Source organism: Arvicanthis niloticus, chromosome 16 (genome assembly GCF_011762505.2).
Source record: "Arvicanthis niloticus isolate mArvNil1 chromosome 16, mArvNil1.pat.X, whole genome shotgun sequence".
Classification (NCBI taxonomy): Eukaryota; Metazoa; Chordata; class Mammalia; order Rodentia; family Muridae; genus Arvicanthis; species Arvicanthis niloticus.
Window position 1 is genome coordinate 14,446,142 of NC_047673.1, and position 144,179 is coordinate 14,590,320.

At 42.2% G+C, this 144,179-nt stretch overlaps 3 protein-coding genes and 1 pseudogene across 9 annotated transcripts; 3 read left to right on the forward strand and 1 right to left on the reverse strand.

Annotated features, from left to right (window-relative positions):
- Positions 1-672: 672 nt before the first annotated feature.
- LOC117721704 (non-histone chromosomal protein HMG-14 pseudogene) lies at positions 673-1,184 on the forward strand (annotated as a pseudogene).
- Positions 1,185-2,547: 1,363 nt separating this feature from the next.
- On the forward strand, positions 2,548-73,286 carry LOC117721705 (phosphatidylinositol 3,4,5-trisphosphate 3-phosphatase TPTE2-like). Its single transcript, XM_034520503.2, has 19 exons — positions 2,548-2,630; positions 2,944-2,991; positions 12,079-12,144; positions 19,438-19,488; positions 21,312-21,473; positions 27,788-27,907; positions 29,858-29,957; positions 30,081-30,144; positions 31,337-31,401; positions 35,489-35,549; positions 36,309-36,390; positions 36,510-36,598; positions 40,631-40,692; positions 42,680-42,760; positions 44,968-45,073; positions 49,746-49,837; positions 56,746-56,838; positions 71,393-71,463; positions 73,125-73,286. Exons 1-19 carry the CDS (start codon positions 2,548-2,550, stop codon positions 73,243-73,245), a joined length of 1,617 nt encoding a protein of 538 aa, XP_034376394.1. The 3' UTR covers positions 73,246-73,286.
- A 4,423-nt stretch (positions 73,287-77,709) lies between these two features.
- Positions 77,710-101,557, reverse strand: Slc25a15 (solute carrier family 25 member 15). Of its 5 annotated transcripts, XM_076913894.1 has the most exons (9): positions 101,421-101,448; positions 98,677-98,791; positions 93,599-93,768; positions 92,899-93,321; positions 92,438-92,696; positions 84,954-85,091; positions 82,687-82,856; positions 81,088-81,246; positions 77,710-79,742 (listed from the first exon to the last, which is right to left on the reverse strand). In XM_076913894.1, the coding sequence occupies exons 5-9, from the start codon at positions 92,653-92,655 to the stop codon at positions 79,618-79,620; spliced, it is 810 nt and encodes a 269-aa protein (XP_076770009.1). In that variant the 5' UTR covers positions 92,656-92,696; positions 92,899-93,321; positions 93,599-93,768; positions 98,677-98,791; positions 101,421-101,448; the 3' UTR covers positions 77,710-79,617. The 5 variants fall into 5 exon arrangements, with proteins under 5 accessions (XP_076770009.1, XP_034376771.1, XP_034376773.1 ...); XM_034520880.2 differs by lacking the exons at positions 92,899-93,321; positions 93,599-93,768 and having other exon boundaries at positions 101,421-101,557; XM_034520882.2 differs by lacking the exons at positions 92,899-93,321; positions 93,599-93,768; positions 101,421-101,448 and adding an exon at positions 101,215-101,347.
- A 10,007-nt stretch (positions 101,558-111,564) lies between these two features.
- Mrps31 (mitochondrial ribosomal protein S31) lies at positions 111,565-129,117 on the forward strand. 3 transcript variants are annotated; one of them, XM_034519815.2, is made up of 7 exons: positions 111,565-111,804; positions 118,933-119,214; positions 121,617-121,778; positions 123,045-123,185; positions 125,880-125,953; positions 127,460-127,603; positions 128,815-129,117. In XM_034519815.2, the coding sequence occupies exons 1-7, from the start codon at positions 111,686-111,688 to the stop codon at positions 129,042-129,044; spliced, it is 1,152 nt and encodes a 383-aa protein (XP_034375706.1). In that variant the 5' UTR covers positions 111,565-111,685; the 3' UTR covers positions 129,045-129,117. The 3 variants fall into 3 exon arrangements, with proteins under 3 accessions (XP_034375706.1, XP_076770011.1, XP_076770010.1); XM_076913896.1 differs by lacking the exon at positions 111,565-111,804 and adding an exon at positions 115,061-115,158; XM_076913895.1 differs by lacking the exon at positions 111,565-111,804 and adding an exon at positions 117,680-117,945.
- Positions 129,118-144,179: the final 15,062 nt, after the last annotated feature.

Here is a 144,179-nt window from a genome sequence, read left to right on the forward strand (position 1 = left end):
TTAAAACTCAGGAGTTTAGATGTGGCAAGAAAGCTGTGTACCTATGAAGTGTAGTTGACTTAGAAATAACTGTGCACCAATTGAACTGTTACTCTTTGGAGTTAAAGTTAATCTGAATGCGTTGGTTGCATGTTTTTTGTTTTTGAGATTATGTTATAATTCTCTTGCTTGTTTCTTCCCTTTCCCTCCTCCAAACCCTCCCATATGCCCTCCCCACTCTCCTTCAAATTCATGGCCTCTTCTTTTATTATTATAGTGTCCATATATATGTATGTATATGCATATATATTCCTAAATATAACTTGCTGAGTCTTTATAATGTTACCTGTATGTATGTTTTTGGGGCTGACCTTTTGACACTGGACAATCAATTGGTGTGCTCTTCCCCGAGGCAGACAGACCACCTCTCTCTGTCTCAGCTTTCCTCAGCTGCCTCTGAGATAGAAATTAGTGATTTTATATGCATATTCAAAAAAATCGGCTAACATATAATGACAGTAAATATAGTTATTTTATTCCCCCAAATGTAATTATATTTTACACATATGCACTTTTTACTGACTATGTACTTTTTAATAATTTAGACTATATACAAATGATTCATCATTATTCAACCTTGAAGAAGCTTTGAGCAACAGGTGAGTGAACTGAATTAAAAACAAATACCCTGCAGTTTGTGTGGTGGCACTAGGCAATGCAGCCCCGTGACAGATCCAGCATCTCACCTGTCTCCCACCCCGCATCAAGATGCCCAAGAGGAAGGTTAGGGGATGGAGCATTGATGGAGCCCAAGCTCTGCTCGCTGCTCCGCAAGGCTGTCGGCCAAGCCCGCCCCTGCCAAGGTGGATGGGAAGCCAGAAAAGGCCACAGGAAAGGATAAATCATCAGACAAAAAGGGCAGGCAAAAGGGAAGATGGGAGCGAAGGGCAGACAGGCGGAAGTGGCAGACCAGCAAACCACACATCTGCCTGCAGAAAATGGAGACGGAAAACCAGAGTCCAACCTCCAAAGAAGAGAAAGAAGCCAAGTCCGACCAAGCATCCATCATGTCTGTCAATGGCCCCCGCCTTCCTTCTGGTAGTTGGTTGAATATTTTTATCAACTATTTTGTAAATGCGAATTTTTTACTAGCTCTAAAAATATTTTTACAAGGTGAGGGAATCCCACCTCATCCCATTTTTTAAAGTGTAAATGTTTTTTTTTTTTTTTTTAAAGAGGTTAAATCATTCGCTAGTGGTTTATTTTTTGGTACAACCAGAAAATAGCAGGAGAGGCTGCGACTGTCTCGGAGGCCACCATAACATTCTGTAGAGGGGCTAGTTTTATATCCTAGAGTATGAAGTGTACTAAATGGCAGTTTGGAGTCTCAGTCATGCATTGGTGTCTGGAATATTTTCAGTTATATCTGGTCCCGTGTTTCAAGTAGAACCATTTCCTAAGGAAACCACTCCTTGGTCCTTGCCCTGTCAGCACTGTGGTGTCCTGGTCATGACAGTCCGTTTTCCTAACAGTTGTTGATAATGTGCTATGAAAGACGGACATTTTGAGTCTGTTCTGCGTGTGGCATAAAATTGCGAGTCGGTGGGACTGAGGATTGTAAGCATTTAGTTGTTACGTGAGGTCTTGAGGAAACAACTTGCCAAGTTTGAGGCTGGAACATCACAGGGATAAATTCAAAGAGAAATGATATGTAGCTCTTCATTGGGTACATGAACATAATACATGGTTCTTCAGAGTTTGGGTACACGTGTTAAGAATTGGAATGCCTGTGTACTCTATTCCCCATGACCAATAAAATCTCAGTTGTGAAATAGTAAAAAAAAAAAAAACTATCCATGTGTATGCTTACATATATACACATGTAAATATGTATATGTTCGTATACATATCTACAAGCTTCTAGCAACATGTATGTTTTCGTATATGTATGTATATATATTTTTCATATAAACATTTATATAAATGCATATATTTCATATACATATATGTATACACATACATATATGTATGTATGTATGTATGTATGTATATGAAATCACACACAAACTCCATAAAAACCATGGAAGAAGTTGAGATTTGACAAAACTGCTTCAAGAACATCTTTAACATGAAAAGCCTTTAGAACTGTTTCTAACCAGTCTCATTGTAGGATTCGTAGTTGACTGAAATTATTTTCAACCAAACTGAGGAAGAAATGATGCAGACAATCTGTCACTTTAAGCAGTGGCCAATCCCTTAGGAAGCACTCAGAGTTCCTTTAAGACACTAGACTAGTATGATTTAAGAAAGGAGAGGATCTGATTGGGAGAAATGAAGGAACAGAGAGAGACAGAGAGGAGATGCAGACAGAGACAGAGAGAAATAGAGACAGAGAGACACAGAGAGGGGAGACAGAGAAAGACAGAGACACAGAGGGGGGAGAAAGGGAGGGAGAGAAGGAGAGAGGGGGAGGAGAGACCCAGTGTTCCAGACCTCCCCTGTAACTCTGCAGAGAGCTCTCTGTCAGGACAGCAGGTACCTGGCTCTAATTCATGCAGGGAAGACAGCATGATTGGTGGAAGGAATGTTGTGCTGAAGGCTCTTGATAATCGCAAATTGAGACGAGAAGGCAGTTTCTGTGTCACCTGCAGGTGAAATCTGAGAGAATACAACGGAGACAGACTATTATACTTTGAGATTAAAGTAACCATGGCTTCTCTTGGATTCTTCTCCACTTTTACACATTGAAGATCTGAGTGCACAGAAAAGGCTAATAGTCACTAATGTTATGTCAAGCTTAACAGTAAAAATGAAACTGTGTCAGTCTGGAGTTACTTTTATAGGACTACCCATCGTGATCACTCGAAGCAACATTTGTATGGGAAATGATGTATCACATTCTAAATAACACAACTCTAAGCTATGGTTACATCTTGTCTTACTGTGTCTGTTCTTGTCCTTCAGCTCAAGCCTGTATGAACTGAATTCCTTGAGTGATATATCGAAACAAGTGTAAGTTATACATTAACATGTAGATAGATATGTGTGTGTGCATGTGTGAGTATATATGTGTGTGTGCATATGTGCTTGCATACACATGTACACACAGGCTGATATCCATGTTATTCATTGCCAAAAGCATCCATACTGTCACAAGTTCCCTTTAAAACTGTTTCTAATGTCCTCTCACAGATATCCTTTGTCTTTTGAATCGTGTAGAAAAAGAGAACAAACCATAGAGAAAAGTCTCCTCACTTCTGTTATTCCTCCCCTTTGGTTCCTATGCAAAGCAGTCTACTCACAACTCGAAGGGATCCTCTTTATAGCCAGGAAGAGGCAGCAATGGGCTGGGAGCAGAGGTGACCAAAGCGTATTTAGAAGGGGACTAGGAGACCCTGGATCTTTCCCTCACCCATCTCCAGAGCTCTGCCAAGGTGGTTCTGATGCTCCAGACGTCAGGTTTCCTTGGATGGAAGCTTTGCCTCAGAACTTGCTCAGCATGTGCAAGGCCTTGTATTCATCCCTAGCACTGTAAAAAGTAAATAAATATATATGAACACATATTAACACAGACATCTGAACTCACACATTTACACAGAGGAAGGCGAACAAAGGACTGGTCAGGATGACCACAAGTACATACATGACTCTCTACTTTTGATAGGACTGAAGAATTTGCTATAAAAAAAAATGGAGAAAGAGAGAGAGAGAGAGAGAGAGAGAGAGAGAGAGAGCATTTGTGTGCAATTTCCAGAGAAAATGGCATATTTAACTTCAAACAACAGGTTTAGATAACATTTTTAGATAACATTTTTAACTTATAAATTGAAATTTTTAACTAATTTTTGCAACAGAAGTCTAGGAAGTCATGTGGTGCCCCTTTCCCCCCCATACTTTATTTTTGTTGGATATTTTATTTATTTACATTTCAAACGTTATCCCTTTTTCAAGTTTCCCCTATCCCATCTCCCCTGCATCTATGAGAGTGCTCTCCCACCCACCCATCCTCTCCCACCTCACCGCCCTGGCGTCCCCACACTTCCCTTTAGCCCCTTACTAGTATTCCATCTGAACTGAAAAGACTATCACTACGTAGGCTCACCGTCACTACAAATTTAGGCCACCAAGGGAATTAATAATACACGCTTACATGTACATACATGTTTACCTACACATAAACATCTGCTCTCGCATGCTACCCCCACCCCTCTCTGATAGATTAACATAACATTCATGGGATAGCAAGGCTCCAACACCCTAATGTATTCTCATGTAAACTTTTCCCAGTAAGCTTTGCCCTTTGAATAAAGGTGACGAAGGAATAGGTTATCTCTATTTTTATAAACAGAGAAATAGAAGCTGCTCCATCTGTAATCTCTTACCTGTGTTATGTTCTCAGAGCTGACTACTTGGTGTTGGATAACTGGTTGGTGTGCTCTCCCCTGGGAAAGACTGTTTCTCCCACTTCCGGTGTTCCTTCCTTGCCTGTTGCTCTTCGTCTAGGGCTGAGGCCTCATGGGCCTTCTCCCTTCCATGTCAGCACGTCTGTTGGTTTGTCTTTGTTCTGGTCTTGCCTAGGCAGCCGCGTGGCTAGGACTCCATGAGTATAGCTTTGACAATTCTAGGAGACTTATTATGAATTGAATTTAGCATCCTGGATAGACTCACCAATTATTATGAAATATATTATAATTCCATTACATATAATGTATACTGTATATATTCAGCACATAACATATATAATATATAAGTATATATTATATTAACCCAAACTCACAAACACGGTAAACTTTAGATTTAGATATTCACTCTCGGAGAATCCTTGGAAATATAGTTTCCTTGATAATGTCTTCAAATTTCTATTGTAAAAGTTTCTGTTATGGAACAGTCTTTATTTAGAACTAAGTAGAAAAAGGAATAAATCAGAAAGGGTGTTTTTTGTCTCCTGAAGTTTGTCCCCTTCATTGACCAGGGGAGAAAGGAACTCTATTTAAAACCAGAAGACAGTCCTTGGCAGGCAGCAGAGGAACCTTCAGCAGAGAGGAATGGATTCAATCCATATAATGGAGCCTCAGGCTCCAGAAATATGGCACCGTGTACCTCCAAATGCACATGCCCATCTTATTTTGATTGAAGCCCCTGGCTTGTGCCATTGCCTGCCTTGGTTAAAAGCAGAGAAAACAACTATCTAGGATGCTGCTGAAAGGGCACAGCTGACAGGAGGACTTGAGAAGGACAGACTGACACAATAAAGAATGATTCATATCTAGAAGTTGCAGCTGAATTTGAAATTTATTCATCAAATGCTTTCACTTAGTATGACTAAGTTAATAGGGAATTGAACTGAAAGACTTTACAGAGTTAAGATATCTGTAAAATGGGCTAAGGAGATGGCTCAATGGTTAGAGTACTTGCTGTTCTTTCAGAGGGCCTGAGATCAGATCCTAGCACTCACATTGGGTAGCTCTCACTCACCTGCAATTCCAATTCCAGCAGATTCTACCCCTTCCTACAGCCTCTACAGGCCCTGCACACATACAGATAAACAGTAAGAAATCTTTATAAAATATATCCATTGTAGACATAAAAGCTTATATTTATGCCTTTTATTGAAAACAGACTTTTTTTCTTAATGTAATTTATCCTGATTATGGTGTTCTCCTGACACATCTACTCCTTCCCTGCTGTCCATTCCTCCCAGTTCCTCCCCAAATCCCCCTCAGTCCAGATCCAAACCCCTTCTATCTCATTATTTAAATAAAAAAGGTTTCTAAGGGAAACAATAAAACAAAAATTGACACCTCAGAATAAGACAAAAACAAACAGAAGGAAGAGAGCCAAAGAAAAGGCACAAGAAATAAATTTAGACACAGAGACCCACTCATTAGCACACTTAAAATTTTCATCAGAAGACAAAACTTGAAGCCATAATGTATACATAAAGGGCCTATAGCATAAAAAGAGAGCATGGTGTTATGAGATAAGGAGTCTCCAAAGACGATACTGGGCTCGTTCTCCATTGTCATCTACCACTGGACATGCTGCCCACACGTAAGAGTCACTTGCTTCCTCAGTGAGACGTCTTGGAAGAAAACTAAATTTTCATTAGAAAGTGGTGAGCAGATAGCTTCTGGATTAGTGATAGGCACACGTCCACTTCTTCCTTCAGCTCTAGGTCCCCAACTGGTATAGACTAGTACAGGCCCTGTGCATGCTGCACCAGTCTCTGTGAGTTTATGCGTATTAATCCTGTTGATTTAGAAGGCCTTCCTCAAATGCTTAGTGTCCCCCATCCCCTCCGGCTCCTATAACTTCTCCACCTCCTCTTCTGCAATTTCCATAGCTCTAAGGGGATGAATTTAATGGAAACATCCCTTTTAGAGCTAAATGTTTCAAGGTCTCTTACTCTCTACATATATCTCTCTGTGGGTCTCTGTATTTGTTCCGATCTCCTGCAGGAAAAAACTTCTCTGATGATGGCTGAGCAAGGCACGGTTCTATGACTATAGCAGACTGTCATTAGGAATCATTGTATTGCTATATTCTTTTGTAGAACAGTTGTATTTGGTTTTGCCCATGGTCCCTGAGCTATCTTGTACTTGGTCACCCAAGCAGTTTTGGGTATGGGTCCCATCTTATGAGTGGGCCGTAAGTCATATCAGATAGATGTTGGTTACCCCCCACAAGCTTTGCATCACTGTTGCCTTCACATATTTTACAGGCAGGACATCATTGTAAGTCAAAATGTTTGCATATGGGTTGGTGCTTACATTTCTCCTTTGGTAGAGTGCTGGCATACAGAGACACTGGCATACAGGGTGGGAGGCTCTGTGTAGGCACCAACTTGACTTTTCTGTGTTCAATGAGTTTTGTAGGTGTTGTCTTCAGCAATAGGGTCTTGTTGTCAGTTTGTGGCTTGTAGGAAGAATATATAAAAGTTTTCAAATAGCAGACTTCCATGTAGGTAAATGTTAGCCAGTCTATAGTTTGTAGAATAATTTAAGTGAATTTCAGCCAGAAAGTTGAATCTTGAAAACTGCATGGCATCTGACTATATGGTTTTTTTTTTTAAATCTCGTCTAGCCTTGTCCAGAAAGAATCTACTTTACTACGTGGTAAAGAAGCTGCCAGTGAACTGTGAGATGTACTAAAATGTTAACAAAATGCACTAGTAGTTAATAATGGAAATTATATAGATTGAAATGTGTGCTGTGTGAAGGTTCACAGAAATACATAGAGCAGATGTAACCTTATGTATACACACAGGAGCAGAGATACATACAGCAGATGTAACCTTATACACATACATAGAAGCAGAGAGAGAGAGAGAGAGAGAGAGAGAGAGAGAGAGAGAGAGAGAGAGAGAGAGACTAAGCTTTGGAGGCTTATAGACGTGGTCCTAGCATCTAGATGAGCCCTTCTATCATCTTGGACCAGTTTGGATAAAGGAGGTACATCTCATAGAGCCATACATTTTCTGCCTCCTCGTATGTTTAACATCAGCTAAACTGGTTAGGAGAATTTCCAGTTTTAAATGCTATTACACTGAGTAAACAAAGAGGAGACTCCTGTTTGGAGCGACAAAATACCAGGGAACATTTGGTGGAAAAGAATGTAAATAGTGAACCCTTGACGGTCTGTCACTCTCCAGACCTCAGCTACTAAATGAAGTAGATAACCCAAACCAAAACTATCATATCCTGAAGGACTTTGACTCATGTCTAGGAGACCCTTTCTGGTGTGGTAAAAACAACTAGTGAGGGTAAGACGGTGAGGGGTACTTAGGGCAAGACGGTGAAGGGTACTTAGGGTAAGACGGTGAAGGGGTACTTAGCAAGCAAGACATTAGATGTGATAAGCTAGGTTACCTACTATGCACTAAGTTGGATGCAAACAAAAATCCCACCATAATTTTACACATTAGTTCAGTAGCAAGGGTCTTATTTACTTTTTTATTTTCTTTGCTGTTTGATTTTTGAGTCACCATCTTGCTATACAGTCCAGGCTGAACTTAATATTGTCATCAATGACAATATTAAATTAAGCTCTTGCCTCAGCTTCTCAAAAGCTGGAGTTACAGTGGTCTGTCAAAACATCCAGCAGCTTACCTCTTTAAACAAGACTAAAATATTTATTAAGCTATGAAACATCGTTTGTAGGGAATGTGACTTATTAGACTGCAAACAGTTGAAGCGTGTGAAGTCTTGTTTTATCTCTAGGGCCTTTGCACACACTAGGCAGGTGTGTGACTCTTGAATTACAGCGCTAGTCCTATAGCTGAAAAATCTTAAGGTTCAAAAGGTTTACAGCTTGAATGACAATTATAATCATTAGATTATAATGAACTTGGACTCACTTGAATCACATGGTGTCTTATCTTTTTCTAATCCTTTAGCCGAGTCCCAAGTACACTGAAAACACAGTCATCCGTATCCGCCAACACTGTGTAAGATATAAGTAAATGAATCCTTTCTCTGCCCGTCTCCCCACTGTGTACACCGGTGGATTCTTCCCCGAGTAACACACCGAGTCTGAGGTCAGGACATTTACTATCAGGACTGTGCAAGGGAATGCAGCTCTTTGTGTGCACCCATGTTCTGTCATGCTGGGCTTCTGCAGGGAACATTCTTTGTGCTTTAAATTGTGATACAAAAAAAGAGGAACAAACCAAAGGGGGAACCCTCCTATTCATACTATTCACTCTTAGTTTTCATAGCTAAAACCCACCAAAAATATTAAAATGTCTGTGTATGATAGAATAGTGGAATAGGCCAAGAGTAGAGAAATACCCATTTAGAAGAAAAAAAAGGGAGTGGGTAACAGTGGGAAGAGAACAGAAATGCTCTCAAACAGTAAAAAGAGAAGCTAATACACCATAACTGTATCCTTCACTCTCCCAGATGAGGCTGGTGCCTCAATCTACACCTACAGTTGCCTTGGAAGGACCTTTTGCCTTAGGTTTGCAATAGCTGTCATACCTGAGGGACAAAGAGAAACGACCACAATTTGGGGGGGAAATGCAACAATAGTGTATAGTAAATACACTTGAAAATATCAAAAGAAGGTTTCCAAAGACAGACAGGTACCTAAGAACTACAGTAGGGTCTGGATCAGTAGAGCCTCTGTAAAATGCCAATGATAATCTTTGGAAATTTTGAAAAGTGAGCCTGAAATAAATATGGAGCACAAAAGATCCGAAAGGTCTAAGGCAACGCTAAGCAGAAAGAGCAAAGCTAGGGGCATCCTATAGCACCTGATGCGAAGACATATGACAAAACCGTAGCACATCCCCACAGTAAAGCAGCGTAGAGTCAGCATAAAATAGCACATAGACAAATAGTACACACGCATGCACACACAAAACACAGGGGGGATGCAAATCTAATTTTAAAAAGTTTTAAAGCTTCTGCAGTTTAATAGAAATAATAACGTGAAGAGACAATGTGCAGAATGGTAGGAAATGTTTCTCAACCATTCATTCGACAGACATCAATGCCGAGAATATAGTGAAGACTCAAGAAATATAAAAACTCAACCAGTTTAAACATGACTAACGAGCTGAGACGATATCCCACTCCTTAGCATAGACTTGGAGGAAATAAAGTCTACACATAACAAAGATGTTCATATATCCATGTGTATTACCACACTACTCTCAGTTGTTAGGTGATACATTGAGCCCAGGGGTCTACCAAGAGATGAACGAATCAAGAAAATGTGATACATGGATGAAGTGAAATATTATTAAGCCCCAAAGAATGAAATTCTTTCATTTCCAGTAAGATGAACAGAACCGGTTGACATTGTATAACTGAAGTGACAAAAATTCTGAAAAACAAGTATTGTAACTTCCTTTTATATTGGGGGAAAGCAGCACAGTGGTTACAAGGGGCTGAGGTTCCTGGGCAGTGTGGTGAATGGAGGCTGGGTGGGAACGCTGAGTGCGTTCTGTAACTCCATGTGGAGATACCATAGCAATGCATGTTAGTAAAAATGGCTATAATGGCTATAACCTAAAGTAAATCCAACTGCTAAATACTATTTTTACATTGGAGTTTCTTTCAATACGAAAGGCTAGCACTTAAAACTGTCGTGTTTGGTATGTCAAATTGTAACCCTTTCTATTAAATCATTAAACAAAGAGGTTTATGAATGCCAAACAGTCAATATAACCAGTTTAAACAAAAAGCACGTGGTATCTGACTATATGTTTTTAAAAACTCCTTTAGTACCTCATCTGATTTACTGTCAGAAGAAATCCTGGAAGAACAAATCAACAAATGGTGAGATCTAAAAATATATATTTATATAATATATATATATGTATATATTTATATATATACAGACACACACACGCACACACACAGAGAGATGCATACATTCCACTGTATCTGGATGCACAGACTTGGGGAACTCCTTAGGAGCATAGACAACAATGTGGGTTGATATTATTATAGTCCTCTTACCATGGCATCTGTAGGCACCTTTCTGTGTTAGTTGAAAGTAAGAGAAAATGCTTAGAAGAGGGTGTTTGATTCCTAATCGGCACCCCCAGTGTGACACTGTTAGACTCGGCAGGAGACTCTGCTCCATCTTGGTCCCTGGTCTAGTAGGTTTCTGGGAGAGTTGGGGGAAGGAGTGAGGGGTTTCCACAGTAGGGAGAGGGACTGCACAAGAAGACCAACAGAGTCAATTAACCTGGACCCTCAGAGTGGCTCCCCGAGACTAAACCACCAACCAAAGAGCGAGCATTGGCTGGACTGAGCCCCTCCCCATATGTAGCTGATGCAGCTTCATGTTTGTCCTCCAGCTGGAGTGGGGGTGGCCCCTGACTCTGTGGCCTGCCTGTGCATCCGTTCCCCCTAAAGGGGCTGCCTTGTCTGGTCTCAGTGGGAAAGGATGTGCTTAGTCCTGCTGTGACTTGATGTGCTAAGGTGGGTTGGCACCCAGGGGGCCTCCCCCTTCTCAGAGGAAAAGAGGAAGAGGAGTAATGGGGAGGGGCTATCTGGAGGGGACTGGGAGGAGAGAGGAAGGCTGTGATTGATATGTAAAGTGAATCAGATAGATAGATAGATAGATAGATAGATAGATAGATAGATAGATAGATAAAAATAACGAAAGTGGGGAAGTGTGAGCAAGACAGGAAAAAGCCCTATTTGGACCAAGAAGAAATGTGACACTAAATAGGAAAAAAGTGGAACCCTAGCCAGAAAAGAATTAAATTAATAGACCTTAAACCTGGCCTCCCTTCTGGAGCTGCCCCTCCCCCTCCGGGGCTGCCCCTCTTTCCTCTGCATAATACTAGTGTCTCAAACCCATTCACACAGTGGAGTCCTCGCAGACTTTCACTTAGTTTAATGCTATCTAAGGGCAAGAGAAACTTCTGTGGTCTATGAAAAGCACACAATGGTATAAGGACTTGATCATGAAACCAGAAAGGTCAACATTCACTTCCAGGCTAAATTTTGCAATAAGTGTAACCTCCAAAATGACAACACAGATTGATTTAGATGTAGCAATAAAAAAAAAAAAATGCTTCATGAAGCTACAAGTTGTCTTTGTAGTATACAAGTTTTAATTTTAGGTAATATTAAATACCAGTCTCCAGACAACTGATAGGCATATAAATTTTAAGTGTTTACCAATCTTATAAACTGTAGCATAATTGTGCACATTTCAACCCAAAATAAGTCTTTGAATTCACTCAGTTCTTAGATGAGGGTTTGTAATCTTTAGTACTGACTTTAATTCTGTGGTATCAGTAGTCTAACTACTTTGTTAAAAGATTGATATACTTCATGTTGCAATGATGGTGTCATCAAAGACTGCATATATGTATATGTGTATGTATATACAGAGTATATGTACATATATATGAACCAAGACAAAGTGAGAGACAGACCAGGAGAGAAAAGAGAAACTTGTAGTGTTAAGTCTTGGAATTGTCCCTGGCAGAGTTTTCTGAAAAATGACTCAGTTTTTTTTTCTAAAAAGTCCTATCTCTTAGGTTCAAAGGAGTTCTAGTTCAAATAATTTTTCATATTTCTGTTAAATGTGGCAGACTCTAATAATGTATTTTTGCGTTTGTTGCTGCTAAAGCAAGTTAAACCTGATGTCCAAGTTGTATGATGGTGACGAACTGATTGATATTCGCAAGTCATACTGGTAAGTGAGTTTGGTATTTGAAGAGAGAAAAAGAACATTAATGGATCTCTTTCTTGTCTTTGGGAAAACAGAGCGATTACTGAAGCAAAAAATGATAAGAGAAATGTATAAAATTATCTAATAATAACCAATTGAATTTGTAGACAAGTACCATGTTTGGAAAAACATTTTTGTCCACTAACAAGTAATAGTTTTTCTAGTTTAAAACTGATGTGTCATGGACCGCTCTGCCAAATGTTGGAATCCGAACTGCCAAAAGCTTGGGGACCAAAATTGCTAGAGCCTGCACTGCCCCAAGCTTTGGGGGCTAAATTGTCCCGGCTCATACTGCTGCTCCGGTCTGTGGATCAGGGTTCAGCAAGAGAGAGAGTGAGGGCAGACGCGAAGAATGGAGACCAGACAGGATGTGATTCAGTCCCATTTATTCTCAAGACTCTTCTCTCTTTCCAAGTTTCTTGTTCCTAGTTCAAGTCCCAAGTCTTGAGTTCCTAGTCCCTAGTTCCTAGTCCCTAGTGCCTCCAGGTTCCAAGTTTCCAGTCTCTCTTCTGTCTGCCTCTCACCTTTTATAAGTCTCACTTCTTAAGTCACACCTTTAAGTCACACCTTTAAGTCATGCCTTTAAGTCACACATACCCAAGGGAAAATCCTGGGTATATAAAACAAGATGTTACCAGAGTGTGCTCAGCTGTTGTAGGCTGTTGAAAACAAGTCTCTTGTCAGGGTATATGGCTCAAGATGGCTGCAAGGATGATAGCCGCCTTCTGCTGGCTCCCCACACTGATGTGGTGATTTTATTATAGCATGTCTGTAAAGAGAATTGTAGGATTCTATTTATAGGATTCTATTTATTCTTTAACATTGGTCCTTTCTAATTTTTCCTGGCTATCTTCTGATTTCCAGTTTATAGATTTTTGTCTATGAGAAATGGTAGGTTAGTGAAAGTGAGTGCATTTTGCTGATAAAAGACCTCTTCACACTCACTGAGATTTTATTATTGTACAGATCTAATAGCATGTGTATTTACTCTCCACAACAAAACAGTATGTTCTTAAAATCCCTTGTGTCTGATTATAGGTATATTGAGAATTCTGCTGTTAGATAGCATTGATAGCGTCTATCAGTGCTATAGAGAGTATATACCAGAAATGAGAGTAGCCAGTCACTATGGTAATTTCTTGGTGTTCAGCTATTACATGGAAAACAAAGGGCCACCTAACAAATGCAAATAAGTCTTCCAAGTACCTAGAATTTCCACTTTAAATAACATTTTTAAAAAAATCTTGGATCATTCGTTCCAAAAAGTTCACACTACCACTTTATTAAACTCTGCACATTAGCTAAATATTTTTTCTAGTGGAGTTGTCAGGGATGGAGTAAAATTCAGGCAGATTGAGCAAAGCAAGGATTTCCTTTTTACTCTATTTTTTTTTTTAAAGTAAGCTTTGTTGATATATAAGAGCTTCATATCGCAGGAATCCTGCTGTTCCCCTTTCAACTCCACTTCCACAATGGTTCCTGTGCATTTCCTAGTTTCTGTGGTTACTTCATGTTGTCTTCCCACCTCTGAAGAGTTGAGCTGGGAACTGCAGATGAGAGATAATAAGTAGCAGATAGCTTTCTACGTCTGGGTTGCCTCATTCATTATAATAGTTTCTAGTTACATCCATTTGCCTACAAAATTCATGAAGTCATCATTTTTAATAGCTAAGTAGTATTCCATTGCGTAAATGTACCACATTTTCTGTATCCATTCTTCAGTTGAGGGACATCTGGGTTGTTTCCAACATCTGGCTATTACAAATAAGGCTGCTATGAACATAGTGGAGCACATGTCCTTGTGGTATGACGGGGCATTTTTTTTGGTTATATGCCCAAGAGCGGTATAGCTGGGTCTTTAGGTAGATCTATTTCCAATTTTCTGAGGAACCACCAAATTGATTTCCAGATTGGTTGCACCAGTTTGTACTCCCACCAGCAACGGAGGAGTGTTCTCTTTTCTCCATATCCTCAACAACATTTGTTATCAATTGAGGGTTTGATCTTAGCCATTCTGATTGGTGTAAGGTGGAATCTCAGGGTTGTTTTGGTTTGCATATCCCTGATCACTAAGGACTTTGAACATTTCTTTAAGTGCTTCTCAGCCAGTTGAGATTCCTCAGTTGAGAATTCTTTTTTTAGCTCTGTACCCCATTTTTAAATTGGGTTATTTGGTTTTCTAGAGTTTATCTTCTTGAGTCCTTTATATATTTTGGATATTATCCCTATAGAATATAGGGTTGGTAAAGATCTTTTCCCAATCTGTTGGTTACCATTTTCTCCTATTGACAGTGTGCTTTGCCTTACAGAAGCTTTTCAGTTTCATGAAGCCCAGTTTGTCTATTGTTGATCTTAGAGCCTGTGCTATTGGTGTCCTGTTTAGGAGATTTCCCCCCCCGCCCCCCGTGCAGATGTGTTTGAGACTCTTTGCCACTTTCTCTTCTATTAGATTCATCTTACCTGGTTTTATGTGGAGGTCCTTGTTCTACTTGGACTTGAGCTTTGTACAAAGAAATAAAAATGGATCAATTTGCATTCTTCTACATGCAGACCACCAGTAAGACCAGCACCATTTATTAAAAATGCTTTCTTTTTTCCACCATATGGTTTTGTCTTCTTTGTCAAAGATCAAGTGACCATAGGTGTATGGGTTTATTTCTGGGTCATCAATTCTATTCCATTGATCTACCTTCCTGCCTTTGTACCAATATCATATGTGTTTTTTTTTTTTTTTTTATCACTATTGCTTTGTAGTACAGCTTGAGGTCAAGGATGGTGATTCCCACAGAAGTTCTTTTATTGTTTAAAATTGTTTTCGCTATCCTAGGGGTTTTTGTTATTCCAGATGAAGTTGAGAATTGCTCTTTCTAGTTCTGTGAAGAATTGAGTTGGAATTTTGATGGGGATTGCATTGAATCTGTAGATTGCTTTTGGTAAGATGGCCATTTTTACTATGTTAATCCTACTGATCCACAAGCATGGGAGATTTTTCCATCTTCGGAGGTCTTCTTTGATTTCTTTTTGTTAAATTCCTTCACCTGTTTGATTGTGGTTTCCTGTATTTCTTTAAGGGATTTGTGTGTTTCCTCTTTAAGGGCTTCTGTTTACCTGTGTTCTCCTGTATTTCTTTAAGGAGAATATCTTCTTTATGGTCCTCTATCATCTTCATGAGATGGGATTTTAGGTCAGAATTTTGCTTTTCAGGTATGTTAGGGTATCCAGGGCTTGCTATGGTGGGAGAACTAGGTTCTGATGGTGCCAAGTGGCATTGGTTTTTGTTGCATATGTTCTTATGCTTGCCTCTTGCCATCTGGTTATCTCTGGTGTTAGCTGGCCTTGCTGTCTCTGACTGGAGCCTGTCCCTTTTATGAACATGGTTATGTTGGAGCTCCTCGAGTCAGGCTGTCTCTGGGAGTGGGTGGGGATCTGGACCTCCTGATCTGTGAGCTTGGTCGTGACAGACCTCTTGGGAGTCAAGTAGTCTCTGGGTGTGGGCATGGGGGGTAGGGTGCTGGAGCACCTGATCTGCTCCTGGGCACAGTTGTAAAACAGAAGGATGATGTGGCTTCAGAAGGGTGGATAGGTCCTGAATCCACTGGGCCCTGTGGGTGTTCCAGTTAGGCCAGGTATTGGGGTGGGGTGATATCACAACCTGTGAGCCTGGTTGTGATAGACCCCCTGGGAGTCAAGCTGTCTCTGTATATGGCAGGGGGCATCTGGAGCCCTGGCTCTGCCCCAGGTAGAGTTGTAGGCTGGAAGGAAAATCCAACCCCCTTAGTTTTCAAGATAGGGATTCACTGTGTAGCCCTGGCACTCGATTTGTAGACCAGGCTGGCCTTGAACTCACAGAAATCTACCTGTCTCTGTCTCCCAAGTGCTAGGATTACAGGTACCTGTCACCACACCTGGCCAGAGCATTTCATTTTTATGAGGTATTCCACTTGATAATTCGGTCCTAAATTGCTTGGCAAATGGAGTTCTTTTCAGAAATGTCTTTCCTACAGTTATATCTTGTAGGGAACTGCCAGTGTTTTCTTCTAGCAGTTCTAGTGTTTCAGATTTCAACTGAGGTCTTTGATTCACTTGCATCTAAGTTTCGGGTATGGTGATAGATATAGCTCTGATTTCATTCTTCCGCATAGGGACGTCCAGATTTATACCTTGAGGTCTAAAATGGCAGTCCCTCCAGTATTATTATTTTTGCTCACGATTACTTTGGATATTTCTGGTTTCATATGAATTTTAGGATTTTTCCCCTATTTTCATGAGGAATGAGATAAAGATTTTGAGTTAGATTGAATTGAATCTTTAAATTGCTTTTGGTAGGATGGTCATTTCACGATATCAGTGCTACTGATTCATGAACATGGGATATGTTTCCATTTTCTTTTTTTTTTTTAAAAGACTTTATTTACATATGTGAGTACACTGTCGCTGTCTTCAGTTACACCAGAAGAGGGAATCGGATCCAACTACAGACGATTGTGAGCTGCCATGTGGTTGCTGGGAACTGAACTCAGGACCTCTGGAAGAGCAGTCAGTGCTCTGAACCACTGAGCCATCTCTCCAGCCCCATATTTCCATTTTCTGGGGACTTTCTCAATCACTTTCTTCAGATATTTTAAAGTTTTTTTTTTTTTTTTTTTTGTAGAAGTCTTTCACCTCCTTGGTTGGGTTTATTCTAAGTTATTTTATTGTCTTTCATACTGTTGTCAATCAGGGTGTGTTGTTGATCTCTTTATATGTTTGTCCTGATGTATCGAAAGGTTTTGTAAGCTGATTGTGTACTGTACCCCTTTGCTGAAACTGATATTATTTCTAGAGGTTTTCTGGTGAAATTTTGGGATCTCTTATGTACAATACACTATCATCTGCAACTAAGAATGAGTTGACTTTTCTGGTCTGTAGACCTATAATTTCCTTCTCTTCCATTATTGATTTAGCTAGTGCTTCTGACTGTATACTATGAGGATGACTGGCAGCCCTGTCACATCCTGGTTTTACTGAGATTGCTTTGTGGTTTTCTACATTTAGGACAATGTAGCTGTGGGTTTGTCATATATAACCTTTAATATGTTAAGGTGCATCACCTCCAGGTCTACTTTCTCTAGGGCTTTTATCCTGAAGTGTGTTGGATTTTTTTGCCAACGGCTGTGTTTTACCTCTCTTGAAATAATCATATGCCTTTTCTCAAGTTACTTATATGTTTTACTATGTTTACTGGCTTACGTATATTGAACCAATATACATAATATTCACATATTTACATATGTAAAACTAGGATTTACATAGGTTTCTAGGATTAATCCAACTTTACCATGGAGAATGAATTTCTAAATATGTGTTTTTACTCAGTGTGCTAGTATTTTACTGAGGACTTTTGTATCTCTGTTTATTAGGAATGTCTATCTGTCATTTTGCTGTGTCTTTACCTTCTTTGGGTAGAAGAAAGATACTGGCTTTACAAAAAGAGTTTGGGAGTACTTCTTCAGTTTGTATTTGTAAAAAGAAATCCATTATTTTGTTGCTAGGACACCGAGGTCTATTTATTGAAGACCAGCCTCGACAGGTCAGGGGAAACTGAGGCAAGGGCATAAAGTCAGTGATTGATCATTCAATAGACTTTTCTCTGAGGGAGCTTGATTATCTGGGGCATTCACTCCCTGTGAGCAGTGAGAGACTCTGAACTCTTAGGAGGCCAGCAAGAAGAACATACACACAAACCACATACATACATACATACATACATATAAACCACACACACATGTACACACTTGGTGGATGAATCAAGCTAAAAAAAAACTTTACACATACATACACACATATATACATACACACATATACATACATACATACATACATACACATACATATATGTGAGGTTATTTGAGCTCTATTTTTTACCTTAGCCTTTTTAGACCACCTAAGACAAAATTTTCTATGTAAGAAACAGATTACTTCATAGCTACAAGTTATGTACTCTCTGTAAACAATCGCCACAAGAACTTATTCTTCGAAAACAGATTAAAATCATTACACATAAGGAAATTACAAGAGGAATATTGATTATACATTCTTCTTTTGAAAGTCATTCCCAACTAAACATTTTCCATCTTTCACTCTCCCCACAAGTTCATCATAACCCCAAAGCAACAATTCTTTTGTTATTGATTGACAGTTTAAGCAAGCCAAGTCTATAGTTGCAAGTTTTCCCCTGTGCTTAGCTGACAATAATTTATAGTTATCAAGAAACAGATCTTGAAAAACCAAAAAAAAAAAAGAAGAAGAAGAAACAGATCATCTATCTTGCATCTTATTTTTGAAGTCTTGTTCAGCTAAACTGCCCAATCATCTCTTCTCTATTCTTATTCTCAGAATACATTTCTTTGCTCTTTGTTCATAACCCGGTCTTTTCATGGTTCACACCAAATCCTGTGGTCATATCCCTAGATCACAAGATTAAGGAACTCAGACCCAACCTAGAACGAAATGTTTTCTTTGCTTATTAACTTGTCCCAAGTCTTCTTTTGTCTTCCAAGTACAAGCACAGTTGTAAAGCACAAAGGCTCACTGTCCTCTTTTTCTAACCTATGCGACCCTCACTATTCTACAAGGGAGGGACACATTCTACCCTTAATTCTAACTTTATTGTGGCTTTCTGGCAAAACAAATCATCTCCTCAAACTTAATCAATGCCGTAACTTCCTAAAACTAAGTCATGTCTGGCATTCTATAAAATTATTAATTCATCTAACCAATATTGTTTTTTGAGAATTGATCTTCATATTGATATATAGGGAAACTGCCTAATAGAGTGGGCTGTCTTCAGAAAGCTCACTGCAGCTCCACCTGTATAGCATCAGCCATCTCTCCAAGGCTGGTGATTTGCCCAAGATCCTAGTTTGCTAATGGAAGAGCAGACATTGGAATATTTCTCGCCTAAGCACTCTTTTCCATCCCCATGGCATGGTGCTTTATTTGATTAGTCTCTAGCTCAATGTTCCCTTAAAGTTGGAGCTGGAACTTTACACACAGAAGATAAGTTACTAAATATCCAACACATGGTGGTTTATTTACATATATTCTAGATAGGAACAAAAATGTAAACATTTTAGTTAGTAGCACAGAACATTTGATATGCAACCGATGAGAACTTTTATTTAAAATTTATACTTATAAAGGGCTTTCATTTTGCTAAGTTTATAACATGATGGGGAAGCGTGTGTGTGATTGATTTAGTTTTACTAACTTTTATAGGAACACAATTGAGAAATTCGTGCACATCCTTGTGTCCTCGGTTGCCTTCAGGTATGTGAATGAATAGAAATGGAAGCAATTAAATATCTATGACATTTAATTTTAAAAGTTTAATGAGAAAGGACCTCCAGAAACCAAGACGGAGCAAAGTAAAAGGATGTCCATTGTCAATATGTTGCTAATTAGATCATGAATGCATTTAATGTGGTCTAATCTATCTTAGAAGTTTGGTTAAAACTGAACATTACAAAGTACAAAGAAGCCGGGAGGTGGTGGCACACACCTTTAATCCCAGCACTTGGGAGGCAGAGGCAGGCGGATTTCTGAGTTGGAGGCCAGCCTGGTCTACAGAGTGAGTTCCAGGACAGCCAGGGCTACACAGAGAAACCCTGTCTCTAAAAAAAAAAAAAAAAAAAAAAAAAAAAAACAAAAAAAAAAAAACAAAGAAATAACCTTTGCTCAAAACTAAATTGTGCCATATTAATATTTTCTTACTCAGAAATATAAAAATAATGAAGCATGTATTCTTTAAGTATAAATCCTGTAATTATAAGCTAAATCTTCTGTGCACTCAAAATTACTCAATTCCAGAACTATTTAACTTAGATTTCTTTTCTACATGTTGACTCAGATTTATATAATGTAACTGCTTCCTTTAAAATTAATATTGTATGTGTGTATAATGTTTTACCTATTTGTGTAGGCATGTGTACATGTATTTGCAGGTATGTGTATCTCTGTCATGTGTAACTATGTGTGTATGTGTGTCTCTGTGTGTATATGTTTGTATGTGTGTGTAGTGTGTATTTGTGTATGTATGTCTTTGTGTGTGTGTGTGTATGTGTGTGTGTGTATGTGTGTGTATATGTATGTATGTGTGTATGTGTCTGTGATATAAGGCCACAGATCAACATCAGGTATCTTTAGTCTCTTGTCATTTTGTTCTTTTTAAATAGGGCTTCTCATTGTACGTGGTGCTCACTAATTAAGCTAGGTTGACTGGCCAGTGAGCGCCACGGATCCTTCTGTTTCTGCCTCCCTAGAACTGGGCTTGCAGGCGTGGCAGTGCTCCAAACTTCACATAGAGGCTGAGGATGGACCTCAGGCTTCAAACTCAAATGACAGGTGTTTTACTACTGAGCTATCTTGCTAATTCCAAAACTAATAATATTTCAATTGACTTTTTAGTCATTAAAGAAAAACATTTTAAAGTTGAATTGATTCATCTTTGTAGTTTAGGAAAATAATTAATTTATAAGGAGGGTTTTTTTTTTTTTAAACTATGGAAGAAAAGGGTTAAGGATACTTAAGAATACAAGTAATCCTGCAAATATTTATGGGATGGAATTCTTTCTCATGTGTCCACCCTGTTTACAGGACCCATGAGTATAATTAATCAGGCATTTTTTGAAAATTTCACTGAGAAAAACTAACTGGTTACAGTGTTTTTAGAAGGGAATATATTACTCATCTTTATCCCTTTTTGTGCTAAAGTCTTAAATATATTTGGGTAAATGTGATTTAAGTTATTATGAGACATTTGTAAAAACTCCTTATGGATTCCGAGCATTAAAGTTCATAGCAAGAAGCTTGTGACTTTAATTCAGACTTGTTGTTCAGGCTTGGAGTACTGAATCACATCCCTGCCACAGACAGTGGGGAGGGAGGGGCTTGGTGCAAACTTTATCTTCTAGCCACTACTTTTAGTGAGTGAAAACTGAACATTTTCCTAAAGATTCTAAAGCAACATTGTTTTTTCTCCCATAGGACAATTTAGGTCTAAATAAGAACTTTGGAAACATCTGACCATTGGCTTTAATATTGTGTAACTATATGGAGGTAACACCTCCACTCTATTTATTTATTTCTTTTAGACTATTTGGAATTTTCCTGATCATTCTGGATGTATTTCTTGTGGTTATCGATCTACGTGTCTCTGAAAACAAAATTTATGTTTCTTTGGGATATCGTTCCATTTCTTTAGCCATTGCTTTATTTTTCCTCGTGGATGTTCTTCTTCGAGTGTATGTAGAAGGGTAGGTGTGATTCTGTTTTGTTTAAGCATAAGCCATTTCTGTAGTGATAAAAGAAGCATTCTATAAGAACTGTCAGATCAGCTCAAACAATGGGTCTTTCTTCATCAAAATAATTCTCCCTGTAGGTATGTGCCACAGAAAAAGCAATAACCTAAAACCAGTTTTATGTAGAGTGTCTTTATCACTACTATCATTGTGCCTATATTTATAATTTATTGCAGACGATTCTACAATTGCTAAAATTCAAAAGAGCTTCAAGGATGCGGCAGGCAATGACTGTGTGTATGTGTACATGAGTAAAAGAGACATGTATGCGATACACAAGTTCTTCTGACTTGATTTGAATTCCAAATAAGATTTGATGACACATTAAAGAATACATCATAAATAATTCATAGTTCAATGAAAATAAAAGCTTTAATTATAGTGCAGAAGAGTCCAGAGGCATGTTCTTCCCAATAATGACATTTACAGTAAAACAGGCATTGACCTCTGCTTACAGGTTTTGCAAGCAGATGAGTGGGGGAGTCACACCTTGAGGCTGGGTTGCTCTGGGAGTCAGGGATGTGTTCTCCAGCTTCACTTCACTCTCAGGACTTCCCAGAGTGCAGCTTTTCTACTGTCCTAAGATTTCTTTTTATCTTCGTGTCCTTTTTTTGAGCTAAGGACATTATCTACTGCCCAGTTTCTTCTTGTCTAGAGAAGGCTTTCTCAACATCTTCTTCAGTGATTTAGCCATTGGTAAGGTGACTGTGCTTCTATGAAATCCTCAGCCATATTCCTCTCAGGAACACTAATGAAACTCAGACCACAAAACAGACTCAAAAGTAGAAGGGTGCCAGGTGGGAGGAGGAAGGCATTAGCAGGAGGCAGAAACAAGAGAGGGTAATGGAGGTGAATATGGTCAAATATTTTACTCACTTGTATTAGAAGTTAAAATGAAGCCTATAATTTGTATAATTTACAAGTGCCAATAAAAGCATAAAGAAACCCCTTAACACATTGAAAAAGATCAAGCTAAAAGTAGATGCTATCTCAGAATCAGAAGAAACTTTCTCTAGGAGACCAATGCTCATGTCTGAAGAAAGAGAGTCTGTTTCTGCCCTAAGTAGACCATATCAATCAGTTCATCGAAACCCCGGGATGCATAAAAAACCAGATCCTGAGTCTAAAAGAGCTGAGCCCTCTCCATCCGTGGAATCCTTTTGTACACTCTCTCAATCACAGTTCCTCTAAGTTCCATATTCAGCTTAATTTGCTCACCAGCAATGCACAGTATCTCACATCCCTACCTACGTAGGAGAAGGCAGTGGTTGCCTCTTGTTCGATGGTTTAGTCCTACTTCTTACTTATCAAGTATGAATTGCTATCTTGACAGATATAGATAGATAGATAGATAGATAGATAGTAAATAGGTTTGGCCCCAGTAGACTCATGTGTTTGAATGCTTGGCCTACAGGGAGCAGCACTACTAGCAGGTGTGGCCTTGTTGGGGTAGGTGTGCCATGATGGAAGTGGGCTTTGAAGTCTCATATATGAACTCAAGCTACAACCAGTGCAGAAGGTAGTCTCCTCCCAGGTGCCTGCAGATTAAGATGTAAAACTCTCAACTCCTCCAGCCACACATCCATGTCCACATTGCCATGCTTCCTGCAATGATGATAATGGACTAAATCTCTGAAACTGTAGTGTTGCCTTGATCGTCTTGGCCCTTCACATCAGTGAAATCCTAACTAAGACAGAAGTTGGTACCAGGAGTGGGTGTTGCTGTGATAGGCCTGACCACGTTGGGGTCTTTTTGTTATTGGTGTTGGTGGTGTTGGTGGTAGGTATTTTTGTTTAGTTGGTTGGTTTTGGTTTTTTGGAGGAAAGTGTATTTGGGGAGTTCGGATTTAGAAAGCAGTAGAATGCTTTAAGTGGGGCATAATGGGCCATCCTAGTAGGAATATGGAAGACATTGGTGGTGAGGGTGAGTTGAGCTCTGGGGCCTTGCTCAAGAGGTTTTAGAGAAGAATTTTAGAATGTTGCATAGAAACCATTTTTGTGATGTTTGGGTGAGGATTGTGACTGTTCTTTGTGCTTATCTGAAGAGTCTGCCTGAGGCTAAAGTGAAAAGATTCAGATTCATTGTATTTAGGAAAAAAATCTCAAAGCAGTCTAGCATAGACTCTGCCTGTGGTTCATTTATGTTTTGATCAAGCATAGCAAGCTTAGAAAGGAAAAAAATACAAAAACATACAAAAAGATACAAAAAGGAACACCAAGAAGCAACATGGAGCTGAGTCCTGTATTGAAGGAGATAACCGTATTAAGTGAGTGGTGACCTCAGGACAAGGTTCCACCCAGCTAAGCTTCCATCTTGTGAAAAGGCTGTTGGACATTGCCAAGTATTCCAAATTTACTATGTGTTTGTGGTTGTTTGGGGGTAGTTATATCATGTTAGGCATTATTATGACCTGTTTATTGTTTTTATTTGGACATAAGGAGACATAATTGTGTGTTGAGTTGACATAGAACAGATTGTGATGGCTATTCTCAGTTGTCAACTTGACTATATCTGAAATGAACTACAATCTAGAAATGGAGGGCACACTGTGCTCTGGATCTTGAGGCAGGAAGACAACACACCTTTAATCAAGATCTTAAGGGATAGTGGCCATGTTTATAATGAAAAGGAATTAAAGAAAAGCTTAGGTCAGGGCATGGTGGTACATGCCTTTAATCCCAGCACTCAGGAGACAGATCTCCGAGTTCAAAGTCAGTCCACAGAGAATGTTCTGACACAGCCAAGCTTAGGCAGTAAAGGAAACTATAAAAACAGAAAGCTGGTGCAAATATAATAGAATGAAATGGTCATGTTTCAGGCCCAGCAAGCAACAGAACGTGGCAGTTTAGGCCACATGGCTCTGGCTTTAGACTCAAGAATAGGGTTACTGGGACAACTAATGTTGGTTATCTGGAGCTAAGAAATTAGCAGGGATTTAGAAGAAACCAGCATCACTGAGGGTAAACATCTTCTGGGAAGTGTTTTCTGAGACCACAAAGAAGCTGTATTCCTGAAATAGCCAAGATTGTAGCTCTTCTTGACAGCCATATTTGGTAATGTGTAGGAATCACCTAGGTGGTACTGGTTTTGAAGTCATAAAGATGAGTCATGGACTGCAGCCGAGGCTTGGCACTGTGAGAGGCCAGGAAAGGCCATAGGTGAAGATGTGGCCTCAGTGGCAGTTGAAGTTGAGGCTTGACACCATGAAGAGAGAGCCCGTGAGAGGCTATTGGTGAAAATGTAGCCTAGTTGCAGTGGAAGATCCCAGCGTAATGGAGATGTCAGTATTACGGGATGATCACCAAGAATAGTAGCAGCAGTGGAGTAGAGTCATCCAGAACCAAGATTAACTGTGTGTGCTGCAGAGGGCAGAGCTGGAAAGGTGACCCAAGCCCTTTGGAGAATCCCAGAAGATCATGTGTGTGCCTCAGACTTCGAAAAAAGAAGCTGTGAAGTTCCAGTAGCCTTGGAGACCCCAAGATGTTACAGATGCCAGAGCCATGGGATACCTGCCAAGGAAAGCTGCTCACAGGGAGTGAACCAGCCCAACAGAAAGAATTGTGTTGCAGTCAACAAAGCAGAAAAGAGTTGGGCATCAGACATGGAGATGTAGAGTTTGGAGTTTGCCCAGCTGGTTTCTGGTCTTGCTTTTGTCCAGTAGTATGACTTTTTGGAATGGCAATGTATATTCTGTGGTGTGTTGGAAGTATGTGACCTGCTTTTTTATTTTGATTTTTATAGGAGGTTGTACTTAAAATATTGCATGAATCTTAGAAGAGGCTTTGAACTTTGTACTTTTAAACATTGTTGAGACTGTGATAGACTATGGGGACTTTTGAAGTAGAGTTAAATGCATTTTGCATTATGTTGTGGCTAAAAGCCTCTGGGGGGGCAGGGAGTGAAATACACTAGTTGGAATAGGTTTGGCCCCCATGGACTCATGTTTGAATGCTTGGCCCACTAGAAATGGCATTATTAGTTGGTGTGTCCTTGGATAGGCATGGTCTAGTTGAAGAGAGTGTGTCACTATGGGGGTGGGTTTTGAGGTCTCATATATAAGCTCAAGGTACACCCAGTGCAGCTCCTCCTGGCTCCCTTCAGATCGAAATGTAGAATTCTCAGTTCCTCCAGTCCCACATCTGCCTGGATGCTGCCATGCTTCCTGCCATGATGATAATGGACTAATCTTCTGAAACTGTAAACCAGCCCCAATGGAATGTTTGTCTTTCTTTATAAGCCTTCCCTTGGTCATGTTGTCTCTTCACAGCAATGAAACCCAAAGAAAACTAAGAAAGATGGATGATCGAGATACATACATTACTAGAAATTTTCTAACTGAAAACTTTAAAATGGATATTCTAATTTTTCCTTAGTCCAGTATTCTTGACAATGTATTTTAAACATTAAGACAGAATTCCTTTTTTACTTTGGTGAACTTGCAAGTTTATTGAAATTGCCTATGGAATAGGACAAAACAGCAATCAATAGATTAGGAAAAGATCTTTACCAATCCTACATCTGATAGAAGGCTAATAGCCAACATATACAAAGAACTCAAGAAGTTAGACTCCAGAGAATCCAATAACCCTATTTAAAAATGGGGTACAGATCTAAACAATGAATTCTCAACTGAGGAATATTGAATGGCCAAGAAGCACCTAAAGAAATGTTCAACATCCTTAGTCATCAGAGAAATACAAATCAAAACAACCCTGAGATTCCAACTCACACCAGTCAGAATGGCTAAGATCTAAAACTCAGGTGACAGCAGATGCTGGTGAGGATGTGGAGAAAGAGGAACACTCCATTGTTGGTGGGATTTCAAGCTGGTACAACCACTCTGAAAATCAGTCTGGTGGTTCCTCAAAAAAGTAGACATACTACTACCTGAAGGCCCAGCTCTACCACTCCTGGGCATATACCCAAAAGATGCTCCAACATATAACAAGGACATATGTTCCACTATGTCTATAGCAGCCTTATTTATAATAGCCAGAAGCTGGAAACATCCCAGATGTCCTTCAACAGAAGAACAGATACAGAAAATGTGGTACATTTACACAATGGAGTACTACTCATCTATTAATAACAATGACTTCATGAAGTTCTTAGGAAAATGGATGGGACTAGAAAATATCATCCTGAGTGAGGTAACCCAATCACAAAAGAACACACATGGTATGCACTCACTGATAAGTGGATATTAGCCCAAAAGCTTGGAATATCCAAGATACAAGTCCCAGACCACATGAAGCTCAAGAAGAAGGAAGACTTCTTGTCTTCTTATGAATGCTTCAGTGCTTCTTAGAAGGGGGAAAATACTTATGGGAGGAAATATGGAGACAAAGTGTGAAGCAGAGACAGAAGGAAAGGCCATCTACAGACTGCCCCACCTGGGGATCCATCCCATATACAGAGACCAAACCCAGACACTATTGTGGATGCCAAGAAGTGCTTGCTGGCAGGAACCTGATATAGCTGTCTCTGAGAGGCTCTGCCAGAGCTTGGAAAATACAGAGGTGGACGCTCACAGTCAACCATTGGACTGAGCACGGGGTCCCCAATGGAGGAGTTAGAGAAAGGACTGAAGGAGCTGAAAGAGTTTGCAACCCCATAGGAAGAACAACAATATCAAACAACCAGATCCCCCTCCAGAGCTTCCAAGGACTAAACCACCAACCAAAGTGTACAAATGGAGGGACCCATGGCTCCAGCCACATATGTAGCAGAGGATGGCCTTGCCAGGCATCAATGAGAGGAGAGGCCCTTGGTCCCGTGGAGGCTCGATGTCCCAGTGTAGGGGAATGCCAGGACGGGGAGGTGGGAGTGAGTTCGTGAGTAGGGGAACACCTTCATAGAAGCAGAGGAATGGGGATAGGATGGGGGTTTGGGGAGGAAACTGGGAAAGGGAATAACATTTGAAATGTAAATAAAATATCCAATAAAAAAAAAAATAGAAGAAATTGCCTACAGAAGCATGAGCAGCTTGAACAGCTGTGTTAGTAAATAGCTTTACCCCAGCACAGGTGATAACCCTCAAAGTCTGCATGGCTAAGCCTCAACCCCAGCCAACCCACAAAACATATGTGCTTGGAACAGAATTACATGCAGTTGACAGGGTGGGGACTACAGGTCAGTAAGTGGATTAGAATCTCAGGAGCGTGTAGAACAACACACCTAATTCTTCCTGGGACTGCCAAGCAGGCTAAAGATAAGAGTCCTTCATGAAAAACTTGTACTCTGAAACCTTGCTGTCTCCCCACTCCAGGAGACATCGCTATTTCTCCGATGTACTGAACACCCTAGACGCTGTGGTCATCGGCGTGACTCTGCTTGTGGCTGTCATTTATGTACTTTATGACAAACGCTTTCTCAGAGATATCCCAAGGTATGAAGCACTCAGCTTACCTCTCAAACCTCCCCATCTGTTCTTCTGCGGTTTTTTTTTTTTTCCTTTTTTGTTGTTGTTGTTGAATTTCCCTGGTCTTATTTAATATTTTAACTTTGAACTCTCTGGTTATATACTGGGTTAAGTGGGTTAAAAGTGAAACGTTTATAAAAAAAAAAAAACTTCCATGCACTTTGAAACTAAAAGATGCTGGCATCTAGGATTCATTTAAGGGTGTACCTCTAAGAATCTTTAGCTGAATAGAAGACAACATACAAAGGGGGGAAAATTAGACTCAACTCCTCTTACATCTATTTTGATTTTATGATATCAAATTATCTATAAATTCCCATTTGTGCTTCAACCACAAATGCCTTATATGCAAAGTCTTATAGTCCTGGACTCTCCCTTCACCGAGAGAGGATAGAGCACGTGTATAATCTGAATGCCTCCTATACAGATGTATAAAGAGCAGCAAACACAGCAGGAAGCCAGGGGTAACACAGGCAGGCAGCCATGAGGAAGGGTTTGCAGTATAGTTGTAGTGGAAACGAGAAAACCCTGGTAAAGTCCGAGCTGTCAGAATCTATTAGGAGAGTTCCCTCTTCTTCACCTTTTCTCTCTCCCTCGCTCTCACCCTCCTATTGACTGTGGCAATGTAGAAAGAAGAACGTGTGTGTTGGGATGAAGATGGGGAGGTAGGTTTAACATTTGTCAAACAATCGGTTTCTCTTGGTACCCTAATTTCTCAGGATTTCAATCCAGGATTCAACTAAATATTCTGTGTGTTGGACCCTAAGCAATCTCTCACGAGCCACCTGAGAAACACTGAATTACTGGCTCTGGGGACTATTACCGCACACTTTATTTTTATTTTATATGTATGGGTATTTTGCCTTCATGTATGTATGTATATGTGTATGTATCTATGTATGTATGTGTGTATGTGTGCCACATGTGAGTGGTGCCTGCAGAGACTACAACAGGGCCTTGGGTTCCCTAGGACTGGAATTGCAGATGGTTCTCAGCTGCCACGTGGGTGCTGGGAACCAGACCCCGCTCCTCTGCCAGAGCAGTCAGTGCTCTTCACTACTGAGCCGTCCCTTCCTTCAGTCCACACCCCATGCTTTATAGAACTTTAAAGAGCTTTTCCAGGAGGCTTGTTCATGTGGCCTCAAATTAAGAACTTGGTGTCTCTGAACAGTAGTTGTCACCTTTGGTGTTTTTGATGACAGGAGAAACAACAGCCAACTTTGCTGGTCAGTGTTTCAGTCTATTTTCACATGTGTCTTCACCAAGAGTACTGCTTTCCTGCTTACTGATATAAACAGGACAGGTGATGACTGATGAACACACACACACATACACACACGCACCAACACACAGGCACACACACACACACACACAAGGAAGGAAAAGAAAAAAAAGAGAAAACCACTCATGTTAAACCACAGATTCTGAGCCCGTCTTTCCCAAACTTAGCATTATTGACATTTTAGGCCAGAAACTTCTGGAAGAGGATGCCATTTTTGATGAGGTGTTTATTAACATTCCCTGCCTTTACACACTTGATATCATAGCAACACACAATAATAGTATGGCAATCAAAAATGTCTGTAGACATTGCCCATTGTCCTCTACATGGAGATAAAACAACACTGTTCTGGCCAAGAACCACATCATTCCAAACTGAATACAGAACAAGAAGAACAGGTCAGTGGAGAGTAACCTGCCAGTCATGCACGGGGCCTTGACCTTGGCCCACCGCACCACTAAAAATAAATAAATCACTAGTTATAAAAGTATTAGACCTAACCCATATTAACCAAACGTTCTGTTTTTAATAAGTAATTAATCTTAAAAGCATTAACCTTAATTCGTATTAAACAACATTCTATTTTTGTAGTAAAAAAAATGGGTATTTAAATTTTTACCTATACATTGATTTAGACTGGCAGTTTTACTTCGGCCTCTACGACTGCTCATTTTGGTAAGAATTTTGCAACTGGCTCATCAAAAGAGACAACTTGAAAGGCTGACCAGGCGGCTGGTGAGTGACGGCACACGTGTGCACTGTGTTTCAGGGAGATACATGTGAGGTCTGCAGATATGTGAATAGCACATTTTTTCCCTGTTGATTTATGGCTTACAGCTTTATGATTTCCCGATCCAGGTTTCCGGTAACAAACGACGCTACAGGAAGGACGGCTTTGACCTAGACCTCACCTATGTCACTGGTTGGTGAAACTTGCCCTGGCGTTGTTTATAAAAACTTTGTATTCTGCTTATGCTCTGTAGGCGCCACATTCTCCTTAATTTCTGCCACGTTATGTTATTCCATGGTGACGAATACATATGTCACCATGGCAGTATGACCTGTGTCCTGGCCCAAGTTGCTGCTCCGGTCTGTGGGTCAGGGTCTAGCAAGAGAGAGAGTGGGGGAAGAAAGGGAAGAGACACGAAGAATGGAGACAAACCAGAGCGTGTGATCAAGTCTCGTTTACTAAAAGGAAAATCCTGGGTGTATATACATACACTTCACCACGTGCCTTGCAGTCGTGGATAAGCAGGGGAACACAGCTGAAGACACTTTACCACATGCGCCTTGCAGCTGGGGGCACCAAACAACAAAACAAGCTATGTGGCATAAACAAGATGTTTATCAGCGTGTGCTCAGCTGTTGTAGGCTGTTGAAAAACAAGTCTCTAGTCAGGGTATATGGCTCGAGATGGCTGCAAAGATGATACCTGCTTTCTGCTAGGAGCTGTCTCCCAACAGACCTGGACAATGGAAGTATCTGTTCATGTCATTCAAACTACAACCACTTGATTGTGGTACGGGAGGTGGGATGGGTTATCGCTTGAAATATTTTGAGTTGAGTTTTCATTTATTCAGTACTGGTATTTGATCTTGGTACCAAGAATCCCCAGAATCTTTGTAATCTTCTTACAATTCCAGAAGTAGAAGTTTTTACTCTGTTGATCTCAGATTTTCTGAGTCACATGGGCACCAATCACTAAGGGACTTGCTGCCCTTACTGGCGCCCAGGCTGGTTTGGGTTGGGTTGGGTTGGGTTGGGTTGGCTGTGGTGTGGTGTGGTGTGGTGTGGTGTGGTGTGGTGTGGTTGGGTTTGCTAAAGAAAAGAAATTATAGTCGCATTGATAAAATGGGAGACTTAGGGCAACAAGAATCTATGGCCCACAGATGAACAAACTGAGTCTTAAGATAACTTTATCAGTTTAATAGCTATTATTATTATACTGGATAATTTAATGTTTTATATAATTTTTATTATTATGAAAATGTGTTGTTTCTTCTATTCTGAATGTTTTTATTTAAAAAGGAGTTTCATTATATGTAGATGAAGTTTTCTGTCTGTTGTGCTGTCTCTATCACGATATTCATTATAGTGATTACTTTGACTTTCAGAGCGTATTATTGCTATGTCGTTTCCATCATCTGGAAAGGAGTCCTTCTATAGAAATCCAATCAAGGTAAGACTATTTCCACAGCCGGTGCTCACTGCTCAGTGAGTGTATGCTGGAGTCAGAGGCTCGACACAAACAACCCCAATATCCTTGCAAAGGCTGTTCTTTCAGCCAGAACTCACAATTGGTTGTCATCAATCTATCTTTGCTGTTTATAAACTATTCCAAATTTTACTGGCTTATAACCACTATTCTATAAACTCACCATACAGTGGCTTATCGGTTTGTATTACACTTTCACTGTGTGGTACTAGTGAACCAGGACAGGACTGGAAGTCATTTTTGTTGTTGTTGTTGTTGTTTTTTGTTGTTGTTGAGATCTCATTATTATTAACTACTTATCAAAAGATGTAAAAAGAAATCTCCAAAAATTACAAAAGTAAATACAATTCCTATCAATAGGAAAATCTTTCTTTAAAGGCTTTCTGAGAAGACATTTGGTAAAATGCTCCTGAATGAGACATTTATTTTAACTGTAGATAGGCTCCTGTTTGTGAGGCTTGCATCTTTCCTAGAGAACATCCGGGTCAGCTTAGCATGTCTGTTGTCTTTGTTCAGCTCATGCTTAGGCAGTCAGGTTGTTGAGACTTCATGGGCGTGGCTTCTGACGTTACTAGGAAACGATCTCACAGCAAACCCCCTGCTCCTCTGGCTCTTAGAATCTTTCCAGCCCCGTTTTCTGCAATGATTCCTGAGCTTTACATATAGGAGTTGTATTGTGGGTGTATCAGTTGGCACTGTGCACCACAATTCTGCATTTTTATTCATTGTAGTTTATTTTGTAGTGGTCTCCACCTGTTGCGAAGTGAAGTTTCCTTGACGAGACGTCAGGACTACACTTACCTGTGGGCATAAGGACCAATATCTAGATTGTAGTTAGGGACTAGGCCACTTTGATAAGTAGCAATGGTAGGTTCTCCTCCAAGATCTATGACTTCACTAGCCTTGACTCACTGGCTAGGTTTCCAATACCTTGTTTGGTTTCCACCTTGTTGAGAGAGTCTTAGCTGTGGGTTATCATCAAGGTCTGGCTGCCACTATTGCACTGTTAAGGTTGCCATGTTGGTCACAGCTGTGGCTTATATGTGTCATAGCTGGGTAGGACTTTTGGTTGATTTTCTCCGTCAAAAGCGTGTGTGGCTTCCAAAGGTGCCAGAGTATATCATGAAAGTCATCATGAAGGGGGCTTTCGTGTCACTGTATGATATGGGTTTAAATATGTAAATTTGAAAATATTGAGTCGTCAGTATGCTTTGTGTCCTTATAAATGGAACAACTACAAAATTGTCAATAAAGCACGTTCATTCATATATAATCCACTTCCCCAAAACTGCCACTCTGAAGCTTTATGGATAACACATCTGTTGGCAGGTATTGTTTTATGGTAGACTAAGCTGGTAACTCTAAGTTAATTATAGTTTGCTTAAATCAAGCCACTTTTCTTTTTATAAAACTGGTATCACCAGGCAGTAGTGGTGCATGCCTTTAATCTCAGCACTTGGGGGCCAGAGGCAGGCAGATTTCTGAGTTCGAGGCTAGCCTGGTCTATAGAGTGGGTTACAGGACAGCCAGGACTACACAGAGAAATCCTGTCTCGAAAAAACAAACAACAACAACAACAAAAAAACAACAACAACAAAAAAAAAACTTGTCAGGTATTTGGTCACAAATAATGGGGAAAGTAATTAATATAGAAAATTAGTACCAAGAAGTAGGGCCACACCATTATGATGATCATGACCATAAAGAAGTAAACAACTTTAACTTTTTTGCAATGTAACCTTAATCAAAGCTTTACATATTTTTGTTTATAATTATACAATATATAATTGTATAATTATATATACAATAATTATAAACATTTAATTGCAAACTGATGACAAACACTATTTTGTTTAAAGGGTCTTGCATTTACAAAGAAAAATCTGTAAAGCCCAAAGCATTAGGCCACATGGATTACTATGATGTTTTTTGAAAAACGATTTTATTTGGTGGGGGAAGAAACTAATGAGCTCTCATTTGAAAACAACATACTTGAAACAACCACTCCTGAAAACAATACCAGAAATCAAAGTATTCCACATATGGAATAAAGAATATAAAGATTTAAATATATATTTAAATTTCCATAATTCAAGTTCTTTATATTTACAAAAATGAAATAAATACCAAAACAGCAAGATTCTTTTTTCTTTTAATTCCTGTAATATATTTCCAAATTGTGTGGCTAAAAACCAATTTTAATTATTTCAATGTCTGCATAAAAATATTCTGCTATCCTGAAGTTCATTCCTTTGTACCCTGGAGAGGATCGGGATACCTGGAGCAGTCATCCAACATTTAAGTTCATCATTTTTTTAACTTGTCTCTTAGAAATATTTATAAGTAATTCACCCTTTTTCACACATCAATATATTAACAGAAAAGCAAGCATTTTCAGCAGGAAAGAAATCCATGGGTCCCGTGATTGAAAAAAAAAAAAAAATCAAGACAGCAATCTGCTTTAATATAGAAATAGCAAATACAAAAGAGTGGAAAAATAGTCAAAATCCCCAATAATTGATAAGAACAGAAGTCAGATTTATATTTAACACCAGCACTTCCTTGTTTGAAAATCGCTGTAACACAGTGGTTCAGTAGTAAAACCATTTCAACACAGTAAGAAGTTATCAAGGCTGGACTAATGCTTGTAAAAGCAGAGCCTGTATGAGAAAGGTAGAACTTCATGGCTCCTCAGAACCATCCCTAACATTTACATCCTACTATCTTCCTGTGGAGTAAGAGAATTTCACTGTGTTCTATAGTATAATGACCAACAAAACAACAGCAAAACCCCAAAATTTAGAATATTGTGTTGTACAATAATCTAAGACACTCAAAACAATGAAAACAGTTTAACTTATTTGAAAGGCACAGGAGCATTTCAAAAGCATCATGATATTCACCTGTGTGGTATGTGATGCAGATAAGAGTGGATCTTGCTTCATGCCTCGTTACAATATTTTTTAAATAAAAGTTTCCTGTATGACCACTGTGTATAAACACAGGCAAGATAATCCCAGACTTATTTTTGTGGAAGCTCATGAAAGAACCTCCTCAGGTCGAAGTTTTCCTTCTGTTGTCTTCTGTAGAGCTGGATTTGTAAACAGATACTACTTAATGGAATATCTTTCTATTTCTCCATCTGATTGAAAGTTTTGCTGGGTATAGTAGTCTGAGCTGGCAACTATGGTCTCTCAAAGTTTATAAAACATCCAACTAGGCCCTTCTGGCTTTTCAAGTGCTCATTGAAGTCAGGTGTTCTAATGGGACTGACTGCCTTTATATGTTCCTTGATGGTTTGTTTCCCCTTGCTGCTTTTAATATTCTTTTCTTGTTCTGTACATTAAGTATTTTTGTTTGTTTGTTTGTGTGTGTGTGTTTGGTTGGTTGGTTGGTTGGTTGGCTGGATGGATGGATGGATGGATGGATGGCTGTCTAGTTGCCTGGTTTTGCAAGACAGGATTTCTCTGTGTAGCCTTGGCCATCCTGGAACTCTCATCTGTAGATCAGGCTGGCTTCAAACTCACAGAGATCTACCTGCCTCTGGATCAATTCTGAAAGTGCTGGGATTAAAGGAGTGGACCATCACTGCCAAGCTAGAGTTTTGATAATTATGTGTCATGGGAAATTTCTTTTCTGGTCACATCGTATCCACTCTCAGGAAGCAGAGAGTAAACAAGAAGTAACAACAGGATGTAAAGCCTCCTTGCATTCTCCCAGAATCCCATTTCCACCAGCAAGACTCAGCCTCATGAAGGTTCCTCAACTTTCCCACCACCACCATCATCTGGGGAACCAAGTGTTTAACCATAAGTTTGTAGGAGGCATTTGATTCAAGTTGCAGTAGAGGCAGATAAGAGTATCTCAACCTTGTTTCTTAGCAATACACATATGATGTAAAATCAACATATCCTCACATTGGGGGAATTTCCCCTAGAAGATGCCAGTGAGATGAAGGTGAACCAATAGTAACCATCTGTAGTTACTTCTTTCTCCAAGCTTACTTCTGGATCACACTGGAGATGTAACATTTGTATCTATCCTTCTTTAGGAGGTTGCACGGTTCCTCGATACCAAGCATCAAAATCACTATCAAGTCTACAATCTATGCAGTATGTACATGACTCACTACTGGGGTACTGTAGATAGAGAACAGATTGTTCGAAGACTCCTTTATTTCATTTCATTCATAAGTATTTAGTAGTGGGAAGTCAGAGTAAAATCCCCCAACTTGTATTGGCCTTATGTGATAGGGAACTTAGCACAAAGTACCCTAGAAGAGAGGCTGAAGTGGGCCTGGAAAGACCAAATGGGCAGAGCAGAGGTCAGCCGTGTTAGGGAAGGCCTGTTCTAACGGTTCTAGAATAATACATTTATTCTTTATTCCTTCTGTATTACACTGAAGGTGTGAAAATTAGCAACTCCATCTTCTAACCCTCCTGGAGTAGGTATGATAGGGTGGAGGGCACTGGACTAAAACAAAAACTCAACCCTGTAGGAAATAGATTGTACCTCAGTTTACCACCCTGTCTCTGGTGTCCTGCTCAATGCCTATGTACGCAATGAACATGTTTAGGAGCTAGCAGCCCTGTCAGCTACATTTGTCTCTGTTCTGTGGTTTCTAATACCCATGGTGATGTACTGAGAAGACACTAGAAAGCTAAAGGTGAGACCTCTTTAAAAATGTTTTCCCAAGGTGGATATCACCAAACTGGTTTTTTTCAACTCTGAAATATTATTTTTTTTAGAACAAACTGAAAGCTACTCTAGAAGATAAAGAATTTTCTAATTGAAATTTTAACCTATTTATAACTTTATCTTTTGCTATGTCACTAGGCATAGATAAATGGCATGTGTATTATTTATTTTAGGTGAGAGAGCTTATGACCCTAAGCGCTTCCACTACAGGGTCCGCAGAATCATGATTGACGATCATAACGTGCCCACTCTTGAGTGAGTCTTCTGTCACACTGACTGTCAGAAAAGGGATAAATACCTTGGGCTTGGTGTTTTGGAAAAGTATTATTTTGGAAATAATTTCATTGAATGAAAACTCTTCTATTTGAAATTAGGGAAATGTTGTTGTTCTGCAAGGAAGTAAGTGACTGGATGGCTCAAGATCCCGAAAACGTCGTCGCGATTCACTGTAAAGGAGGGAAAGGTAACACCGCTCCTTTCTTCTATTTTCCATTTTGTTAAGAAATTGGAGCTGGGTGGTGGTGGCGCACGCCTTTAATCCCAGCACTTGGGAGGCAGAGGCAGGTGGATTTCTGAGTTCGAGGCCAGCCTGGTCTACAGAGTGAGTTCCAGGACAGCCAGGACTACACAGAGAAACCCTGTCTCAAAAAACCAAAAAAAAAAAAAAAAGAAATTGGAAAGAAGTTGGGCAGTGATGGCGCACACCTTTAATCCCGGCACTTGGGAGGCAGAGGCAAGCAGATTTCTGAGTTCAAGGCTAGCCTGGTCTTCAGAATGAGTTCCAGGAAAGCCAGGGCTAGACAGAGAAACCCTGTCTCGAAAAACAATAAAAAAAAAAAAAAAATTGGAAAGGAATACTGATGTGTGCAAATGAAGGCAATCAATCAATATTAATCATTAACACTTTAAAATACTAGTTCCAACACCAAAGGAATGTAGGAAGGAAGAAACAGGGTGGCAAGAGGGAAAGAAAGGACAGGAGAGGAAGGCAAGAAGGAAAAGGAGTTAAGGAAGGTTGGGAGTATTTTTCCCTACCTACTAAATTGGATTATTTTGCACTTGGCTTGCTATTGTAAAGTCTGTTAAAATACTAATGACATTTATCTTTGAGATAGAATAACACTTTATTTCAAGGTTATAGTTTAATTGGCAGGGATTGTATATATTTATGATATGCATTATATTTTTGTAGTTACATTGTAGAGTAATTTACATATGTATGTATCACCCTAGCATACTTATTGTGGTTAATATGCCTTTCTTTGATAACTGGTGACATTGAGTAAATTTATATACCTATTGTTCTTGTGTATGTTTTCGTTTGGAAATACCTTTTAATGCCTCTTTTTTCTGCTTGTTTCTATTGTTATTACTGTTATTTGTTTGGAGAAAGGTTTTTTGGTTTGTTTGTTTGTTTGTTTGTTTTTCTTTTCCTTGAGACAAAGTTTCAATACGTAGCACAGCTGGTCCTTGAACTAGCTAGTATCCCAGGTAGGCCTCTGCCTTACGATCCTCTTGTTTCCTTCCAAATACTGGGACTACAGATGTGACTACTATATTTGGCACTGGCTTCTTTTTAGAAAAGAGTTGCTCTTCTTATTAAAGTTTTATATAACATATTCTGACACTGCTTCCCATGCTGCATCTCCTCGAGATCCTCGCCGCCTCTCCACCTATCCTACTGTATGTCTTCTTTCCCTCTCTCCTTAAAAACCAAACAGGCAGATTTTTAAACATCAGATTTAAAAAAAAAATAAAAAAATAACAAGAAACACACACACAAAGCCCCCACAAAATTAGAAACCACAATATATACAAAACAAAAAAAACAAACAAACAAAAAACCAAAAACCCAGTTAGATAAAAATGCCCAAACAAAGACATATGAGACATAAGAAAATCAACAGAAACATCACTGGGGTCATTTTGTGTTAACCATCTACTGCAGGGCATGTGCCTACTCTTAAGCATCATTTGTATACCCAGTGAGACACAAACAAGAGAAGACATGCTAATTTGTCCTTCTGGGTCTGGGATGCCTCATTTGGAATGATTGTTTCCAGGTTCATCCACTTAGCTGAGGAGCCTGGGGCCAGGGGCTCCTAAATTCCTGAACATTCATTCAGTTGCCTCTAGGGAGCCAGGAGTTGAGCACTGAGTTGGGTCCTGAGGAGCCCAGGCGGGGAATGGGGAACTCTGGTTTAGCTCATCAGAGATTGTCCTTAGCTTAGCAGCAATTGCAACTGTCTGGGAGCGCTGAGGGACCTTCTGCAGGAGACTTAGTTGGCAGATGATGTGGCTCTGTAGACGAAGGCTTTCTCCATGAGTCTCACAGTGGTTCTTGATGAGCGAGACAGTCTTTGGTTCCAAACTGTTTATTGATTGGGAACCCCAGATTCGGCCTCCCACACCTTAGGCCTTGTTTTCCCACCCCATGAGTAGTATATAGGTGCTTTCCTCAAGCCTACCACCCAACAGCAGGCATAGGGTAAATGCAGTCTAGTGCTCTGTGTTTTGCCTGCCCAGCTGAGTTTCCACACCCCAGTTGCAAGATGGACCCCAGAGCCAAGCACCTCTGCAGCATTTTCCCTACCCAAACTGGCATTCCCATATACCTAAGGCAAGACAGAAAAGTAGAACCACAATTAACTCTTTGTGAACCAAAGAGAAAAGAAAAGAAGAAAATCTTTTACCCAGGTAACTTGCACAGACACACACATATACACACTCATATACACACATTCTGGCTGGACCCGAACACCTATCTCATAAACTCTACAAACGTTTATGCATACTTACATACATACACATATACCTACATATGTATGTGTGTATACACATACATATAAACAAACAGACATATACATATCTACATTTAGTAGATAAGCAAAAGCCCCAACAAGCAATCTCCAATGAGCAAGTTCCAATGCAGAAAAAAATTCACTCGTTCTAGATGAAAAAGAAGCTCCAGCCTTTATTGCTGAAGAAAGGCCTCTACCTTATTGTTGTCTTAGTCTTATACTTTCTCAGAAGAATTGATCACATGGATTTCCAAGCATCTTTATATTCCATAAGTTCATAACAAATTTAAGACACTAATTTAAGTCATAAATTGATAAAGAGTTGCAGCAGAAATGGTTACATGTGTTTCCATTAAGACCTAACATTCAGTATCTATTACTAACATCATAAGTTCATTAAAAGTTTAAAACAATAATTTTTATGTCATAAATTAGCAGATTTTGTCAAGAGCCAAATTATCTATCTGCCTTGTGTCTCATTAGTATTGAAGTTTTGTATAGATAAACTAGTCAATATTTTATTTTCTGTCTTTGCAGCTACAAGAAATTGTCCATTCCCAGTTTATGACCTTTAGTTACCAGAGAGTGGTCTCACAGCTATCCTAGAAGGAATGTTTTCCCTGATCATAAATTTGTTCTCAGCCTGCTTTCTTATCCTAGTTCAATTAGCCTGTGATACATGAAGGTTTACAGCCCTATTTGCAGCTTTTTTGTATAGATTTAGGAATTCTATAAAAATCATTATCAGGAATTATGAAATCATCAATTTGCCAACATAGCATTACTATATGATAGTATACCTTCGTTTATCTGCAGAAAATCTGCCCAATAGGTTGGGCTAATGCCAGGAATCATTAGGCTATGTAATAGTGACAGAAAAGGCATATCAGCAAGAAATAATCCTAGGATAAAAATTTCTGAAGACCCCACAATTCAGAGCTCTAGCTATCTTCAGAAAACTTACTTGAATGCCTTTAGCCTTTCCTAGATGGCTCTTGACACATATGTGTATATATGTGTGTGTGTCTGTGTGTGAGCAAATGTGTGTATGTATATGTATATTTGTATGAATGAATGTGTCTGAGTGTGAGTATCTGTGTGTATGTGTGTATATGTTTGTATGTGAGTGTGTATGAGTATATGTATTTATATATGTGTTTGTATTTGAGTGTGTGTGTCTATGTGTGTGTCTGTGTGAATGATTGTGCATATGTGCATGTGAGTGTGTCTATGAGTAAATGTGTGTATTTGTGTATGAGAGTGTGTGTGTGAATGAGTGTGTGTGATTGTGTATATGAGTATGTGTATAAGTGTGTGTTTTTGTGTGTGTATGTGTATGAGCATGTGTGTGTTCTGGGGATTGAATTTAGCTTGTCAGTTTATGCAACAAGTGCCTTTGCCCACTAAGCCATCTCACTGGTTCCCACCTTATTTTTTGGGACACTATCTATCACTAAACTGAGAGCTAGCTGTTTTGGCTAACAATCTCTTGGATCATGATTCCACACCCCAGTGCTTGGGTCAAGGTTAATACTGTTACAACAGCTTTTCACTTGACTTTTAGGATCTAAATTTATGCCCAGATGCTTTTTGCAAATCACGAAATAAATCATCTCCACAGGTCTCTAAGTGAGTTCTTAAATTGAGCACTACTACAAACAATAATTCTTCAAATGGCTTTCTTTTCTTTCTAGGAAGAACTGGAACCATGGTGTGTGCCTACCTCATTGCCAGTGAAATAGTTTTAAATGCAAGGGTATGAGAAACCATCACTGTACTGCCCTGTGAGGATTGAATCTTCTCCTTCTGAAGTGTCACTGTAAAATGTTAGGGTGATTCTTTGAGTCATGATTCATATAAGTTAAATTGGAGAGGTGGTTTTTCAGAAACCAGGGTTTAGGACTCCCTTGTTTTATGTGTGAATAGTAGCTGGCCTATCTCTTACTCTGGGCCAGCTCTCGACTGAAGTCAGAGAGGCACAACATTTAAGGGACTGCAAAATATTCCAGCAATTAAGATTTGTCACATTTTAGGCAATATTTTAAAAAATAAAAATTACTACAGCAATCATGATATATACAATATCAACATTTTCATAGAGGCAGAGCCCAGTAGCTGTAGGATTAAGGTAAGAGAAGTTAAGCCAAGTCATGAAAATATAAAAAGGCTCAGTTAGGCTTATAGCTGCCTAGCTCCGTGCCAGCACTCCACACTGAAGAAGATCTTAAATTCAAGGCCAGCTGTGCTATAGAAGGAAAAAGAAAAGACAAGAATACTCCACAGTGGCCAAAATGCTGCCCCTTTCCCTCACCACCAACCACATGGCTTCTTCCTTCTTCATCAGAATAATATAAAGATCAATTAGATAAGTGCCCCCAAAGGATCCAAGCATCTTTACAATAGGTAAGTCATTCAACAGTATCACTTTCCAGCTCACAACAGCATCTGATTGTCTCCACTATATCAAAGTCAATGTGTGGGAGACATAGGAGATATGTAACCTCTCTAGAAATTTCTGAAGAGACAGGGTGGGCTGGTTCCAATTTCTTTAAAATCTTTTTTCTTTTTTACATTTTGTGTGTGTGTCTGTCTGTCTGTCTGTCTGTCTGTCTAGACAGCTTATAGAAGTTATAGGAGTTGGTTTTCTCTTTCCACTCTGTGGGTTCTGAGGATCAAACTTGAGGCATCAGGTTTGGCAGCAAGCTCCTTTACCCACTGAGCCATTTTGCTTGTCCCATTTCAACTTCTTAAAATAGAATTCTCAGTCATTAGCCTACAAGGAGCTGGGCATTTAGCACTTACAGAATGCACTTCTCAGTGCTCTGCTCATCTCTCCTACAGTGTATAGAAGAGACTCTGACTTCCAAAACTGCACTTTTAGAATCCCAGAACCCTTTCTGTTTTTATAACTTGACACACGGGTTTTGAAAATGGGTACTTTATCCTGGTTTTTGTAGCCCCTGGGCTCTGTTGGTGATGCTATGCCTAACCTAGGGCTGGGCCAGTTGATTCAATGCCTGGGAGCCAAGGGTACAGGTGAAAAGAAGGAGGTGTCCTGGGACAGTGATTTTTAAATCATAGATCAATAATTAATGAGCGATAAAATCAACTTAATGAGGGGCTGAGATGGTTCAGTCGATAAAAGGTCTGTTATACAAGCATAAGAAGCTGAGGTTGGAAACCTGGCAATCCAGTGTAATCAAATCAGTGAAGCCTGAGTTCAGCGAGAGACTGGCTCAGAAAGTGGACCAGAGGGAGCACGGAGATGGTTTTGTGGAAGGGCAAGAGGACCGGAGTTCAGATCCCCAGCACCTATGTAAAAACGCCATGCACAATGGTGTATCCCTGTAGCTCCAACAAGGGAAGGTCTGTTGAGGGAGGACAGGCCAATCCCAAAAGTGTGCTAACCAGCCAATCTAGCTGAATCAGTGAGCTCCAGGTTCAGTAAGGCCCTGCAATTAGCTTACCCCGATTCCCTGGCCAGAATCTGGCCTGTTTCCTGTTTGGAATTGGACGGTAGAGTTGACCAGATGGTCCCTCGCCTTTCCCGATTTAACATTCCATGTATTTATGAGTCTTTAGTCTCACAAATACATATCCCTAATGTGCAGTCCTAACTCTGCCATTTGGGGTAGCCTCTACCCAGAGACTGTCAACTTTAAGAAGCCTGACTTCAAGATTACATGCAGTAATAAAAACAAGAGTATTGCCAAACCGTGGTTGTGTTGTCCCCTTTCCCGTAGGAAAGTCTGTACTTTTTTGGGGAGCGGCGGACAGATAAAAGCAACAGCTCTAAGTTTCAAGGAATAGAGACCCCTTCTCAGGTAAGATCTCTGTTTTGAGTGTTCTGTGGGAAGGCAAGAGGCATCAGCAGTCATTCCTCCCATGTCCTACCGTCCCGGCTGATGATCATGTGGCAGTGCTCAGATGCCCTGGGCCAGGCCTTGCTCCTTCCCTGAGGCTCAGAGCCCCACCTCAGATGCCAAGCCTTGCGATCTTCCCAGAACATTCTACCTCCCATTTTATATTTGTTATTGTTTCTACAGTTCAGGAATTGATTTGCCCTCCCAAGGTAGGAGGGTCCTGAGGTCTAACCACTATATAAAGTTTACTCCACAATTCCCTGAAAGGAATTATCTTTCACAGGCACCTGTTCAGACACACAAACAATCCAATTCCCAAAGAACAATCACAGGGACTGTTTCTGGATGATTCGACTGTGTGTGTATGTGTGTGTATGTGTGTGTGTGTTTGGTACATGCATGCACATATGCTGTGTGTACGTGTAGAGGCAGAAGAAAGCACCAGGCACTCTCCCCTGTTGCTCTCTACCTTATTAGCTTGAGATGTGGGGCCTCTCAGTGAACCATAAGTTTGCTGCTTGGGTTAAGCTGGGCTGCAAGTGAGCTCCAGGGAACCATCTGTCTCTGCACCACAGTGCTGGAATTGCAGGAATGCACAGCCGATCCTAGATTTCTTTGACATAGATTTTTGAGATAAAAAGTTAGTCTCTCGTGTATGCTTAGCAAGTGCTTTACACACTGGGACATCTCACTGGCCCCAGACTTCCATTTCTAATAGGATACATGGTTGTTAATTTTATTAACACCTCCAAGTTTGTCTAACCCCTTGAAGAAATGTTTCAACTTCTTGAAGAAAGACCCGATGAAAGTCCTGTGAACAGTATTCCATGGAGACAGTATGCGGCTTAGAGATCCCCCAAGGATTCCTCCCCAAAACAACAAAAAGTAATAGCAGCTGGAGAGATGGCTTGGTGGTTAAGAGCACTGACTGCTCTTCCAAAGATCCTGAGTTCAATTCCCAGCAACCACATGGTGGCTCATAACCATCTGTAATGGGATCTGATGCTCACTCTTAGTGTGTCTGAGGACAGCTACAATGAACTCATATACTTAAAGTAAATAAATAATCGAGAGAGAGAAGGGAGGGAGGGAGGGAGAGAGAGAAAGAAAGAGAGAGAGAAAGAGAAAGTGAAAGTTCTAGACTGGAGAGACAAAAGATTGGTATGTGATCTACTGACGTATTATTGCCTTCTAGAGTCTTCATATATGTTCTGCCCTGGCTGGGGTCTACTCTCCACCAAACCACATTTTTCCTCTAATGTAGTCCATCATAACTACGTTTCAACCACTGTGCTGGAACACTGGTGCTCTTTTGATGCTTTGTTGTTGTTATTGTTGTTGTTGTTTTTCTGAGCAGTCACCTTCTCAAACAGGAGCAGGGACTGGGAGGATGGCTTGTTCAGCACCCATGTGAAAGCCTGGTGCTACAAGTCTGAAATCTCAGCACCTTGGGAGGGAGAGAGGCAGAGACTGGTAAATCCATTGGACAGCCATGCTAGCTAAATGCATAAACTCCAAGTTTACTGAGAGACCTTATGTCGTCAACAACAACAACAAAGATAAATCTCTTCGAGTTCTAAGCCAGCTCAGTGTATACAGCAAATTCCAGGCCAGCCATGGCTACACACTGAGATCTTATCTCTATGATGATGATGATGGTGGTGGTGGTGGTGATGGTGATGATGATGATCCAAGAAGATACCTAGCACCAATATATGGCCTCCACATGGGTATCCACATGCCCACAAACTATGATGTACACATATATCATACATTATATATAGTGGTAGATATAGATAGAGATCAATCTCTCATGCACAAAACCAACATGGGAACCATACGCAAGCAGTGGGTCCTTTCATGTTAGTTCATTCACCACAGCACCAAAGTCTGTCTTTATTATTATTATTTTTTTTTTTGGTAAATACTCAGGCATGAAACCACATATATGAAATATGCCTGAGTACATGATAACATTCTACAGTTCTTTCCTTACCTTAACTGTACCTGACAAACTGTATGTGTGTGTGACAGACAGACAGACAGACAGAGACAGAAACAGACAGACAGACAGACAGACATGGGGGAGCAAGAAAGGAGACAGGATTATTAATGCCGACCTTAGACTTATCCTCCCCGCTAAAATTGAGGCTTCTGTTGCTTTGCAGAATAGATATGTTAAATATTTTGAAAAACTGAAAATTAACTATCAACTGACTCTGCCTCCAAAAAGACCACTGGTGATAAAAAGATTAGTTGTCTATTCCATTCACGGTAAGTGCTTTGTTCAGAACTGAGGGGTTGGGCTGAGAGCTGGCATTTTCATGCTGGGGGCACGTAGCTGTCTAATTACAGTGTCTCACACGTGAGCTCTACCTCTGCAGTTACAGGACAGGTGATGCGAGGGTTCGGTGACAGCTCCTTCATTAGTTGGTGCGGGGCGGGGGACAGGGGTTTGGGAGGCATCCCTTGTCCTTTCTCGTTGCTTCTCTGACCTCAGTCCAGGGTAGACATTTAGGGCCCAACCTTAGTTGGAGGATCAGGGAAAGAAGATCACCCTGGGTACTTAACAATGTTTCTTTCCTTCCTCATTAAAGTTCACCTTGCAGAGGCAGCCCCATAGTTTCTTCACCTGCCCTTTTGGAGACCTTTTTTTCTTATCCTCTGATCTTTATCCACCTCTTCTTCCTCCAACTAGAGCCTCCACTGCATGTCCACCATGATGCTTTAAATACTCAGTCAGCCAGTGCTTTATTTATTGTCATGTAACTACTATAATTATAAGGCTGTACCAGCGTCTCCTGCTTTTTAGAAGTTCTTCGGTAGATTCTGCAGCCTTGTGTTCTCTACAGTTGTGGGTCTCTGTGCTAATTGCCACCTACAAAATAACGGAACAGTATATCTCCAAAAAGATAACCAGCACCATACACACACACACACACACACACACACACACATGTATGTATGTATGTATGTGTGTGTGTATGTATGTATGTATGTATGTATGTATGTATATCACTGCTCCACCATCCCAAGGCTCAAAGATCATTGGGAAAGAGGACACAGTAAAAGCATAAGAGCCAGAGGTTGCAGGTGACTACCAGTGTCTTCTGAACAGAGTGGAGAAGTTGCACAAATAAACTCACAGTAGTTATAGCTGTGTGCACAAGACTTGTGCAAGCCCAGGCCAGACTAAATCTCAGCATGCAGAGGGATGTTGGGCATGAAATTCTATCCCTAGCTGAGTAGCAATAGCCAGTTGATAGCTGCTGGAAGCAGAGTCAGTTTTCTCTGAGAGTGTTGCCCTGGCGAGTCAGCCATGGTCCAGAGGAAGACCTCACGTTCAAGAATATTTGGGAAGCACAAACAGTCTTGATGGGTTTAAATTTTAAAAATTAGATATAAGTAGGGTTTGAAAGGAGTGGACCTGGAAGGGTTGGTAGTAGGAGATGACTATGATCATAGTAAGTTATATGGTATTCTCAAAGAATGAATACAAATATTTTTAAAAAGATGTTTCCTGTGTGGTTGGCAAAGGAGGGAAATAGCCAGGAGAACTGTGGAGCACACACCCAGGGTGGGAAATGAAGAGGAACGGCTTGGTAAGCATCAGCCCTTGCTTCCTCCCTACCTGGATCTACATAAAGATGGTGAGGGTTAGGATAAAAAGAGCTGTCAGGGTGTCTTCTATCCCCTTAACTGCTACAGAGAATTACCAGTAGCCAAAATCCATATCTTCCACAAAGCTATTATTTGTTCTGGAATGTCAGAAGAGAGACGCTGTGACTAAGATCCACCATCACCCATGGAAGAAAGGAGACCTGGTTAACGTCCCACCTCTGAGAGATGAGGAAAGACAGACACACCTGTATGTACTTCTCCATCACTCTCTGTGCCTCAACTTCCTCTTCATTAGCAATGCCCACATACAAACCTCACTCTCAGGCCACATGGAAAAGCATGAAGGTCTTACTCAAAGGCATAGGGCTGTGCCATTTCCCCTGCCAAGAAAACAGCTAAAGGCATTACGTCTGAACCTTAAGAGTCTTGTGTCAGCTAGGTCATGGACCAAGCAGAGTCCTAAGTGATGGATGCCATGGGGACCATTACTAGCACTAGCATCCTCCAGAAGACTGAGGATGTCTAGCCTTCTAAGCCACACAAAATAAGATCTAGATGTATAGCCTCTGATGCTTGCCCAATTCTGCCATTCTAAGATTGTTTATATGTACTTGTTTATGTTGGAAATTTGAAGGAATTCCTACAGATTTCTGTAGATTTCTCTCTTCTCTGAATATATTTCAACCTATTGTTTCTATGTAGATTTCTAACAGAGCACTATGCAAGTAGCCTCCTGTCCTAGCAAGAGAAGGCCTGGGTGCTTATGTGAGTAGCTGTCTATGGAAAGGCTTTGAGGACAGCCAAGTCCACTGTTAATGCTTCCTGGGACCTGTAAGACCCACGTGAATTATGAGGGGAAGGTGATAACATCTGCCTCAGTGGCTGGCCTCACTTACTATTTCCAACTGTGGTTAGACCCTACCTAAGGGAGAATAGAAGCTGCCTTGCCCAGTGGGTGATAGATGGCCACCGCAGTACCTCCCTCGACTTCCTTTCCTAGGTGCCAGGGCCCAGGAAGAAGATACGCACTGCTGCATTACCTTCTGCAGGTGGAACCGTTTCTTTTACTAAGCAATTTAAGTGCAACTATAAAATCAAAGCTAGCTACGTAACAGACTGTTTAATATTTGAGTGTATTCTATGCCCCAGCTTCCTCTTCATTATCAATGGGCAATAACTCACCTATTCAAACACCTAGGAGCACTAACTTAATATGCAGCCAAGGGACACTTAGTCAGACAAAGGTTTTGATGCAGTTCTCTAATATGAACATCAAGAATAAAAATTGTTCCTTAAATAAGCTGATTACAAAGGTTCTAATAATTTTGAGTATCTCATACTCAACCTGATATCTGATCATGAGACTACAATTTCCCTCAATAATATTGTTGATTTAAAACTCTCAAGTTTTATAGTTTTATTCAAAGACAAGAAGAAGTAACACAAACTTACATGAATTCATGTGAAGTCTGGCAGGGCATTTTATGGACTTGATTTCCTAATTTCTATTTGATGTAAATCAGGGGCCTTTACCAGCCAGTAAGATTGCTCGTGAAGACTTGTGGACAGGAGCTTGAGTTTATGACCCTAGTCTTACAAATGGGATTAGACAAGCTTTACAGAACAGACTCCAGGAGGCCTACATGTCAGAGTACCATTTATGTCACAGCATCCTTGGCACTAGCCAGTCTTATTTTTGGATAAAAAAAAAAATCTTCCCTTAAGGACAAAACAGAAATGGAATGGAAGGGAAACATGTAAGACTCAAAAGCAGTCTTGTGTAGCGTGGCTGCTCAGGGTTATGGGGTCTTCCATTCCCTTCAAGCAGTTTTATAATTCTTTACTTTGCAGAAAATTGACAACACAGATAATTTGTCCATAGAAATGTATGTTGTGCCCAGTAGCTTGGCCCAGCCCCATCCGTCCTTCCCTAACTGCCTGCTCAGGAGTGGGGCTTCGAACACTGTAGCATCATCCACTGCACTGCTCTCTCACTTTTAATTAGTCAAACCCAAATTCTGACAAAGTCCAAGGTCATCATATTGTGTGAAGCTATTTCTGTAAGACAGAAGCGGTTGTGCGTGGTCACATTTGTATGGGAAACTAATATTCACAATTGATTATGTTTTTAAGACAAATCAAAAATTTTGGTTATGTATTTGGAAGGCTGAAGTATGAAACAGGTGAAAGATGGGCAAGGCAGAGATTTTCCACTTTAGGAGTTTTATGTTTTTCTTTTGTGTTGAGACATGAAGATCTGTTTACTCAGTTTGAAATTTTTAAGTGTGTGGGGGCTTAAGGGCTTAGACAAGCCCCCTTTGTTATCTTGTGATAAATTTCATCAACTTCATATAGTTCTATTTTTAATTCTGTCATCTGCATTCACTGCACATGGTACTGTGTTAACATAAAACACTTTCATACAAGTATATACCAGTTTAATATTCTATTTGTCTCTGGTAGACATTAGTAGATGTTGATAATGAATGGCTGGAGACCACAACTCATGATAATTTAGTAAGATGGTGTTAACAAAACATTAAATGTTAGGTGGACCATCAAAATGACTGCGATGTTATTAGAATAGTTTTTAAAGCAAAATATGGAAGAAGGTCAATTTGGAGGCTTCCAGAACCAGGTATTGGAGGGAGTGATAGAGGAAGGGGGACCATTAGAACTAGAAAGAGGGACATAAGACCATTTGTTTAAAATGTATAATGAGTACTAAAGGCAGTCTCAATATGGCCACCCTGAACTTTCCTAGAGATTGGTTTAGGAACCAGACTTAGGGTAGAACAAGAGTGACTTAGATAATTAACTTTAAATATCACAGTTGAAAATCCAAAAAAGTTTCTAAGCCTCTTTCCCTGGAAGACAAAGCAATAAAATTCTAAGTTGTAGAAACTAGACTCTCTCTCTCTCTCTCTCTCTCTCTCTCTCTCTCTCTCTCTCTCTCTCTCTCTTCCTCTCCCTCTCTCCCTCTCTCCCTCTCTCCCTCTCTCCCTCTCTCCCTCTCTCCCCCTCTCTCCCTCTCTCTCCCCCTCCCCCTCCCCCTCCCCCTCACCCTCCCCCTTCCCTTCCCTCTCCCTCTCCCTCTCTCCTCCTTCCTCATCCCACTCTCCTCTCCTCTCTTCTCTCTCACCTCATAAATTCTGCTTTAGGAGACAAAATTGGGCTTTTGAAGACTTTCTCTTCAAAAACAAGGTCCATACAAAGTCAGATGATCAACTGTGACCACACTGCACAGTTGTTAGCCTCAATCTGTAATGTCAACAGGAGAGATGTTTTGAGTTTTAACAAGTATATATTTTCCACTTTGACTCAGGTATTGGAAAAGGCAATGGAAGTGACCTAGAAGTACAAATAATAATGTGGCAGGAGACGGTTTTTTCCTGTTTTAATTCCAAGAATTGTATGGTAAGGGAAAATGCAAGAGCTGAAGTTTCTGGTATTTTAGTTCTGCTTTTGTTTGTGTGCAGATACGTATAAGGTATAAGTCTATGTGCAGGTGTGGGTGCATGTGTGCAGATATGTATAAGGTATAAGTGTATGTGCGGGTGTGGGTGCAAGTGTGCATATATGTATGTATAAGTGTATTGCAGGTGTGGGTGCAAGTGTGCAGATATGTATAAGGTATAAGTGTATTGCAGGTGTGGGTGCAAGTGTGCATATATGTATAAGATCTAAGTGTATTGCGGGTGTGGGTACAAGTGCGTATGCACACGGAATCCAGAGGTCAAAGGTGGGTACTTCTTCAATGGCTGTCCACCCAATTTTTTGAGACTGGGTCTTTTACTGCTTCTAGCACTTGCTAATTCAGCAAGACCAGGGATCCTTCTGTCTTCACATCTCCAATGCTAAGATTACAGGGATGAAGCACCACACCCAATATAGGTGCTGAGGACGCAAACTTAGGTCCTCCTGCTTACCCAATAGGCACTTGGTCAATCAAGCACTTTTCCCAGCCCTGGTATTTAATTGAAAACCAAAGTCAAAATAGCATGTTCATTCGCCAAGCCACAGAGATGCTTGTTGCTCTCCAGTTACGGTCCAATCTGGTGATGCTTGCTTTAGATGCAAACCAGAGTTTGCTTCATCCCACTGTTCAGAATGAGTTTTGGAAGGTATTTTCTTTAAATCTTGTCTCAGTCTTGCTATGTCTTTGACTTTCCCATAATGCTTGAGTGCATTCCCACAATCTATCACAGTTTTAAGTTTATGTCATGTTTACATTTATGTCAGCTTTGGTCTTTTTATCTTCTTTCCAGTTACTTTTAAAAAGATTACATATTCTAGAGATACACATTCCTAGGTTGTTCTCTCAGGGTATGGGTCAGAAAATCTGGAACGAGGCCCAGACATCGTAAGCTTTGTCCTTAGTGATTTTGTTACTCAGCTGTTCTGTGGACTGGCGCCCTGAGAAACAGGGAGTTTATGAACTAGAAAGAAACCTCTTTCCCTCAAGCAATGGGGGCCAAGAGGTAATAAACATTACCTCTTGTCTAAACAGACAACAAGTAGAAAACCACCTAGGATGATGATAGGCCTTTGAAGCAATGGTGCGGTGGTTTGAATGAGGATGGCCCCTATAGGCTCATGTGCCACCCAGTTGGTGGAGCTGTTTGGGAAGGATTAGGAGGTGTGGCCTTGTTGGAGGAGGTGTCACTGCAGGTGGCTTTGAGGTTTCAAAAGCCCATACCAGGCCCAGTCTCACTCTCTCTACCCCTGCCTTAGGATTAGGATGGAGACACTCAGCTACTGCTCCAGTGCCATGTTCCCCAACACACTGATCATGGACCAACTTTCTAAAACTCTAAGCAAGTCCCATATTAAATGCTTTCTCTGTGAGTTGCCTTGGCCATGGTGTCTCCTCACAGCAACAGGACAGTGACTAAGACAAACAGTAAGAACAGTTCCTCTGTGGATCTAAAAAAAAGTAAACTTACAGAATTCCACCTCAGGGTCTTGTTTTATTGCTAACACTATTCCCACACAAAGAAGAACATACAGTTCTTCTTTGTTATTGGCACCCACTTATACCTGATTCTGACTGTTCAGTTCTTTGCAAACACTCCAGTCTTGGTTGGGCTCAGCATTCCCTTTCTTTACATTGTAATTTGTTCTTTTATTGACTCTATGGGTGTTTGTTAGCACTCACTGTATGGTAGCTGCAAAGTCTGTAATGTGAGCAGTCTTCGTCCTGGTGATTAAAATGCATCTGCCAAGGGAGCTTTTCTCTGCTTCCATATATGGGACCAGCATTTGCCCACTCAGATCTAAAAATATGACATTGTCCTTGATTCTTTTCTGCGGTCCCTAAATTAATAATTCTTCTTGGTTATGCCTTTGAAGAAGTTTCTCCTTTACACCTCTCTGCTATAACTATCTATTCAGACCTTTGTTTGCCTGCATCTGAGTTTCTATAATAGTCTCCTTACAATGACCTCCGTATGAGGTGCTACATGGAAGTACTAAACTATGTACCCTGAAATATGTTCTCACTGTGAAAAGCCATAGGTAGAAAAAAAAAGTGTGTAATACATCAGTGGTCAATTCCGGGAACCACTCTTTGGCTCTATTTATATATTTGTTTGTTGTTTGTTTGTTTTGTATACATGTGTGTGTGTCCATATGAATAAATTTCTCTTAGTTCTGCTTTTAATATACCTTTGTTGTGTTGTTTTATTTTCATTTAGTTTCAGGAACTAAAAAAAAAAAAAAGAAAGAAAACCTTCCTTTTTGATGTCTTCTTTGGCCCAGTGATTATTGAGTACTGTATTAATGTCTATGAGTTTGTGATTTTATTAGAAAGTGTTTTGTTTTTTATTTTAAGCTTCACTGCATTGTGGCCACATAGAATGTACAGTTATTTCCATTATTTTTGTGTTTACCAGAATTTGTGTGTGTGTTTTTTTAAAAACTGTCTTTGAACTTTTATTTATTTATTTATTTATTTAATGTATATGAGTACACTATAGCTGTCTTCAGACACACCAGAAGAGGGCATCAGATCCCAATATAGATGGTTGTGAGCCACTATGTGGTTGCTGGGAATTGAACTCAGGACCTCTGGAAGAGCAGTCAGTGCTCTTAACCACTGAGCCATCTCTCCAGCCCAGGGATGTGATTTTTAATTCCACCCAGTATATAGTTTGTTTTAGAGAAAGTTCCATGAACTGCTGAGTCAAATATATATTCTTTGGTGTTTGGGTAGAATACTCAGTAGATGCCTCTTAGATCCATTTGAGATGTCTGATGTTATACATAAAATTCCAATTATATGTATATTGTATATTTTTGTCCAAATTATCTTTCTGTTTCAGAAGGTGAGTTATTAAAATCAGTCACCTATTATTATTGAGTTGAAGTTAATATCTCTCTCTGTCTCTCTCTCACTCACACACACACACACACACAATTGGGTACCTGTGAATTTGGTACAGATTAATATCTTCTTGACTAGTTGTTCTCTTAATCAGAATGACATAATCTTTATATCTTTTGAATAATATTAGTTTGAAGCCTATTTTGTCAGATTTTGTTGTTAGGACAGCAACTCTAGTCCTATTTTCTTGTGATCTTTTTTCTGTCCTTTCACTCTGAGCCTGTGTGGTGTCCTTGAAGATAAATGGGGTTTCCTGTAAACAACTCAAAAATAGATTTTGTTTCTTGTGTCTTTTGATTGAGAAGTTTAGGCCATTTATATTTAAAGCTACTGTTGAAAAAAATGTGCTCATTGTTTGCACATTGTATTATTGTCTCTATTTTGTGTTCCCTTGACTATAGTTTCATTTGTTTTCATTCTGTACCCTCCTTTTTCAGGTATGCACTCTCATTTCTGAATGTTACATCCTTTTAAATTAATTTTAATTTAAAAGTTTTCTTATATTGAAAGTAGATTTTTATACAATACACTTAGATTAGTTTCCCCTCCTCCAGCTACTCCAAGATTCTCCCTACCTCCTCTCCCATCCAGATCTACACCCTTTCTGTCTCTCCTTAGAAAATTAACAGGCATCTAAGGAATAATAATGAAATAAGGTACTCAGACACAAATAAACAAACAGAAGAGAAAGAGCCAAAGAAAAAGCATGAAAAACACATATAGATACAAAGATACCCACATTCATACACACAGGAATCCCCTAAAAACACTAAATTGGAAGCCATAATATATAAGCAAAAGATGAGTAAGGTTAAAAAGCAAATACATAAATAAATGCCCCATACAGCATTATACGATAAATAACCTCCAAAGATGCCATTCAATTCTTTTGTGTTGGCCATATGCTACTAGGCATGAAGCCTGGCTTTAAGAGTGGTTTGTATACCCAGTAAGATTCCATTGGAGAACACTAATTTTTTCTTTTTTTTTAAATATGAGGTTATCTTATCTTTTTTTTTTTTAGATGTATTTATTTTATATGTGAGTACACTGTTGCTATCTTCAGACACACCAAAAGAGGTCATGAGATCCCATTACAGATGGTTGTGAGCCACCATGTGGTTGCTGAGAATTGAACTCAGGACCTCTGGAAGAGCAATCAATGCTCTTAACCACTGAGCCATCTCTCCAGCCCCCACTAATTTTTTTCATTTGCAAGTGATTATCAATAGGAAATAGCTTCTGGGTTAAGGGTGTGGATTTATATCCACCTTTCCTCTCAGTGGGGTCCATCTGGTACAGAACCATGCAGGCCCTATGCATACTGCCAGAGTCTCTGTGAGTGCACACATGTGTTGGTCCTGCTGTGTTTAGAGGGCCTTGTTCCCTTTGTGTCCTCCACCCCCTCTGCCTCTGCTAGTCTTTCTGCCTCCTATGCTGTATTGTTCTCTGAGCTCTGGGGGGAGGGAGTTGATGAAGACATCCCATTTAGGACTGAGTGTTGCAAGGTCTCTCTCATTGACCAGCTGTGGACCTCTGTATTTCTTCCCATCTACTTCAGAAGGAAGTGTCTTTGATGATGGCTGAGCAAGGCACTGATCTGATTTCCTGGCAGGCATTTTCTTTACCCTATTAAATGATCATTCCTCCCCTCAGTCTGAAATATTCTCTATTGGGCTAGCTTGTTGGACATGAATTCTTTTAGCCTGCTTATATCATAGAAAGTTGTTTCTCTGTCAATTATGGCTGATAATTTTGCTGGGTATAATAATCTGTGTTGACACCTGGGTTCTCTTTATTTCTTACTTTTTAAAATTTGAGATTATATTTACATTTCTCCCTTCTCTTTCCTCTCTTCAAACCCTCCCATTTGCCCCTCTTTGCCCTCACTCAAATTTATAACCCCTTTTTCATTAATTGTTATTGCATGTACATATGTATATTTATATGCATGTATTTTTCTAAATATAACTGACTCAGTCTATATAATGTTATTTGTTTGCATGTTTTCAGGGCTGAACATCTGATATTGAACAACCAGTTTATGTGTTCTTCCCTAGAGAAGACCACCTCTCTCACTCTCAGCTTCCCCTGTTGCCTAGAAGTCTTTGGGTAGGATATAGGCCTTGTGAGCTTTTCCCTGGCTACTTTGGCATGTCTGTTAGTGTCCTCCTTGTTCAGCTCATGTTTGCCCAGTCATATTGGTGAGATTTTATGGGTATAGCTCCCCACATTTTTAGGAGACACAGAATCACAGCAAACTTCTTCATCTTTTGGCTCCTACAATCTCTTTCACAATGTCCCATGACTTTACCAGCACCGAGTAGTTACCTAGGTTTCCAGTAGTGTATATGTTTTCCCTCTTGTTGAATGAGGCTTAAGTCCAATTAAAGAGCTGTTGGTTACTGCCAAGGCGTGTGTGCCACTTTACCCTTAGGGTTATTGTGCCGTGCTGATAATTTATGTGGTCCATAAGCATCATGGATGGGTAGGACTGAGGTTGCCTCCCTCCTTTGGAAGTTTACATGGCACCTCTGGTGGCATCTGTGTTCTTTTAGAGCTTGAAGTACATTGCTCCAGGATCTTCTGGCTTTTGAAATTTCCATTGACAATTCAATTGAAAATAAAGCTATTATTTTGATGTTTTTCCTTTATACGTGATTTGTGATTTTTCTCTTGCAGTTTTCAATACTTTCTTGGTCCTATCAATTCTAATTTAACTACAATATGCACACTAAGCTTATTTTCTGATCCTGTGTATTAGGTGGTTCTTGTGCTTCTTGTATTGATCTTGTTGAAAACCTGGTCTGTGTCACCAGAGATTCTTCTCCATCTATGCCTATAATTAAATAATATAAATTAAATAAATTAAATAATATAAAAGACCTTTGGTCTTTTCACGTAGAACTAAAGTTCCTCATGTTCCTTTGTGTTTTTAATTTCTTCATATTCTTTGCTTGAGTGGTCCAACTCTTCTACTCTATCCTCAAGTCTTGACAGTCTATCTTCTGTTTGCTCTATTATGCTGGTATGTCTTCACCCTGAGTTTTTTAACTGGGTAAGAACTGAAAAGGGAGACATAACAACAGAAATTGAGGAAATTCAAAAGATCATCAGATCCTACTACAACAGCCTATACTCAACAAAATTGGAAAATCTGGATGAAATGAACAATTCTTTAGACAGATACCAGGTACCAAAATTAAATCAAGAGCAGATAAACCATCTAAACAGTCCCATAACCCCTAAAGAAATAGCAGCAGTCATTAAAAGTCTCCCCACCAAAAAAAAAAAAAAAAAAAAAAAAAAAAAAAGCCCAGGACCAGATGGTTTTAGTGCAGAATTCTATCAGACCTTCAAGGAAGACCTAATACTAATTCTCTTCAAACTATTCCACAGAATAGAAACAGAAAGAACACTACCCAATTTGTTCTATGAAGCCACAATCACGCTCATACCTAAACCTCATAGACCCAACAAAGAAAGAGAACTTCAGAACAATCTCCCTTATGAATATCGATCCAAAAATACTCAATAAAATTCTCGCAAACCAAATCCGAGAACACATCAAAACAGTCATCCATCATGATCAAGTAGGCTTTATCCCAGGAATTCAGGGATGGTTCAATATTCGGAAATCCATCAATGTAATCCACTATATAAACGAACTCAAAGAAAAAAACAGTAATGCTTTCTTAGTTAAGCTCTAGTATATTTACCACTGTGCTTTTCAACAGTGTTCCACCGTAGCCTTCAAGAGATGTAGAGTTCATTTAAACAACTAGTTACAATTTTATAGAAAGATTAAGTCTACTTATATACATGAAATAATTGGGCTGTGACTTCAAGAATACTTGATAATTTGGGGAGTAAGAGTGGGCTTCACCCTTGTACTTATTAGCTGGTCATATACTTCTGAATTTTATATGTTTCTCCACAGATATTTCATGATGCTGAAACAGACAGAGCAATAATTAATTTGCTCAACTGTCCAGTTCTATGTGATGATGTGAAAGTGAAATTTCTCTCTGTGGTGAGTAATCAAGAAACAAATTGTTCTTGTTTAGTCCTTTCCTTTTAGAGTTTTGAGACAGAGTTGTGTAGTCCAGGTTGGGCTCAAAGCTTATCATGTGACCCAGGCTATCCTCGAACATGTGATCCTTATGCCTCAGCCTCCCGAGTGCTGGCATTACAGGTTTGTGTCACCAAACATGACTCTTTCTAGTCTTGTCTTTTGAATGATTTTGATTTGGGATTTCCTTTGCCACAATTCCCAATTAAGAAAATGACAGATGTCAGCCCATGGCCAGGAAGCCAGAGGAAAGCAACAAATCAAAACTGTAAATTTTCCTAAAAGAACATACATAGTATTTTTATTCATTGTTTTGTAAATTCTATATAATAAACATATATTAATTTTTCAAATAAGATGAAAGCAACTTGACTTTAAAAAAACCAAAAGTACTATAGTGTAGTAATTACATTTTTGTTTTGTATCTTTAAAACACTTGTAGCCACTGGGAGGTCAGGCATATGTCTTTCATCCCAGCACTCAGGAAACAGAGCAGGTGAATCTCTGTGAGTTTGAGTCCAGCCTGGTCTACATTGTGAGATCCAAACCACCTGGGCTATGTAGTGAGACTCTGTCTCCCCAAAACCTAAAATAACAAACAAACAAAACACCATATTATTGCCAATAATTTATAACATGCTTAAAAAAGATTTTAAACTTACCTTTGAATTGATAAATAATAGAACAATAGTATTATTAATCTAATCTTGCCTTATGAAAAATAGGAATGTCTTCCATTGTCATTACTCAAACATCTTAAGCATGTAATTTATATATGTGTGTATATATACACATAATTATACTTACATATATGTATATATGTATGTACATATAAGTATGTAATTTTGTGGTTATAAATGTTATGTCTGGACATTTACTGCATGTAGCAAACTTTAAAAAAATGAAACTTAGTAGTTTCATTTTTTATAAAACTCTTAATCTGGACTACAAACAACTATGTTAGTCAGCTTAAAATGTCTCGTGCCTTTTTTATCCTCTGTTAGCTACTTCAGTTATTAATATGCTGAGGCAGCTGACTTAAGTAATTCCCATAGGCTGGCTGCCCTTGAATAATGGAGCCACCCTGAACTCATTCAAACAGCGATCTCTAAGTAAAGATGGTAACAGAGGTGCCATTTGTGAGGGGCAGTTGCTAGAATGCTTGCTTCTCAGCTGGCAAGAAGCTTCAAGCAGGATGATGGGGTTCCTTCTCCCTCTCATATCCTTGTATTTTCTCCATCTTTCTGGCCCTGTAAGGAAGGCCCAGGGATCTCGGTAATATACAGCCTCTGCAATCATCAAAGCCATTATGTGAAAGTACATCCCCAAAATGCAGGGCTTTTTAAAATCATCATCTTTGTTGATTATTAATTATTCTGTAGAGCGTCCCCACGCTGAAATCAGCAAGAAATGTTTTCCTATAGCTTGATCTTGAGACTCCTCTCTGGAAAGTAGCTATAAATGTTAGCCTTGTTCTAATAGAACTTCTGGTGCAATGTTTGTATATGCTGACAGGTATTTCACAAACTATTTCTTTGGCCTGGTAGACAGCCTAAGGCTATGTATCTGACCAGGGACAAGGTGTTCCTCTCACAAGAAACCTGTTTATATTGGCAGACACCTTGTGGCTCTTATGTGCCTTGTCTAGTTTATTCCTACCAAGATGGCCACTTTAAACAAACGAATGAATGAATAAATTAATAAAATAAAGATAGCCACTTTCACTGGGTAGTGGTGGCACATTACCTTTAGTCCCCGCACTCAGGTGGATCTCTGATTTTGAGATCAGCCTGGTCTATAGAGTGAGTTCCAGGATGGCTAAAGATACACAGAGAAACCCTGTCTTGAAAAACAAACAAAAAGGAGGAGCATTGGGTTCAGGTATGCCGGGTCAGTAAGATGGCAATGACCACAGAACAAACAAGGTAATGTCAGAAGCAGCTTCTTTATTACTTAAGGATCCCAGAAAGAAGAGAGAAGTACACCTCACAGGAAGGAAGAAGGGAACCAAGTGAAAACGAGAGAGACCTGAGGATCAAAGCCTTACGGAGGTCCACTATGCAGTGCAGGAGAGCCATAAAGCAAGCTGACTTGAGTTCCATAGAGTCACACAGACAGTTTCTCTCTCTCTCTCTCTCTCTCTCTCTCTCTCTCTCTCTCTCTCTCTCTCTCTCTCTCACACACACACACACACACACACACATACACTAAAATAAAATGTAAAAATACTTAAATAAAATGCAAAACAAATAAAACCAATGTAGATAGTTCCTCTACTCTGTTGGTTTACATGTGCACACACGAGACAGTGGAGGGGGGATGTCGGTGCCCAACTAATACTTTGAAAACACATTGCCTAGAGGCAGAATTGCTATCTCAGCATAACTTACTGAGGAAACGTTCGACTGTTTCCCTCAGTGCTGCAGGCTGTGCATTCTCACCAACCACATACGAGGGACTCGGTTCTCTGAACCTTCACTGGCAATGTTCTGTTATTCTAAATCAGTGACACTAATGTGTTGGAAGATGTCATTGACACTATGACTAACAGTCCTTTTATGTCCTTGTTGGACATCTCAGGACAAATATCTGTTCAAATCCCTTGAGTTTTTATTGAGCTATTTTTTGTCATTGGATTATAAAAGTTCTTTATTCTGACCATGAGAAATGTCTGTTCCCAGTCACTTGAGTTTTTATGGGATATCTTTTGCCATTGAACAGTAGAAGGACTTCATAGAAAAACCTTCATCAGAACGTGAATTGTGAATGTTTCTTCCTCTTCTGTGGCTTAGCATTTCATTATGATGGTGATGCCCCCTTTATTTTTGAGATTATAATTAAATCATGTTTCCCTTCCTTTTCCTCTGGTCAAACACTTCTATATAGCACCCCCTGCTTTTTCAAATTCATGGGCTCTTTCTCCATTAATTGATATTACACATTGTATTTGCTGGTTTGGGGTGTCAACTTGACACAACCTGGAGTTATCACAAAGAAAGGAGCCTCCCTTGGGGAAATGCCTCCATGAAATCCAGCTGTAAGGCGTTTTCTCAATTAGTTATTAAGGGTGGGAGGGCCCATTGTGGGTGGTGCCATCCCTAGGCTGATAGTCCTGGGTTCTATAAGGAAGCAAGCTGAGCAAGCCGGGGAAGCAAGCCAGTAAGAAACATTCCTCCATGGCCTCTGCATCAGCTCCTGCTTCTTGACCTGCTTGAGTTCCAGTCCTGACTTCTTTGGTGATGAACAGCAATGTGGAAGTGTAAGCTGAATAAACCCTTTCCTCCCTAAATTGCTTCTTGTTCATAATGTTTGTGCAGGAATAGAAACCCTGACTAAGACAAATTGGTACCAGCATAGTAGGGTATACCTGTGACAACCTGACCATGTTTTGGGGACGACTGTGGAAGGACTTTGAAACTTTGGGGTGGAAGAGCCATTGGGTATTAAGAGGTCTTTAAGATGTTCTGTAGTAACTTGGAAGATAATGTTGAGAACAGTGCAAATGATGGTGGCCTGGCTTGTGAAATTTCAGAGGGAAGATTAAAGACTTTTCAGGGCTGTTGCTGTTTTGATTTGTGAAGATCTTTGTAAAGATTCTGTGGTTTTGGCTAGCTGGGGGAATCAGCTGTGATTAACAAGCTGTGTGCGTGCAAAGTGAACCTTTACATTAATGGGACTGTTGATGCTGGTTAGCTGGAGCTAAGGAATTAGTGGTGATTAAGAAGAGACCAGCATTATTGAAGTGAAATCTTCTGGGGAGTATTTTCTGAGAGCACAAAGAATCCGTGTTCCAGAGATAGCCACGGTTGTACCTTGTGCTGCAGCTGGACTTGGTAATATATGAGTCACCCAGGTGGTACTGGTTTTGAAGGGGTCATGAAGAGCAGCTGAGGCTTGAAACTGTGACAGGCCAGGGAAGGCCATTGGTGAAGGTGTAGCCTCAGTTGCAGTTGATGGCCCAGGACTGAAGGAATCACACAAAGGATTTGAGGCCCAGCACCATGAAGAGAGCCTAAGAGAGGCTATTGGTGAAGCCTAGTTGCAGAGGAAGACTCCAAGGTATTGGAGATGCCAGTACCATGGGATGATCACCAAGAACAGCAGCAGCAGTGGAGTGGATCAACCTGAGCTTAGAATGCTACAGAGGGCAGAGCTGGAGAAGTGATGCCAGCCCTTGGAGAGGCCCAGAAGATCCTGAGTAGATCCCAGACACTGGACAGTTAAGAGTTTGATTTTGATTTTGATTTTGCTTGTGACTGTACCCTGATATTTTTCCCTCTTGAAGTAGCAAAGTATTTTAGTGAAGCCCACAGTTCAGAGACTTTGAATTATAAAAAAAAAAAAAATTTCAAAAGAGATTGAATATTTTAAAGGGATTGAAATTTTAATATGTAAGAATTTTTAAAGACTATGAGACTTTAAAGTTATTTAGATCTTAGGGATGAATAAGAAAGTAAAGGTTGAGACTTAATTGTGATGTGTTTCTGTGTCAAATTGACAAGGGGTTAGTTGTACTGGCTGGTTTTGTGTGTCAACTTGACACAAGCTGGAATTATCACAGAGAAAGGAGCTTCCCTTGAGGAAATGTCTCCATAAGATTCAGCTGTAAAGCATTTTCTCAATTAGTTATCAAGGGTGGGAGGGCCCATTGTGGGTGGTGCCATCCCTGGGCTGGTAGTCTTGGGTTCTATAAGGAAGCAAGCTGAGCAAGCCGGGGAAGCAAGCCAGTAAGCAGCACCCTCCATGGCCTCTGCATCAGCTCCTGCTTCTTGACCTGCTTGAGTTCCAGTCCTGACTTCCTTTGGTGATGAACAGCAATGTGGAAGTGTAAGCTGAATAAACCCTTTCCTCCCTAAATTGCTTCTTGGTCATAATGTTTGTGCAGGAATAGAAACTCTGACCAAGACACACGCAAATATATATATATATTCCTAAATATAACCTCGGTCTATATGATGTTGGTTGTATTCATGTTTTCAGGGCTGACCATTTGGTATTAGATAACCAATTAGTCCAGTCTTCCCTCCCCATCTCCACAGTCCTTGCTTGCATATGGGTTCTTGTGTAGGGTTAAGGCTGCCTTTTCTTTCCCTCTCCCACATCAGTCTATTGTCCTTGCTCAGCTCATGATGTTTAGGCAGTCATGTTGGTGCAGTTTATGGGTGTAGCTCCTGACAGTGCTAGGAAAAGCAACCTTAAACACCCCAGTCCTCTGGCTCTCAATGACCTATCTACTGGAACTGGGCTCTACAACTCTACATTTTGATTGGTTGTGGTTTTCTGTAATGGTCTCTGTATGTTGCAAAGACAGATTTCTCTCACGTGAGGTAGGGACTACACTTACCTGTGGGTATAAGGATGAACATTTAGAATGTAGGTAGGGATTGTGCTGATTTAGTAGTGGGTGTAGGTTCGCCTCTGAGATCCATGCCTTCACTAGCACTCGTTAGTTGGCTAGGTTTCCAGTACCTGTCGTGATTTCTCTACAGCTGAGTGGGTCTAAGTCCAATCAGAGAACTGTTGGTTACCAGCTTGCTATATATGCCACGACTTCATCCTTAGTGTTATCTTGCTACTCTTGTTGCTTTTGTGGTTCATTGGCTTCCTAAGTGTGTAGAACCTATTTGTTTTAATTACTACAGCTCTGTAATATATCTAGAATGTTGATCATTTTCCTCCTTTAGAAGCTTGGATGACACTTTCTGATACCATGAATGCTAGTTCTTGGAGAGCGGGTATTCAGATCAGTCCCAGCTGCTGTCTTCAGCCAATAACGACGTACCTTCCACCTCTTGGGTAGCGACAGTGGACAATAACACTGGCCTGTAATGTTTCAGGAGTCTCTTGGACAACTTGACTGGTGTTATGGGTTTGGGTAGATGACTTTTGGACCTTGGAGGGAACATTGTCGGCCAAAAACTAGTTTTATTTAAATTATATATGTATTCTATACACAGAATTATGTGGATTATAGGTTTGACAGGTTGACAATTAATAGTATGATTGCTTATAGTTTTTTTTTTAGACATACATCTTTTACCCTCCTCTCTCCTAATTCTGTATTTATCTCCCTTCACTGCCCTGAGTAGAACCCTCCTTTCCCATTTCCCCTTTAGATCACTGGTACCCTGACACTCCCTTCTCTGTTGCCTCCCAACCTGTCTACCCATTCCTGGCTTCTGCAGTTACTCCAGGACTCACAGTTGAAGATGTGGAACAAGAGACTTCAGATACGGGAGAACATGTGATGTTTCTCTTTCTGGGTCTGGGTTGCCTCACTCAACACAATCTGTGCTAGTTCCAGCCATTTCCCTGCAAAGTTCATGATTTCAGTTTCTTAGCAACTGAGTAGTATTCCATGGTGTGTATGGGCCTCGTTTTCATTATCCATTAATCGGTGGAAGGACATTTAGAATGTCTCCATTTCCTACCCACTGTGAAGAGAGCACCAGTGAGCATGGCTGAGCAGAGTAACTGTGGTGTGGTGTACGCTGTAGTATGGCAGGGAGTCCCCTGAGCACATGCCCAAGGAGTGTTGTAGCTGGGTCCTATGGTGGATTTGTTTTTAGTTCTTCAAGAATTCTCCACACCGATTTCCACAGTTCCTGCACTAGTTTGCAATCCCACAAACAGTGAATGAAAGTTCCTTTTCTCCATATCCCATCTTGCTGATCTTTCCCATTCTTACTAGGGTAAGATGAAATCTCAAAGTTGTTTTGATTTGTTTTTCCCTAATTGCTAGGGATGATAAACGTTTTGAGGGACGTTTCTTATCCACTCCCCACCCCCAGCAGTCCTGTCCAGAGAGTCCTTTCCTGTGCCTATCATAGTCCGTGTTTTCTTCAGTCACATTCAGCATTAAGGTTTCATGTGTAAGGCTTCGTTCCATTTGGCATTCTTTTTGTCCCAGATGATAGATACAGTTCTAAGTTCATTCTTCTGTATGTGGAGATATGGCTTCCCCAGCAGCATTTGTTGAAGATGCTGTCCTTTCTCCAGCTTTTGATCTTGGCATCTTTGTCAGTGGCTGAAGTTCTATTTGCTCATGTTTGAGTCTTTGATGATGTCCCACTGGCCTACATGTCTGTACCTTTTTTCCCCTCTCATTTCTTATTGGATATTTTATTTGTTGACATTTCAAATGTCATCCCCCTTCCCAGTTTCCCCTCTACAAATACCCTATCCCCTCCCCGTGCCCCATGAGGGTGCTCCCCCACCTGCCCTCCCACCCCTGCCTCAGTGCACTAGCATTCCCCTACCCTGGGTCATGGAGCCTTCACAGTATCAAAGAGCTCCCCTCAATCCTCTGCTACGTATCCAGCTGGACCCATGGGTCCCCCTCTGCCCTTGTGTACTCTTTGGTTGGTGGTTTAGTCCCTGGGAGCTTTGAGGGATCTGGTTGGTTGATAGTGTTGTTCTTCCTATGAGGTTGCAAACTCCTTCAGCTCCCTCAGTTCTTGCCCTAACTTCCCCCATGGGGTCCCTGTACTCAGTCCAATGTTTGGCTGCATGCATCCCCATTCCTATGAGGTTGCAAACTCCTTCAGCTCCCTCAGTCCTTGCCCTAACTTCTCCATTAGGGTCCCTACACTCAGTCCAATATTTGGCTGCATACATCCCCATCTATATTGGTCAGGCTCTGGCAGAGCCTCTCAGGGGACATCTATACCAGGCTCCTGTCAGCAAGTGCTTCTTGGCATCAGCAATAGTGTCTGGGTTTGGTGTCTGCAGGTGGGATAGATCCCCAGGTGGGGCAGTCTCTGGATGGCTTTTCCTTCTGTCTCTGCTCCACTCTTTGTCCCTATACTTCCTTTTGGCAGGAGGAATTCTGGATTAATATTTTTGAGGTGGGTGGGTGGCCCATCCCTCAACCAGGGACCATGCTTATCCGCTGGATATGGTCTCTACAGGTTCTATCTCCCCTTTGTTGGGTATTTCAGCTAATGTCCTCCCTGTTGGATCCTGGAACCTCTTGGGTCCCGGGCCTCTGGGACTTTCTAGCAGCTACCTCCAGTTCTTCCTACCCCACTGCTACTCTCCTCTTTTCAAATTCCTGACCCTCTGTACTTTTCCCCCATCATCTGAACTACTCCTCCATTTTCCCTCCCCCTCCTTTACTCCTCCCAGATCTCTCTCTCTCTCTCTCTCTCTCTCTCTCTCTCTCTCTCTCTCTCTCTCTCTCTCTCTCTCTCTCTCTCTCTCTCCTTCCCAATTTTATTTTCTTTCCTCTTCTGAGTAGTACTGTGACATCCACACTTTGGTGTGATCTTCTTTCTTCTTGGGTTTCATATGGTCTGTGAGTTATATTGTGGGTATTCCAAGCTTCTTTTTCACTAGTATCCACTTATCAGTAAGTACATGCCATGTGTGTTCTTTTGTGACTGGGTTACCTCACTCAGGATGATATTTTTCTAGTTCCATCCATTTGCCTAAGAATTTCATGAAGTCATTGTTTTTAATAGCTTAGTAGTATTCCATTGTATAAATGTGCCAAATTTTCTACATCCATTCCTCTGTTGAAGGACATCTGGGTTGTTTCCAGCTTCTGGCTACTATAAATAAGGCTGCTATATGAACATAGTGGAGCATATGTCCTTGTTATATGTTGGAGCATCTTCTGGGTATATGCCCAGGGGTGGAATAGTTGGGTCCTCAGGTAAAACTATTTCCTATTTTCTGAGGAACCTCCAGACTGATTTCCAGAGGGGATGTACCAGTTTGCATTCCCACCAGCAATGGAGGAGTATTCCTCTTTCTCCACATCCTCACCAGTATCTGCTGTCACCTGAGTTTTTGAACTTAGCCATTCTGACTGGTGTGAGGTCAAATCTCAGGGTTGTTTTGATTTGCATTTCCCTGATGACTAAGGATGTTGAACATTTCTTTAAGTGATTCTCAGCTATTCAAGATTCCTCAGTTGAGAATTCTGTTTAGCTCTGTACCCCATTTTTAAATTGGGTTATTTGGTTCTCTGGAGTCTAACTTTTTTAATTCTTTTGTATATTTTGGATGTTAGCCCTCTATCAGATGTAGGGTTGAATCTTTCCTAATCTGTGGATTGCTGTTTTGTCCTATTGACAGTGTCTTTACCTTACAGAAGCCTTTCAATTTTATGAGGTCCCATTTGTCAATTCTTGATCTTAGAGCATAAGCCATTGGTGTTCTGTTCAGGAAATTTTCCCCCCATGCAGATGTGTTTGAAGTTCTTTCCTACCTTCTCGTCTATTAGATTCATCATGTCTGGTTTTATGTGGAGGTCCTTGATCCACTTCGACTTGAGCTTTGTACAAGGAGATAGGAATGGGTCAAGTTACATTCTTCTACATGCTAACCACCAGTTGAACCAGCACCATTTGTTGAAAATGCACTTTTTTCCACTGGATGGTGTTGGCTCCTTTGTCAAAGATAAAGTGACCATAGGTGTGTTGGTTCATTTCTGGCCCTTCAATTCTATTCCATTGATCTGCCTGCCTGTCTCTGTACCAAAATGATGTGGGTTTTTTTTTTTTTTTTTTTTTTTAATCATCACTATTGCTCTGTAGTACAGCTTGAGGTCTGGGATGTGATTTCCCCAGAAGTTCTTTTATTGTTGAGAATGGTTTTTGCTATTTTGGGTTTTTTGTTATTCCAGATAAATTTGAGAATTGCTCTTATCTCTGTGAAGAATTGAGTTGGAATTTTGATGGGGATTGCATTGAATCTGTAGAATGCTTTTGGTAAGATGACTATTTTTACTATGTTAATCCCATCCACGAGCATAGGAGATTTCTCCATCTTCTGAGGTCTTCTTCAATTTCTTTCTTCAGAGACTTGAAGTTCTTGTTGTATAGACCTTTCTCTTGCTTGGTTAGAGTCACACCAAGATATTTCATATTATTTGTGACTATTGTAAAAGGTGTCGTTTCCCTATTTTCTTTCTCAGCCCATTTATTCTTTGAGTAGAGGAAGGCTACTGATTCTTTTGAATTAATTTTATATCCAGCCACTTTGCTGAAGTTGTTCATCAGCTTTAGAGGTTCTCTTGTGGATTTTTTTTTTTTCATTTATATATACTATCCTATCATCCGCAAAGAGTGATACTTTGACTTCTTCCTTTCCAATTTGTATCCCTCTGATCTGGTTTTGTTGCCTTATTGTTCTGGCTAGAACTTCAAGTACTATATTGAATATATAGGGGGAGAGTGGACAGCTTTGTCTTGTCCCTGCTTTTAATGGGATTGTTTCACGTTTCTCTCCATTTAGTTTGATGTTGGCTATTGGCTTGCTGTATATTGCTTTTATTATATTGAGGTATGGACCTTGAATTCCTGATCTCTCCAATACTTTTAGCTTGAAGAAGTGTTGTATTTTATCAAAGGCTTTTTTCAGCATCTAATGAGATGATCATGTAGTTTTTTTCCTTTGAGTTTGTTTATATAGTGGATTATGTTGATGGATTTCTGTATATTGAACCATCCTTGCATCCCTGGAATGAAGCCTACTTGATCATGATGGATGATTGTTTTGATGTGTTCTTGGATTTGCTTTGCAAGAATTTTATTGAGTTATTTTTGCATCAATGTTCATGAGGGAAATTGATCTGAAGTTCTCTTTGTTGGGTCTTTGTGTGGTTTAGGCTGGCATTTTTCTTCTCTTAGAGTCTGTAGGACATCTGCCCAAGATCTTCTGGCTTTTAAAGTCTCTGTTAAGAAGTCTGGTATACAATCATAGCATGTATTAGGAAGGGTGCCTTCTGTTTCTATTCTATGAAATAGTTTGAGAAGTATTGGTATTAGGTCTTCTTTAAAAGTCTGATAGAATTCTGCACTAAAACCATCTGGGAACTTTTTAGATGGAAGACTTAATGACTGCTTCTATTTCCTTAAGCATTGTTCGGCTGTTTAGATGGTTTATCCAATCCTGATTTAGCTTTGGTACCTTGTATCTGTCTAGAAAATCATCCATTTCATCTAGATTTTTCCAGTTTTGCTGAGTATATGCTTGTGTAGTAGGATCTGATAATTTTTTGAATTTCTTCAGTTTCTGTTATGTCTCCATTTTCATTTCTGATTTTGTTAATTCAGATACTTTCTCTGTGCCCTCTGGTTAGTCTGGCTAAGGGTTTATCTATCTTGTTGATTTTTCTTTTTCAAAGAACCAGCTCATGGTTTTGTTGATTCTTTTATAGTTCTCTTTGTTTCTACTTGGTTGATTTCAGCCCCGAGTTTGATTATTTCCTGCCATCTACTCCTCTTGGATGTATTTGCTTCTTTTTATTCTAGAGCTTTCAAGTATATTGTTAAACTGCTAGTGTATGCTCTCTCCAGTTTCTTTTTGGAGGCACTCAGAGATACGAGTTTTCCTCTCAGCACTACTTTCATTGTAATAAGTTTGGGTATGTTGTGCCCTAACTTTCATTAAATTCTAAAAAGGCTTTGTTTATTTCTTCCCTGACCAAGTTATCACTGAGTAGATCGTTGTTCAGCTTCCATGTGTATGGGGGCTTCCTGTTATTTTTGTCGTTATTGAATACCAGCGTTAGTCCCTGGTGATCTGATAGGATGCATGGGATTATTTCAATCTTTTTGTATCTGTTGAGGCTTGTTTTGTGTCCGATTGTATGGTCAATTTTGGATAAGGTGCTGAGAAGAAGATATATTCTTTTGTTTTAGGGTGAAATGTTCTGTAGATATCTGTTAAATCCATTTGGTTAATTTCTGTTAGTTTTACTGTATCTCTATTTAGTTTGTTTCCATGATCTGTCCATTGGTGAGAGTGAGGTGTTTAAGTCTCCTATTATTATTTTTTGCGGTTCAATGTGTGCTTTGAGCTTCAGTAACATTTCTTTTACAAATGTGGGTGCCCTTGCATTTGGGGCACAGATGTTCAGAATTAAGAGTTCCTCTTGGTGGATTTTTCCTCTGAGCATATAGTATCCTTCCCCATCTTTCTTGATAACTTTTTGGTTGATATTCTATTTTATCGGATACTAGAATTGCTACTTCAGCTTGGTTTTTGGAACCATTTGCCTGGAAAAAATTTTTTCAGCCTTTTACTTTGAGGTAGTGTCTGTCTTTGTCACTGAGGTATGTTTCCTGTATGCAGCAAATGCTGGGTCCTGTTTAAAAATCCAGCCTGTTAATCTGTCTTTTTATTGAGGTGATTGAGTCCATTGATGAGAGATATTAAAGACCAATGATTGTTGATCCTGTTATTTTTGTTGTTAAAGGTGGAATTATGCATGTGGTTCTCTTCTTTTGGGTTTGTTATGATATTAGTTTCTTGCCTTTTCTTGGGTGTAGTTTCCCTCCTTGGAGTTTTCCTTCTATTATCCTCTGTAGGGCTGGATTGATGGAAAGATATTGTTTAAGTTTGGTTTTGTCATATCTTGGTTTCTCCCTCTATAATAATTGAGAGTTTTGCTGGGTATATTAGCCTGGACTGACATTTTTGTTCTCTAGGGTCTGTATGACATCTGCCCAAGATCTTCTGGCTCTTAGAGTCTCTGTTGAGAAGTCTGGTGTAATTCTGATAGGCCTGCCTTTATATGTTACTTGACCTTTTTCCCTTATCACTTTCAATATTCTTTCATTGTTCTGTGCATTTGGTGTTTTCATTATTATGTGATGGGAAGAATTTCTTTTCTGGTCCTATCTGTTTGGTGTTCTATAGGCTTCTTGTATGTTTATGGGCATCTCTTTAGGTTAGAGAAGTTTTCTTCTATGATTTTGTTGAAGATATTTGCTGGCCCTTTGAATTGGAAATCTCCACTCTCTTCTATACCTATTATTCTTAGGTTCAGTCTTTTCATTGTGTCCTGGATTTCTTGAATGTTTTGAGTTACGAGCTTTTTGCTTTTTGTATTTTCTTTGACTTGTTATGTCAAGGTCTTCTATGGTGTCTTCTATGCCTGAGATTGTCTATCTCTTGCATTCTGTTGTTAATACTTGCATCTATGACTCCTGATCTCTTTCATAGGTTTTCTATCTCCAAGGTTGTCTCCCTTTGTGATTTCTTTATTGTTTGTATTTTTTTTCAGATCCTGGATGGTTTTGTTCAATTCCTTCACCTGTTTGGCTGTATTTTCCTGTATTTCTTTAAGATATTTATGTGTTTCCTCTTTAAGGGCTTCTACCTGTTTACCTGTGTATTTCTTTAAGGAAGTTATTTATGTCCTTCTTAAAGTCCTCTATCATCATCACGAGATGTGCTTTTAAATCAGAATCTTGGTTTTCTGGTGTGCAGGGGTTTCCAGGGCTTGGTTGATGGAAGAATTGGGTTTTGATTATGCCAAGTAGCCTTGGTTTCTGTTGCTTATGTTCTTGCACTTGCCTCTTGCCATCTGGTTATCTCTGATGTTACCTGGTCTTGTTGCCTCTGACTGTGGCTTGTCCTTCCTGTGAGCCTGTGATCTTAGGTATGTCAGCACTCCTTGGAGACCAGCTCTCTCTGGGCAGGATTTGGATACAGAGAGCTATGATTCAGGGTCAGCTCCAGGGCACAGATGGAAATTGAAAGGATCCTGCCCCAGGCTGCTCCACAGTTCCTGTGTCCTGTGGGCTCCCAGCGGGTCCCACTAGGGCCAGGTATTAGAGCACTAGTGGTGGTCTCACCTGTGATCTTAGGTGTGCCAGCACTCTTGGGAGACCAGCTCTCTCTGGGCAGGATTTGGGTACAGAGAGCTGTGGCACAGGGTTAGTTCTGGGGCACAGATGGAAACCAGAAGGATCCTGTACCCCTATACCATTTTTTTAAATTATTATTTCTATGGCTCTGTAATATATCTAAAATCTGTAATGGTAATCTCTCCAGCATTGTTATCTCCCTTCAGGATGGTTCTGGCTATCCAAAGTCTTTGTGACTCCATATGAATTTTATGATTTTTTTTCTCTATTTCATGAAGACTGAGATGGGGATTTTGATTGGGAGACAACTAAGAGCAAGAGCAGTAACCTATATTGTTTGGGAAGTCTGGGTCTCCCGGACCAATAATCTGAAGTGAAACAGTTTCTCACACCTGGTACTAGGATCTTTTTTTTTTAGTCTGTTGCTCTGATTTAAAGTATATCTGAAAATGTATTCATACACCCTTACATATAAATATATATATATATATATATATATATATATATATATGTAAATTTAGGCTAATAAAAGTAAGGATTCCTTATGGCCTTTTCAAACACTGTCATTTTAATGCATAAAAGTTACATTTTAATGTTGTTCAATTTACCTATTTTCTTTCACTTTACTGCACTGTATTTGAGATTTATATTTTAATTGAAAATGCCAGCTAAATAATGCATTTGTAACACATAAATACCTTTCCTTAACATTTTTAACACCAAGAGAAAGCAATACTCTCTTGAAGTCTTATGTCTTGAGTGTATCGTTACAACCTATAAATATTTAATGGGTGTGGTTGCTCAATGTGTATTAACAGTAATAAGAGATTTTAAACTCCTCAGATTCAGTTGTTCTGTGTTATCAATTTTATGATGAAACTAATATTTTTCTTTAACCATGTCTTTTTTAGAATCTTCCCAAATACTATGATGACTGCCCCTTTTTCTTTTGGTTTCATACATCTTTTATTCGAAATCACAGGTAGGATACATTGTAAACAGAAACAGCTTAATGTGCCATGTATTAGGACAAGGTTTATGCCAGCTGTCCCCTAAGTTTAACTTATAGAAACAAAAGACCGGTGAATCAGCACTCTAAAGCCTTAGTCATCTTAGTGTGGGTTTAAAATCTTTTGAGTTTGTTTGCATTTATTAATAATATGAAATATACAACACACTATATACATTTATACATTTACAGTTTGTGTTTCCTTTTGTATTTTCTCTACCATGGAACTCAGTCCCAGTAGAGGCTCTGTCCAGCCACCACTCAGCTCACCTCACTTGGGATACTATATAACTTGGTAATGGTTATTTTTTAAACACAGCTACTTGTTGGACCTCCACGTTGCATTAATCACAAGCTCTGAGCCCTTGGACTATAAGTTAAAGTGTAGTATACTCGGATCCAGAGTGTGAGAGTAAATTCCTTCCAAGGGATTTTAATATTTAATATGCATCTGCTCAGTATGTATCTGCTCAATGCCTTGAGTTTAACAAGGCCTCGAGGAGTATTCGCTAACTGGCACCCACCCACCAAATTCCATGTGTGACCCAGAGGTGTCCACAACTTAGAAGCTGATTGACACACCTAACATCTGGGACAGGAGCTAGAAAGCAGAGGGATTAGTGAAGTTACCTAAAAATCATTCCTGTGATGGTTTTCCTCTTAAATGTTATTAGAAAATCATTTATTAGATTGGATTGGAAATCTTGATTAAATTAGCCGGGCAGTGGTGGCACACGCCTTTAATCCCAGCACTTGGGAGGCAGAGGCAGGTGGATTTCTGAGTTTGAGGCCAGACTGGTCTACAGAGTGAGGCCAGGACTACACAGAGAAACCCTGTCTCGAAAAAACCAAAATAATAATAATAATAATAATTGGATTTGAATATTATTCCAAAGAATCTTGTGGTAATGAGAAGAAGGGGGAGGCAGAGACAGTACACATTGACAGGCAGACAATGAGAATCCACTATGTCCTAACTTTCTTTTCAAAGCTGACCAAGACTGGATAACAAGTCAAGCCTTGTAACCAGCAGTGAACCAGTGGCCCACAGACTCACAATACACACACATTTAGATGCATAAAAGCGACCCTGGATTTGGTGTAGGTTTTTACCATTTATTTCTGAATGTGCAAACCCCTTGATTCATGAGTCTTTGAAAGCCAGGTGGTATTTTGTTGCATAGTTTCATTCTTTATGGTCAATGTTACTATAAAAGAAGCAAAGTTGGATCATTTTAAATGCTCACTTTTATATGATATTCTAAATATGTTCGTAACATTTAACTTGCATACGAGTGTGACGTTTATATAGTCAGGAGGTGGCTGTTTAGCCAAAACACCAACTTTTCCACTTAGAAGAGGAGCAGTATTTTATTACTGGGTTTTATTATATATCTCTGGAGTATCTCTCACTTATAGAAATATCATCAATAAGATAACAGCAACATGTCCTTGTTAAAGAATCTTGTAACTTGAAGAATTGCAAGGAGCCAACCAACACACAGGAGAGGGTCTGAGGCTCTAATCAGTAGTGAGGTTTATTCTGACATGTCAAAATGGGTAATCTATTGCATGCCTTTCTGTAGCCCTAAAACAAAGTGTAATGGGTTTCTCCCCTCACCCCCTATTTTCAGGCTTTATCTACAGAGAAACGAATTGGATAATACCCATAAATCAAAAACATGGAAAATTTATGGTCCAAAGTTTGCAGTAGAGGTGTATTTTGACGACACAGCCTCCACCAGTTCTGTCTAGCTGTTGATTGAGTGCACTCCCCTTCTTGGATAGAATCATGTTCTTCCGGATCCATGCTACATAGTATGTCCTCTAACCTATGTTTTTGATGGTATATCTGTATTTTATATGTGTGTGTGTGTATATGTATGTACATATGTTTCTGGGAAGTATATTAAATATATACAGGAAAATTATGTCAACTGTCATTTTTTTTCTTTTGAAGGCATATATACAATACAGTCTTTCTCTTTTTGAGAAAGGGTTGGACTATATAGCCTGGAATTCACTATGTAGGCCAGATGTGGACTCACAAACATCCACCTGCCTGAGCCCTGGGATTACAGGCATGCACCACCATGCCTGGTTGTCTTTGTACTGTTTGGAACATACAGTACATGGGAGTGTCAGGTATCACTTTGAAGAACTTTGAAATAACATTTTCTGTCAAAATAATAGAGCTCTATAAAAATTGTGTTCTCACAAAACACATGTACTTACAGGTTTCTGAACAAGTATGTATTCTGTTTTATACTTGTGATTTGCTTCTATTCGATTAACAGATTGTTCAGATATATCTGATTAGCAGCAATGCCAAAGTTTTTGCTTTGTTTTGAGATTTATTTTACCTGCATACTTGTGCCTGTATGTGCTTGTGCATGGGTGTGCACATGCCATGGTGCATACGTAGCCAGCAGAGGGTAACTGTGGGAGACTGTTCTCTCCTTCCATCAGATGGGCTCTAAGATTGAACTCAGATCCTCAGGTTTGGCAGCAATCACCTTTACCCACTGAGCCATCTCCCCAGCCAAACAAAATCCATGTTTTAAATGTTTTAAATCCTGAGAAGGAAAAGGCAAACAAAAACCCTAGGCCCTCACTGCTAGCTCATGTTCCATTTTCTCTAGCAATGCACAGGTGGCTTACGTGACAGACTCCATGACATGGATGAAGACGAGCGTAAACACGAAAAGCAAAACCCTCAGTGACTCCCGCTCCAGTGTAACATTGAGTGAAGCTGACAGAAACTGAGCGACCTACATGTATTACAATTCATTGCTTCTGCTCTCCTAAACCGAGCAACGGAGGAAAGTCGCCTTTGAGCACTGGTTAGCCTTGTGTCCACACAGGATGCATTTCCTGTTTGGTATCAAGTGCTGCTTCATTCCAAGTCCCCTGGTAGACACAGGATCTCAAAGCCATGATGGTCCTTGAAAACAAGTGCCATTTTTGGCTTCACTGAAATAAACTTGATTTGAATTTTCCTTTTTATTAGTAAGGATATCAACAATTCAAGCCAAGATGAATTCATCTGGAAATGAACAGTAGCAACTAGTAAGATTCTTTCTTATCTGCTGTCACATCAGAGACACTGTTTAAGAACTGTCAATAGATGTCTGTCATTATGCAAAGACCATAGTGACTCTTCCATAAAGCAATAACAGCTACTGAACAAAATAATCCTACAGCACCCGTATACACTGCCCTCATTGGCAGAAATAACACTATGCAGGGCGTGGCCTCGGAACACCCGGAAAACCCTGCATTCTGTAGAAATAGCACTAAAAACAATAGTTCATGAAAATAAGTAGGGTTTGGGGAAGAGCACTGCAGCCAAGCATCTGCATAGTCAGTACACAGTAGTCACACTCGGCCACTGGGTTTGCAGCTCAGAAGTCTGGAAGGGGAAACTGTGTATTTTGTTTTGAAGGGAAAAGAATATAAATAAGGGAAAGCAGCAGTCTGAGAGCTGGCAGAGGCTTTGGTTGGTTGGTTTTGCCACCTCTTTCTTGCCATCCTCTAAATATCCCCCAGAGGCCTGGCCCTGTCCTCTCCCGGTCTGGTTCTTCTCCAAGGAAAAACACTTTCCACATTGTTACTGTCTCCCATAATTCCAGTTATGGAAACATGTTGGGGCAGGACAGGCTGCATACTAACGTAACTGGTAAGCAGCGCGATCCACAGGCAGACTGAGTCCATGGCGGGTTAGCCTTGTAGCCTGTCACACTGGCAACAAGGACAGAAGAAAACTTCAGTTTTCAAAAAGTGCTTTTAGCCCGGTGATGGTGGTACACCTTGAATCCCAGCACTCAGAAGGCAGAGGCAGGCAGATCTCGTATGAGTCCGAGGCCAGCCTGGTCTACATAGTGAGTTCTAGGTCAGCCAGGGCTACACTGATAGACCCTGTCTCAAAAAATAAACCAACAAACAAAAGTGTTCTTTGGAAAGAGGTTAATGTTGAGATGTCTCTCTCACCATTCTAGAGTCATCAAAATCTCTGATAGTTAAAGACTTCCATGTTATTCTGGTTTTGTTCACATTAAGAAACTTGTTTAGACCTTTTGCTGTCTCGCTGTCCTAGACACCCAAGTGATTAATTCTTAGAACAAACTGAGAAACTCATCTCACAATATAGCTGAATGATGCTACTTGTCCTAGACAGAATTTACCAACCTGACATGGAATTATCCCAACTGCAAAGCATTTGGAGCAGAGGAGTTTGGGGCATAGTTACACACTTGCAGTCAGCATTTGGGAGGTCCAGGAGAGAAGGCCGCCTTCAGTTCAAGGTCATTCTGTGCTTCATGTGAGACCCAGTCTCATAAACCCAGCAAGAAAAACAACCTTAATAGCAAGTACTTTAACTTATTTCTAAAAAGTAGATACAATGAGGGGCTGGGCAGGGGCAAGGGAGCTCACTTAGTGCCTGCTGAGCAAACCTGAGGACCTGAGTTCAGATCTCAGCACCTGCCCAAAAGCTGGGTACAGCACTCATCTGCAACCCCAGCACTGGGCGACCCAAGACAGGGCAATCTCAAGGGTTCATTGGCTTGCCAGTCCACTCAGCCAGCTCCAGACCTAGTGAGAGCCTCTCTCCCCTCCCCCACCACCGACCCCCCACCCCCCTAGCCCCTCACCCCATGTCAAAAAAGCCTAAGGCAGACTTCAATAGCTGCAGGCAGTTGTTCAGGTTTCCAGCACCAGGCAAGGTACCCCCTTATTGAGGAGGCATTGTATCCAATTAAAGTTGTTGATTACCACCAAAGTGTGTGTCCCACCAGGGCTCTGTGAGGGCTATCATGTCACACTGAAGTCACTTGCCTTGGAGGAAAGCCTACAACGATTACTAAACCAGCGTAACCTTACTACATTCTAAGCATTTATCTTTATACGCAGGCAAGTGCGGTCCTCACCTCTTACCAAGGAAACTTCTCTGATCACACTACAGAGCTATGGAGCCCAGCCTCAACAGATACATCTCCAGCTCCTGCGGCTCAGATTTCATTGCAGAAGAGGGGGTGGGGATACTGTAAGAACCAGAGGATCACAGCGTTTGCTGTGAGATTGCATCTCCTAGAGATGTCACAGCAGCTACACCCCTGAAGCCTCATTAACATGACTGCCTAAACAAGGTTGGAACAAGACAACACCAATAGATAAGATAATCTAAGAAAGCTTACCAGGCCTCATTCCTACACAAAGAACTACAGATAACTCAGTGCTGAGAGCAGGAGTCTTCTCCAGGAATAAACACAGCAATAGTTTAGCCAATACCAAACGGTCAGCCCTGAAAACATACAAGTAACATTATATAAACTGAGCAGGAGCAAGGTGTGTATCTGCTGTATATGTGTATATGTGTGTGTGTCTGTGCGTGTATATATGTATGTACGTATTACAACAAAGAAAAAGAGGCCATGAATTTGAATGAGAGGGCAAGATGGGAGTATATGGTTGGAAGGAAAGGGAGAGGGGAAAATAATGTAATTATACAATAATCTCAAAAATTCTAAAAGTTATTTTAAAATATAAGGTGGGTAGAAGACAACAGGCCACCTCTGGCTGCCACACAATGCACACACGCACAGACACACACATGCACCCTCACCCTCACCAAACACATACAATAAATGAATAAATACAGGCCGTCTTAGTCACCATTCTTTTGCTGTGTACAGACACTATGACCATAGCAACTCTTAAAAAGGAAAGCATTTAATTGGGAGCTTGCTTACAGTTTCAGAGGGTTACTCCATTATCACAGCAGGGAGCACTCAGGCAGACAAACTGTGGGGCTGAGCTTTCCACTCTGAGCTACAGGCAGCAGGAAGAGGCTGGGCCAAAAATGGGCTTTAAGAACCTCAGAGACCACCCACAGTGACACAGCTTCCAATAGGCCACACCTCCCAATCCTCCTAATCCTATCCAACAGTTCCATTCCCTAGTGACTAAACATCCAAATACGAGACTATGGCCCCATTCCCATTCAAACCGCCACACTGGTGAGGCAGAGCACAATTGTAATGGGCTGTAGAGTGCAGAGGTAATGCTTTTCTGTCAACTTGCCTACAGTAAAATTATTTTACACCAGGAAATCTAGCTGCCAGAAAGAACACTTGTTCCAATACAACCACCACCTTCAAGTATTATTATCCATAACTCTTTAATATTGGTCCTTAATATAATGTATTTAAGTGAAACTCATCACAGACTCACATTAGGTTTATTTAATAATGACAGAGCACTCATTTCTTTAAATAAAATATCTCAAAGTTCTAGTTTTGTCTCAAGTGCAATTGTACCCAAACATGAAACCACAACTCAAACCAACAGAATGATAATTAAAAAAAAAAAAAATTCTCCCTAGGCCTCTATCCTCCACTTCCCTTTGTTTCTGACTATTTCTACGGGAGAGCCCATAATGGACAGACTGAGGAGACACACTGACAACAAGGCACTAGACCCCAGGCACCTACAAGGGAAAGCTTGGCTTTGGCTGGTCCTCTTCCTGCAGGAAGCCAAGCCTATGTTTGCTTCAGTCCAGACCTGTTCAGATGAAGCAGCGCTCAGCAGCCATTGGTCATACAAGAACAGATAGCACTGGAGTAGAAAGACAGTTTTCTCATGGATGCTGACAGTTTTCTCATGAATGCTGACAGGCATTCCTCCCTTTTGGGAAATAATTTGCTTTCCTGACCCTTGTACTCCTGGCACTGTGGCAAGGTCAACCTGCCTCCTTCAGCTTTATAGGCAGTGTAGGAACAGATCCTTCTGCCATCCCCTGTTCTTGGAAGGGTACAAACAATGTGCCTGATCTCTGTGGTGATTAAGAAGACCCCACAGCCAAAGAATTACCCATCCCATGTGTCTGGGGGGTAAGAAGAAATGTGGGGTTAAGTTTTTTTTTTTTTTTGGTTGCTACATACATACTACCTAGTTTAATAAAAATATTTTTATTATGTCATAATGCTTTCCAAAGTTACATATCATCTACAGTCATTGAAATTCATAATCTGCCAGCTCCAAATATAGAAGCAAATCAAGGAGTTATGGACCCGAACGTGGGCTTCAGGAAGGGTGCCTAATTAATGAGCTCCCTTGGATCCCCCATTAGTAGAACCCTGTGATCAAAGCTGGGAGCCCAGACTTCCTCTCTGCTTCCTGAAAGGGCTTCTAATTGGTGAAGACAGACAGTGGGCTCAGAGTGGCCTCAAATCCAGTACCAAAAGAGCACCCTGGATGCCTGCTGAGACCAGGTAAGAACCTCTGTTGGTTTTCATGAGAGCATAGCAGGGCAGGCCCCGCCTTTCAGTAGCACAGAGGGAGGAAGCTCTGAGTGAGAAGGGAGCTGGTGAGTCCTCTGCTGCCCTCCAGAGGTCTAACACTCTGGCCACACCTCCTAGTACCAGAGTGCAGAATGAGAAGCCCACCTAGAAGACAAACAGCACTGTGAGGGGATGAGTATCATGAGAAAAATCCAGGCTGTCCATCCTGAAACTTCATCAGGAACATAGAAGCTACACAACTACGCGTATAAGCTTATCTAAAAATATAGAGGGATATTTTAGCTTTAATATACCACAAAAAGTTACAAACTCTAACCTCTTAGTGCACAGTGCACAGGCTCACCAGCTTTTAGCTGCGGCCCTCTATCTAGGATGCGTTAAGCAATCATTTACAACCACCTACATAAAAATTGGTCACCATTTATAATTAAACACAGAACAAAGTTTTGTTTTCCTGTGGTGACAGGACCATCTAAATTGCATGTGTACCACCGAACATCCACGGAAGTTGTCCTGAGAGGAACACGGTCTGCACAAGACCAGTGCATGAGGCCACCAGCATCTCTATACATAAGGCCACCAGCTCCCCTGTACACTCCACCAAGGACAAGGACAGTGACTTTTCTGTTTTGGTTCAAAAATAGGCAGAAATTATACTGTGTAGAATGGAGGACCGTCCACAAAATCCAAGACTTTGAACAGAAGAAGGGAAGACAAGGACAAAGTCCGAACAAATCCCATAATTCAACATTGTTCTTATACTCCATGAAACCCTGAGTTAACCAGTCACTAAACACCTGCCGTGGATCCAGGTGCACAGGACACTTCAGTATGCTTCCAACTGGCTCATCATCAACTTCCTGCTGTACTCGTATGCCAAAAACAGCGCCCCATTGGCAGGGAATGCGCGGATCATGGTGGGTTTCAGTCCAGAATACAGGGCTGTTATTCCTAGAAGGCAAAGGGTGATCAAAAGATTGTGACAGCATTCTGTGGGGACACACATGCACAGAAGAGGCTGAGCTCACAGAATCAGACAACGGCACCGAAACCCACAAGATAAGATAAAGGGACTGGCTCTTACGTTCCCGTCCAGAGACTGCAGAAACGAGGTAAGCAGCAAGGCCCTGGCAAAGCTGGTTGATGCTCAGATAACAAACCGATTTCTATGCCCACAGGACTCCTGAAGTATAGACATGGCAGAGCTAAGGCCTAACATGGCCAGAGGGAGGTCACTGAGGAGCCAAGGAGCCAGCAAGAGAACCCGAGGTGTGTTTGTAGTATTAGCCTGCTCAGCACGGTCATGAGGGTGACCTGATAAGGGACTGAACTCCAGTGTGCCGGGCAAAACTGAAGAGGACGCTCGGCAGCAGTGGTTATATGCAAGATTCCTGCATTCTATTTGGGATGTGAGTTTAAGCATGTCTCTGTGTCTCTCTGTCACTGTGTCCTCCCTCTCCTTAAACCCAACGCACAGGTTCATAATCCAAGGCAGTTTTTTGTTTTGTTTTTCAGATGACGTTTTCACTATATACCTCATCTACTTCTCCTTTTAAATTATTTCATTTTTAAGATTACAGTATATCTTTAGATTACAATACAATTATATCAAGATTACAGTATAATTATATCTTGAGATTACAATATATCATTTACCTCTTCTCCTTCTTCTGTTCGGACCTTCCCATAACCCTAGTTTTAAGATGTCTAAATGGTGGATGCCATAAAGACAGACAGGTCTTTGGTTGCACAAAGGAGACGTCATAGAAACATGACTTTAAAAGTCTGGATCCTCCTGCCTTACTCGAAAACCTGATAGCAGATCACGTTAGAAACTGCTCACATCATTTCTCATCCCAGAAGTCTTGTTGCTAAAGATGCTGTATTACATTCTTTCAGGTAAAATAAGAATGTAATACACCCGATACGTTTTTTTAAAGCGTTAGTGATCCGGTTAGGGCTTTGCATATTTGGATTATGTAAATGAGGTGATGCTACCCGCTTCAAAGCATTCTTCCCTCTAGACAAAGTCAGTATCTTAAAAATCCTCCAAGGTATTTAGAACACCAAGAATCCTGCCAGACACATGACCCAGAAATTAGGAAAAGAACTTTAGACATTTTTTAGGATAATGAAAATAAAAGCTAACACAAAAGGTTTGGAGATAGAAGGCGCACACATGAACACACAACTAGGAAAAAGACGTAAGACTGGAAGGAAGGAAAGAGCAGGCCGCAGTGCGGACTAACCCTGGGTCACGGTGAACACACCCTGTTTCCACACCCGTCAGACTCACCTTCATTCTTTACGATAGTCAGGAAGGTTCTGATGAATCCTGTCTGCTTCCCAGTCATAGAAAGAACTTGAATTCTAGATTTGATACAATCCACCGGATATACAGCAAGCCACAGGCAAATCCCACCAAATCCACCACTTAACATCAACGGGACAGGACCTAGAGAGGGAGAGCATCCGGGAGAGCATCCGGGAGAGCATCCGGGAGAGCATCCGGGAGAGCACCCGGTGGTCCTTTGTTTTAGGTGGCCATTTCCAGAAGCACATGTGACACTTACAAGGAGCACAACCTCTCGAAAAATGTTCTGTCTCAGAAGCTGGAGTCTCCCCGGGCCTCATCAAGACCAGCTGATCACTCAGGTACTGTGTCCCCACCCCAACCCTGTCCTCTCCTTGGGGTTGGCCCACCAACAGGTCTCACGTCTCAGGGACGGAGGCAAACGAGCCACTGAAACACAGTCATGTCTTCAAGTTTAACTCCCAATAGCCCCAAATCTTTCTCTACTGTGACCAAAATGAAAACGAAACAAAACTTGGTGCTGCTCCCTAAACGCCACGACTTGTTACCAGGTTTTTAAAATGAACTGCATTGAACAGGTACGCCTGGGGATGTTTCTTTCTGTGACACTTATGAGCGCTGACCAAATTCCTTCATCACCTGTCAGCCTTACCCTGCAAACTAAGGTTTTCAAGGTAGAGACACAACTTTGGGTGAAGATTTAACAGTAAGGTATACAGTTTAACAGCAGAAATGTACTTCAGGCTGTCCAGCCAGTATACCAAACACGAGTCTCACAAATGGTATACCCTCTTTATGTTGCTGTTTTGGTGTTTGTTTGTTTTTTTTGTTTAGTTTTGAATGTCCTTTTTTTCTCAGGTAAGGTTGGTTGTGTCTCCCCAGGGAATTCTGACAGTTTCTGAAGCTATGATGTTTGCTTGTTTTGCTTTCTCCTTGGAGAGAGGTTGTGACATGTAGTGGAACAATGGCTGGGAACGCTGCTGAACCTCTGACATGCACACGACATCCTACCGCCAGAGCTTAGGAAATCCTGTCAGTTAAACGCCTAAACGTAAGAACACTGAGATCAATCAGGAAGTATTTATTTAATGGACGGTGAATTTTAAAAGAAGTCTGGGAAGCAAACTTCTTTGTGATTTGATGTCAGAGACAGGATGTGGTAGACAATCTTACTGAGATGTAATTGCAATGACCTTATTTAAAGATTAGCCAATCTTTAAAAACAAGTTTCTAAACCTCACTGTGAGATTACTGATAGCCAATTTCCCCATCAGGAAAATAATATCTCTTTTCTTTTTTCCTCTAAAATTGACCCAGAGTGATTACTACCACCCAGAAGTGGAAGGGACAGCAGTAACTGTATTAATGTCAGGGAAGAGGTTTGGGACACACAGACTTCAGAGCTCATCTCCCGAGGTCTCCCTCAGGAGATGGTGGGAGCCAACACCTGCTGCTAGTTTTACTCTGGGGCATCCAGAAACTCCCCAGAAAGGCTCACACTGAATACATAACCTACGGAAGCCAGCAAGCCCAGGCGGCAGAGTCTACTAAACCCAGTGTCGTCAACGTGATTACATTTACCTAGTTCATCTTTTGATCTCCCTGATGCGAAAAATGATCTGCTCAGTTCATAGCCACCGAAGAAGAAGAAGTAGCCTGGTACTTCTCGAAGTAACGTGCTTGAGAGTCCGTGGTAGAAGCCCAAGGGGCCGTCCTTCCTAAAGATTTCCTTCACAACTGACCAAACTGTACTGGGGGAGACAAAGCAGGAGGCACGGTCAGAGCAGGCAGGAGAATGTGTGTGCTTGCATTGAGACTGTTGTTCCAAGGACGACTTATGTGACCAACTTTGCCGTAACTGTGTGGATGCTTTCCTGTGACCTGCCTTCTCTCCAACGGACACCTGTTAGACTTCTTGGTACTTCTGTTCAACAAACCAGCTGCTCCCTTACTCAGGCCTAATCAGGCCTGCTAACTGGGTAGACATCTCTCTAAGTCACATTGACTGAGATGTAAAAGGATCACTACCTGGTTTTTTCGACAGTAAATAAGGAATCAGAATAAAGAGCCATCCACGTCTGGCAGGAGATAAACAATATCGTCTTCCTAATGCCCCGGAGGCCCATCTCCTCAAGCTTCCTGGTGTACTACTTACTTATAACAAAGTATCTGACAAGATGCAAACTTAAGGGAAAAGGGGCTTGATTTTGGCTCACAGTTCAGAGGGATACAGTCCACGATGGAGCAAAGTAGTAGCAGCAGGAACCTGGGGCAGCTGGTCACATAGCATCTGCAGTCAGAAAGCCGCGACCAAGGACCGCTGGTACTCAGCAGACTCTGTCCTTGTATGCAGTCTAGGACACAGCGGCAGGTAAGGGCACCACCTACTCTTTAGATGGCTCTTCCTGCCTCAGGTGACTGAATAAAGATAATCTCTCACAGATGTGCCCTTACCTCCTCGGTGACTCTAGATTCTGTCACGTTGACACTCAACAGTGACCATCACACTATATATATGATGTATATGTATATATGTATATATTTGCTTTGGTACAGAGAGTGTCACCCGAAGGCAAGACAAGAAACTCTCAGGGTAGAGCTACAGCCTTTAGGATCCCAGGAACTTCTTTTTGCAGATGAGCCCGGCTCCTGGAGCAGCTTCAGTGCCAGACAGCCTAAGCCCACATCACCACAGAGTGCCATGTGGTAAGCTTCATACACACCAAGCACGAGCAGAATGCCACATGCTCAGTGTAACTACTGAGGGCTCACTTCGTTCCTAGGGAGCAGGACGACTCAAGTCCTGGAGTGACAAAGGCCGTAAGGACCAACCCCTTCCGAGAGCTCTGCTCCCGCAGCTGTGCCCCCATGCCACCCGTGAACATACTAAGTGACTCCAACTCAATACTGAGCTGCAGCGAGCCTACACCCAAGCCCGTAAGGGGGTGGTGGTAAAGTTCTACTTCTTACACTAGACACTGGTTACCAAGTCTCATTCATTCCATAACTGTTTCCAGAAGTGCAAGCTCCTGAGCTGTATGTACTCACAACACCGTAGGGAGGAGGTCTGAGCTCAGAATTGACCCTTTAAAGCATTGCAGGGAGAGTCCCTGCCTGTGACTAACAGAGAGGAAACCAGTGACAGTGGTCAATTTATGGACTGGCTTCCCAGATGTACAGACCTGGGGTGGTAGTGACACCCGTCACCCAATCTTCAACCAGATATATCAAGATAAATAGGCAAGGGTTGTGATTTAACACCAGTAACAGTTTTTCTATTCTAGACATGTCCCGTGGCATAGGTAGCCTCAAGGTGGTGGACAGCTGCTTTCAAGTCTATGCTGCGCAGTGCTCTGACCACAGAGGGCAGCTCTACTTACAAGGTGCTGATAAATATTTTCAGAACCTGAACCCTTAGCAAACACATGTGAAGGCTTGGGAAGGGTGGGAGTTGGCACTGGATTGTGATGAACACTCGTGTGGAATTTGAAGAAGGGCATCGAACGCTCACCTCAGAATCTACAGCCTTATCTTTTCTCTCAGATCCAGTTCAAAGCTGTCTCCCAAATATGGCTGAGAGTCATGCCTTAAGCACCCAGGAAGACAAAGTGGAGAATATGGCTCCTTGGTGTCTCCATTTCTGTGCTATTAAATAACTGCCTAAGACATCCTCCGGGGTAGGCAGTGAGTCCAAACACAAGAAACAGTCTTTCAGAAATGTATCCCCTGCCACTGTATATGAATAGAGAAAGCTGTTTCTACACTTGCCACTTACTTGTAACAAGATAAGATAAAAACACAGTACACGAAGATGAACTACTGAACACCCATGAATGAACAGCGCTTACTTCTGGCTGGCCGATATCTTTCCCGAGGTCTTCATCTCATACATGGTCTGGAGCCGGCACTTCACAAGCTCTGTGGGGCAGAGAACCAGTGCGGCAAAGGCAGAGGCAAAGGAGCCAGCAGCTGCATTCTGGAGGTCACTGAAAAGACAGAGAAGGCTTACCACCATCGGCTTACCGTCCCTTCAGCACACCAGAGAGCACACAGGGATTTGAGAAGGGAATCTACTTGTGCTGTCCCTTCGAAGAATCCCAAGACCCTGAGGCAGTATTCCAGCTCCATATAAGGACTAGGCACCTAGAGGGAACATGTCCCCAAAGCCACACATGTACAAAGTGGCATGCAAGGCATCCAACCCAGGTCCACCTGACTGCCACATCTGTGCTTAAGTCCCATCCCCAATTCATATGTTGAAGACTAGTGTGTGACAGTATTTAAAGCAAGGTTCTGTTTTAGGAGAGCTTTTTCATTACAGGGTTTTTTGGTCTAGCCTGGTCTGTCCTAGAACTCACTTTGTAAATCAGGATATCCTCCAACTCACATAGACCCAACTGCTTCTGTCCCCTGAGTGCTGGGATTAAAGGCATATGCCGCCACCACCCAACAATCCTGGATTCTTAAGAGACAGTCAGGAATAGCTGAATCCCTGAGGATGGGACTTTCACTGTGAGATTGATGGCCTAGAATCTTGCTCTCTGCCAAGTAAGTACAGCGACAAGTTGTGACGGAACCAGGAATTGAGCCGCTGGCTCTGACTCTGCAGCCTCCAGAATTTTTGTTTCTTTAAGCTTCCCAAAGGATGGTGTTTTGTTTAATAGCCTGAGCTAAGGCACATAAAGAAAAAATGGGGAGGAGCCATAGGAGAGAGAAGGAATGTACCTACAGTCCACCACCCCAAATATATTCTATTAATACCTTCGTTTATTTGTGACAATGTTCCTTTTGGCCTAAACCCAACCTGGGATAACCAGACATGTCATATTGAAAGATAGAAAAATCATAAGTTGATCCCCTGAACGCTACTCTTAAAAGCAAAGACATAAAAACCTGTAAGTCAAACACTGTGTCGCCTCAGTCCCAGGAAATTAGCTGACCATTTGAACAGATGGCCCTAACTAAACAAACCCTAAGATGTATGGTGTCAGGATGCTATGGGCCCGAGATTAGCCTGGCCACGCTTTGAACTAACAGCCCTGAGACAACTGGTGCCAGGATACTAAAAGTTCGAGATTAGCCTGACCCCCTTGAACTGGAGCTCATGATATATAGTGTGAAACTAGTTCGAAATAGCCAATTATAAAGTGACACACCATCCATCTTAGGAATTTGAGATCAAATGTATCGATGACCTAGTGACCTGTTCCCCCTCCTTCTCCCTTCCCTAACTCCACTCTCAGCCTTCCCCCTTCCCTAACTCCACCCCCACCTGGTTTGTAGATTCCCCCTTAAAAGCTGTAAACTTCTTTTGTTCTTGGCTGAATTTCTCTGCCCCTGTGTGGGCTTTTGGGAAGACAGCCCTGGCTAGCCAGTAAACCTCTTGTGATTGCATCAAGTTGTGTTTCTCGTGAGTGATTTGGGGTGCGTCTGCAGTTCTCCACGGATCGGTGAGGTCCTTTTCATTTGGGTTTTACAATATAACCACCACAGATAAAAACAGTCTAGATTTTTTTTGTGTGTATGTGATCACTAAAAGATTTCCCAAGTCAGTATGACCTCTGATAGGATTTGACATGGTTTGCAAATGCTACCCAACAGTTTATGTGATGGAAGCTTAGTCCCTTGTGCCTTCTGGTTGAGGTGATGGGACCTTTAAGGTGGGGCCTACCCATGGAAACACCCAAACATGACGGTCATTGCCAGTGTTATTGGTTACTCTCCACAGTGTTATTGGTTACACTCTGACTGTCGCTAAAGACAATGCTATGTCATCAAACACAGAGATGTCAAGCTGGTGCCCCACCAGAAGCCCCAGCTCTCTTGACTAGCATTCATGGTACTAAAAGGTACTTTGCACACTTCTAGAGAAGAATCTCAGTCACCAATAACTCACAGTTACAAACCCTGTAACCTACCACAGCGACCTGCCTGCAAGATAGACACAACATCTGCAATAGGGCACAAATGTTAAGAAATAGCCAGCTGTCGGGAAATCCTGCTGCTAAGGTCGAAGTCTGCCATTACCAGACAACCCTGAGCTCAGTACAGAAAGGCAGACTCCCTTTGTGAGCAGGGCTTCCTCTTCTCTGGGGGATCCCAGCCCCACATTGCCTACCTGAGGACTGTCTCAGAGTCCCGCACTGGAATGCCTTCCCATGCTAATGAGGCATCTCAGTATCTTAGCTTTCAGCCAATGATCAGCCAATTGCCCTGGATATTCTCACCTCCTTTCCCAAAACTAGATAACTCTTGGTTCACCACAAGTAAAGTCTGCACAAGCTGATTCATTGAATAACCTCTGAGAGAGCTGTTTCATTGAACGCTAAAAGAGCTGTATTGAGATCTCCAGAGGAAACTGCCTCTCTCCCTGACCGACCCAGTCACCGAGGTCATGCTGACCCACACGTTCTGGAATTCCCATCCTTTCCCGCCTGGTGTGTACTGGAGTCCAGACACAACAAGGGAAAATGCAGACTACAGATAAATCAGTTCTGGTCCTTTTTCCCCATTCTGTGAACAGGCTCCTGGACACCTCAAGGGAAGCAGCAGAAAAACAGAACCACAACCAACCACTTCCTAATCAGATTGAAGGCCTACTCCATGAGTTGAACCCACACTAGGCAAGGCTACCATGGCCAAGACCCTGAGACTAGATAGCCATTGGCTTAGGGGGAAACCTACATGGTAATAAAACAATTCCCAATGACATACTGCTATCCTCATACATCAGTACTCACTCGGCCCTCATCAGAGAAGCTTCTTGAAGTAGATGGACAACGTGCATTAAGGAGACTCTGGACCACTTAATCCTAAGTGGGATGTCTCCATCCAACCCCTTCCCTCAAGGGATCTGTGTGGAAGAGGACGTGGAAAGAGTGGAAGAGCCAGCGGGGACGGATGACTCCAGAGAAACTGTGTCTTGCAGACACAGGAGAACTGATGGATTTATAAACTCAGAGACTATGGAAGCATGCATGAGACTTGCACAGGCTCAAGCAGATGAGGTCCCAGCACCAAGAAAGGGGTCGTGGGCACAGGCTCCCTCCCTACTACCACCAAGAAGCTACCACCATCTGACACCTGGCAGCAAAGGAAACTTATTTTTCTCCAGTCACGTGTCCCTGGGTATATTCACCGTCCTTCCCTGATGTGCTTGGAAAACACAGAGTAAACTACGTGGCGTTTCTGGGGACTTTTCATTTTGCTGTGTTTGGGCATTTTGTTTTGTTTTGTTTGCTTCATTGGTCTTTTACTTGTTTATTTTTACTTTCGTTTTGTGGGGGGGTGTATGTATTTTATTTGTTGTTGTTTTATTTTAGAGAGAGGAGAGAGGAAGCGAAAATGAACATAAAATCAGATGGGCAGAGAGGTAAGGAGGATCTGGGAAGAATTGGGAGGATGAAAAAACATGATCAAAATATCCTGTATGAGAAAATTCTCAACTAAAAAGAGGTGGGGCCTAGGATGCTGCCATCCTTAGAGGGGACTAATAGAGTTCTCAGGGGACTGCATTTAATTCCCACAAGAGCAGAGCTCCCTAGAATATCTGGTGATCTCTCCTCACATGTTCTCACCACGATTCCATTTGCAATGCGGTCACACAGCCAGAAGACACCCTTGAAGAACCAAGCGGATGTCAGCCCAAGCTCTTGTACCCCGCCCCCCACTACTGTGAGCTAAGCAAGCTTTTCTTGCTTCCAACGTTGGCCTTGATGTTCTGAGAGTCTCCCCTCTGTGAGTCAAGACAGCAGCTGTTGTCTACATGCTGAGCTGGTCTCTCTAACACTCCAGGCCTCAGGAGAGCAGGCTCACCTTGGTGCTGTCAGAAGCAGGGCTGCTGTTTGCTGGGTGGACTTCCTTTTGACCTTTGAGAATTGAGCCTACCGCCATGAACCAAGAAGAGCCAAGCAGGCATACCGATGGTCGTCCTTGTATAGAGGCTTCTGTGACGTGAAACAAGCATCTTGTGCTGCATAGTTCTCTCCTTCACAGAACTCCTTAGCTCATTTTTTTAAATGTATTTATTTTATATGGGCAGACACACCAGAAGAGGGCATCGGATCCCATTACAGATGGTTGTGAGCCACCAGTGGTTGCTGGGAATTGAACTCAAGACCTCAAGAAGAGCAGTCTGTGCTCTTAACCACTGAGCCATCTCTCCAGCCCCTTAGCTCATGTATTAAGAGCTAAGGCTTCAAATGGTCTTTTGGCCAGCCTACAGGCCATATTTGCCCTTCCTCAGAGACTCTCTATTAACCTGCTGACAGGCAACTCTCAATTAGGGTCATTACCTAGAATGTGCCAAGTTTGCTAGAAAAAAGGTATCAGTCAATAAACATGGAAGTAAGTTCAACCTCAGGGGTTGGGATCATTCCAGAATCTGAATGAAAAGAGAACATCTTATGAGTATGCAGGGAGGGGCCACATCAGCGTTTCCATGGACTTTGGCTTTCTCATAAATACTTTCATCTTCCAGTGCACAAAATAAGGCCCACAGACCTTCGGCTGTGCACGTAGGATACATCTGTACAACTGGAATTGAAGGTGCACACAGTGTGGGATGGGGTTTCATAAGAACCTACTGTAGATGTTTCTGTCTCTCAGGATATTTTTTGCTGTGTTGGTCTGTTTATTTTGATTTCCACTTTCATGGTTTTGCACGTATGTGTGTTTCTTGCTGTCTTGGTTTGTCTGTCTGTTTGTTTGTTTTAAAGAGGAAAAAAGAGCATAAAGTTGGTAGGGAGATGAGAAGAATCTGGGAGGATGGGGAGGAGAAAATATGATCAAAATATATGAATTTTTTCCAAAAAATAAAGGAAAAGGGAGAGAAGGAGGGAGGGAGGGAGGGAGGGAGGAAGGGAGGGAAGAAGGGAGGGAGGGAAAAGAAAGATTGGGTGAGAATGGACTGTTTGTCATCCAGTGAACAAGAATCGTGAACTAAATGTCTCTGCTGTGTAAGACCTCATTCAACCAGGTCAGAGCACATGCCACATTGGGTTCAAATCGGGACACACAAGTGTTTGTGATGTGCTTGCAGAAATCCACAGCAAATGCTTGCTAACACCGTTTCTCTCTGCTGCTCTTGATAAATGTTCCCTCTAGACCTGACCAGTATCCTCGCTAGTGTACCAGAGGTCGGGGCAGAAGGGGAACAGTGGACTCAGGTGACCCTGTCCTTGACTTCCTTACTGAAGAACTCGTATGGCTGAAAAGCTGCACACTGTGGGTATCACAGGACATAAATGTACTCAAAGATCCATACGAGGAACACAGTAAGGCACTTTCCAATCCTTTCTCAGTGACACTACCTCTTGCTTCTGGAGAGTATGGAGAAACACAACTCTAATTATCCTACTGTGCACCATCAGGAAAGCACCAAGTGAACACAGTGACGCACACCTATCGCTCCTGCGTAGGAGGCTGAGGCAGGATGATGGTGAACTCCAGGCCAGTCCAGGCTACACCGCGGGACCATGTCTCAAATAAAACACAAAGGCAAAGCAATGTGCTCGAACCAGTCTCTCTTCATAGGCAGAGAAACAGGGAAAGAGAGGAAGAGTCCGCCCATCAGCATCTCTGTCCTACAGCCAAAGACAGTGACTCTGTCCTCAGAGTCAGCTACCAGAACCTTACCAGGTACCCACTGCCTGGCTCCTCTCTCATCCTGTCCTTCCCTAAAGAAGCTGAGGGAGATGAGTGCAGACTCCCGAAGCATAATGTCTCTGCTTCAACTAGACAAAGCCAGTTGCCTACTGATTTGCTTCTGTCTCATTTCCCCTGAGGAATGCTAATCTCTTAGCTCTCTACTTCTGTCTGCCTCCTTTGACTCTGCTTCCTGCTCTCTTAGCTGGAGGGCTAGAAGATTGTGGTTCAGCCCTCCTCTGTCCTCCTCTGTCTCCTTAGGCTATCTTATTCAGTGGGGGGGGGGGGGGGAAGGTGGTGTTTGTTTGTTTGATGGTTTTGTTTTGTTTTTCGAGACAGGGTTTCTCTGTGTAGCCCTGGCTGTCCTGGAACTCACTCTGTAGACCAGGCTGGCCTCAAACTCAGAAATCCTCCTGCCTCTGCCTCCCAAGTGCTGGGATTAAAGGCGTGCACCACCAATGCCCAGCTAGTCCTCAGTTTTTAAGTTCTACCCATTGTGATCAAACTCATGCCTATCAAACAGCGCATCTGCATCTTGGAGAAACCTCCAGAGCACACATCCATGCACAGGGAATCTACTTCAGTTGTACGCAACCTGTGACTGCAATAAAGGTCCAATTCCTACTGACATAGCAAACAAGCCTGCCCTATGCAAGTGTGTGTGTGTGTGTGTGTGTGTGTGTGTGTGTGTGTGTGTGTACACATGTGAATGTATATGGATTTCTTAGAAGCTATACATCTGTTATTTGAAAAGGATCTCCCACTGGGACCCAGGTCCTAGATCTCTTTCTATCCCTGCCTTCCCTGCACTGGGATAAGCATACACCAATTCCAGATTTTTATGTGGGTAGTAGGGTTCTAACTCAGATAGTTGTGTGGTGGTTTAAATAGGAGGTGTGGCCTTGTTGGAGTAGGTGTGGCTTTGTTGGAGGAAGTGCGTCACTGTGAGGGTGGGCTTTGAGACCATCCTCCTAGCCATAATGGAAGACAGTCTTCTCCTGGTTCCCTTTGGAAAAGATGTAGAACCCCTAGCTCCTTCTCCAATCCCATGCCTGCCTGGACACTGCCATGCTTCCAACCATGATAACGGACTGAACCTCTGGACCTGTAAGCCAGCCCCAATTAAATGTTGTCCTTATAAGAGTTGCCTTGGTCAGGTTGTCTCTTTACAGCAATGGCAACCCTGACTAAGACACCTTGCAAGCACTTTCGTAATTAAGGTTTCCCCAGCCCCTCCCCCCAATTAAATTTTAAATCAGTCCAAATAAATCAGCATCTGAAGGAGGGGTGACTGAGCACCCCAGGGCTTATGAATGCGGTTTGGTCTCTGAATGACAAGTACTATAGGGAAGGGTCAGCTAAAGGAAGCTGGGTCCACCTGTAGCTTCCTAAACTCCACGTTTCCTGTCTAACATCGCCCAGGTAACCTCTTTCAATGCTCTCTGTGGATGAAAGGAAACCTAAAGCTTACGTCCCATGTTCTACAGTTTTAGCCCTGTACTTCTGTTCACATGAAAAGCAGCTTCCCAGAGGGACCAAAGCACACGATCCATTTGGCCTTCTCTGGTTTGCCCCAGGACAGTATAGGACATCAGAATCGTTTGGGGAAGGAAACCTCTCTCCTGTAAATGTCACTCAAGTCAAGCATCCGCTTACTTTAAGAACGAGTAACAGTGTCCCAACTCACCTCAGTTTTGCCTGCCGATCCAATCCGACCACTTTGCGGACCACCTGCTGGCAGAAGCCGTAACACATGAAGAGCACCGAGTTCTCTGCTATGTTGGCAATCAATGCGGGGCTGGTACCCTTGTAGAAGCCACGGAAGCCCACCTGGGAGTAGGTCTTCAGGCAGCAGTCTGTGAGGCCCCGATAGAGGTCTGGAAACGTCTGCATCTTCACCTTCATCGTGTCGAAGGGCTGCCCGGTCAGTACACATGCTGTGCCCCCTAGAGGTAGAGCAGGAGTCTTTAGAATGGCCTGCAGCCATGGACAGGGAAGAGAACAGCTTGCTGTCCATGGTTAACCAGTACTTGAGCTCCTAATGACTGTCTTTCCCCCAAATCCTCTAGCCAAGCTCAGTAAACAAGTTCTAGCAGGTGCCTATGCTGGCCAGCACCAGAGTCCCATCTGAAAGAGATGCATGCTTACCAAGAGAGATGTTTTGTTTCTACATGCCAAGCCCTGTACAAAGCCTGTATTTACGGATCAGCCATAGTGGAGCTGGATAGTAGAGGCGAGAGATGGTCTGGAACCCGGTTTGACTGCACCGTCACTGACAGGAGATATACCTCTGAGTCTCTGTTCTTCATCTGTGCCATCTCAGTGTTCACACACGGTTAGCACTACCGGGCTTGACGCAAACCTGGCACCCGAGTAACCACTCAACAACAGCCACTAGAGACGTGAGCGAGAAGCCATGCAGAAGGGACAGCGGTATGGTGGTAGAGACAAGTATTTCTTCTTGTCTAGTGTCTAGTAGTATGGTGACTCTTAGCAAACCATCGGAGTCAAGGGCCGGACAAGGAAAACAAGAGCCTCCTAATTAATCTCTTGAGGGCAAAACATGTGACCCTGAAAAAAATATACTTTAATTTTAACTCTATCAATTAATGATTTGTACTTATTTACGAACAGACTAATTACCTTAGTATGAATGCACTGAAGTCTGCCGTGTACTTTTTTTTCCCACAACATAAGAATATCAAATGTCCTAAGTCTAAATTGCATTAGATTGCTTCAGAGAGAATTCTGAACATAAGGATTACAGCAAACTGTGATTGCCCCACAGTATCTGTAGACCCTGGACTAGGACCAAAGTTTTTGGGACATGCTGCTGGTTAATATTTACCTCCCTCCTGAGGCCTGGAAGGCCCCACGCTTCAGACACCGCTGCTTACTTAGGTCAGGAAACATCGCGGTTATGTGGTGAGGCCACGAAACACCATCAAAATGGAAGGCTTACACAAAATATTTAATAATGCGATTTTACAGCTCTGATATTACATGCAGTTATTCCACCTGTGAGGTGAGAGGCAGAGATGGCAGGCATTTACTTACTGTTGGCCAAGTGATACTTCCAAAGACTCTGACCTGGCCTATTAAACAATCAAAATGACACTAGGATATAATTCACTAAGCTGTTACAGCAGAGTGAATGGCACATGTCTATAATACCAGTACTCAGGAGGTAGAAATAGGGGAACTGAACATTTCAGGCTAGCCTGGGCTACTTAGTGAGAATAAAGCAACAACAGCAAATTAAGATGATTTTCCTATAATCAGAACTTTTCTCTCCTACATACTTCTAGGCTGGTTACATGGTCCCAAATATAACAACACAATTTAATTATTCCAAAAGGTCACGTGACTTGTAGGACTTTTAGAGTGCACATTTTTGATGCAGTGAATGAAGCCTGTAGTTGAGCACACTGACATGTGAGCTGAGGAGTTCACGCAGCCGGACCACACAGAGATACAGCAGTTGCTATAACATATTTGCTGCATCCGTTGTAGAAGGTAAGAGGCTAATGAATGTTATGAATATAACGAAGCAGTTTCATCGCCTCGTGAGAGTGGAGCTGAATTTCAGTAGTGTGCATCACAGGACTCTGTTCTGGTGCCTAGCCCAGCCTCAGCCAGTAAGCACAGGGCCAAGCCAATTCTCGGGCTTGTATGTCAATAACGCAAGAACAGTGGAGGTTTGTCCACTTGCAGAGAGGCTGTATTTCTTTCTTTTTTTTTTAAATGTTTAAGGATATATTTATTCATTTTTTATATATAAGTACAGTGTAGCTGCCTTTAGACACACCAGAAGAGGGAATTGTATACATTATAGATGGTTGTGAGCCACCATGTGGTTGCTGGGAATTGAACTCAGGACCTCTGGAAGAGCAGTCAGTGCTCTTAACCGCTGAGCCATCTCTCCAGCCCCCAGAGGCTGTATTTCTGATCATTGTCTTCTCCTTGAAGGAGAAATGAAAGGGCTCTGTCTCCTTTAGGGGATACCACAGGCAGCTCCCTTCACTTACTCTTCCAGAGAAGATGCCAAGACCAGATCCAGACCAGATTGTTCAGCTTAACTAATAGTCACTTCGGGAGATAATCCTGAATGTTGGCTTGGTTGCCTCAAGAAGCATCTAAAAGACTAATAAAGCAGACCTCTGGGTAGGACTGTGAATTTCCAGAGAGCACCAAGGAAGAAAGACCCACTCTGAAGTACCACAGGCTGGGGTCCAGGTAAAATAAACATGTTAGGCAGAAAGAAAAAGGACAAGAACAGAACAGAGCTGGGTCTCTGGGCACGTTCTCTCTCTCTCTCTCTCTCTCTCTCTCTCTCTCTCTCTCTCTCCTCTCCTCTCCTCTCCTCTCTTCTCTCTCTCTCCTCCTCTCTCTCTCTGTTTGTATGTATGCATGCATGTATGTATATATGTGTATGGATATATGTGTACATGTGTAAATATGTATATGTATGTTTGTATGATATATGTATGTTTCTATGTATACATGTATACAGATATATGTGTGTGATTTTTGTATGTATGTTTGTATGTGTACACGTGTATAGATATACCTGTGTGCTTTCTGGATGCTACCTCCTCCAACCATGACAAAGTGAAACCTCAAACTGTAAGCCAAAGATAAGTCCCTTGGGCGGATTTCTTTAGATGTTTTATCAGCGTAGCAAAGAGTCTGTCCAGCAGGGTCATGCACAGACTGTCAGTTTTCAATACATAAAAAGTGAATCGCGCAGCGTTGAGGTTACTTGTCAGGGAAGAAATAGTTTATAGCAGGACAAGCAGGTGAGCCCCAAACCCCCAAGTCAGCAGAGCAACATACATACATACACATACATACATACATACATACATACTATATACATACATTACATTCTGCTCTGCTCTTGTTGCTTTGACACTGACAAGATAACATTTCAAGGCTATAAATTTCCTCCTTTCCCAACCAGTGTGCCGGCTAATGAGACACACTGCAGGAACTGCCAGGGATTGTGTTTTCCCTGATGTGAGTGAGATACTAAACCAACTCAAAGCATCACTCAGGGCTCCTTTCCTGGATAGCTATGTCCTGCTATGCCGCTCAAATATCCGAATGTGTACAGTCAGGAAGAGGCAAGCTTCTTAAAATTATTATAATAAAGCCTTGGTCTTAGACTGACGTAAGAGCACAGAACGCTGGCATCTGAGAATCTCTTGAGACTACACACCTTCTTACTGTAGAAGCAAGACCCAAACTTCCAAGATTCGGCTTTTGTGATCCACACTGCCTTGCTTTTAGTAACTAACCAATGCCCTAACCCTAATTTCTCTTCATCCTGGCTACCCAGGGCTCCTTTCCTGGACCGTCTCCCACAGCAAGGGCAGGTCAACCAAAGACAACTTCTGAGCCCTTTAATAGAAATGAGCTGGCTGGGAAACTTGTCTGGTGGGAGCAGCTTTGCTGAAAGTCAAAAGGAGACAGAAAGAATGCATTTATACTTATATTTACACTTACATTTACACCTCATCACGAGCCTTGACCACAGCACTCTGTGCTTACAGATAAATCTCTTGCACCCCGGAGAAAGGGCGGTGGTCAGGGAACACTAGGAGTGCTCTCTCTGCACATGGGAAAATCCCAAACCCTAGGAATGTGCCAGTCCAGAGACTCAGAGGAACTAAGAGTCCAAACTACCTCTTATGTCAGAGAAGGCTGCTGCCCTACTAAGCACACTATAACAAAAAGACAAAACTTGGAACCAAGAACTGGGAGTTTTTCTACACATAGAAGTGACCACCGCTACAGTGCCATAGTTCTGTAAGGCCCCCTGTCAACCAAACTTTGGGACCCTTAAAAGTGAGATTACTTCTTCCAACTGAATTCGGGGTACACAAAATAGAATTCCGAGTCACGTCACTAATGAGCACCTCTTCTGACCAGCCCCGGAACAAAGCCCCTAGCCCTGCCAAGAAACTTTCGCTGACAAATCACAAAACTCAGTGTCTCTGGCGCAGCCTTTAGCTTCCAAGGCTAAGGACAGACCCTAAACCACAGGCAGCAGCACCACTTTAATGTCACTATATAGACAGCTTATCATCATTTTAAAAAGGAAAAGCCCACCAGTTTGTCTTCTATAAAAGGCTCCCGACAATATCTTTACAATTTACATAGAAACTATACCCTGGCCGGGCGGTGGTGGCACACGCCTTTAATCCCAGCACTTGGGAGGCAGAGGCAGGCAGATTTCCGAGTTCAAGGCCAGCCTGGTCTACAGAGTAAGTTCCAGGACAGCCAGGACTACACAGAGAAACCCTGTCTCGAAAAAGCAAGAAAGCAAGAAAGAAAGAAAGGAAGGAAGGAAGAAAGAAACTATACCCTGTTAGTGCCGCTCAAATATCCGAATGTGTACACTCAGGAAGATGCAATCTTCTTAAAAATTATTATAATAAAGCCTGTTCTTAGACGGACTTAAGAGCACAGAATGTTGGCTTCTGAGTGCTGCCTCCACAGTACAGCATGAGGACCATGGGGAGGGAATGGGGTCCCCAGGATCGCCCTGTCCTCCCTTCTACAGAGTAGGGGAGTCCAACCAGAAGACCCACAGTGGTTAGTAACACACTGGGGTACAACCTTGTGTTGGGCCTGCCCATCAGACTGGCACACTCTTGTCTGTGACCTGGAGAGGGCCATTGCTCAGGTATCCTTATCAGCCCTTCCTCTAGAGCCAACTTCAGCTGACCTTTGGTTCATGGAGGGGGGTGGAAAAGTTGGGGGAGGAATGAGACAGGGAATTGTTGTCTGTGCAAGGATTTTTTTTTTTTTTTACAAGCGAACAAAGGACAAAGTGAGGGATGGTAGTCCCCTGACCCCACATGATCTGTTGATCCAAGAGGTCATACTAGATAAAAGAACATCACACAGCATGGTGCTATGGCCTCCCCCATTTACACAAATTAATTCGGGATTGGGAGGTATTAGGGCCGATCAAAGGTTCACTTGGGAAACACGCCTTCCAGTTGCCTTTGCCTCTGAGAGGACACAGAACTCTGGAAATAAAATGGCAGCTCTTTTTGCCCCAGGCTAAGCCCCTTCCCCCAAACCCCCCTCCTCCTCCCCAATGCCTGCATGGTAAAGGTGGTCTTCCTACAGCGGCCTCACCTCACCAGCCCTGGCTCTAGTCTACCCTTAGGCTCAGGCTCTGAGGGTCAGCCTCAACTTTGCATTCATCTTCTTCCTGTCCACACCAGGAGACACCTTGGAATATCAGCCTCGTTGCTAAAGGGGGTCTACCTTTCTTTCTTATCACCAATAAGAACAGCAACAGGGAAGCTGGAGAACTGGCTCAGCAGTTAGGAGTGCCTACTGCACTCCTAGAGGCGCCAGCTTTGGTTCCCAGCACCCACATGGGTGGCCCACAATGACTCCAGCTCCAGGAGATCTGATATCTTTCTTCCAGCCACCTCAGGCACCTGCTCACATGTGGCAGATACTTGCACAGACACATAAATACATACATATGATTAAAAACAAAAAATAAATCTTAAAAGCAAACAAACAAACCAGTAGCTGGCATTTGGTACTACAGAAGATCTGAAGACCGTCCTGCTTGGGGTACCGCTGCAACCTGTGTATCCTAACCTGACAGGCAGTAGCCAAGTGAGTTCGTTTTGGAACTGAGATGTTTTCTAGCAATCCTAAGGACATTTCCATCCCTCACACTGTCTGGTAAAGCTTTAATATAATTAAACACTACTGGATTATACTTGCTGACATGCTATGAACAAAATCAGGTTTCTGTTAAATTGATTCATTCTGAGGTTAAAGCTTATTACCTGTGGGATAACAAAGACTGTGTTTCTAAGCCACTCTGAGGAACTACAGATACAGAGATCTTCAGGGATACAGGAGGAAGAATCTCCCCTCCCCCATTACCTGCGGCCCCTGCTGTGAGATCAATGGCTGCTTGGATGGCTGGATTGGACTTCATGGCGTTACTGGTTTCTGAGGAAGACAAGTCTCTGGAGGGAAGGATGTGCACCACATATCCCTGGGAAGAGGCAAAAATTCAGTTAGCCCAACCTCTGTAGTCCCCCATTCTAGAAGCCCGCTGTGCTACTGAACCTTAACTCCCAGGAGTAGGAACACCAAATAAGGACAGAGTGAGGGATGGCAGTCCCCTGACCCCACTTGATCTGTTGATCCAAGAGGTCATACTAGATGAAAGACCATCATACAGCATGGTGCTATGGCCACCCCCATTTACACAAATTAATACAGGGGTTGGGTATTACTCTCAAATGGCCCAGACCACAGCAGACTAGAGTTTCAGAAGCCTGTGATGAAAGTCCAGTCTACCAAGCTCAGTCTTAAATTCCAACAGCAGCCTGTGCAGCTCAGCGCCAGAGCCTAGGAGCTCCACTGAGTCACATGGCTCCTAGCGGAAGGCCTTCATCTAGACAAGGTGGGTTATAGAATTACCACATGCAGGCAGTCATAAATGCCACGAGGCCCACAATAGGACCCTGGTCCTATTCTTGTCACCTCCACTCCACCAAATCCCAGCAGTAAATGTGTAGCTTTACCTAAGGCCTTGCTACAGTTCAGATTCTGACTCAACAGGCCTCAAGTAGGACTCGAGAGTCTCATAGCCTAAGCTCCCAAGGAAGACTGGTTATGTGAGCCAGGCACACTTTGGTACAACATGTGGACTTCTGGGTTCCAGTTTTGCTTGATCAGAAGCCCAGGGGTATAGCCCAAAGAGTCAAACTGCTGCTGTTCTCTACAGCAAAACTTGAAATATCTGTCTTTTTAAAGACTAGGGTTTGGGGAAACAAAGTCTTCCTCTACCTTTAGACAAAAATAAAATTAAATTAAAAAATAAATAAAAATTTAAAAAACCTCTCTGAGAAGTGACCTTAATATTAACTAGAAAGGAAGATGGCTCAACATACAAGATCCAAGTCACCAATCATCCAAAACTATTCTGTACGTTCTCGTTCTCAAAATACAGAATTCATTCACATGTAACAGGCGACAATTTTACTCATCACAATGAGGAGGCTGGTGTGTTAGGTCAGGGTTCTTTCAAATACCAAAGCCATCCAAAAAAGTCAAGAAAATAACGGCAAAAAAAAAAAAAAAGTCAATTACCATATTCCAAGAACCTTTCCTTCTTTTAAAACTAGCACCCTGGTAGTTACAGAAACACCAGGACAAAAAACATTTTTTGCAGGGAAAGTTAAGAGAGAAACCACATGCGGAGCATCCAAAGTGGTCTCAAACGAGCTTAAAAGTGTTCATTTGTCTCCACGTGAACGACTTTTTACTAACCTCGGAGGCTTAGAAAAGCATATCTAATTATGAAGTCACTATAAATTCAACCCCTTCACATAAACCAAATGTAAACATTTCAAATCCTAGAAAGATAATACGTGCAGAATTAATTCATCTTTAATCCCACCCCCACCCCCCAGAGCCAACGGAACAGCAAAAGCAAGTTTGCTGTGAATTTGAGTCTCCTAGAAATATTAGGAAGACTATACCCAAGAAGTCTCATCGACTTGGGAACAAGACCTACATGAGGATGATTGACAGCAATATACACTCTAACATAGATGAGGAAATCTCGCAGGAGTGGGGAGGAGGGTATCTCAGCCTTCAACCAAGAACTACAGACAAGGAATGCTGGGGGTGGGGGCATCGCCTTCCCCAGGGAAGAACCCTCCAATTGGTTATTTGCCATATACAGACATTATATGTAGCATTATATGTCCTGAGAAAAAGGCTATGAGTTTGAAAGGATGTTACACGGAAAGGGCTAGAAGTAGAAAAGGGAAGGGAGGAAATGATGTTAATTACAATTTTAAAAACAGATTATATATATATATAGATAGATAGATAGATAGAGACAGAGACAGAGACAGAGACAGAGAGAGAGAGAGAGAGAGAGAGAGAGAGAGAGAGAGAGAGAGAGAGAGATTTCCCGTGCTGGGGATTAAACCTGACTTCCAGCATACCAGGAAAGCACTTAGCCTCTTTCTCAGAAAAGTCAGAAATGCTACTAACAGATGAACCCAGAAAGTATGCAGAACGACCTGAGTATCACCTGTGGCTTGGAGAGAATGTGGGACCTGCACAAACCAGACCGGTCCGCACGGATTTCAACAAACTTAGGAGCTTGCTGTACCATTTGGAGTAGAAACCCCCGAATCCTTTCAGCGTCTCACCCTCTTTCTGCAAACCACCCAGTAGTCCCAGAAACAACGCCAACATTAACTACTTCTGGTTCCTCGGGAGAAAGAACTTCCCCGGCGGTCAAACCAGGTGAGGCTGCGTTTCTCCAGGGAAGACCTGTCTGGGGCTGCAGCTGGGCGGCACAAGGCCGCTTGCCACCACCATCGACCGAACCCCTTGGACCGAGCCCCGGGCACCGGGAGTGCCAACCACTGCTGCAGCTGCGGAGCGCCTCACCCGGCCTGACCCGGATTCCGCTCCGCGCAGCGCGCGCGCACTGGCCACGGCGCCCGCCCGACCCTCCGCGCCTCCCGGGACCTCGCTGAGAGCCCGGGGCGCGCGCCCGGGGCCGCAGCACGTGTGCGGCAGGGCGGGGACTGTCAGCCGCGTTCCCCAGCCCGCGTTCCCCGGCCGCCCGCTCCCGCCTGCTCCGGCAGCCTCACCGCCGCGCCAGGCTGTGTCCGGCTCGCTCTCCGCCGCCTGCGCTCCGCTGGCGGTCGCCGGCCCGGGACAATTTTTAAGGTCGCCCTGTGGGTCCGGCCCTCGGGCCCTCCCTCCTGAGACCCCTCCACCAGCCCTCCCTCCGGAGGCCACGCCCTCCTGAGAGCCCTCCCTCCCGAAACCCGGCCAAGGAAACGGAAATCTGCTCTCCACGCTGGCTGCCAGGGTGGCAGCCTCCAGGAGGACTCACCTTGAGGTCTCCCGGCCTTATCCAGCCCCGGAGGCTGTGGCTTTAACAGTAAATGAGACGTACTAGAATGATAGCGGTAAAATATAAATTTCCTTATGGGCAGCTTTTAAATCATCTATTTGTTTACAGACAGGGTCTCACATGGTCCAGGCTTAACTGGTTACGCGGAGGATGGTCGTGAACTTCCTGATCTTCCTACATCCATCTTCCAAGTGCAGGGATTTCAGGTGTGTTCCACAAGGTTTGGGCTTATGAGACAGCTGGGATCAAACACAGGGCTTCTTGCAATGTGAGGCAAGCACTCTGCCAACAGAACTACATCCCTGGCCCCTCAGGTTTTACTTGCTTGTCTGATTGCCTATTTTGTGTTGCATTAGGTTTCATTCTTCCTCACCCACCCCCCAAGGAAATCCATTCCCAGGAACATTATGGAAAAGACACTCATTCCCAGCGATATATTCCTGACACTTTACTTAGAAGCTCAAAATGGACCGGACAGTGGTGGCGCGCACGCTTTTAATCCCGGCACTTGGGAGGCAGAAGCAGGCGTATTTTTGAGTTCGAGGCCAGCCTGGTCTACAGAGTGAGTTCCAGGATAGCCAGGGCTACACAGAGAAACCCTGTCTCGAAAAACAGAGAGAGAGAGAGAGAGAGAGAGAGAGAGAGAGAGAGAGAGAGAGAGAGAGAGAGAGAGGAAGAAGGAGGAGGAGGAGGAGGAAGGAAGAAGAAGAGGAAGAAGAAGAAGCAGCTCAAAATGGCACTAGAGTGAGGGCACAGAGGTAAAACACCCTTGCTGCTTATCAACTTGACTCGGCCTAGAATCACGTGACAGGAGAAACCTCAGATGGATTGCCTAAATCCAGTTGGTCTGAGGATAGGTCTGTAGTGGTAATGTCTCGATCAGTAGTTAATGTTGGAAAACCCAGCCCACTATGGTTATAGCCTTTCTAACATTCTAGGAGACTCAAATTCACAGCAAGCTTCCTGTTCCTTTGGCAGGCAGTCCTGGATTGGGGGGGCAAAAAAAAGTATCGGGCCAGGGGTCAACTAAGAAAGTGAGTCATTCATCTGTATCCCTGCACGGCTTCTGCCTTGACTTCCTGCCTTCTGTCCATCTGAACATGAATGCCAAATAAACCTTTTCCTCACTGGAGTTGCTGTTATGCAATAGTGTTTCATTGTAGCAACAGAGTGAAACTAGAATTCTTGCTCTTCCAGAGGACTGGAATTCATTTCTCAACCCACATCTGGTAGCTATCAAATCCAGCACTGGTGTATCCAGCTCCCCCTTCTGGCTTCTGTAGGCATGTGCAGGTACCTACAGGGGCACACGGGCACACACACACACACCACATAAATAAAAATAATAAAATAAATCTTTTAAAAGTACCATAAAGGGCCGGGCAGTGGTGGCACACGCCTTTAATCCCAGCACTTGGGAGGCAGAGGCAGGCAGATTTCTAAGTTCGAGGCCAGCCTGGTCTACGAAGTGAGTTCCAGGACAGCCAGGACTACACAGAGAAACCCTGTCTCGGAAAAAAAAAAAAAAAAAAAAAAGTACCATAAAATCAAAAGGAGCTGAGAATACTTAAGGAAACTGTGGTTCACAGGAGTGATAAACTATCTTTAACTCTAGCCCAGTTCAGTGGAAGATTCTTAGGGTCAGTCGATACCTAGCTTCAGCCTCCCTATGATCCTTTTCATCTTTTTAAAGATTCATTTAATTCTGAAAGTGATGTGTATGTATGAAAACATGCATGCTGGTACCCGGGAGGCTGCAAGGGAAAGTTGTCGTCCCTAGAACTACTAGAGTTACAGGTGGTAAGCTGTCTTACTGGTGTGCTGGGTGCTCTCAGAGAATAGGGAGTGCTCTTAACTGCTGACCCATCTCTCTGTCATCTTGAAAACAGCATGTTACAGGCAAAGAGCACTGCTCTCACTGAACAACAAAGTGCACTTCAGGGCTGACTTCCAAATGAGCAAATAGTCACACACTGGCCTCTCTGCTCGAGGTAGTGGTGACTACCCTTGATTATGCAAGATATCAGTGTGGTTGGCCTGTAATGGCAGCAGGTTTGACGCAGGTGAGAGGACAGACAGACTGACCACAGGAATCAAACCTTTGTCAGTGTACCAGAATTTCACAATGTGCAGGTTAATGACATCACGGGGCAGGCAGGGGTGGGGATGGGGGTGGGGGGAGATAACGCAGTGTGGAAACTGGAGTTGCAAGCACATCACAAACACAGAACATCTTGGATTCAAATGTGCACTCAGTGGATGAGGAGAAAGAAAATACTGCTCTCATTACATAATGTCAATACCCACTACGTATTCTTGACTACTGAGAGAACTTTTGTTGAAGACTCCCTCGAGTCTTGTTTGAAGTCAGTACAACCAATATTTGACACTGAGAAAAGCAAGCATCGATTTTGTTTTCTGTAAGACTATGCGAAAGGAAAAGGGGAATTTGCATCCGTGAAATAGTTGTAAGAACAGTGTTTGAAAGGGGACAATTTCTCTTTCATGTGTCTTTTCTTTGGAAATTTTTTATGGCTCTTGTGAAAATGGGGGAAGGAAAGTCGGACCCCATGTGTATTTTATGAGCCTTAAATGTACAGTTTTAAAGAATAAAATATAATGGTAAAATAATTATGGATGCATCAACAGTAGGAAACAGTATGCTGTAACTGGAAAAGCCTCTCCTCTCATATATCTTAGAACAGATTTGACTATAGGTGACATAATCAATTTGTATATAGAAGATATCGAGAAGTAGGAAAGACCCAGAGGTCAGTCATGTCTGGGTCAGAGTTTCCAGACTGCCTTTTCCCTAGTGATCCTCAGACAGCTGGTATTCCGCCTCATAGTGCAGCCTTACATGCATTATCCAGGTAAGAAGGGACCATTCTCACACACTGCCTTTTCATCAGAGGAAAACATATCTCTCCTCCCTGAGAGTTCACAGTCAAACTTCACGATGTGTTCCATTGGACCAGAACTGGAATTCATATCCTCTCTCAACAACAACAATAATGATGATAATAATAATTAATGGTGGACAGAATAGAATGATTCATAATTCATGTAGAATAGGACCCAGCAACCTGCTGAAAAGGAGTGGCTAACAAACACTGAAGACTTTTCAGGAAATGCTGTCTCTACTGTGGGCATGCAGCCTTGCCAGCACAGAGTAAGCACACTGTGGATAAGTAAGCACTGCTGTGTTCTGACAAGACATAACCTTTGGATGTGGAAACTTATCCCATATGCGTTAGATTGCTTCTCTCTCTCTCTCTCTCTCTCTCTCTCTCTCTCTCTCTCTCTCTCTCTCTCTGTGTGTGTGTGTGTCTGTGTGTCTGTGTGTCTGTGTGTGTCTGTGTGTGTCCATGAGTTGATCAAAAGCAACTTAGTTGCATTTACAAGCCAGAGTCCATGTCTAAGTTTGTGTCAAGTCGACAAAAGCTAAGTTAGCATGTAATTTTTACTTCCCACACTATGTTTTGAGTTCATCAACTATTTAAAGCCAGATTTTTTTTAAAAGCTTTTAGAACAGCCAATAGAATAGAGTTGGCTAGCAGGCTCATCTGTCAAGCAGGTTTAGAATATGGGTCCCTTAAGATTGTAGGAGGGCCCCACTTTCTCTAAGATAAAAGCTTCTTAAAAAGAGAAGAGAAGCTGGGCAATGGTGGCGCACGCCTTTAATCCCAGCACTTGGGAGGCAGAGACAGGCAGATTTCTGAGTTGAGGCCAGCCTGGTCTACAGAGTGAGTTCCAGGACAGCCAGGACTACACAGAGAACCCCTGTCTCAAAAAAAAGTGCAAGAGAGAGAGAGAGAGAGAGAGAGAGAGAGAGAGAGGAGAAAGCAAGGCTCCCAAAAGTTTTCCAGCAGCAATCTTCTTTACTCAAAAAGATTTTACATAACTGCAAGTATTTAGGGAGATAAAACATATATACAAATCTAACATTTACTTATAATAAGCCATAAGTTTGTTTTAAAATAACTCTTTGGTGTGCATATACTTTTAACATTTATAAAAGACAAGCACGCGTTTGCACACTAAGGAGATGCATGTGTGTATTTATTTTCACATACGGAATTAAATCTAAGTTAAATATTTGATACTGAAGAACACAGAGCATTGTTGATGTGCTTGGCTCTTCTTGGGGAGCTTCTTCAGCTGCTCCCACCTCTTGTCCAGGGCGTTTCCTTTGCTCCTCTGCTCTGTCTGGTACTTCTTGGATGCTGCACTCAGGTACTAGTGTGCAGCTCTGCCTTCTGCTCTGGATGCACAAGCAGCTTTTTGAGAAAGGATTCCCAGAATCTCATCCAGCTGGTTCTGGACTCTGGTCACCTAGAAGAGAACATCTCAGAATTCCAAGGAGCCCTAACAATCGATAGCCCAATCCCCCATGTTTACCGAGTCATTGAAAAGGCCTTTGGCAGTGGGAGTCACACCTACCGGGGCTTTCTAATACTTTTCCACATGGTGATGACATTGCAGAGGTTTCAGTTGCACTAACACTGTAGACACTTTGTAGACACTTTCTGAAAGTTGGTGTGTCTCCTCTGAGTGTGACAGCAACATGGTCCTGAGTCCTGCCTGAGTCACAGAGCCATTTGACAAGTCCTATAGAGTTCTGTATGTCAGTCTGTACCACTGCTCCATTCGTGTTTCTGTTCTTCCAAAGCTGGGCATGATCGTCACCACATTTGCATGATAAGCATCCCATGCCATCCTGCATGGTTTTGTCATTTCCAAAGGACAGGTTTTGAGTGGCAGCTATAATGCCACAGTCTTGGTCTCTAGCTTTAGCCGTCTCTACATAGGAGCAGGCAAGGTTGGATTTTGCTTTCTATGAACATGCAGGACTCACTTTAGTGTTATGAAAATCCCCCAAGACAGACAAGGAGTTTAAATGATGGTAAGCAACTATTGGCAACTCTAGACTGGTCAGAGAAATGGACAAGGGAAAAGGCACGGATCCAGGAAACATCGGGGTACCTCGGTAGACTCCCTGGAGCTTGGTTTGAGCATGTTTCTCTAGTGTGGTTTGGCTGGAGGCCACGGGAAGAAGCTCAGGATCCTGACTTAGATCACTGAGCGGTAACCACCTGTTGAAATCTTGTGGCCTTGTGACTCCAACAAGGGCAAGTTCTTACTGTACCTATTCCATGTCTTGCTGAAGCCCAGGAGCTGTGATGTATTCCTTACCATGAGACAGGCTTTCATCAATTCTGTCAAAATGAGTCACGGCAATCAGTTTGATAGATTATACCAGGACTTACGGAGCTCTGTCTCTGTGAGTCTCTTCTCCACCCCCACTCATCTTGCTTTGTATCTGGGTATACCTGCATTGGATTATTCTCTAGCAGGCATATCCATCTGAAACCCATAGGCTACATGCATCCCAGGATAGCTATGAATGTGACCCCTCAAAATTATCAATGACAGCATCGTGTCACGGTATCAAAAGGCTGTCTCCTTGCTTTAAAAACAAAAGTATTTAATTACTACTCATTGAGACCCATCCATACCTATGACCAAGCTTTTTCTTAAATTCAACAGCAAGACTACTTTGAATATGCTAATAAGTGCTGTTTGAGACACAGAGCTAGCAGTGATCTTTGTCATACTAAACTATTTGCCAGATAAGCCTAGCATGGTAGCATGCACCCAACACCCAAGCACAGGGAATGATGAGGCGGGAGAGTCTGCCCTTCTTATCAAGACTTTGCCAAAAACAAAACAGAACACCTCACATATCTTTTACACTACCAAATTGTCGCCAAAATAAATGTTACAAGCAAATGTATACATTCTCAAAAGAGGAATATCCATACAGCCACAATTAGATTAAATTTTTACTTATAATAGGTCCTATTGAGTTAGAAAAGGTTGTGAGACTATCATAGGAACCTATTGTCTCCTTTGGATTTCCCTAGCCCTTGATTATCAGATCAGGCCATTAGACCCACCCATTCAGTCAGGAAATTGCAATTCAACCCAAAGCTACCAAGGTCAGTAGCCATCAGCTTGGGCTTTTGTTTGTATCTTCACCTTACTATTCAGAAGGTTTGACACAATCACGGTCTGCCATCACTCTGCTGCCCCAAACCTACGGTGCATAAAATCTTTTCCTTTCCTCTTGTATTTTGATTACAATAGTGGAGACACAAAGATTATCTATGTCTTCTGTGGGAACTCCCCTTCTGTGGAGCAGAGAAGACAAGCAAAGCCAGAGAGCTTGCATGCCCAGGCAGGTTGTATAGATTAGCTATTTAACGTATGGTTTAAAATAGTATTCTCTATTTAATAGCAAAACCTGTAGGAGACTGTTAAGTGTGTTTCCCAGTTCTCTAGAGGAACAAAACTGATCTCTAGAATGTATAAGAATGACTTACAGGCTGTGGTCTGGCCAGCAATGGCTGTTTCCTGATGGAAAGGCCAAGGATCTGGTATTTAGTTGTCCAACCTACAAGGCTGGATGTCTCAGCAGTTTCAATCTGGAGTCCCAGGGAAGTCCCAGAGAGCTGCCGGTCTTCAGTCTTTGTTAGAATTCTGAAGAAGTGGGTTCTGTGTCTGGGTGTGTGCAGAAGCCTGGATATCACATGCAATGCATTCAGTCTCTATGAATGCCAGAAAAGGACACTGAAACCCAGGAGTTGCAGTTACAAAAGCTTGTGAGTTTGGGGAATCAAACCTGGGTCCTCTGGAAGAGCAGCAAGTGCTCTCAACCACTGAGCCATCTCTCCAGCCCCTGACAGCCTCTTTTAAAACATTATACATCTTGTTATCTATTCTACTCTATACTTTCTATAGCACTGAGCATGCTATGTGTGTTCATGTCCTCATTTGTTTGTTGTTGGCATGACTACATCACTGCTACCTGAAGTTGTAAACTTACAAGTGCAAGGATTTAATGCTTTTAACAGATGTTTCTCTACCTTTTGGTAGTTCTTAACGATGTGTAACTGCTTAATTTCCATATAGTAAAATGAATTTGAAAATCCAGGCTCTATTGCACTAGCCACACCTAGTCACAACCGGAGCTGAGTAGCAGCTTGTAGCTTGTGGTTTGTGACTTGTGGGCAGGACACACACAGAGCAATTCCATCATCTCCATAAAGTCTATGAAATGTAATGGATCCAGAGCAGTAGCTGCTACACGGTGGGATTCAGAAAACATCTGTAGAAGGAAGTTTCCCATTGACTCTAATCACAGGAAGTAATGGCACCAAGGGACACACTCCATTGTGGAAAAGCAACCCTATTTCCCTTGGTAATTTGCATCAGTCACCTCTCCTAACACTGTTGTTCCTTTCTTAGACTGTTGGCTTAAAGCAATAGTTCTAAACCTGTGGGTCATGATGGGGGACACATATAAGATATCCTGCATATCAGATATTTATATTATGATTCATAACTAGCAAAATTAGTTATGAAATAGCAACGAAATAATTTTATAGTTGGAGATGGTCACAACATGAGGAGTGGTATTAAAGAGTCTCATCATTATCAAGGTTGAAAAACAACTGGCTTAAGGGCATCAGAAGCCCCAAGTGGCTAGGGGGATGTCTGAGCTTCCAGTTCAATATTAAATGTTTGCTGAAACATTTAATATTCCCAAAGATGTCATTTTATAGGTTGTAAGATGTTTAGAGGACTCAAATTCATAAACAATGTGTATTTATCAGGCCTTACTATATGATTACAATGTTTTTATTTGAATCTTCATATGTATTTTAATTGGGCATGCCAAAAAATAATATTAGCGCATAACAAAAATGAATTTTAAAAGGTAACCAAAGTAGCTACAGTTTGCTTTAAAAATCTTTTGGGCACAAAATAAATATGGAATCAACAAAAAATATTGAAGACAATTATCATAGACCCATGACACAATTACATGAAATTAAGTGTACCCAGTTGAGAAAAAAATAAAAGACAGAAAGTTTATTTCTTTAGGGTGCAAGAAATGCTTAGTGACACAAAGGGTTAAAAGGTGACATTTGCCATATAGACTTACGGTGGTTATATCTCTTCTCTGTCCATTTGTCTGTCTGTCTGTCCCTTTCTCTCTAGATGGCTGAGTGGAGAGTGATTTGGTTTTTTTTTTTTTAAAGAATATTTATTTATGTATTCATTTATTTATTTATTGTCCCAAGGTTATATCTCTTCTCTATCCATTTGTCTGTCTGTCTGTCTGTCTGTCCCTTTCTCTCTAAATGGCTGAGTGGAGAGTGATTTGGTTTTTTCTTAAAGAATATTTATTTATGTATTCATTTATTTATTTATTGTCCCAGACTGTTTTCTAATGAGTAGCTTGGGCATCATAATTTGCACCAAGTCAGGTCTGGCCACCCTTCCCCAATGAGCCTATTAAAAGAACCAAATTAAGAGCAGAAAGAAAAAAAAAGATGTATTTAATGTGCTCACATTGGGAAGGGAGGACAGAAATCTAGAAAATGTCTCCAGTCCACCTTTAGGGTCCTGAGGTAAATCAAAGTTTAAATAGAAGGATGAGCACATCTCAGCAGTCCTTCTCGGGGTGTGGGCACACTTGCCATTATCTGAGTTTTACCTTTCCCCTATAAGATGGTTTGATAAGACGTCAGAACTGTTTGAAATCCCTTTCAGGGAGACAAGTTACTCCTCTGGCTGGTGCACCTTCTGTCTCCTACGGTGAGATTCCTAAGGAAATCCCATTCTTGGGTTCCGTTATTTCAACAGTCTGAGAGTCAGGTTGAGAGACACAAATATCACAAATATCGTTATATCTGCCAGACCCCAGTTCCATGGGAGGATCAGGTTTTATGAGGATGTTCCTCAGAAAATAACACTAGATGGTCTGTATTCAATGGTTCCATGCAGGTACTCAGTTTCCATTCAAAGATTCATCCAGTGAAACAGGATCTGTCTCGGATCCCCACATCCTTGTGCTATAATTGTCCATGTTAAAAACAAACAAACAGAAACCCTGGAACTCTCATCTTAAATGGAATAAGAGGTATTTTATTCTAGAGCCATTTTGAGTGACCATGGTTCAGATACACAGATCTTGATTAACTCAAATTCCACATTCAAACATGGAAGCAGTTTCATTACATTTTTATAGTTTTACAGAACAAGGTAAATTATAAATCAAGACAAGGTTAAAATACATTGGTGGGTATATCGGAGAAGTAAGTACAGCAAGATGGAGAAGCTTTTCTATAGGTCTATAGGCCTAGGATTCAAAAGGTTAGTTCCAACACAAAGGTGGCAAGGAATGGTTGTCAGGGTTGAGGCAGTGCTAGAACCAGCCCAAAATAAGGTAATTAAATTAATTTCTGGACCCGCAACATTCCAATCTCTCCAGAGTACTACGGTTCTAATCAGCTGATCAGTCTCTGCAGCCACAACTTCTTTCCAGGAGTTCTCACCCACAGTCCTCATAAAAGAAGGCTCCAGAAACAATCATGACCCCTTAGTATTTCCCCTCTTGTGTCCCCGTCAATCTTGACAGCAAGTCCCTCTTTAATTTGCACTATCGCTTGACTCAAATAAAATTACCTTGCTTACTTTGCAAACCTGTGGGATTGCTTACTTTCAATTCATCGGAAAAGAGGTGAAGAACCTGGAAACAACTAGCCCAGACCTTGACCAGGAGTAAACTGTAAAAAAAGACGAGCTCTGCAGACTCACTCCGTCCCTCAGGGAAGGGCAGGACAGGGGGTTCTGTCAGTTCTCTATTGCTCCAATCAGTTCAGTTGATCATCCTGCTCACCTTCTACGATCTGCAACTGTAAGGAATCTCGATCTCCATCCAAAGAGGAAACAGCAGGATCAAGCCGGCCAAAGATCCCGGAACATAATTATTGGCTTCCGTTTCCTGCCGGAATTCAAAAGGAGAGGGAAGTGAAGGCGGAAAACATCTCGGGGGACATTTTTGGCAGAGGGACGAACTAGGTCATTTGTGGGCTCCTTTGAGTTTGCGTTTCCGGTTGTGCTCTTGCTTGAGTTTTTTACACGATGCTCCACAGAATTCTGGCATTTATAAGCCCTCGCCCTTTCTCGGGCCTCCCTTTGTCCTGTGGAAACCGCGAAGTCTCGGTGGCTGTGCTATCCGCGGCCCAGTCCGGAGCTGTCAGGTAAGGCAATTGAGAGTTGTTGGCCCCGCCGGTCTTCCAGAACTCCCTTTCCCTCTCCTTGACATGCAGCGGTATTTTTTTTCCGGCCGCCTGGGGTTGGTACTGTAACCGTAGGCTCTTAGAAGCGGTTGTTTTAAGTATGGGTAAAAAGAAATCGTAGAAAGACAAGGCAGCTTGTTGGATGACATGAGTGTGGCTAACAGCTATAACAACCTGTCTTGTCTCTTGTCCTGTTTCTGCTGCATGCCCACCCCTCATCTTGCTTGGTGTTACTTCTCTTTGTACAGACTCCAAAAAAAGAGGTCGTTTCTTTCATTTTCTATGCTTCCCAAGAATTTTTGATAGCCTCGTTAATGCGTCCCTCCTTTATTCCTTACTGCCTTGTTTAAAGTGCGTTTATATCAGTTACTAATGTTGAGTTCCGAACAACAGTCCTGCCATTCTGGACAGTAGTATACTTCCATCGAGGAGGTAATTCAAGTATAGTGAAGGTAGCATAGGTAAGCAGAGAGTTCATCCTCTCAACAGATAACTATAGGAGAGCAAATAGAGACATCTCGAAGTTTGAAGAGGTTCATGTTATTCTTTCAGGGCACTCCTGTTCTCGACACCTACTACAACAGTGCCGAAGCAAGATAGCAGTGGAGATGGAAAGGATAAAGTGCGTGAAGGAGTGTGCACAAAATAGAGTAAATAGGGTGTGGCATACGATAAAGCAATAGCGTGCTCAAAAAGAGCAACTATTTCTGCTGATTGCCCTAAAGAATTGACAGGAGGAAGATGTCCGAGAAAGATTCTAAAATATGTCAGCATTTTAAAAATGCAAAATGACCTTTTGTTGTAGGAGCCTACACTGTGAAGGGTGAAAAGTGTGAAGTGGGAGACATCTCTAAGGGAAGCCATGTGGTGGTTTTGAGTTGATGTTGGGGACTTGAAATCAGGGTTTCTTGCTTGCTAGACAAATGATCAGCTACTCACATGAACTTAGGAGAAGCTCATGAGATATTCTCAAGGAAAAGAAGCTCAGATGAGTGTTTAGGAAAATTGTTTTATTATTTTATTTTAGGGAGCATGCATGGTTTTCCTGTCTTACACATTATCTTTTTGTAGTGTCACAGCAGCCTTGAGAGGAAACGTTGTGGTAGAGGTCATATGTGTGACTCGTTCTGGTTTTCATGTGTCAAGGTACCTTCAACATTAACTTTCAAAAATAAAAGAGTAATAACTGTTAGAGGATTTTTCCTAATTTGAATTGTCCATATTGATATTATGAGAGTTCTGTGTATTGATCACAATACTTCCTTTGTAACTTATTTTTCACTCTGATTCTCAAGTGACTGATGAAGTAGCCTCAGGCTTTTTCATAAGCAAATTATATAATTTCAGAGTTGGGGAAAAAAAATTTTTTTTGCATTAAAGTGTTCCAAGCCTGGTGCTGCCATTTGCCAACTTTGACAATTTTATACATATTAATAATAACTTATTATTTTATTATAATAATAAATTATTTTGTTATAATAATCATATTGTTATGGTTATATTATAAAATATAATAATTATATTAATGATAAATTAATTCAGAAAACAAACTGCAGCTGAATTACCTTGGGTTTTAATTAAAATGCAAATTCCTAAGCGCCATTCCAAATGTGAAAACTGGGAATCTCCCTAATCCATTGCCTGTACACTGTAGCAGTTCAGAAGTCCCAAATCCTTTGGAGCAGCAGCTTCTTTTTGTAAAATGAGAATGTATTTTTGTAAGATCGTAAGGATTAAGTAACATAGCCACTCAAAAGAAGTCTTCAAACTAGTGGTGCCAGCATCAGCATCACTTGGGAACTTGTTTAAAATGTAAAATTTTTAGTTCCTCCTTGAAAGTACTAAGTCAGGATTATGTAGTGGGACCAAAGAATCTACATTTTAGCAAGTAGAATAGATAATTTTTGTATGTTGTTAAGACTAAGAAACAGTACCCTAGCCATTAGCATCCTAAAGCTAGAAACTGCTTGCTGGACCCTACTATGACTGCTCACCATATCACATGATAAACCAAGTGAGCCGTGGAGCAGGCTGTTGGAGGCAACTATAGTTGAAAAGCCAGGTAATGAAGAAGATGAAGTGTAAACGTATGTTTTATTCACTGATGTAATTGTCATCTTGGAGACTTACTGCCTCCATCTGCTGTCCTAAGCCTGGTCCTGGAAGCCTCTAGCTTCCATACAATCTTATCTAGGCCTAGAATGCTTTCATTCTCTGAGACTTGCTGCTGAATAAGCTCAACCTTCCTTGCTCTCTCTGATCTCTGGCTGGCTGATTCAGCTCAGCTGTTCTGGCACAAACTCATCTCCAAGCTGACTGATTCAATCTGGCTTCTCTCTTAGTCTCTGACTAAACTGTGCTGCTTGGCCTCAAACTAACTCTGGCAATCTTTTCTGATCTTCTGGCTCTTTCTCATTCTTTGGCTCATTCTGTCTTCCCCTGTGTCTAGCTTGTTCCCTCTTCTTGTTTTGTCTTCAACATGTCTCTCTATAACTATCCTGGTAAAACTGCCTCCTCTCTCTCTCACTCTGCACTGCTCTCTTAAGTAGCTCCCCTTTCCTCTCTCTTCTCATGAGAGTTGGGCATATTATTTTCAAACATGGATGCTTCCTTCTACAGACTAACTTTATCTTCATTGTTTAGGATTAAGGGCAAGTGTTAAGGGCGTGTCTGTTCCAGCCAGAGGGATTAAAGATGTGTGCTAAGGGCTGAGCCACACCACAGCTGTGCAATCTCGGGAGCCCCCTTATCCTAGTCACACAGTCAAGGGTCAGGAGATGCTTTCAGCTGTGCAATCTCAGGAGCCCCCTTATCCTATTCACACAGTCAAGGGTCAGGAGATGCTTTCAGCTGTGCAGTCTCAGGAGCAGAGATCATCCTTTACTTGGGCTGCTTTGTCACTGCTGATACATCCATCCTGACGTACAATACGATGGGCAAACCAGAGAGAGTGATTGTTTTAAACCATTTCACGAAAGAAAACCTATTTCAGCTGATTGTTCTGGAAGACACTTGTCTAATGAGGCTAAATAGAGAATCAGGCTTGAATCTGCTTTCAATGTTCTGCCTTACCGTAGACTTTGTATTTACTAATGAATTGTCAGTGCCTCATATAGTGCCCAGCACAGAGTAGAAAAATTTCCACACCGTATTTATACCTATTCTTTAATTTTAAAAGTGTTATGTTTATTCCATGTTTGAGAATTCCACAGATGTATTTCTATCCTGGCTGCTGAGCACTTACCACTCCAGCACATGCATGAGTTTTGAAAGTTCAACAGCAAATACCAAGCAAAGACTTTTATCTCCTAAAAAGTAGGTATTTGGATCATTTAAAAGTAGTATAGATGTATGGAACTCTGAGTTTCACACCTAGCACCCACAAAATAGAGAAGGAAATCTTTTGCCTAGATACAACAGTTTGTGTTCTTTTAATAAGCATGTCCAAATTAAGCATGTCAAGATTCTCTTCTCTGCCTGCTTTGTTTAGCTTACTGTTAAGGACAGTTCTCCGAGGCTGTGGGTTTGGACTAGACACCTGCACCAGGCCCAAGAGAGACCAAAGGAGCACCTTGTTTGTTGGCTAACTCATAGCAACAAGCTCTGGTTGGTTCAGGAGAACTGTGGTCCCTTAAATAAGTAGCTGTAGTCACGTGGTGATTGGCTAAGCAGTAGGCAGTTAATTTATTTTTCTCTGGCTCACTTCCATTTTTCTGTAAATGGTGTCTTATTGCCTTGCTGGTTAACGTTCTCAACCTGCTCTGGTTCTGGGAGCTGCCCGGTTTCTACAGTGGTTTCGTTTTGCTCTGATTAAATGTAGCACAGATTAAATGTAGCTATACTACATTTAATCAGTCTAAGGAACTTTAACATTACAAATAGTAGTTGACTAAATGTCATAAAGTCATTTGATAATACCTAAACATTTTTGTAAGTCATCCTTTCATGAATAGAAATTTGATTATTTTCACATTGCTTAGTTATGACATCTTGAAGAGGCATTCATTATGTTAAGAACAAGAACTTTGCAGTCAGTCTGATCTAAATTTGAGAATAGCAAACTGCCATTTATTAACTGTGTTGTTTAATGTTTCCCAATCTTCTGTATCATGGCACATATACTGACCCCAGGAGGAGTGGAGGAAGGCAGCCAGCCTGGGGAGTACCGGAGTTCTAGGCCTCACTTGGAGCTAGGTGATAGTACCTCAGCTGTACACGTTTATGGCATGCCGGTGTGGCTCAGGCCTTAAGGAACTTTGAGCTAGGTGACCCTGTATAGTGAGTGGTCTGAGTGACAATGTCCCCTGTAGGCTCAGATGTTTGAATACTTGGTCCCCAGTTGTTAGTACTGTTTGGCTAATTTTAAGAGATTTGGCCTTGCTGGTGGAAGTATGGAACTGGGGACAGCTTTGAAGTTTCAGAACTCACACCTAGTCCCAGGTTGCTCTGTGCTTCCTGCTTGCAGCTCTAATGTAACCTTTAAACTGTTCCTGCCTCTGTGACTGGTATTTGCTGCCATGTGTCCCACTGTGACAGACTCACATCTATCCCTTTAGATCCTTAAGCCCAGTAATCCTTCCTTCTGTAACACAGTAGGAGAAAAACAACTAATAGCCATGATTCCCAGTTGGTGGTGACATTTAGGGAGGTTCAGGTAGTGCAGCCTTGCTGGAGAAAGTCCATCATTAGAGGTAAGCCCTCACCTCCTTCCAGTTTGCTCCCCCTACCATTGAAAATGTGGGGGTTCATGCCTGCTTGTTGCCATGCATCCCTGTCATGATGGACTCTAATTCTAATCTCTGTGGAATCATAAGGCAAAAATAAAGTTGCTTTTGGCCACAGAAATATATCTAATTCAAATTTGGTATCTAATACCAAAGGAGGGTTCTTGCTGGGAAGAACCTAACCATGTGTTTTTAAAGAACGGAAGACTTTGGAAGTTTAGACTAGAAAACAGGTTAACTGCTGCAAAGCAAGTTTAAAACGTCATTCCAGTCAGAGCCTGGAAGACAGTAATGCTGAATACAATGTGGACTGTATAGGCCTGGCCCCAGAGCTCAGAGGAGAATAATATTGGCAGCAGGGCCAGAGGGCATTCCTGTGATGTTTTGGCAAAGATTCTGGCTACCTTCTGCCCTTGTTCTAAGAACTTACGTGGAGCTAAATTTTAAGTAATGTATTGATCTTTCACCCTCAGGGCTGGCTCACCCACACCCCCTGGGCCAGGGCTAGCCCTACTGTGCTGCCCAGGCAAGGTGCGGAGCCTGTTCCCCCCAAGCAGTGCAACCAGCAAGGGCCAGAACCAGCTTACTCCCTGTTATGACCCTGGGGTCAGCTCTTCCAACAGCCTCAGGTGACCACAGACAAGGGGCAGAGGGCATCCCCCAGACCACATCATGGCAGATGAGCGGCTGAGCCATCTCTTCCCTTGCTCTGTCCTTGGGGTCCAGCACTATTGTGTTGCCCAGGCAAGGTTCAGTGCTCGTTCTCCTGAGTGCTGCTTGAGCAAGGGACAGGGCTAGCCTTCCTGAGATCATAACCCTGTGGCAGCTTTCCCGACTGCTGGGGGACAGGGGGCGCACCACCTCTGCATCTGTGCCACCCCATGGCAGATGAGTAGAAGGGCCTGCCTACCCACAGCCCGATGCCAGGAGCAGCTCCATTGTGCTGCCCAGGTGAGACATGGGGCCTGTTATCCCAAGTGTTCTCACCTGTGAGAGATTGGAGCCAGCCCTCTAGAGCACAGAATCTGCTGAGGAGCAGGGCCAGTTCTGCACAGCTCCTGGACAACCACATGGTCCTGGCTGTTCCGACCAGGGAGTCCCCATGTTCTCTACTAGTAAGATGAGCCATGGACATGAACACCTACCCCTGCCACTGCATAGACACGGACTCAGACATGGCTCTCATTGGCAGATTGGGCTGGAATCTCACCATGGCCCCAGTGGTGGGGCTGGCCACACATAGCTCCTCCCACCGTCGAGCCTCCAGTTCCATCTCTCTTCAGAATGCTCAAGCTGCTCCGCTTCTCCTTCTCTCCTGTCTGTCCACCACATGCTCACACTTAGTGGTGACTCTCACTGCAGGCTGGTCACACGGCTGGTAGGTCCTTGGGCGACATCTTTCATCTGTGCTGTGTGGGGTGGTGGCAAAAAGGTGTCTATGGCCTGCCTGTGCCATGGGCTGGAGGGCAGGTCTGTGGGTGTCATGGCAGTCCACAGGTTTCTGTCTGTCTTCCTCCTGCCTTGGTTGCATTGGATTAGATTTGATTTAATTCGATTTTTATGAGTCCTAAGCATAAGACAACTTTGGTCACCAAAGATTCTCAAAGATTCTCAATCTTCACCAAAGATTCTCAAAGAAACTTTGGACTTTTAAACACTGTAGAAACCATGAAAGACTAAAGAACTTTAATAAAAATTGGACTAAATATATTTTTGCATTCCGAAATGGCCATGAGCTGTAGGGGCCAGGGAGTGGAATCTAGTGGTTTAGAATGAGAATGTCTCTCCAAGTCCAAATATTTGAAGACAGTTGGTTGCACTGTTTGGGGAGGCAGTATGTCACTGGGAGCGGGCTTTGAGAGAGTAAGGGCCTGTGCCACTTCCAGTTTGTTCTCTCTGCCTTGGCTTGCATTTGCACCTGCTGCCATGCCTGCCTCTTTCTGAGACACTTCTTTGTCTGATGGCTGTTTTTCCTCAGGAATCATAAGTCCAAATCACTTCCTTCTTCCATTTATTGCTTTTAGTCATGGTATTTTATCTTAGCCCTGGGAAAGTCACTGAACCTGAATGGTTACTCCTGACTCCTGTGGTTTTCAGTTTCCTTCTCTGTAAGAGGAGGATAATGCTGACCTTTGGAGTTGATGTGGGTGTGAAAAGTTGTACACAAGTCTTGTCTAAGCAAGGGCCAGAGTGTATGCTAATACAGGATGAATGGCTTCCATTATGGTTGCTAATAACAGTGGGAAGCAGAAGGGGGTGGAGAGGGTTTACATGAAGCTCTTTTACATGTAGAAGCAGGTTTTTCTGTTACTATTTTATTATTCTTGAATTGCATTTTCTTCTCTTCCTTAATATGTCATTTCAGGACAGAAAATTATATCCAAAGAGATTTTTGCACTAGCAGATCGATCTGTAGCAAGAAAGATGACCAATCGGTTCCAGCCAGTGAAACTTCCCAGAAGGCAGCAGAGAAACAAGGCAGGGGAAAGGAGACTTTGAAAAAAGACCTGCTGGATGTTATTAAGGACATGAAAGTTGAACTGAACACAGTAAATACAACAAAGCCGCGTGGCAGGAAACTTTCTGCCAGTCTGGAGTCTACCATTGCCAGGCTTCAGAAAGCTCCAGAAGATCCTCCAAGGAAGAGGTAAATTGAATTCCAATTTGAATGTTCTTTGAGACTAATCTATGGTGTTCCAATCAGCCTTTTCTTATAGTAAACAGTCTATGAAATCATAGTGCTTAAGAGACACTGAGAAAATGAAGCAGCAGAAGTAGAGGGTTTCTAAAGTTACTTTAAGGATGTGTATATGTGTATGTGTGTGCATACATATTATATTTATATATTTAAGGAACAAGACAGTATTCGTAGTCAGGCATGGTGGCATCTTCCTCTAATCCTAGCACTTGGAAACCAGAAACAGAGTGTTGTGAATTTGAGGCCAGTCTGGGTTACATAGGAGAACTTATCTCAGAAAAACAGTAACAAAACATCAAAAATACACATACATATCTAAGTACTTGTCATGGACTACATTTTGGCACACATATTTGTAATCCCAAACTCAGGGTGAACTCTGCAGACTGCAGCAGTGTGAATGCCAGGCTGGCTTGGGCTACATAGGGAACTGTCTCAGAAGCAGCAACAGGTGAGAGAGAGAGGGGCTTTAAAAACTCAAGATGTGTTTGACTTGTTATTGTAAATGTGCAGTTGAAATTATTTAAATGACTGAAATGAGAGAACCTGTTTGAAAGGTTCAGTAAGATCATCTTAGTGTGATCTTATTGAGTCTTTGAGAATTTCATATGTGCATACAACATATTTGTCTTTCAGTCCTCTCTATAATTCCTCCTAGATCCATCTATATCTCCCATCCCCTCCTAAACTCATACCCTATTTTATAGTAACCCACGGAGTCCAGTTTATATAGCCCATATACTCTTGGGTGTGAGGCACTCCACTGAGCATGGTCAGCACACCAACGGTGACACTTAAGACAAGCGACTGTCCCTCCAGCGGCCAGCAGCTGTCAGTAGCTTCTCACAGAAGCTCATGAGCCCTCTGTGCTAGGATGCTGGCTACCTTGATTGTGTGCAGGTGCCCAGATGCATCTTTAACATCTGGGAACCTTCTGAAACCTTCAGGAGGAGGCTGTGGGCAAGACTGGAGAATGGGGTGCACTTGTTCTGAGTGTGAAGAAAAGCTTCTTGTAATAATTTTATTTAGCCCCTGGCACTTGACTTTTTATTTTAAGAGAGTATCCCACTCTTTCATGGTTACCCATGTAATTACTTTGTAGCCCAGACACGGCAAGCACTGTCTCAGCTTCCGGGGAATCTCCACTGAGATACAGGCCTACACCTGACGAGCTCTCTCCTCCCGCCTCTCTCCATCTCTCTCTTAGAATCCAGTGTCTGCACTTGAGCTCACCAATATGGCTAGGATGGCTGCATTACAGATTACCCTAAAACACACTCTCATAAAATAACCGTTTTCATACTCACAGAGTGTGGGCCTGCAGAGAAGACCACGTTGGGCGGCATGATGTCTGAGGCCATGGAAGTCTCTGAAGTCATCTGAGGTTCACTCACTGCCCTAAGACTCAGTCAGAGGCTGGTGTTGGCTCTCAGCTCAGACCGTAGCTGGTGCTAGAAGCAGAAATATCTACATGAGCTGTTAGGTTGCTTTGACATGTGTACAGACTGGAGGCTGGGGACCAGGAACAAGTCCCTCAAGAGAGTGCAAGCAGAGGGAAGATGGGGGTTTTTTGTTCTTTTTTTTTTTTTTTTTTTTTTAATGACTAGCATAGGAGTTGGATGGACTGGTGCCATCAGTTCAGTTCACATTGACGTATATGTGTTTGCTTTATTTTTAAAATCACAGAAAAGGACCTTTCTGTGAGGGTCCAACTCAGGCTACAACGCTCTCATGGCAGATGCTTTCCCAGGACTGAGTGGGTGTGCTGGGCCACACCCAGATTTTTCGTGTGTTCTGGGGATGGAACTCAGGTTCTCAGAGGTACAGCAAGCACTTACTTCACTGACTGAAGCATCTCCATAGCTCTCAGTTCTTCATCCTGAGACAGGCTCTCCCTGTGTGGCCTGGGCTAGCCCTGAACTTGTGGTCCTCTTGCCTCAGCTTCTGAGTACAGAGATAGTGTGAAACACCGTGCCTGGCTGCCCAGGGTATGTATCAGCAGGTGTGTATGAACTTAGAGTTTCCTGTTTCACAGTTTCTGTATTACTAGTGTCTAAAGCAAGATGTTTTTATATGTGAAGTATGTATAATGGATACAGGTAATACTAGCAGTTCTGTGGCTGAGGTAGGAGATTGTAAGTTGCAGGCCAGCCCCCTGAGACCCTGCTCAAAACAAACAAACAACAAAAGAAAACAGTGTTGAAACAGTGTTGACTATTTGAAAATTCTTGCTTTTGTTGGAAACCGAACGATTTTTGAGTGGGGTTTCCTCCCCACGTTGGTTCTCTTTTCACTGCACTAGTGATGTGCTAACCAATTCTGCCTCTCCTCCATTTCGTTTTCTTTTTTAGAAATGAGTTCCTGAGTCCTGAGTTGGTGGCAGCGGCTTCGGCTGTTGCAGATTCTCTCCCTTTCGACAAGCAGACAACCAAGTCAGAGCTGCTCAAGCAGCTACAGCAACACGAGGAGGAGGAGTCCCGGGCTCAGAAGGCTAGAGAGAAGCGCAGGATTAGGTCGGTGGGTCAGAAGTGCAACAGTGTTGCTTTATTTATAAAATCCCCCTCATGGGCCAACAAGATGGCACAGAAGGAAAAGGTGCTTACTGCCAAGGCTGATGGCCTTATTCCTCCAAGCCCTGAGGGCTGAAGGAGAGAACTCACTCCACGAGCTGTCTGCTGACCTCCATACATGCAGTGTCATGCTTGTGCCTGCAAACATGCGCACCCCACATAACGATAAAATCTAAGACATCCACCCATGACAGCAAGTACTTTTAACTGCTCTGCCATCTCTCCAGCTCCTGTTTGAGTGAAGCAAATGGCTTAGCTCTTCTTTTAAGAAGTTACAAAGATTTTTTTTACCCCTGAGAGAGAAATGACAAAATCAGTACTGTTATTTAAAAGGAAAATTAAAATAAGTAATTGAGTAGGATGGTTTCTCTGAGAACATTAGTTTTCCTCAGTTAAACAGTCTGCTGGGTCTGCTCACAGTGCGATGGCTCCTTTTCTCTTAGGCTTGAGTCAAGTGTTTCATCATACTCTTTTCCTTTAAAAACCTATTTTCCATGTTTGTGTCTGAGTGTATGTATCTGCACCGTGCGTGTGCAGGAGCCTGCAGAGTCAGAAGAGGGTGGTGTACCCCCTGGAACTAAAGTTGTATGAGGTTTGAGCTGCCATGTGGGTGCTGGGAACAGAAGAACCCAGGTCTCCTTTGAAAGCAAGCAAGTATCCTAACTGCTGAGTCATTTCTCCAGTCCCGTGTATGTGACCTTTTATCTCTTTGTTAATTTCTGTCATTTCCCTGCTTGCTGCCCGAGGTCATGGAGAGTGGCAGGGCTTCTCTCTGCAGGATGGGCTGAACCTCCTGTTCCCAGGAAGCACAGAGCATCAAAGAGTAGACTCAGACCTAGACTGTCACATGACTCATCCTATATGACAGCAAATAGAACTCACTTTCAGTTTTAATGTAGCCGGCAATGCAGGTTGTAGGTACAAATATACTTGTTTGTATTTTCCTGTCAGTTTCTGTGGATATTAATAATTAATAACTTACATTTTCATTTTTCAAATAAAGATTTGAGTATATTTTAAAAATTGAAGACATGCACCTTAATGCCTGTGTCATATGAGTGTAAGCATTGGCTTTATTTACTCATAAACCTTTACGCTCTCATTGGAGCATAAAAGTGAAATAAGAAGTAAGTGGCATGTCTCCTGTTAAGAGAGATCTGCAGCTCTAGTGCAGCTAAGATTCCTAATCTCCTGACCTTGTTCTTTCAGCTTCACTCATATAATATCAAATATGAAAATTGCCAAATCTGCTTCGGTGAGAGTTAGAACAAGACCACAGCACCAGATTCAGTTTGACGAAGAAATGGACAATTCTCTTAACCAGGAGAAACCTACTGATTTTAGAAGAAGGTATTAAGGCTTTATAATCTGCTGGGTTTTGTTTATATAGATTTTTTAAATTCGAATTGTAATCTTAATTTAGTCTGTGTATTATTACTGATAGATCAATGATAACTGTGGATACCTAGTTAGGGCTTCTATTGCTGTGATAAAACACCATGACCAAAAGCAACTTGGAGAGGTAAGGATTTATTTCATCTTACATTTCCAGGTTACAGAATAACTAAGAGAAGTCAGGGCAGGAACTCAAAGCAGGAACCTAGAGGCAAGAACTGAAGCAGAGACCATGGAGGAATGCTGCTTACTGGCTTGGCCACCCTGTCTTGCTCGGTTTGCTGTTATTTAAGTCAGGACCACTTGCCCAGGGGTGGCACAGCCACGGTGAACTGGGCCCTCCCACATCAATTAAGAAAACGCACCAAGCTTTGCCCACCAGCCAGTCTGCTTAGGGTGTTTTCTCAATCAAGGTTCCTCTTCCAAAATGACTCTAGCTTGGATCAAGTTGACATAAAACTAGCCAGCACAGGTATGCACTGAAATTCAACCTGAAACTCATCACTTAGTAAGTTTTCCTATGTATAGTACATGTGGGGTTCCCTGCAGGTCCCACTGCAAGCAGTGATCTGCAAAGGGGTAAAAATGAAAACCTGGTGCAGACTAAGCCTGGATCAGACTTCAGGGACTGATGCCAGGTAGTTCATTGTTACATATGGAAAACACAGTACAATTTGGGAAAAGGTTTCCAGGCAACAATCAGTCTAATTCCAGGTGTGCAATAAAGCTTAGGGTGTGACTACATAGACACTCCATATGTTACAGAGCACATGTGACCACAAGGGTGAGTTCTATAGCTACAAGGCCTAGAATCTAATGTGATCTCTGACCACAGAGAGGTCAGCAGGCCATAAAGTCCATGTGAAGTCTCCCCTAAGGATGGGTAATGGGCTGGGGAGGGAAGAGTCAGGGATAATCATTCTGGGGAATTTAGGTGGTCTCCATTTATAGCAAAAGGTGCGTGGTGTCTGCCTCCACAGGTAGCAAATAGGTCACCAAGTCATTAACAAAATCCACTCTCAGCTTTCCATATGGAAGGCAGGTATTTGATTTCATCTCCTCCACTGAGGAGACATGCCGGTGTGATTAACATTCCTGGGTCTCTTAGTGCTTCTCTGAGTGTAAGGACCTCTGTGTCCACAACAAATGCAGTTTGCAGTGCTGGTGGAAAGGTATGCCCAGGCTGAATTGGAACTTACTGTGCCATTTCCTGGAGAGAGGTCTTCTGGGTTTAACAGTGCTGCATCCATGAGAACCGTGAATCAGACTGAGTTAAGACTCACTTTACCCACACTGAATAATGATCTTTCATTGAGAATAATTTGTGCTATCCGGATTCTGAACAGATGAGTTTTTAAGAAGCATTATCTTTCGTTCTGGATGTCTCTAACACTGAACATCTATATGCCCTTTGTATGTATAGTTACAGTTCCTTTTCTTCGTTCCTTAAGAGAGATAATTAGGTAAAAAGGCCGGGCATGGTGACTTGTACCTCTAATTCAACACACTGGAGGCTGAGGCAGGAGGAGCACCATGAGTTGCAGGCCACTCTGAATTTTACAGTGAGTTCCAATTCAACAGAGGCTATTGTGAGACTGTCCCAAAAATAATAAGACCAACCCAGTGATGCATACTTGTAACCCCAGAACTTGGGAGGTACTGTTGGCTCTTGAGCTGAGACTAGCCTGGTCTATATAGTAAGACTCTGTCTAAAAAAACACAAAATGCACATAGGTTTTAATGATCATAATAAAAGTCTCCATATTGCCTTGAAGTGGTAAATTGTAGTTGTTTGCATTTGCTAATAAGACAGCTTATCCAAAGATTCTATTTGGGCTTCGAGCTACATCATGACAGGGCAGAGGCATAGCAGCTGGAGCAGGAAGTTGAGCAATTACAGCTTGAATGACAAAGCCCCAAACATCGAAAAGGAACTGAAAGTGGGGCCAAGCCATTGATCTCGGAGCCAGCCCCCAGTGATGCATATTCTCTAGGAAGGCTACACCACTTTCCCAAACAGGGCCACCAATTGGGAGTCAAGTGTTAAAATACAGCAGCGGTGGCGGTCATTCCCATTCAGGCCACCACAGGTGCTCTGGCTCAAAAAATACAGAAGTAAAAAAGCAGCACAAGAGAAACTTTAAAAAGTAAGATTGGGACAGAGAGGCCTCTCTATCCGGTGTGTTAGAGGGAGACAGAGGGAAGTGATGGAGGGAGCAGGGCTCTCCCTAATGGGACTGAACAGGAGTTAAACTGCAGGTTGATTGCTTTATAAAGTACAACCTTTTATCTGTGTCTTCTTCTAGCATTATAATTCATAATTAAACTTTGCAGTGTTCTCTGTCCTCAAGAACAAATGTTTACTGGCTTCTGTTTTTGCATATTTTTATAACCTTCTACAACACCGAGTTTTCTAGAACTTTCAGTTGAGTATTTTGAAAATTTAACTTAGCTGGTTTGTTGTGTTATGAAGCAAAAATTCAAGAGCATATGTTCTTTTTCTCCTTCCGAGTCCTGAAATCATGGCAGTGCAGCTAACATGTCTGATGTGCTCGGTGGGTTCCTTTAATCGATTGTCTCATGCACAGTTTTGTTAGCACTGTACAAATATATTGCACTAAGATGTGTTTTAAAATGTTTTCATCTTAGGAAAAGTCTATTCAAGGGGAAGAGACTTTCAATCTTTGATGTTAAGCAGTTTGCTGATGAAGCTCCTGAACCAGGTGTGTAAGGAGAGAACCGCCCTTCTCCCAGTGGGGAAGTATTCCTTCTTTCAGGAAAGGTCCTGGCGTCGTGGCTGTATAACAGTTGGGTATTTGCATTTTTGTATTTCTTCCTCTCATCGTCCTAGATCTTGCTTATGAATAAAACTGCTGATTTGGGTCATGCTTCCCCCTTAAAATACTGCATTCTGAGGGATCAGTACTGCCAGATGAACGGTCCAGGACTATGGATTGACTGCCACTCTTGTTTAGAAAGAATTCTTCACCTGCCATTTGCAGTATAACTGACTGCTGTTGGATAAAGGTCACTAACCTGTGCTTCCTGCTTTTGGGCACCTTATACCCAGAGTAGGAGAGAGCGTACATGTGTTTATGAAATTGAATACTCTCTTTTCCTTCTGGTTCATTGGCTGCTTCTCAGCCTTTTTAAAAGGCTAAATCTTCATTGATTCTTTATATTGTTTTTTGTTTGTTTCTGAAATATCAATATCAGCTTTGATTTTGATTATTTCTTCCCATCTACTTTTTGGTGGTGTTACTGCTTTTCCAGTGCCTTTGGGTGCATCATTGAGTTATTAATTTGAGACCACTAAACTTTTTATGTAGGTACTTCTTTCTATATTTCTCTGGACTGGCTTCAGTATGTGCTGTGTTTTTGTATGTGTGTTTTCATTGTCATTCACTTCTAGGAATTTTTTTATTTCCTTCTTGATGTCTTCCATGACCCGATTATCGATGAGTGCCGTGTTATCTGGTTCCATCTGTTCTCGTGCTTTCTGCAGTTAACAGCTTTACTCCATTGTGGTCAGATAGAACAGAGGGTGTCGTTTCAATTTGTCTATATTTTTTGAGATTTGTTTTGTGTCCTAATACATATTAGGATTATTTTGAAGAAATTGCTGCTGAGATTGATGTATGTTCTTTAGTTTGTGGGCAGAATGCTTTGTAGGTATCTTGTAGGCCCATTTGACTTACGATGTTGAACTCCAAAGTTTCTCTGTTTAGTTTTTTTTCTGGATGATCATTCTATTGGTGAGAGTAGAGTATTGAAATCGCACACCATCTCTGTGTCAGGATCAGTCTGTGGTTTTAGATCTAACTAACTAACAGTCGGTGGTTTTTTGTTTGTTTGTTTGTTTTTTCGGTTTTTTTTTTTTTTTTGGTTTTTTTTTTTTTTTTTTTTTGGTTTTTTAAGATAAGATGACCAGGCTGGCCTCGAACTCAGAAATCCGCCTGCCTCTGCCTCCCAAGTGCTGGGATTAAAGGCATGCGTCACCACTGCCCGGCAATTAGTTACATTCTTATCCACTTAGTGATTATGTTTGTATGTGGGAGCCTGGGTTTGAGTGTGGAGGTCGCGGGAGACCTTTGGGAGTTTGCTCCTCCTACTGTGTAGGACACTGGGAATCACACTTGCGGAGTCAGGCATGGTGACACTGAGCTAGTGATTACAGTAAGAAAACATTTACATTTCCCTTCACTTACCTGGTTTCTTTAACCCTGTAGAAGCATCACCTTCCCTCTGGGAGATAGAGTTTGCTAAGCAGTTAGCCACGGTGAATGAGCAGCCCTTTGAGAATGGATTTGAGGAGATGATACAGTGGACCAAGGAGGGGAAGCTGTGGGAGTTCCCAGTCAACAATGAAGCAGGTAAGCCTTACTTCAGAAGCTCAGAACAATTTCCGCCCTCCGGAGACTATGTGGGAAGGTGGTCCGTCTTAGAGGGGAGATAGGTGCGTATGAGGATCTCAGCCCGCTGTGGTATCTGAGAAGAGAGCTAGCAAGTTATCATAAGTCCTTTTAAAGATGGTGGGAATTTGATTGAACTCTAACAGTAACAATAAAGGAGTAAAATTATGGTCAAAATGTATCATCGGGCTCAGGGACGTAGTTCAGTCAGTAGAGTGTCTGTCTAGTACACGTGAAGCCCTGGCTGGACCCCAGGACCTCCTAGACAGGCATGGCAGCACAGGTTTAGTCCCTCGTGGGAGATGGCGAGTCAGAAGGCCGTTGTCGTGCTCAGCTGCAGGCTCACATACAGAAGATTGAGGACAGCCTTGGATGTCTGTCTTCACCACTCACCATGTTTGAGACAGGTTCTGTCTGGTTCACTGCTGTGTGGCAGGCTAGCTGACCCAGGGGATTCCAACAGCCCTCCTGTCTTGCCTCCCGTCTCTGTAGGGGCTGCACTGGGATTATAGAGGTTTGCTCTGTTGCATCTTCAATCTGAGGATCACTCAGGCCATCAGACTTGTGCAGCAAGCCGGCTCCCCAGTCGTGGACCTCATTTTTATATCCACTGTACAGCACATGGCTTGGCCTGTATATGGATCAACTACATTTAGAGTAGTTGAGCCAGGTGTGGTGGTGCACACCTGGATCCTGGCATTTGAGATTTGGAGGCAGGAGCATCAGAGGATGGTGAGCAGGCACGGTTCTGTGAGCGCCTGTCTGGAAAACAGACAGAATAAAATGAGAGGTCTGCTGAAGTCAGGATGTAGTTGTGACCTTGTTTTTTTTTTTCCTTTTTGTGTTTATTGTTCCTGTTTTCTTCCCTTGGGTTACTTAAACATCTTCTTATGATTCTGTCTTATTTTACTTTTAAGTATACATCGCATACTTGGCAGTCTCCTCAGATGTTAACAGTATTGGTGAGTGACGGTGGCTTCTGTTGGGGGAGACTGCAGGTCTTCCAGTCACGGCTCGCTCCCGTTGTCCTCATGCTGTCTGGAAACTGATGCTCACAGTCACGTTTGTTTGTTAAACTTCGGCCAACGAGGCCTCATTTCACAGTGTATGCTTCTAACTGCTGCGATGCTTTACGTTCACAATCATGTTACTTTTTTTATTTTATTTCCCAGGTTTTGATGATGATGGCTCAGAATTCCATGAGCATGTATTTTTGGATAAGTACCTGGAGGATTTCCCCAAGCAAGGACCAATTCGCCTGTTCATGGAGCTGGTGACCTGTGGCCTCTCGAAAAACCCATATCTGAGTGTTAAACAGAAGGTGGAGCATATAGAGTGGTTTAGAAATTATTTTAATGAAAAAAGAGATATTCTCAAAGAAAATAACATAACGTTCACTTAACATCATGTAGAAAAAATTTTATATAAACTGTTGAAGATGTATATTATACCTAAATAGAAATTTTATCAAAATTCTCCTGTGTTGATCATTGTACCTGATGTGACTAACATAACTGTGAAATTACTTTTTAACCTGAAATACATTCTTATAATCGGAGAGTTAGCGATACATCTAAGACAGTTCTAACTTTTTCACTGGGTGACTGTGCTTCTTTGAGGTAGATAACTGTTAGTGGTGAAGTTGATATCATCACAACCCTTGTATAACTAGCTCATTTTAACTATAACAAAGTACCTGACTCAGGCTATGTTATAAAGGGAAAAGCTTATTTAGTACAGCATAATACAAACTTTGGTAAGGCGTCATCCCAAATGGAAAAGCATGCACAGGAGGAAGAGCTCACCCTGTAAACAAGCTTGAAGTGGAGCCTCACAGTCCCTTGTGAGGGCAACGTTCCAGTGACTGCTGGCCCTCCCACACGCCCCACTTGTTCCGTTGTACTGGGGTTTGTATTTATCATCTGCCAGTTTTATACACGTATATAATGTATCTTGACCATATCCACACACACCCCCCTCAGGCTCCCACTGCTTCTGGACCCTCCCCGCTTCACGTCCTTCTCACATGAGTCCAAATAGTGCTGGCTGCAGGGGAATGCAAGACCCACTTGTTAAGGATCCATGCCTCCCACATTAAGGACCATCCTGCAACACAGAATACAGGAAGAAGACAGCCGATTCTTCAGCCCCAGCTGACCAGCATCCATTACCCCAGCAGAGCCAAGGTATCATTTTTAGTGGTTCTGCTATCTTGTTAATCATAATGGAATCTTTAGCTCCAAGTAACCAGAACCACAGATTCTTAACTCAGATGGCCTGACAGTAGCTTTGGTTCCCTCTGAAACATCACATCCAGATCTCCATCCTCTGCACTGTTCTCAACCCTCTCATCTCCCAAGCTCCCACAGAACAGCTCACTGAGCTCTCAACACTCAATGACTTTTGTAGCCCAAAGTTCCAAAGTCCTTCCACAATCCTCCCCAAAACAACATGTTCAGGTCTGTCACACCAATAATCCACTCCTGACACCAACTTGTCTGAGGGTTTCTTTTGCTGTGGTCAAACACCATGACCAAAGCAACTTGGGGAGGAAACGGTTTAGCTTAAACGTCCTTATCATCAAGACAGGAGACCATGGAGGAGTGCTGCTGACTTGTGCTCTCCATAGCTTGCTCAGCCTGCTTTTTTATAGAACTGAGGACCACCAGCCCAGGCATGATACCACCCACAAAGGTCTGGACCCTTCCCCACTAATCACTAATTGAGAAAATGTCCCACAGGCTTGCTTACAGCCAGTCTGATGGAGGCTTTTTTATAACTGAGATTCCCTCCTATCCAATGACTTCAGCTTGTGTCAAGCTGACATAAAACCAGCCAACACAGATGGGACTTGTGCTTTCCTCCTGGGACATTGCAGCTTCTGCAACAGCAAATCCAAAATGGTTCAAGATAGAGCCCAAAGATAATTCAACGACAAGCCTCCTTTCAGTTAGGCCTTTGGCTCCTCCCACCATAGCTCCTCCCCATGACTGTTCTTTATCATCCTCTTTTAAATATTTCACAGAGTTCTTCCTGGATCAAATCCTTGCCATCACTAGGTCCACATTAGAGCAATGGCTGTCCTAGCGAGGTCCCCAGCTGGGCCCAATCCGCAGCCTCATCTAACTTCTCCAGGAGCTCATGATCACAATTATACAAAACACTGCAGACAGTCAAGTTAAAGCATCCCTCTTTCTACTTAAAGCCAACCTGACCCATGCACCACTCAGATCCTGGGGACAGAGTCTAGCCCCATAGTCCCCCTCCAGCAGGAAGCCGCCAATGAGAGAAAATATCACCCCTTCTTTTTACCTATCCTCAGGGCCTGGAATGAAGAGTTAGTTCTCTAAAGGCCTCAGGTAGGCTGAGATACTCCAAACAGTAAAGTTCACTTGTCCAATAACACCCGTGGGCTGGCCACAGGATCCCAGAAGTTTTTGATAAGGTGGCTGGTGACTGACCTGCAGATGGAATCTCCTATCCCCAAAGTTCTCCCTTTCTATCCTATAAAACCCCAAGTTTCCTGTGCCACGTATGCAGGCTCCACATCCACGGGAGACGGATGTCCCTCAGTTGTCCCAACTAAAAGAACAATTCTGTCTTTGGAGAGGCTGGTTTCTGCTTTCTTTTCTTCCCATGGCTTCTCCATCGGTTTTGGTCTAATACCCACAGCCTCAGGTAAACATATCCAGGACCATCCTTGACCGTGTCTGAGCAGTCTGGGCTGATGGCAAAGTCTCAGATCAGTAGGGTGAGGAAAAAGCTGGAAGTTTGGCATCTCCCTTATCTATCTAGGGCCTCTCTCCCTGTTGGTCTCCCTGTCTCAGGGATGCATCATGATCATAGTCCTTTATTCTGTCAAACTACTGAAGATTACAGATGGAAAAACAGAAAGATGGATTGGGTGTCCGGGGCTGTTGTACTCACTTCTCCTGGGGAAACAAGAACAATGTTCACTGTGATATGTCACCAATACAGAGGAAAGGAAGGAAAGGAAGGGGGAAAGGAAGGTTTCTACTGAAGTGCAGCTTGACAGACCAAGGGATGCATTGGGCTTATTTACAGAGCATGTGTAAGGCGTTACTTACAGGAGACTAGGGGACCATTAAACAGGCTCTTCACGCTATTGCAGTAGCCTTAAAGGCCATTGGAGACAGGCTCCTTCCTCATGAATTTTGGACCCCATCTCCTCATTCTGTTGGTAACGATAGAAAGAGTTTTTTGTTTTTTTTTTTTTTTTTTTTTTGAGACACTGTTTCTCTGTAGCACTGGCTGTCCCAGAACTCTCTGTTCTCTGTAGACCGGGCTGGCCTTGAACTCAGAGACCTGCTTCCCAAGTGCTAAGATTAAAGGGGCTGGAACATGATAGCCATGTGAGGAGAAATGTCTGTACCATCACATAGAAATGCTCGGGCATGGCTAGTGTGTAAACAGGTTAGCTTGTGCCACCACATCATGGTGCTTGGACATGGCCAGTGTATGAAGAGGTAAGCTCATGCCATGGTATCTTAGGACATGACTAATAGACAAGCAGAGCCCACCGTGTGGTGGCTCTTAGACACAGAGCACGTGCACACAGGTGTGCTCAGTCTGCCAGTAGTTGACACACAGAGCAATTCACAGCATGCCAACAGGTGATGTAGAGGCACAATATGGAGGCCCTGGGACACCACAGGCATGTGGACAAGTATGGCCACATACCATATGGCTGTGCTTCAACAAGGCAGGTGTTCGAACAGGCATGCCTTCACAGCCAAGTGATGATGCAGGGGCATGGCAGATAAACAGTTGAGCCCCCATTGCCTTGAGGCTGTATTGGGGCACAGCAGGCGTGTGAGCTGGCATGTGAACAGGCGTGTGAGCTGGCATGTGAACAGGCGTGTGAACAGGCGTGTGAACAGGTGTGTGAGCAGGTGTGTGAGCAGGCATGCTGCACCACCTCAGTCAGCCCTGGGACGTGGCAGGTGTAAGAACCCTTGTCACAGCCCTACAATCTCTCGTCACCAAATGAAACCTCCAGTGCCAGTAACGGGCTACATTTAATTGAGTTGTTGGACACAGTAGCCCCATGGAAACCCTCAAACAATCTAAGCTACTGCCAAGGCTAATGTTTTGTTGTTGTTTTTTCCCTTACATACTGATGTCCCAAAGACAACACCTACATAACTCAGTGAACACAGAGAAGTCAAGCTGGTGCCCATCAGAAATCTTCACCCCTACTGACTAGTTCTGGATGTGACTGCATGCTACCAAAGGAGACGGATAAGCACCAACCCAGCTACAAACCCTTCCGTACACAATGACGACCTGCCTGCAAGATGATCACAGTGCAGTAAGGGCACGGTGCTTATGGTCCTAACCAACCAATATCTGATTGGATTTAAGGCCCACTCCATGAGATAGAACTCATACCCAATGCAACAACTGGAGACTAGGTAGCCCAGGGACCTAGAGTAAAACCAGAGTGGTTTAAAAAATGTAGCAATAAAATGACTCCCAATAACATTCTGCCATACTCATAGATCAGTGCCTTACTCAGTCACCATCGGGAAAGCTTCCTTCTGCAGCAGATGGGAACAAACACAAAGACCCACAGCCAGATGGTGTGCAGAGAGTGACAGACCTTGGAACACTCAACCCTAAGTGCGGTGTCTCCATCAAATCCCTCCTCTCAGGGCTCGGGAAACTCTGTGAAAGAGGAAACAGAAAGAGTGGAAGAGGGACTGAGGACACCAAGGCCACAAGACCTTCCAGGCACAACAGGACAGATAGACACACATATGAACTCAACAGAGACTGAGGCAGTGCACACAGCGTCTGCGCAGGTCTAAGCCAGACGGTATACCAGCACTGAGGTGGAAGTAGACATGTGCTCCCACCCCTGACCCAGAAGCTCGCTCCAGCTGATAACCACCCACAAAGCAAAACTTAGTTTTCTCCAAGGGAGTCTCACTGGACATACAAGCCACTCTTAAGTGCAGGCCACACCCCCAGCAGCAGATGGACAACATAAAATGAACTCAGAGGGATTTTTTAAAAATTTTTTTGTCTTAGATTGCTTTGTCTGGGCTTTTTTGTTTTTTAACCTTACATGTCTTTTGCTCCTATATTATGGTTTCTGATTATGTGTTTTATATTTCTCTGTGTGTGAATGTGTTTGTCTCAGTGTCAGTGTCTGTATGTGTTTCTTGTGTGTGTGTGGTTTTTTTTTTGTTTGTTTGTTTTGTTTTGTTTTTTTGTTTTTCGAGACTAGGTTTCTCTATAGCCCTGATTGTCCTGGAACTAACTCACTCTGTAGACCAGGCTGTCCTCGAACTCAGAAATCTGCCTGCCTCTTCCTCCCAAGTGCTGGGATTAAAGGCTTGCGCCACCACCGCCCAGCTGTTTCTTTGTGCTTTTACTTTGGTTTTTTTTTTTTTTTCTGTTTTGCTTTGTTTTATCCTGGTTTTTTGTTTTATTTTATTTATATTTATTTAGTTAAATAGCTGTTTGTTTTCTACTAAAAGAAAGAAAGAAAGAGAGAGAGAGAGAGAGAGAGAGAGGAAGGAAGGAAGAAAGAAAGAAAGAAAGAAAGAAAGAAAGAAAGAAAGAAAGAAAGGAAGAAAGGCTGTGGATTTTGGTCAATGAGGAGACGGAGAATCTGGGAGGAGTTGGAGCATGGGAAAGCATGGTCAGAATATAACGTATGAAAAATTCTATTTCCAATTTTAAAAATAATAATAAGTTAAATTCTTTTTTTTTACCCCACAAGGGGAGAACCAGGCAGGGCACAGCTGAAGAAAAAAAAAAGAAAACAATAAGTGCTCACTTATTAATTATGATTAGTAAGTTTTCTAGAGAAATATTGGGTTACATGGGAATAAGTGTTGGGAGCCGACTTTAGTAGAAAGCGGCTAGATCAACTTTGCAGCCATCTGGAACCATATACCCTGATGAAAGACTTGGTTGTCAAAAGCCTATAACAGCTGAAGCACACTCTGATAAATATATTGTTTATCCCACATAGCTTGTTTTGCTGTTTAGTGACCTCAGCTGTATGGTGCACGTGGTAAAGTGTTTTCACCTGTGTTCTCCTGTTTGTGTATATAAATACCTCAGAATTCCCTTCAATAGGGGAGACTTGAGAGAGACTTGAGAAAATAGAAGGACTGAATCACACCCTGTCTTGTCTCCATTCTTCACGTCTCTTGCCCCAAGAGCCACACTCTCTCTTGACCAGAGCACTTAGCCCCAAAAGTGTTGAGGCAAAGTGTTGAGACAGAGTGTGGACATCAACATTAGTGGCGCCCGAACAGGGACCCCAGTAAGCGGGATACAGTGGAAGACACCCTGCGCTGGAGAACCAGTTCGACTGACAGCCTCAACGTTTGAACTCCAGTAAGCGGGATACAGTGGAAGACACCCTGCGCTGGAGAACCAGTCGACTGACGGAGCTGGCTGAATTCGGAAGTGAAACAAAGGTGATTGCATAGTAACAAAAACGGGGCAAGAAATAAGTAAATAGAAACAGATGAAAAAGGATTTAAAGATGCAAGGAGTAAATTGCAGGCTGCTCTGAGTCAAGAGAGCCAAACAGATAGATAAAGGTTATAGTAACAAAAACAGGGCAAGAAAAAAATAAGCAGAAACAGATGAAAAAAGTTTTAAAGATGCAAGGAGTAAATTGAAGGCTGCTCTGAGTCAAGAGAGCCAAACAGATAAATAAATAAAGGTTATAGTAACGAAAATGGGGCAAGAAATAAGTGAGTAAAAACAGATGAAAAAGGCTTTAAAGACGCGAGGAATAAATAGAAGCTGCTCTAGACAGAGAGCTAAGCAGAATGATAATGTTAATTGATTTAACTTTCAAAATGGGTGTGATTCTGAGTTGTATAATATTTTTCTGGATAAAAACTCAATGTAAAGGTTTTTCTGGTTACTGGCTTAAGGAAAGGTTAATTTGGAAAAAAAAGGTTTTTCTATGAGTTTTCTGATGAGGTCATTAAGGTAGTAGTTATGTCTTCCAGAATTATATGGATCAGACATGACAGAGGTAGGCCTCCAGAACACTAGATTTCAGAGAATCAAAATAATTATCTTGATACTGAACCTTGTTTTGAGATTTATATATTGCAGAATACACAGCTTTGGAGAATGAATCTTATCACCTGCATGTTCACTGATGCCCTGGACTTCCAGCTGGATGCAGTTAAGACAGATTTCAGATGCTTATCAATTTGCCCTTCCCCTCATTCCTCTTCTAAAAGTCAACGCCCATGTTCAGCTTGAAGTTAATGAAGAGTCGGCGCCCCAATTCCCTGGACTTGGGGACTGAGGTGGTTAATATTAGGCTGTCTTTATCTATATAATTGTTACTAAGCTGATGCAAAATTCAAGGATTTCATTGGTATAAATTTGTGGGTACAAGGCTTAGACCTTTCATTTCTCCAACAGGGGAAGTTGTGTGTTGCCTTAAAGAGTGTTGCTTTTATATCAACGGTTTAGATATTAAGTCTCTTGTCTCTCGGGTTCATGCTGTTCAAACTGATGGCTTTGGTACGGCAACAGATAACAAATGAAACCCATACAGGTCCGCTATTACAGGCTGGAAGTAGGGGACTCTGAAACCTCTGTCATCAAGACTGATGAGAATTAACCCCTAACTTACGTGCTAAGCCGGTTAGCCAATGACGGGTAAGAGAGCATATCGAGACCCTTGCCCCTAAAATAAGGGAGACCTCACCATCTTAAGTGAGGCTGGGGTCCTTTGTTCCAACCTAGGACAGACACGGTTTCCGTAAGTTTTCCCAGCCTTCCCTTTTGAAAAAAAAAAATTTAAAAAGGGGGACCTGTTGGGAGCCGACTTTAGTAGAAAGCGGCTAGATCAACTTTGCAGCCATCTGAAACCATATACCCTGATGAAAGACTTGGTTGTCAAAAGCCTATAACAGCTGAAACACACTCTGATAAATATATTGTTTATCCCACATAGCTTGTTTTGCTGTTTAGTGACCTCAGCTGTATGGTGCACGTGGTAAAGTGTTTTCACCTGTGTTCTCCTGTTTGTGTATATAAATACCTCAGAATTCCCTTCAATAGGGGAGACTTGAGAGAGACTTGAGAAAATAGAAGGACTGAATCACACCCTGTCTTGTCTCCATTCTTCACGTCTCTTGCCCCAAGAGCCACACTCTCTCTTGACCAGAGCACTTAGCCCCAAAAGTGTTGAGGCAAAGTGTTGAGACAGAGTGTGGACATCAACAAATAAGGAAGCGTGAGAGAGTGTCCCTGGCCTGGGGCAGCAGAGCTAATGCCACCCTGCCGGCTTCTGCTCTGTGAACCTGCTTGCCCTTCCTCTTTTCTCAAGAGTGTAACATCTGCTCTTCTCCTGTGAGCAGGGATCGCCACCAATGTCTATCTAGACAGCAAATCTGCTTGCTAAAGGCAAAACCAACTGTCCTAACTAGAAACCTGTCCATTTCAGGTTCACGTGTCTGCTGTGTCCCAGGATGGCCACTTGTCCACCTGGGCATGCACATGTCCTGATGAGTGGCCACTTGGTGACCTGGGCACGCCTTTTCACACATATGCCCTGGGACATGGTGGCCCAGGCATACCTGTTTGCATGCTTGCCACAGCCCAGAGTCACCGAGTGGTGTCCTGGACACACCTGTTTGAAGGCCTTCTTTGTCCCTGGGATGCCATGTGGTAGGCTGGACATGGCTGTTGGCATCCGTACCCTGCTGCGGCATTGTGACCTCATGTTTACAGGAATGCTGCATCCCAGCATTTGATATGCCTATTTGCACACATGGTATTTCCCAGAGCTGCCACATGGTGGCACTGTTTCAGCACTTACACATGGCAGAGTAGGCATGCTTGTCACAAACCTGCTATGTCCCAGCACTACCATTTGGTGGCTTGGATATGCCTGTTGTGAGCTTGGTTAACTGGGGGTGGGGGAGGGGAATTATGGTCACAGACATGCCTTATTCAAACACCACCTCATGGTGGACTGGGCACACCTATTCGTCTGCTTGCTATGCCCTAGTACCACCATGTGGTGGCTTCAGCAAGCCTGTTTGCACACTTGCCAGGTCACACCACCATTATGTCACATCCTGGGCATGACAGTTACATGCTCAGGGTTATCTAATGCTTGCTGTGTCCCAGGGCCACCATGCGGCAGCCTGGATATGCCTGTTCATATGAATGTCATGTTCCAGCACTGCCTGGGCATGCCTGTTCATATGCATGTCATGTTGCAGCACCGCCTGGGCATGCCTGTTCATATGCATGTCATGTTGCAGCACCGCCTGGGCATGCCTGTTCATATGCATGTCATGTTGCAGCACCGCCTGGGCATGCCTGTTCATATGCATGTCATGTTGCAGCACCGCCTGGGCATGCCTGTTCATATGCATGTCATGTTGCAGCACCGCCTGGGCATACCTGTTCACATGCCTGCTACATTCCAGCGCCAGCACATACCAGCCTGTGCTCTCCTGTCTGTACCTATTTTGTGGTCCAGAGCCTCAAACCGCCAGCCTGAGCACAACTGTTAGCACACCTCCTGTCTTAGTGCTGCTAGCCAGCAGCCAGGACACATCTGCTTTCACATCTGTGGTGCCCCAGCACTGTCATGGAGTGTCTTGGGCACACGCATATGCACACCTGCCATATGCCAGGGCTGCCAAGTGGTGGCCTGGGCATACCTGTTATCACACCTGCCACATCTCTAGGCAGCTACAGAGTATACACAGAGTGTGTCCCTACACCATCGAGTGACGGACTGAGCTCTCCTGTTCACACACAGACCATGTCCCCAACATTGCTACCTGGTGGCCTGGACATGCCTGTTGAGCACTCCTTCCATTCCCCAGGGCTGCTACATGGTGGCCTAAACTCTCTCACATCCCAGGGCAGCCCACATGTCAGAGCCATTTACAAGCCTGCCATGTCCCAGATTTGCCACTTGGTGGTGGAGTGTTGCCTGCTTGCCTGCAAGCCTGTCCCAGCATCAATGCTCATCAGCCTTTTATTTGCCTGGTAGTATCTGCTCACAACTATTGCGATGCCTGCTGTGATCCTGGGCACACCTATTGGCACACTTGCCAGGTCTGACCACCAACACACAGCAGCCTGGGCTTGTTTACTAGCATGCCTTTCATGTCCACATGCTTGCCATGTCCCAGGACCTCTGAGTAGTGGCCTGGCCACACAGTTCATGGTTCTGCTGTGTCCCAAAGCCACCACATGGTGGCCTGAGCTCTCCTAGTCTCACATGTGTGGTGTCCCAGCAGTGTCCACAGCAGCCTGCTTCCACCTCTTTAGACCCAATCCGTGTGCCACTGACACCAGGGGGCAAGCTTGGTCATGCCTGTCTGCATGCTTGCCATTTCCCAGAGCTGCTATGCCACTGTGGCCTGGGCATGCCTGTTCACATGTATTCCATGTTTCAACACCATCCCATGGCATCCTAGGCCTAGGTGTGATGGAGTTTGTGAAAGAGAGGGAGCCTGGACCTGGTGTGGGCTTTTGAAACCCCAAAACCCACCCCCCAGGGACACACCTCCCCCAACAAGGCCACATCCCAATGTTCCCCAAACGTGTTCACTAATTGGGAACCAAATACTCCAATATATGAACTTATGGGGACCTTTTCATTTAAATCACCACACTTAATTATGACAGGGCTGTAAATTTGTGTGTGTGAGTGTGTGTGTGTGTGTGTGTGTGTGTGAATCTACACATATAATCCTAATTACAGCAGAGCTAGGAAAGATGAGTATGAGAAAAACTACTACACACAGTTTTCTAATTATGACAGGGATAGAACATACATGTGTGTGCACCTGCACATATAGGACTGTCCATGATGGAGTGAGGAAATACATGTGTGTGAATCTCCACATAAATACCTGTCTATAGTAGAGCTTGGGAACATATGCGTGTGAATCTGCTACTCCTGTTATGTGACAAAACTGTTCCCGGAGAGATACAACACGCCCATCTACTCGCCCACTGGGAGTAGATTGGGAGCCCATGACAGAACAAAGCGCAGATACCATCAAAGTCCAATTTGGCGAACTTATGAGTTGTATCTGGGTTATTTCCAGGAATATAGGTAAGAGGTTACTTACAGGAGCAGAAGTGACTCAAAGACAGGTACATCACCAAAGCCCACCCCAGCATGGATGATATCTCACCAACGCTGAGCTATCTGCATGGTTTGGTCTCACCAAGTTCCTTATTTATGGTTCATAATCCATTTATACCCCTAAATCAAAGGCATGGGTGTGTACACAAGATGTGGACACACACACAATGTTGAAACAAGTGGGCACAGAGAGCTAACAGCTGACTGTGGCTTTGTGTGGTGATTCAAGTCAGTAAGACCAGAAAAACAAAATGCCCACCTTGCGAGACTCTTGAAAAAGATAAAGACAAAAGTTCCTCATTCTCTTTTAATGCCATGTTTTTTTTTTTTTTGCTGTGCTCTTCAAATGGGTAAATGACGTCAAGAATTAACCCCATCTCTTTCACTTGGAGTTGCCTCAGATTACCACCATAATCTACAGCAGAACCATCTTCATTGCCAATGAAACATTCTCTTAGGGATATTGTAAGAAACACTTGTGCTCTGGTGCACACTGATCAGTCCAAAGTTTGTCACCAAAAATTGGTGCCACCATTTCTAAACTTTCATGCAAGTGGATCTATGCAGTTCATAGTCTTTCATCTCTAGAGTATTTCACTTAGCACGATTATTTTAAGTCACCAATGGTCTGCGTGTGTTAGTACTTATTCACTACTTTCTATTGCTGTGCTGTATCCCATTGTATGGGCACACCACAATTACCTGTTCTCTGGCTGATTGGCATTTGGAGTGTTCCCATTAATTATTAAGAATAAAACAAAACGATTCTATACTTGCAGTGTGTGTGTGTGTGTGTGTGTGTGTGTGTGTGTGTGTGTGTGATTGCAAAGCATTTCAGATGAAAAATTATCTGGCTTCTCAAACCAAAGGAGGGAGGAGGGAAAGGAGGAGGGAGGGAGAGAGACAGGTGAAATATCAAAAGATCAATGTTTAGAGCCAGACAGGGATGGGTTTGAAGCCTGGCTCTGCTTATCTGCGTAGTTATCATCTTCCAGGATAAGTGAGCATGTTTTTTTATGTTCTTTTTTGTTTTTTAAATGAGGATACTACCACATGGGGTAATTGAGAAGATTAACTTCCATGACGTCACCAACATAAGATGCACAGCAAGCACATAACAAGTGGTGACTCTTCTGTCTCTTCACTGCTTGCTGTGGAGAAGCTGTCAGCCCATGGCATGCTCTACAGACCAGATTTCTACCAATAATTTCCAATGAATGTCACTGAGGGCTGCTTGCAAAATAAGGACAATTTAGTTCATGTGTATCATCTACTTCACATGGTGTGCTAAATAACGCTTTAAGAATCATTGACCTTTCAAAGCCCTCAAATATTTAAAAGTTCATCTTTATCTTTGATGGAGATATTAAGTAATAGAAAAAGAACTTTGAGTCCGAAGACTAACAATGGGAAGTTGCCATTAGCTGACATCTAGAAGTTTCTATATAAGCAGGCTCATTAGTTTTGGAAGTAGAGCTTCTGAGATTTTTTTTCATACAGCAGACATCTATAGAAAGGGCAGCAGCTGGTGTGAGCCCTGAGCCACAGATCTTAAACACCAGCACTGTCAATCATCCCTTTGTGGGAGTCACAGGAAAAAAGATACTGAAGCATGCTGCAACTTGGATAAGTTGTCAGATAACTGGAGCACTTGGGAAAACAAAGGGGCTTAGGAAGGTCACCTCATGACCAATAAGAACAGGGGCCTCTCAGCCAGGAATTGAGAAGACAGGAGTCTTATGATTGCCCTGCCTCTTTCTTCACAAATCCTTTTCTGGGCTTGGTTTCTTTATCTTAATGAGTGGGGTTAAACATGGTTGCTTCAGCTCTGACATCCTATAATTTTGTAATACTGATTAATCCATGGATGTTGGGTACTGGAAACTTGACTACCTGGTCAGATTTCTGCTGCTCACCAGCAGAAATGGGGATTGAGAAAACATTGAAGGGAGAGGATAATAACACAAGAAAAATCGGGGAAAGAAGGAAGGAGGGAAGAGAAAGTAATCCAAGTGACCATTGTTACCTGTGACTGAGAGGAGGCACAGGGAGTCCCCATACCAGTAACTTCTTCTCATATTAAGCAAGATGCTTGACTACACTAAGGAAAATAATGTTAAGACATCCTGTTCCAAGCCAAGAGTGTGGGGGTAAATGGGTCTGAGTGGCAATGTTGGATAGGACATGGGAGAGTCTAGAAGATAGGTGGGAAGGTTACTATCTCAGGGCTGGAGCTCCTTTGAAGTGAAGGCAGGGAAAACCAGACGAGGTTGGTGCACTGGTTGTGGGACCCAGGCTAAACCTAGGATATTTCAGAAGAGGTGTGGATGAGGAGGTTAGTGGTACTCACCAGGCTAGACTCTAGAGGAGGATATGGTGGAGGCAGAGAGAAGGGTCCTGTGTGTGGATGCAACTAGGGCCCAGGTTCTCATAGAACCATCATCATAGATGATGGCTGCTGAGAAGGAGGAGATGCTGGGACTGAGCCAGGGTTCAGGATAAAGGACCAAGTGAAAGCCTAGAAGTCAGTGGCTATAAGTCATAGGTAGCCAAAGGTTGGGGCACTGCCTAGGGGACCAGGCTCAATCTAGTAGCTTATAGAAATAAGCATTGGGACTCCCCCTGACAGAGTTATTAATTTAACAGTCTTTATCTAAGGACAGGTAAGATTCTGCACAGAGTCTTACCAACCTAAGACATAAGCACATTGCTTTTGATAATGCATATTCCATGATAGGTAAGGAAGGCATTCTTGTTAGAATGACTTAATACAGGTTCAGTCATGTTTATGAAATAAAAAAGGCAGAGATGTGGAGAGCTTTTGGGGCTACTTGGCAGGAATCTGACATTGGCCAAGGACAAGTAAATGGGCTGCTTGGCAAGAATGTGACACTGGCCACAGACAAGGAAATGGTCTTCAGGCAGGAATCTGACATTAGGCTAGAACAAAGAAGTAATTTCAGGCAGGAATCTAAATCTTAGACTAGAACAAAGAAGTAATTTCAGGCAAGAATCTAAATCTTAGGCTAAAACAAAGAAGTAGGCTTCAGGGATGAAAATGACTTTGGGCTAGGACAGGGGAGTAGGCTCAGATATTTTGGTCATCCTGATAAGCCCTTAGAAACAGTGATCATGGGAGTGATCACTGATCACGGGACATTGTTTATTGCCTTGATTGTTCTTTGACTATTTGTGTTTATTGTCTTGCTTGTTCCTTGACTATTTGCATCTATTGTATTGCTAGTTCCTCAACTTAGAACTGACCTTAATACTTGCATGGAACTAAAATGGTATAAAAGCAGATTGGGAAAAAATAAATAAAAATAAATAATTTTTATTTATTTAAAAATAAAAAAAGTGGATTCCATCAGTGTGTATTACCATAGAATACAGTGATTCAGGAAAAAAAAAAAAGAAAGAAAGAAGCATTTGGTGGGAGAGGGCATTCACCAGGCTATCCCCTGGAGGAGGACCAGGGAAGTCTGAATATGGAGTTAGGAGGTAGAGGCAGCACAAAAATTGGGACTGTGAAACAAGCAGGTGTTACTATCCTAATATATGACGAAATAGTTTTCAAACTATAATCAGAAGAGACAAAGAGACATACTACCTTCTAATCAAAGAAACAGTTAATCAAGAAGACAATATTATCACAACATACACAACATACTCTGGTGTACCCAATTTCAAAAACAAAAAGAAACAAAAAAAACCATACTACTGAATAGACATGGATTTAAAGACATAGGTTAGCATCAATCCATTAATACTAGGTGATTTCAATACCCCACTTTCTCCAACAGGCAGGTCATGTGCACAGAAAATAAACAGAGAAACATAGGAAATAACTGGCATTATACATTAAATGGTCTTAGCAGACATCTACAGAATAGTTTATCTAAACACCAAACTATACATTCTACTCAGCAGCAGATGGAAGCTTCTCCAAAGTAGACCACATCCTGGAACATAAACAAGAATCTTTATAAATTCTAAAAGATTGAAATCATTCCATGTATACTATCTAACCACAATGAAATAAAGCTTGAAGAAGACAACAAAGGTCTCTAGTAAACACACAAACTCATGGAGATTAAACAACTCATCGCTGAATGATAAATGGGTCAAAGAAATCAATAAATAAGAAATTTCCTAGAAGAAAATGAAAACACCGTACACAAAACCGCTGGGAACAATGAAAGAATTATTATCAGTTCTCCAAATGCTAGTTTACCTGGTTCCATTCATTATTTTATCCTAAGGACAATAAGTTCTTTTCAGCGTGCCATCTGTTTCCTGCCAGGGCCCTGATAGATGCATTATTAATCCTCTAGATGTATTGTCAGTCTTCACAACAATCTTCAGAGGCATTGTTTACATTTTAAAGAGAGAATGAAG

What these genes read in the sequence shown, in the direction of transcription:
- LOC117721705 (XM_034520503.2), top strand. Translation starts at nt 2,548, where the DNA reads ATGATTGGTGGAAGGAATGTTGTGCTGAAGGCTCTTGATAATCGCAAA. An exon ending in AGTTGTCTATTCCATTCACG is followed by an intron (nt 45,074 to 49,745) that starts GTAAGTGCTTTG and finishes ACTTTGACTCAG; the next exon opens with GTATTGGAAAAGGCAATGGA. An exon ending in AAGTGAAATTTCTCTCTGTG is followed by an intron (nt 56,839 to 71,392) that starts GTGAGTAATCAA and finishes TGTCTTTTTTAG; the next exon opens with AATCTTCCCAAATACTATGA.
- Slc25a15 (XM_034520880.2), bottom strand. Translation starts at nt 98,731, where the DNA reads ATGAAGTCCAATCCAGCCATCCAAGCAGCCATTGATCTCACAGCAGGG. An exon ending in AAGATATCGGCCAGCCAGAA is followed by an intron (nt 82,857 to 84,953) that starts GTAAGCGCTGTT and finishes TGTCTCCCCCAG; the next exon opens with TACAGTTTGGTCAGTTGTGA. An exon ending in GACTATCGTAAAGAATGAAG is followed by an intron (nt 79,743 to 81,087) that starts GTGAGTCTGACG and finishes TTTGCCTTCTAG; the next exon opens with GAATAACAGCCCTGTATTCT.
- Mrps31 (XM_076913895.1), top strand. Translation starts at nt 117,695, where the DNA reads ATGGACATGAACACCTACCCCTGCCACTGCATAGACACGGACTCAGAC. An exon ending in GAAGATCCTCCAAGGAAGAG is followed by an intron (nt 119,215 to 121,616) that starts GTAAATTGAATT and finishes TTTCTTTTTTAG; the next exon opens with AAATGAGTTCCTGAGTCCTG. An exon ending in CCTACTGATTTTAGAAGAAG is followed by an intron (nt 123,186 to 125,879) that starts GTATTAAGGCTT and finishes TTTTCATCTTAG; the next exon opens with GAAAAGTCTATTCAAGGGGA.